Raw genomic sequence first — 144179 nt, 5'->3', positions numbered from 1 at the left:
ATATCACATGGATATTATTTGGAAGATGTAATTAGCATTTACAACATGAAGACTAAGGTTGATGTCTCATACACTCTGAAAGGAATTGTATGGTGTAAGCCCAAAATAGTATTTATTATCTATTCCTTGTAAAGTGATTTCCCATAGGAAAGAAAAATAAAAATTGTGGCATAAGAAAGGCATAGACTCATTGTGTCTTACAGAAGACAGAAGCTTTTCCTTACATCACTAGACATTGTTATTATGGGTCATATATACCTGTCAAGTGTGGAAAAGTTTAGGTAATTATCTATGGTTCTTTACAAGTACCCTTTATTTTTCTTCATTTTGTCTGAGTGGAGGTCATTTCACTGACTTTGCTAACTCCATTGGCAGATTTTTCACTGTATATTTTTGGAGTAAACTAAATTCTAAAGAAGAATGTTTGAATAAATCTGCACTTTTCTCAGTTGATGGAACTACAGTTTTCTAGACATTTTTTTACCTGTATATTTCCTTATTGTGCTCATACTTGGTTAGCCGAAGAAGGTTTTTGATCATTTATTTTCTGCAACTAAACACCTCATACATACATGACTTGAGGAAGAATTTGTAATAACTGTAAAACCATATGGGTGAAGTGCTCCTTCTAGCTTGAAATGGTCAGTTACAAGAAGAATCCTAGATACCTTTCCAGATCAGGCAGTTGTCCAAGGATACACTTAATGGTCTATATTTCCTGGGCTTTAAAGAGCACCTAAATGATTTGCTTAACCTAAGGAGAAAACTCAACCCTATTTTCAAATCATACACACACACACAGTGCACAAAAAATTTTTCAATAGCTTAAAACACACAGTTGAATCTTACAGTTTCTGGGATTTCAGGCCCAGATTCTCTATCAGACCCCAGCTTTCCCTTCTCATGTTAGTTCTCCATTGTTCTCCTAACAGCAACTGTGTCCTAACCTGACAAATTTGATTGCTCATTGTTCCTTCAGTTGTGAGCGATAAATGAGGTAATGCCTAAGTAAAGTGCTTTCAAACCAATAACACATTATATAGCTTATGAGTTATTATTATTATTATTATTTATTGCTCATTTTTTTACAATCTAGGTCAAGTCTGATTTCTTCCACAAAGCCTTTCCTCACTAGCTGAGGTCACTGCGATCAGTCTTTTTTCTGACATTCCATAGGAGAGGTGGTACTTCTTTTTTGCATCTTAGTATGACTCATGGCCCAAAGCAGAGTGCAGGTTCAGCAAGAGAAGAGGCCAATGTCATTTATCTTTGAGTCTCTCACAAAGTCTGGCATAAAGTCTCACATAGAGAAAGATGAATGTATATTTGTTGATAACTATGTGCAATGCCCAGATGCCAATTAAGGCCTTTCAATAAACAAGTTACTCATTACACACTTTATATGTTCCACTTCAATACAGTCCTTAAAAAACAAACAACAACAACAAAAAACAACTTTCGGGAAGTTTCTCATGGAAAACCAGTATAAAAACACCAAGAATAATATGCACCTGCTATTTGTGTGATGGGCCAGACATGAACGTAATTTTAAAGTTCTCTTGTACCATTGCTTCAACATCTGTTCTTGTTCTAGTTACAAATTCTACCTAATACTACAGTTTGTAACCTCTTGTTTTTCTGCTCATCCCATGCTTTCCAATGCCTGTGTGTGGATTAAATTGATCAGGTAGCAAACTAGCTAAAATGGAAAGAGTTTCTTCATATCATTTTATTTCAAAAAACTTTCTATCTTTTGTGAGTGAGCACTATTTCCCCCCCCAAAAATCAATCCAGGCTATTTCATTCTTGCTGTTATGTTTTTCTTTTAATGAGGAACTTATGAAACCAGAAATTGTATTTCATGTTCAAGCATCTCAGAAGCCTTCTACTGTGTTTTATATCCCCTCTCCTATCAGCTTTCCAATCCATTTCATGCTGTCACCCCCTCCCATTGCCAAACCAATAAATACTCCTTTTAAAATGCAAATATTGGTATTTAAAATAATGGAATATCTTTTGTAAATAGAATTGTGAGATTTACAGGCAAGTGAAAATCTAGTCTGTGGAAGCTGCTTCAATAACTGATTTTTGTTTTTAATTTTTTTTTTTCAACATTTATTTTTGGGACAGAGAGAGACAGAGCATGAACGGGGGAGGGGCAGAGAGAGAGGCAGACACAGAATCGGAAACAGGCTCCAGGCTCCGAGCCATCAGCCCAGAGCCTGACGCGGGGCTCGAACTCACGGACCGCGAGATCGTGACCTGGCTGAAGTCGGACGCTTAACCGACTGCGCCACCCAGGCGCCCCTGATTTTTGTTTTTAAAGCAAATTCACAGGAGTAGGAGGAGATAGTCCTATAATGTGAACAGTAGGTGGCTTCTTCACTTCTTTCTCTCTGGATAATATTCAGTCTTAGTGTGCACAAGTGCGGAGTGTACTTTTCTAAGCAGAAAGTTACAGAAATATCACCAGATTAAAAACACATCCTTCAAACAATCTTACATTTGCCAAATAATTTGAGATTATTATGAATAAATTAAAAATGCCATAATTTTATCATAACATTTTAAATAAAATAAAAAATGCCAAGATTTTTTTAATGTTTGGTTTTGAGATAGAGAGAGAGAGAGAGAGGCAGAGAGTGACTGGGGGAGGGGCAGAGAGATCGGGAGACACAAAAGCAGAAGCAGGCTCCAGACTCTGAACTGTCAGTACAGAGCCCAACATGGAGCTTGAACTCACAAACCACAAGATCATGACCTGAGCCGAAAGTTGTACACTTAACCAACTTGCCACCCAGGCGCCCCCCAAAATGCCAAGCTTTAATTCAAGCTCTCATTAAAGCTTCAGCAGTTACATTAAATTAGCTGTATGTGACTATCTTTCGTGTTCTTCATCTAGCCTTTAAAACAAACAAACCTATTGGAAAAATAGAGATCGAGAAGTCACTATATTCTCTGATATTTGTATAGCTTTAAGATAAGAAATTTCTATAAGATGTCAACCGAGAAAAGATTTCAGCACAATTAAATTTTGCTGGACTAGTTTCTGAACAGAAAACAGTCTTACCTCTTTTCCACCAGAGGACTTCTTAGGTTAATCTTGTTTTCATGGTTTGTCACCAGAAGTAGCATCAGGACTGAAAATTTTACTTTATACTTTTGTGATGGATGGCTTACAAAGACATTGTAAAGGATGTAAATATCTCAGTACCATTAAGAAGTCAAACTCAAATGTTTATTGCAGAAGATGTTATGTCTAGACATAACAAAGCAATAAAAAGCTGCTGAGAATAAAAATTAACCCTACTCAAATTCTAATTGCAAAAATCATGCATTAAATTGGCACAAATAACTGTATTTAAAACTGAATTAAAGTGACAGTAGCTAAACCTTGAAGGTTTTGGTTTTCATCCATTTGAAATTGTTAAAATAGATGTAAAGAGTAAGTCGGAGGATAAAAAGATTAGGTATTCAAATAACCCCCAAAGTATTACAATATTACTCATACTACCAAAAATTTATCTGGTTTATCATTTGGTCTACAATTTCCATTGAATAAGAGTGATAATTTTACTTTTGTTTCTGATTTTGGTGAAGCAGAGTTGTTCTGAATCAGTCTCTGTGGGGCTTATTTTTAATCTTAGAATCATAGAAAATGATCCTTTTGCTTCAAATATTAGATTCCTTTGTACAGATACACTTAGTGGTTTGTTCCCAACCAAAGCATAGGGGTTAGCTATGCCATCATACCAACCTCAGTATAGAGTAATATCGCTCATCAATTATACTATCTAAAGCAATAAATTAAATTTCCTGTTATTTAAACTCAATTGAAATTTAAATAAGTGTAACAATAAACTACCATTATAGTAAAAACCTTTTCCCATATACTAATACTGGGAAGATAAATTCTTTGTAAAAGATATAAGTAATTCAAAACCCCAACCAAATGCTGACTTACTTTAAGTCATATTTAATAAAGGATGAGTCCAATCAAATAACAGGCAGCTGCTTGGAAAATATTGAAATGGTTCTGTGTTCTCAGGATACCCGAGAAGAGATAGCAGCCTTATCTTATTTTGCAAATATAATCAACACAGATAGAACCGTTAGCTTAAAGTTAAACAGGAATTTTTGGGAAATATAGTCTTGATCAAATGCAACCTCAGGCAATTATATAAGGCAAATCAATATTTGGGATTTTAGGTATGTGCAGGTATCAGTAGTTCAGTGATTAAAAGCCAAGCTTCCTAGGTTTAAATCCTGGCTCTGCCATTCAGTAGTTCTATTTCCTTCAATAAGTAGTTTCTCTTCTTTGCACCTCAGTTTCCTCAGGTGCCTTTACTCTTACAAGTATGACTTTTGCCATAACATCTGTGACACTTTTTCTCTATACTTGGATGTTGTGGTAGGCTGAAAAATTCTCCACCCCCAAAACATGTCTACATCCTTGTTGTGGGCTGAATTGTGGCCCATCCCCTATACGTATGTTGAGTACCTCAGAATGTGACTTATTTGGAGATAAGATCTTGAAAAAGATAATTAAGTTAAGGTGAGGTCATTAAGGTGAGTCACATCCAATATGACTGGTGCCTTTTCAAGAGATTAGGACATAGACATGTACACAAGGAAGACCATGCAAAGTCACAGGGAGAAGACAGCATGACAGGCCAAGGAGAGAGACCTCAGAAGAAATCAGCCTTGCTAACATCTCAGCCTTGGACTTCTGTCTTCCATATTGTGAGAAAATAAATTTATCATGTCTAAGCTATCTGGTCTATGGGATTTTGTTACAGCAATCCTAGAAAACAACTGTACAAATTTAATGAATACATTACAATTTATTATTTTACTTTTTAAAAATTTTTAATGTTTATTTTATTTTTGAAAGAGAAAGACAGAGCAAGAGTGGGGGAGGGGTATAGGGAGAGGGAGACACAGAATCTGAAGCAGGCTCCAGGCTATGAGCTGTCAGCACAGAGTCTGACACAGGGCTTGAACTCACAAACAGTGAGATCATGACCTGAGCTGAAGGCCAACGCTTAACCGACTGAGCCACCCAGGCACCCCAACTCTTTATTTTTAAATGTTTGTGTATTTATTTTGAGAAAGAAAAAGAGCAAGCAGGGGATAGGCAGAGAATCCCAAGCAGGCTCTGCACTGCAGCACAGAGCCCAGTGCAGGGCTCAAACCCATGAACCCTGAGATCATGACCTGAGCCGAAATCAAGAGTCGGATGCTTAACTGACTGAGCCACCCACATGCCCCTTACTATTTTACTCTTGATGGGTATTTGAGCACATTCAAATGTTGCTACTATCAGGCATTTTATAAATAACCTTACATGAACATGCATAAAGGTTTTTGTGGAGTATCTACCTAGAGATAAAAGTTTGGGGGTTTGGGTATGTGTGTATTTAGGTTGAGCAAATACTATAAGACATTTCTCAACTACCAATTTACTCTTCTGCCAGTAGTTTGAGTGCTATTTTTCATAAATCTAAACTTTCTGATAGCTTGGTAGTAATAACAACCTATTTTGAATTAAAGTATTATTAAGATAAAATAAATTGTACCCATTGTAATCACAAGGTTTGATTAGTTTATATAAATACATTTATTAATATAACTATAACCATAATCAAGACATAGAACACTTCCATAATCCCCCAAATTCCCAAATGCCCTTTGCAATTACCTCTCTCCCCTTAGCACAGGTCATAACATCATTTTCTATGACTACAGATAAGCTTTGTCTTTACTAAAGTTTTATATAAAATAAAATTATGAAACATACAAGTTTTTATTCCTTTCCTTCATCAGATTTCTCATATCCATCCCTCTTGTGTATATCAGTAGTTCATTACTGTGTATTACTGAGTAGTAGTCAATTATAAGAATATACTACATTATGCTTATCTCTTCAATCATCAATGAATATTTGGGCTGTATGGTAAAAATTTACACAGCCTTGTCACACAATGCCAAAAATTTCACATTCTTTTCCAAATTAGTTGTATTATGTTACATTACCAACAACAATGCATCAGAATTATAGTTGGTTACCATACTTGCCAAAACTTGGTATGGAATTTGAAATTTAACTACCAATAGATTTGATATGATTGTAATTTAATTGGTTTAATGTTTAAATGTTCTCATTCTATCCCCTAATGATGGAAAATACTGAACATCTTATCACGCACCTGTTGACATTTGTATATTTTCTTTTATGAATTGACTTTTCAGATGTTTGTCTATTTTCTCTTGGAAAGTTGTACGACATTTTTATTTGTTCTGGACATATATCAGTCAGATAAATGAATGGAGACTATTTTCCTTAGGTTTGGGCTTTTGCTTTTCATTACTTTAACAGTATTTTTCAAAGAGAAAAACTTTTTAATTTTGATGAATTTTATTTTTTTTCACTGATGAAATGTGTATTTTGTGTCTGTTTAAGAAATCTTCATCTACCTCCAAATTGTGAGGATGTTTCTTCTATTTTTCTCCTAGAAATTGTATAGTTTTAGCTATTTTAAATCTGTGAGGCATTTCAATGTTTTGTTTTTTGTTTCATTTTTAAAATATCGAATGGTTTTAGCACCATTTTGTGTGTCTGTCATTCCTCCCTAATCAGTTGCTTGGGCACCTTGATCAAAAAATAAATGAACATAGTTAAAAAAAGAATAAAAGTTTAAAATCAGAAAAATACCCAGACAGTACAATCTGAAATTTCCAAAATAAAGCACATTTCTAGTTTTAAAAAAATTAAAGACTGTGTAGATTGTATGACTCTATTTCTGGGATCTCTTTTCTTTTTGTTGATATACATATCTTTACACCCTGCACTGGTTACTGCATTGGTCAGTATTATGAGTCCTTTCATTTTTTAAAAAATTTTGTCCATTATAAATGCTTTGCAATTCCATATAAAATTAAAATTCACCTTACAACTAAAAAAAAAAGCAAACCAAAACAAAAACTATTATTATTTGAAATGTGATTATGCAGCATAACATTAAAAGATTGGGGGGGGGGAAATGGCATTTAAAAAATTGGGTTTTTCGGCCTTATGAGTTAATTATATTATTCCATTTACTTAGTTCCTTTAAAATTTATTTTTGGACACCTGGGTGGCTCAGTATGTTAAGTGTCTGACTCTTGATTTCAGCTCAGGTCAAGTCATGATGTCAAGGTTCATGAGATAGAGCCCCACACTGGGCTCTACACAGACAGTACAGAGCTTGCTTGGAATTCTCTCTGACCTCCCCATTTTGGGCTCTCTCTCTTTCTCTGAATAAATAACAAACAAACAAACATTTAGAAAAGTAAAATTTCCTTTTATATTTATGCTTTTGCGGTATAAGTCTTATGGAAATGTTACTAAATTTTGTCTTATTTCATATTTTTGAATCTTCACACTTTTTTTCATTCTACTTTGTTGATATAATAAAGAAATATATTTAATTTTGGATATTGACCTTATGTTCCAAGACCATGCTATATTAAATAATTAATTCAGGTAGATTTTATCTAAATATAATAGGAAGTCCACCTACTTGACCAGGCTGTTTACAAATACAGAGGGTTGTATTTCTTCCTTTCCACTCCATTTTTCTTCTTTACTCTTCCTTACCTTATTGCACTACTGAAGGGTTTCAGAATAATATTAGATGTAGTGAGAGTGGACAATTTTGCCATGTTCCCAGTCCTATGGGGTAAACACTCATTTTTTTTAACCTATTTAGTTAGCTGTAGGATTTTGTAGATTATTTTCATTCATTCATACTCTTTATTATAAATGGGTATTGAATTTTATAAAATAATTTCTTTGCATTTATTAGGATATTCATATGAATTTTTTCTCCTCTATTTGTTTATATGGGTAAATTACATTGATTGCCTTACTGTGATAAATTCCACTTGGCTATTGTGTATTAACTCTTTTGAGATTAAAGTATTTGCTTTGCTCTCTCTTTTTTTTTTTAAAGGATTGTTGCTTATATGTACATAAGGAAGATTGGCCAGGAGTGTTTTTTTTTTTCCCCTTATAATTTCCTTATCCAATTTACCATCACATGTTCTCTCTCTCCTCTTGTATGACAGCACCTATGGGTATATCATTTTTTTCCTTAAGTGTTCAATAAAATGTTCCAAAAATAGACATTCTAGGCCTGATACTTTGTGAGAAAGTTTTATTTAATAGATAGGTTATCATTAATTTTTCCATTTCCTTCTTGATTCAGTTTTAGTATTTTGTGTCTGTTGAGGATTTTTCCGTTTGTTTTTTGTCAAATATTTTTAGAAAAATTCATATTTTCCTTCTATCCTTTTCATGTGCATTGTATGTGTAATGATATCTCTTTTATTCCTAAGACTGTTAATTAATATCTCTCTTTTCTCCCTTTCTTCCTCTCTTTCTGTCTTTCATCAGTCTTGATAAAGGTCCATCAATTTCATTATCTTTTTCAAAAAGTCATCTTTGGTGTCACTGACTTATTCCATTTTTGGTTCATTTTCTATTTCATTTGTTTCAAGTTTACGTTTCCTAAATATTTTAGGAGGAAAATTAGATTTGATGTGAGGTTTTTTTCTCTTTTCTAATATTATCATTGAGAGTTATCAATTTATCTCTAAACACTGCTTTACCTGAGCCCCATAAATAATGATATTGTAATTTAATTTAATTGTCAAAAATATAATCTCATATACTTTGTAATGTGACATGTAGAAATGTATTGTTTAATTTTCGTGTATTTGCAAATGTATTTATGTTACTAATAATATAAGTCCACTGCAGTTCAGCATAACTACATTAAATGGCAGAATGTATACCCTTTGTATAATCTATATTCTGTATTGAGAAGTATTTCCTTTGGGCTAGCATATGGACTTTATGATGAATGTTCCATATGTCTTGGGAAAAAAAAGTGTTGAAAAGTAATTTCTGCAGAATTTGGAATGAAGTTTTTTTTACAAAAAAAAGTCAGTTAAGTTTGACAGTTTTGTATAGGTTTTGTGTATCCCAGTGGTTTTTTGACTTTTGCTTTGTCAGTTACTTAGATATGGTTCAAAATTTCCACCTATAACTAGATTTATCCATGTCTTCTTTCAGTTCTGTCAGTTTCTGATATATGTAATTGGAAGCTTTTTTAATAAACCAGACAGAAAATTACAAATATTGTGGATTTCACTTATAGGAACTACCTAGCTAGAGTAGTCTGATTCACAGGCAGAAAGGATGATGGCGGTTGTCAGGGGCTGGAGGATGAGATGGGGAGTTAGTGTTTATGCGCACAGAGTTTCAGTTTAGGAGGATAGAAAAGTTCTGGAGATGGATGGTGGTGCTGGTTGTACAACAATGTGCATGTACTTCATTCTGCTAAACTAAACACCTAAAAATCATTAGAGTGATAATTTTTATGTTACATAGAGTTTACCACAGTTTTTAAAAGGCATAACAGTGGATTTCTGTTTTAAAAAATATTTTTAATGTTTATTTTTTTTAAGAGAGAGACAGAGTGTGAGCAAGGGAGGGGCCAAGAGAGGGAGAGGGAGACACAGAATCCGAAACAGGCTCCAGGCTCTGAGCGGTCAGCACAGAGCCCAACATGGGGCTCAAACCCAGGAACCGCAAGATCATGACCTGAGCCAAAGTTGGACATTTAACCAACTGAGCCACCCAAGTGCCCCTAAAAGGCATAACAGTTGATTTCTTAAAAATAGCTGTGATTTCTTGCTTTGTTTCTATTGACTCCTTTTTCCTGTAGTAATTGGTCAAAACTTCTTTCTTCTTCAGGTTTTTAGTAATTTTTGACAGAATGCTAGACCCTGTGAATGTTACATTGTTGCTTGATGTATGTTATTATCTTCTTTTAATTTTGCTTTAGTGCTAAGTGGTTTCTTGCAGACATGCTTAGTCCTTTATTTAAATGTTTATTTTAGAGAGAGAGGGCACGAACACACAAATGGGGGAGGGACAGAGACAGAGGGAGACAGAGGACCCGAAGCAGGCTGTATGTTGACAACAGAGAGCCGGATGTGGGGCTTGAACTCCTGAACCACAAGATCATGACCTGAGCGGAAGTGGGACACTTAACCAACTGAGCCACCCAGGTGTCCCTCCTTTTTTATTTTTTAATGTTTATTTATTTATTTTTGACAGAGAATATGTGAGTGAGTGGGGGAGGGATGGAGAGAGAGGAAGATAGAATCACAAGCGGGATCCACGCTGTCAACACAGAGCCCCACTCGGAGCTAGATCTCTAGAAGTGCCGAGATCTTGACCTGAGCTGAAAATTAAGAGTCAGACACTTAACCGGACTGAGCCACCCAGGTGCCCTGAGCTTGATCTTTTTGAGGCATGGTTTAAAGTTTTATTTTTTAGGTCTAAGCTAACCTTTTTAAAAATTTTTTATTTTTCATTTTCAGAGAGGGAGAGAGAGTGTGCACATGTGTGTGCACAAGTAGGAGAGGGGCAGAGAGGAAAGACAGAATCCCAAATAGACTCCATGCCATCAGGATAGATGTGGGCTTGAATTCACAGACTATAAGATCATGACCCAAGATCAAGAGTCAGATGCTTAACCGTCTGTGTCACCTAGGTGCTCCAGGTCTAAGCTAACCTTTACGGCAATGGTTCTCAACAAGGGGTGACTCTCCTTTACAAGGTACATTTCAAAATGTCTGGAGGCATTGATGGTTGTCACAATTGAGGACTGTCACTGGTGTTCAGTGGTAGAGGATAGTGATAATACTAAACACCATGTAGTACACTAGAAGTCCCCAATAATAAAGAATTCTCTGGGCCAATATGTCAATAGTGACAAGGTTGAGCAACTGCTCCAAGGCTGAGTTTGCCCATTAGTAAACTATGACATTTATAGGCTCTGTACTGAATGCTCGTGTGTTCAATGAGCTGTCTCCAATTTGGCTCGTTAGTATCTTCCCTGAGCTTGCGTGGGGTCTAGGAATAGTTCAGCTTTCTGCTCAGCCTCGTTCAGTTTCACTCTAACCATACAAAATTTAATGTTCAGCTCTACAGACAAGGGAAGTTTATAGAGATTTCTGGAGCTCTTTCTCTGTGGAGTTTCTTTCTTTATGGTATTCTGCCCACAAATTCCAGATCCTTCACCTTCTTTCAGGTGTCTTTATGTTGGGTCTTTTTTGGGTAACCCCTGCCCTGTGCTGTGGCCTGGAAATTGCCTTCCAACAGAAAGCTGGGAAGATCTTAGTGTGCACTTCTACTGTCCTCCTTCCAGGAAGCACATCCTTGTGCTACATGTTGTCCAATAGTTTAAAATAGTCATTTCATATTTTTTTTTCAGATTTCTTAGTCTGTTAAAATGGGAAGGCAAAGCTATTTCACTGATTTCATCCTAGCTGGAATTTAAAGTACCTAATTTTGATTTGAATTTCCTTTTGATGATTATTCTGCGAACCTCCTTTTTAACATATCCATTGGCTGTTTGTATATCCTATTTTATGAATTACCTCTCTAATTGTTCCCAAGTTATCTATTGATTAGTCTGCATTTTAAATACCAATTCTCAGCATTTCTTTTTATATTCTAAATGCAAGTACTCTGTCAACTATGTGATGTACAAATGTATTCCCCCAATCTGTGATTACCTTCCAAGTTTTTTTTTTTTAATGCTGTCTTTTGATGTTCTTAGTTTTAATAAGCTTCCATTGATCTTTTACTTTTTTTCCATTAGCATTTCATGTTCTTTGCAAGACTTTGATAACCTGAGGTCATAAAAATATTTTCTTATGTTTTAGTCTAAAAGCTTTATTGTTTCACCTTGCACATTATGTTTATAATCCATCGGAAATAGACTTTTATGTAAGATGTGCGATTTATGTAGAAATTCAATTTTCCCAGACCATTTTATAAAAAAGCCATTCATTCTTTCCTGCACTTCAGTTTATTATATATGTATGGAATAGTGTCTATAGTCTATTCTACTAAATTGTTCGCTTTGCTCTATTTCTGCTGCTCTAATTGACAGCATTTAAAATAAAGATTATATTCTGTGTGTAATTCTTTTAAGTTTATTCTTCTTCAAGATTTTTTGGATATCTGGGCCTTGCAGATTTCCATTCAATTTTCATATGCAAAAAAATAAATAAATAAACGAGAAAGCTGTGATTTTTTCTTTTTAGTGGGAGTACATTACATCTGTAGCTCAGTGAGTAGAGATTTGACTTCTTAGCAAAATTGAGTATTCCATTACCTGAACATACTATATTTCTCCAATTATATAGGTATTTAAAATCTGTGATAGCAATTTGGATTCTTTAGTGTCCAGTTTCACAATCTTTTATTAGATTCACTGGCAAATATTTGAGAATCTTTGATAATGTAAAATATTAATTCTTTGTACTTACACTGTAAGCTTAAATCTTTATAAATTTCTTATTAAATGTCATAGTTTCTTTAAATTTTCTATGTATACATCATATTAAGAGCAAATTGTAGCATATTTTTTCTATTTTTCTGGTAGTTTTACTTTTTATTTCTTTCTCATTGATTATAATAGCTCACCATTAAGTCAGATGTTTGTTAAAGGTCAATGTAGATGTTCTTTATGGATTAAGGATCTTCATTTCTAATTACAGTATGTTAACAGGTTTATTATTTTCTATCCTTTCATAGATGTTGAACTGTATCAAATGTTTTAATTGCATTTGTTAATATTGTCATTTTTCTATAAAAAATGGTAAAATATAGTGGTTCATTTGTTTTATTTCACAAATTAAGACATAATTTACATACAATAGATTCCATCTTTTTTCATGCACATTTCTTCCATGCACACTCATTACCCATCTCTCCTAATTATGATAAAGTATCCATAAACATTCACATACTTGTTTTGGTATGAACATACATTTTTAATTCACTTGAGTAAATACCAAATAGTGAGATTGCTGAGTCATGTGATAAGAATAGGTTTAACTTTATTTAGGTGGCTGGGTGGCTCAGACAGTTGAATGGCCAACTTTAATTCAGGTCGTGATCTCGTGGTTTGTGACTTCAAACCCCTCATTGCGGTTACTGCTGTCAGTGAAGAGCCTGCTTCGGATCCTCTGTCCTCCTCTCTCTCTACGTCTCCCTTTCTCAGACACTCTCTCTCAAAAATAAAACAAAATAGTAGAATAGAATTGAAATGAAAAATAAAGTAGAATAGAATAGAATAAAAGAAAAGAAAAGAAAACTAAATGCTTACCCAAAGTAGTTTTACCCATTTTGCATTCATCCCAGAAATCTATGAGAGTCCCATTTGTTTTGCAACTTTGTCAGCAATTGGTACGGTCAGCATATGTTGCTTTTGTTGTTGGTTTCGGCCATTCTATAATAGATATGTATTGGTAGTACACTGGGTTTAATTTGCATTTCCCTAATGGCTGATGACATTGAGAAAAAATTTTTGTGCTTGTTAGCTGTTTATATATATCTCTTGGGTGTGACACATCTTTTCAAATTGTATCCTCATTATTTTAGTGGGATGTTTATTTTCTTATTATTGAGTTTTAGAGTTTCTTCTGCAATTTATCATTTATCAGGTATGTGATTTGCAAATATTTTCTTACAGTCCTTGAATTGTTTTAGTTATTTTTAAAAAAAAATTTTAGTGTTTATCTTAGAGAAAGAGAGAGAGCACAAGCAGGGGAGGGGCAGAGAGAGAGAGGGAGACAGAATCTGAAGCAGGCTCCAGGCTCTGACCTATCAGCACAGAGCTCTACATGGGGCTCAAACTCACGGTGCCATGATATCATGACCTGAGCTGAAGTCAGACACTTAACCTACTGAGCCACCCAGGCACCCTGAATTGTTTTAATTTTGTTAATGGTGTCTTTAAAACAACAGAAGTTTGGGGTGCCTGGGTGGCTCAGTCAGTTGAGCGTCCGATTTCAGCTCAAGTCGTGATCTCACAGTCCGTGAGTTGGAGCCCCACGTTGGGCTCTGTGCTGTCAGTTCAGAACCTGCAGCCTGCTTTGGATTCTGTGTCTCCCTCTCTCTCTCTGCCCCTTCCCCACTTGCACTCTGTCTCTATCAAAAAAAAAAAAAAAGAATAAATGTTAAAAAAATAAAAAAAAAAACAGAACTTCTTAATTTTGATGAAATTTAATCTATCATTTTTTGTGGTACATACCACAAGATTTTGGTATTATATCCAAGAATTATACATACTAATATTGTAAGGGTTTCTAGTGATTAAACTTTTTATGTCTTTCTCTACTGATTACAATAGCTCACCATTCTCCTAAGTTATCTTTACAATTTTATGAATTTTTGGTCTTATATGTTAATTAATATTACATATTAATGTAGTACAATACAATTATCACTGCCACTTTATACTAAGTCTTAAAATTAAGAATAGTTAGTCCTTCAAATTTCACCTTCTTTTTCAAGATTGTTCTTGCTATCTTGGCTCATCACCTTTCCATATAAAAATCAGAATTAACTACTTTTTTAATATAAAAATTTGTGGTGGGATTTGATTTGGATCGCATTAAAATCTATAGGTTAGTTTGGAAGGAATTATATCCTAATTATCTTGAGCCTCTCAATTCAGGAACAAAGTATATCTCTGCATTTACATAGATATTTAATTAATTTTATCGAAGATGTTTATCACAAGTGTTTTATAGTTTTATCATACAAATCCTGCATGCATTTTGTTAGATTTCATGTATTTCATGGTCTTTTTCGGACTATTATTTTTTTTTAACGTTTATTTATTTTTGAGACAGAGAGAGACAGAGCATGAATGGGGGAGGGTCAGAGAAAGAGGGAGACACAGAATCTGAAACAGGCTCCAGGCTCTGAGCTGTCAGCACAGATGTGGGATCATGACCTGAGCTGAAGTTGGACGCTTAACCAACTCAGCCACCCAGGCGCCCCTTTTGGAGGTATTATTAATGCTACTTTTAATAATTCAATTTCTATTTGTTTACGGCTAATATATAGATTTATAATTGATTTTTGAATAATTAATTTATATCCTGTGACCATACACAATCATTTATTAGTTCTAGTATGCTTTTGTGTAGATTCTTTAGAATTTTTATATAGGTATGGCATTATGATAATGGAGAAACTTTTGTTGTTTTCCTAATCTGTCTGCGCATTGTGTATTTTTCATGGCTTATTGCATTGCATAAGACTTCCAGTATAATGCTTTATAGGAGTGTTGAGAAGAGTCATCATTACCTCATTACACTCATACATAATGTTAGCTGTAAGTTTTTGAAGATTCCCTTGATCAGGTTTATTCTTAGGTTGCTGAGAATTTTTATCAGTAGATACTCTAAGGCCAAATGCTTTTTCTGCATCTTTTGAGGTGATCTTTATTTCTTCTTTTTAGTCTGTTGATATGCTGAATTACACTAATTTTAGAATATTGGAACATATTTCCATTCTGGAATCCCCATTTGATTATTTTGAAGATTACAAATATCTAGTTAAATTCTCCACATTTCATCTTTGTCTTCAAGGTTTTTTTTTTCTATATTCTTTTTTTTTTTTTAATTTTTTTTAATGTTTATTTATTTTTGGGACAGAGAGAGACAGAGCATGAATGGGGGAGGGGCAGAGAGAGAGGGAGACACAGAATCGGAAACAGGCTCCAGGCTCTGAGCAGTCAGCACAGAGCCCGACGCGGGGCTCGAACTCACGGACCGCGAGATCGTGACCTGGCTGAAGTCGGACGCTTAACCGACTGCGCCACCCAGGCGCCCCTTTTTTTTCTATATTCTTAAACATGTTAATCATAATTATACTATCCTTTATGATTAAGTCCAATATCTGGAAAATTTGTACATTGGCTTCTATAGTTTCATATTTATCTTAGAGTTTAGATATATTGTTTGCATTATGATGTAATTCCTTATTAAATCTGAAATCATTTATGAAAAAATGGATGGTAAGGCGATCTTCTAGAGAGGAGTTGGCCTTCTATTTGCTACACTTAGAGATTGGCAACTGCTTACATTAATACAGCCAGAGATTATGTTGAATAGTGGCTAGCTTGTTCTCTTGGTAACGCTTAGTACCCTTCTTGTTATCACTTGGCCCTCCAGGTTTCCAACAGTCTGTTTTCTTTAGGGCCTCTAATGCTTAATAGTATGAAACTCTAATCTTTGTCTTGGGAAACCTTGGAAATCTCCATCCATCTTTTTAGAGACTTTATGTTAAGGATTTTAGCCTTCCAACCTATGCTCCTCCTGAATATGGTCAGTGTGCCAATAGGCAACCAGCTATGTTCTTGAGCTCGCCCTTCCAAGTCTGTGTCCAAAGTTATGCTATTTTATTCTGAATACCAGCAGCAACTCTCAGTGGATGAATTTTCAGCTTTATGCACATACCCATAATCAGAAAATTCCCTAAGAGCAAAAGATCGCCACTTTTGAGGTTCTCCCCTTTCTGGAATCTTAGCCCATCCTGTTCCCAGTTCTTGTTGTATCTGTAGTCTGCTGTCCTTAATCAGATATTTTTGTATTCTATGTACTATTTTATTTGGTTTTATTTTTTATTTTTTTATTGGGGTTGCTCTCAACAGGACCATTGATCTGTCACTAGGTACTACATATCATTCACAAGAAGGTTTTCTTCAATATATTTTTTTCACGTGAGATCAAAGATTTAAACTGTTGTCTTTAACATTTTCTCTGATTCTCAGCTCATAAACAGTGTTTCACACATAGTGGACCCTCTCTGAATATCTACTAAGTGAATGAATAGCCAATATATTTCCAGCAAAACAGGTCCATCAAAATATGTCATCTTTATTTTGAATGTGTCAACTTAACTCTAGATAACTATATGTCACTACTTCGTCCAAATATTTATTGGTAATCATGGGTTTCGTTTCTTTACAATTTTGACTTTGTCATAGTAATAAGGAGATACTCTATCACTCTCCTATTTTACCTTATTATTGATATTAAAAGAGACAAAACAATATAAACTTAGATGCATTACCAGAGATTTTTCTGAAATTATAAGTTTTCGTGTGTGTGTGTGTGTGTGTGTGTGTGTGTGTGTGTGTGTATGTATCTAGAATGATTGGTGATATTCCTAGCAAAATTTGAGTTTGAGTAAGTTACAAATGAGAAGATAAAATTAGAATATGAATAAATATGTTCTCTCAGATAAGATGTTATATATTACAAGTAGCTTAGTTGTTTCTGATTTCTATTAAAATATCTGGATAGATTTTCCCTTACAGAAATTACTGCGGCAGAAAACAGTAGAGAAAATTACCTCCTGAAATGCTTTTATTTGAAAAGTATCAGTTAAATTGATTCCCCTGGAGGTGACTGAAATCAAGGGTAGAGATCGAGTAGGAACATTATTCACTAAAAGAATAAAAAGGTCTTCTGCAATGTCTATTACCAGGCCCTGACACAAATCCAAAGAACTTGAACTTCATTTTGAGTCTCTGGGGTAAAAACAGGGACCTTAGAGTTGCTTATATTACTGTTTATTTGAGAATATAGGTAAAGAATTCATAATTATCATAAGACAGTGAATTTCCACTATCAGAGAATACTTTAGTGGGCACAGGAATCATATTACAATGAACCCTAAACTTTTACTGTAGTAAAAGGGTTTTACTGTAGGATTTAGAATTTCATCATTTCACATATTCTGAATTCCTGGGAGGGATATGCATATGTGCAAGTAAGGTCAATTTTTAAATAAAATTGTTTTACTGTGTATTTATTTTTGAGAGAGAGAGAGAGAGAGAGAGAGAGAGAGAGAGAGAGAGAGAGAGAGAGTGTGAGTGGGGGAGGGGCAGAGACAGAAGGAGACACAGAATCTGAAGCTGGCCCCAGGCTCCAAACTGTTAGCACAGAGCCCGATGCAGGGCTCGAACTCACAAATGGTGAGATTGTGACCTGAGCTGAAGTCGGACACTTAAATTTTTTTTTTTTTCAACGTTTATTTATTTTTGGGACAGAGAGAGACAGCGCATGAATGGGGGAGGGGCAGAGAGAGAGGGAGACACAGAATCGGAAACAGGCTCCAGGCTCTGAGCCATCAGCCCAGAGCCCGACGCGGGGCTCGAACTCACGGACTGGGAGATCGTGACCTGGCTGAAGTCGGACGCTTAACCGACTGCGCCACCCAGGCGCCCCTAAGTCGGACACTTAAAATGAGCCACTCAGCTGCCCCTCTATTTCTCTCTTTCTCTCTCTCTTTTTTTTTTTTTAACATAAATCTTTACATAATGCCTGGGAGAGATTCCCTGGCCATTGCTTTTATTTTCCTTTAATGTGTTTATTTTCACCTTACTCTTACCATCGACATCATTGGCTTATTAAATTTAAGAGGAAAAAAAAATAAGGGACCTTGTCCTAGGTTTAGCAAGTCATAAAAATTCATCTGAAACTAGACTGCAGTTTTGCATTACAGTTCACAGCATGAGAGAAGAGATTTAATGTCTCCATCTGCAATATCCAAATGGCTCTGCTTTGCTCAGTTTAGATGAAAATACTAGTGGTACCATTGCCTGTGGCCCCCCCAGCTTCGTTCTTTACTTTGGTGAAGCACCAGCACCAGGGTTATATTTTAAGGACATTTCAAAAGGAAATCTGACACTGCGAAATAAACACCTTTAATGAAGTGAGATTACTAGTCACTAAGGTGCTAATGAACTATAAGATAGCTGCAGCAAACAAAATTTCTCTCGTGTCCCCTCCTGCCAATATCCAGGACTCTAGCTGGAGAGATAAGATGTAGAATTCATCCAGTGTTCAATACTCAGACAGCAGAGACAGAGTAACCTTCTCTGTAGCCCTCTGTTGTCAAAATGGCAGCTGAGACCTGGATCAACATGAATGCGAAGAAACAGTTGCGCAAACGATTTTTTTTTTTTTTGGTGTTGCTTTTACAAAGGAGAGTTCTTCCTTACAGTCTTTGAAATATATAATTCATGGTTCTATATTACTAAAACATTTCTTTTGCCACATGTCTTCACCAGCAGGATTCTGCTTAAAGATGTACTACCACTGATCTGCATAAAAGAAACATTGGAAAATTGTGTAGGCCTACATTGGGCAGAGTAGCATGATGAAATTAAACGAGCAAAAATCGTCCAGGAGTGACTTGGATATTGCCAGAGAAAACCCGCAGACTACATCCTTCCTTAACACTATCCTCACAATCATGCACACACACACTGGCCACCCCAAGACTGCCTTCCTTCTTCCCCATGCACTTGAAGCAAATGATTTGTCTGTTTTGTTGGTGCAATTTTTATTTGCTAGCATCCCATGTCAGAGCTTGGTATTAAAGCAGCAGATGTAACACTCTGATGCACTACATGTGTGTATGTGTACATGCACGCGGGAATGTAAGGGATGAGAAAAGACTAGGAAACTGAGCAAGGGGATGGGGAAGCAAAGAGGACTGGGAGGAGGAAGGAAAATAGTTTACTAATCAAAGATGTAGGCCTGGTCCACTGATCAATTTAACACATTAAGTGGCAGTTATGCATATATTTGAAAAAATACACCTTGTAGTCTGTTAATTTTGGTTGTCTAAAGAATTGTTGCGTAATCAATTTGGCTCCAGCAGACAGTATTGATCAGAAAACAGACAGATTGTCTCTACAGGGACCCAGTTCATTTGTCCACCTACTGTGGATAAGCAGGACCTGTTTAAAACGAAAAGAAGTAGTAGTTTCAAAGGAGAAGTGTTGAGTCCATTAAAACAAAAGCAAAAAAAGTTGCTAATGCAATTGTATGATCTAGTCTGTACCACATTTCTAGTATCATAACGTGCCAATGATAAGTACACTGTTGAGTGATGCAAGGTGCTCAGCAATATTACACATGTGATGTATGTCCTCTCGGTGCTTCCTCTTAACCTGCCCCCCCTTTACCTAACCTCCCTGCCTTACGACAGCTGTGCTAGCAGAGCATCACCGCAAGTCTGCTTAAAATTGTAACATCGATACATTCTGGTTAAGGAGGTGCCCGGGGAACAAACTCAACTTGCTCTCCCTGTGGGATCAGATAGGCTTTGCAAGGATATTTCTAGCCTCCTGAAGGATATTGAAAGTGAAAAGCACATTTTGGGTGGTATAGTTTGCTTGCTTCCCACTCTTCGGTCTGCAAACCTCCTGTTGTAATACTTTCTGCACCTGCTTTTATTTCATCTCTAGCTGGTCAGGAATTCCAGTTTTGTGTCCAAAGAAAAAAGCTTCCCTCTGTGAATCATTCCTACACCATATATCCAGAAGGGAATACCAAATAAAGCTCTTACAGAGTTGGAACTAAAGAACAGGCAAAGTATAGAGCAAAGGAGAGCTGCAATTTGTACCTGGTACCAAGGACTGCTTGTGTTTTTTTTTTTTTTCTTAATGGCATAGGCAAGGGTAACAAGTGCTTGCCTTTTTTCACCTCCTTTGTTTCACATAATATATGCATTTTACTCTCTCCACTCTAATGTCCTTTTTTTTTTTTTTTCCTTCCCCTCCCCCATGGGTTCCTGTTAAGTTTCTCAGGATCCACATAAGAGTGAAACCATATGGTATCTGTCTTTCTCTGTATGGCTTATTTCACTTAGCATCACACTCTCCAGTTCCATCCACGTTGCTACAAAAGCATAAGAGACTGTTAAAAACTGAGAACAAACTGAGGGTTGATGGGGGGTGGGAGGGAGGGGCGGGTGGGTGATGGGTATTGAAGAGGGCACCTTTTGGGATGAGCACTGGGTGTTGTATGGAAACCAATTTGTCAATAAATTTCATATTAAAAAAATATATATATGCATTTTATAAATAATCTCATACCCCAGATCCTTTCTTGAGAAAGGCAGAGTCTAAATCTATAACGGAAGCTTTGACGGTTGGTAATTTAACAAAGACCTTTATGTTTAGTCCTGCCAGCTGCCCCCGCTTAGAAACAAAGTTAGTGAAATCAGAGACTACATAACTCGCCTACTATCCTCTCTGGAAGTATAGAAACTCAAATACAATCTTCTTGGAAGTAAAGTATTTTTTACAAACTTCCCTAATTTCAAGAGTTCAGCTATTATCAGTCTTTGTGGACAAGCCCAACAGGTTTGAAATGATGGGAAAGGCTTTTCCATCATCAATCCCTATCTTTTCTGTTGGCTCTGCTTCATATCTCTTCTGCCATGTTCTTCAGGCACAACAAATTATCATTTAGTTCTTTTTTTTTTTTTTTTACTTTTTTTTTTTCAACGTTTATTTATTTTTGGGACAGAGAGAGACAGAGCATGAACGGGGGAGGGGCAGAGAGAGAGGGAGACACAGAATCGGAAACAGGCTCCAGGCTCCGAGCCATCAGCCCAGAGCCCGACGCGGGGCTCGAACTCACGGACCGCGAGATCGTGACCTGGCTGAAGTCGGACGCTTAACCGACTGCGCCACCCAGGCGCCCTATCATTTAGTTCTTAAAGATGCCTGATCTCTGACAGGCCAATACTTGTGACTTTCTGTCCCTTCTCTGATCTGATATGACTCCCCTCTTTGCCTAGACAACTGTTGTTCTTTACGTGATTGTTAACACAGGACCTGGGGCAGCTGGTCCTGGTAACAATCTCATTTTATTACTTTCAGTTGTGTACTTTGGGGTAAATTTCTTAAATCTCTGTGTTTCAGTGCCCTTATTCATAACATAAAGATGGTAATAGAACTTTCTTCATAGAGTTGCTTGTGGGCAAACAGATTTAATCTACGGAAAACACTAAGACATCTGCTAGTTATTCTGAGTCCAGAATAACCAAATTTTCTACTCCATGTATCTCCTACTATGTACCACTGGATCCAGCTATGTTTTCTCCACTCGACCTCCTAACTATTTTTTCTCCTAAATTTCTTCTGCCAGTCTAGGCCCCAATAACTTATTGGTTAAAACTCTGTAATTTTCTCTTACGTAACCTTCCTAACACATGGTTTCTTGTCATCAAGGTGTTCCCCACAGTTTTTCCTGTGTAGTCATTCCAACCTGCAAATCTGATCAATTCAAACATTTGCTGAGAACTCTTCATGAGCATCCTATAGATTTCACCTTATATAAAGCTCTGTGTGCTTAGATCTCTGCTTTACCTTCTAATGATGTCTGATCAAGTGTATCTTTATCTCCTATCTTGCAGAAAGTGCTGAACAGTAGTGAACGAATAAACAAGTATTTGTGCATCAAGTTGTGCTATAAGTATATCCACTGGGCACTATGTCCTTTCTAGTTCTAGTGTATGGAACAAAGACCAAACTATGTCCTAGCAGGATTAAAGGAGGGAGCTGTTTCACTGAAATGTATTGGCTGCAGAATAGTTAAGTGCTTTTATCAGCCACTGAAAATCATGATCTTCTTCACAGTTTCCTTTCGTTTGCTTGTAGACATGCTGCCTTGGGGGAGGTATAGACTTCTATGACATTTCTTCTTCTTTTTTTTTTTTTTTGAAGCTCATTTATTTTGAGAGAGAGAGAGAGAGAGAGAGAGAGAGAGAGATTGAGCGCACACATAAGCTGAGGAGGGGCAGAGAGCAAGGGAGAGAGAGAATCCCAAGCAGGCTTTGGGCTGCCAGCTTGGAGCCTGATGTGGGGCTTGATCCAACTAACTGTGAGATCGTGACCTGAGCGCAAATCGAGTCACATGCTTAACCAGCTGAGCCACCAGGCACCTCCAGGCTTCTGCAACATTTCTTCTTAATATAGGCATTCTGATATTTTTCCTACTTTTAAAAATTGAAGTATAAATACACAAGGTGCAAAAAGCTGAGCAGAAATATACAGTTGGTGGGTTTTTCACCCTTGTCTACACCCATGTGATCACCATCAGGATTAAGGACATTTTTAACACTCAAAAATACTCCCTTGTGCTCCTAAACTCCCAGTCAATATCCAGTCACATTCCAGAGGTAACCTTGCTATTCTTGACTTCCTCCAACAGTAGTCAGTTTTGACTCTTTTTCAATATGTATTCTTTGTGTCTGGCTTTTATGCCACAAAGTACCTACGAGATGTATCCAAGATATTTTGTGCATCTGTAGTTTGTTCCTTTTTATGACTGCATCCTATCCCATTGTATAAATATATCACAATTTATTTTCTCTAGTTTCCTATTGATGGAAGTTTGGGATGTCTCTAGCCTGAGGCTATAATGTATAAAATTCTTGCAGGTGTCTTTTGGTGGACATATGTATTTATTTCTCTTGTATATGTATATAGCTAGGAATTGTATATTAGACAATGGGATCCTATAGGTTTTGACATTTTGATTTTTGCATATTTTCTATTTACTCTCTTCCTGCTTCTTTTACCTTTTGAACAGTCCTTCTTGACCCCCCCCTTTTTTTTTCTAATTTGAGAGAGAGACAAAGCATGCAACCAGGTAAGAGGGGCAGAGGGAAAGAGACATAATTTTAAGCAGGCTCCAAGCTCAGCGTGGAGCATGATGCGGGGCTTGATCTCACAACCCTGGGATCATGGCATGAGCCAAAATCAAGAGTCAGGGCTCAACCGACTAAGCCACCCAGGCACCCCAAGCCCTTCTTGACTCTTTATTAAAATTTAAAAAAATGTTTTATTTATTTTTGAGAGAGAGAGAGTGAAAGAGCACAAGCAGGGGAGGGGCAGAGAGAGAGGGAAACAGAATCTGAAGCAGGCTTTAGGCTCTGAGCTGTCAGCACAGAGTCTGATGCAGGGCTCAAACTCATAAACCGTGAGATCACGAACTGAGCCCAAGTCAGATGCTTAATCGACTGAGCCACCCAGGCGCCCCAGCCCTTCTTGAGTCTTATATCCATATTACCACATTATATATTTTTCATGATTCTTCTTCTTTTACAGTTTCCATTTTATTTAATTAGACACCCAATCTTGAACAACTGGAAATATTTCCTTAGTTCAACCATTGGATTTTTTTCTTTCTACTTTATAAGAATGATTTGAAGTATTATAAATCACTGACCTATGCCAGCAAAAATTCTGTATTTATTTGGAAATATCACCTACGTACCCTTTTACCATTTATTTTTGACGGCTTTACTAAAGTATCTATGGGTGTCACTTATCTGAGTGGCTTAGGTTGATTAGCTTGACTCTTTGATAGGTAAATGCTCCTTATACACATTGTATGCATGACTATCTTTCCAAGTATTTATTTTCAGTGTTCTTGGGGAGGGGGAGAGGAAAGCACCCAAATTAACACTTGAACTTGTATCCTAAGACACATCTCTTAGGTTTTAGCCTCAATCCTTTGAGTCTACTTCTAAGCAGCTACACAAAATATTCAGACTTCTCAGTGACCTTCACTTCCTTCATGGTTTCAGAATAATAGGATCTATGTCTTTGTGATGCTCTGATTTGCTATAGAAACTGCTTTAGTGACTTCTGCAATGAAGTCTCATGTTTCACTTTAGCTATAACATTTTTGGAAAGAAAACAGAACTGAAGATGCTTCAGCAGAATTTGAAATGAAAGAAAAAAAAGCAGAGCTTTTAGTACTAAGAAGCCTGATAATAGCATTTCTTTGTTCTTTCTGGGAAATGCAAGTGATAAATATCAGAGACAGAATGAAGTATATGATAAACAAGGACAAAATCTGAAGCTGGGAAGTAATCTTTGATGCTGCTGATAGTGGCAATAAAATCCCACCCACACTTACATGTAAAATGAGAACTCCTTACTGAAATATATGGAATATTAGAAATCACTCAATTTAAGCTTTATCCAGATATAATGAAACTTTTCACACAGAACCAGAGATTATCTCATAAAAACAATTCATTCCCTCTGATTTGCCCAGGACAAAATAAGATCAGTCTTTTCTAGTTATCACTGTAGCAAGATCTTTGTCCAATCTCTGATTTCTGTAAGGGCCAAACTAGTACTTGATGCAAATATTTACCTTACTAAGATGCTTAAAAGAGCTTCTAAGTGCCCTTGTCTGTCTCCAACCCCTAACTTCATTGCTAAGAGGTAACAAAGTGTTTATGCCCTTTGCGGGGATTCTGAACCGACCCAGAGAGCGCGGAATGCCTTTCACTTCAAAGAAGCTTAGAGTTTAACACAGATCTGACAACTTCCTACTTTAGCAAGGTACTTACTTTTTCTCTGTTACAGCAATTTGTTTCAGACAGTGCAAATACTATTAGAGGTTTAAATAATAGGTTAAATGGCATCATTCCTGTATGTTTCACACATCCGTTGCTCCTCGTGAAGACAGCATTAGCTTGGAAGTCAGACAGATCAACAATCCTCTTCTGCGTTCACTCTGCTGGTTATGTGACTTTGGTTAGATTTATGCAGTGTACAATCTTCAGTTTCCCCTATCTATGATACAGAAAAACTTATTTCCTCATCACACAGGATTGTAGTGAGAATTAAAATAATAATGAATATGGAAACCCTGGCATCATAACTCCCTTACAAAAGTAATTTTCCATTTTAACTTGATTTCATATGTCTAAAAATTCTAGTAAATCCAGGGAACATAATGTAACTTTGGAGGGCAGTGTGCAATAGATAAAGGAAAAACAAAAACAAATTAGAGTCACACAAATTCAGGTTGCGACAGAAGTTCCACACTGACTTTTGAAAGTTGACCACCCTCTTTGAATCTTAGTTTCTTCAATTATAACATAGAGATAATAAGTACTTGGTAGGGTAGTTTCGAGGATCAAAGAAGATGATACAGAAGAATGTTTCTGGTAAGATGCATATTATAATGGCTTAGAAACAATATAAATCTATTCTATAATAGGATTTAAAAAATCTTTGGATATATACATACACACTCTGAATATGTCAAGAGGTTCTTCCTATCACAGTTAGAATGACATTAAACCCCTCTCCTTGGACTGGCTCTGCCTACCTCCGAGTGTTCTTCTCCCAGTGTCTTCTGTGTCTTACCCTGCTTCAGCCATCATGGCCTTCCTGTTAGTCTTGAAATAAGCCAAACTCATTTCCAAGTTAGGATTTCTGCAGTTCCTCTTTCTTTGCTATAATGTTCTCCTCCTAGCAATTTCAAGCAATTTCATTCCCCATTGGTGCTTCCCCCTATATATCTACTCCAGCCTGTTTAAAATAGTACCTCACTTTGCAAAATACTCTCTAGTACTTTACTATGTCTTATGTGTTTTGATACACATCTTGAAATTTGAAATTATAACATTTATCAATTTCTTTATTTCTTATCTATCTCTCTTAGAGCAAGTTCCTTATTGTTTAATGCCTTTATATCCTTAGCTATAAAACATGTTTGATTTAATAATCAGTCAATACACATGTACAGAATGAAGGAATCCATCCATTGGTGAAGCCATACTTAGTACTTAAGTGTATGAGGTGTTCTTTTCTGTCCATTCTATCTCTGAACACATGTGCAAAGAAACACATATTCAACAAATAACAGTAGCCACTTATCTTACAAGGCAGATGTCTGTAATGTTTACATAAGAATTATGAGAGTCCCAGTTGTATTTCTTCTATATTTACACTGGCGATAATGGTGAACTAAAAATAAATAACTGTCCTGGTAAATAAATTTTGACAACGTAAATGCATTTTAGTTAAATACTACCATGTGTTTTCCTAATACGAGTGATGTTGCTGATGGTTCCGTGAATTTCTGTAGTATTTTTTTGTTTTCGACAAGCTGGGAAAATAATTCCTTTTTTTTTTAAACAAGGTGCCTGCTTTTCTCTTTAGTTTCTTCTACTACAATCAGAAAAATATGTGTGGCATTGGAATTTAGTCGATGTAAATGACTCCCGTCCTAATCTAATGCCTCAGCTTTTAAACTTTCACCATTTAGTAATCCACAAAAGTAGTTTATTGCCTTCTCTGCCTCTGCCATAAATGCTAAAACTTAATTAGTTTGGAAAATCCTTACATTTGAAGCCAGGATTTCTGTACAAATATTCTTCTATGTATATTCCAGTGGGTAAGTGAGCACTATCCCAATTAATTTGGGAAATTGGCGGGAGAAAAAAACCAAAAAACTGTGTGGAATAAGGACAGCAAAAATGTAGTCAAGTATGAATCGAAGTCTTATGAAAAAAAATAGCATTTTGGCAGATTATAACATATGTTAAAGAGTAGTAGATGTGTGGCTGCTTTCAGGGAAAACTACAGAAGTATATTACATTCTTACATTCATGTAAGAACACACTGACAAACGGCCGTGTGAAGGCTTGTTTGTGCAAGTTACTACACATGCACTCAACATGTGCCACATGTGCTATTCTAGGTGCTTTGCTTATGCTTGTGTTTAGTTCCCCCCAAAACATTTAACACACTATTATCTCTATTTTATGCAAAAAAGAAACGAGGCCCAAATAAGAACAGAGGTATTAAGTTGTAGATACTAGATCTGAACCCACAGCTCCTCAAAATATGATATGGAAACCTGGTCTAGAGGAACTTAAAATCTAGAAGGTGGGGTGCTTGGGTGGCTCAGTAGGTTAAATGTCTGACTCTTGGTTTTAGCTCAGGTCAGGATCTCAAGGTTCATGAGATGGAGGCCCCTGTTGGGCTCCACCCTGATAGCTCAGAGTGTGCTTGGGATTTTCTCTCTCCCTCTCTCTCTTTGCCCCTCCCCTGTTCACTGGCTCTGTCTCAAAATAAATAAATAAACATAAAATAAAATAAAAATAAAATCTAGAAAGAGATACATAATAAAAAGCACCATATTTGTCTAAGAGCACAATGGGCCCATGTGGGATGATTTCATGGAGAAAGTGAGACCCTTGCTGAGCCTTGAAAGATGGGGTAAATTTGTTTAATAATGCCAGGTGATACCTACTGAATGCTTACTCTGTACCAGGCACTTTACATTCACCTTCATCTACTTACTAATTTAGTCCTTATAACAACAATCCCATAGAATGGATACTATTATTTTCCCCATTTTACATTTGAGAAAATTAGGCACAAGCACAGTTTACTCCATTCCTGATAAATTATCTAATAGCAATAAACACAGAGTTTAAGGATAGTCTTCAGTCTGTATTCCTTATTTCTAATTGGCCATCACTGCCTTAATATTGCTTTTCAGAATATTTTAAATTGTAAACAAACCAGATAGAAATGTCTATTACATTTAATCTGTAGGACTGAGAACTTCCAAGACATTATCAGGAAAATTTCTTTTTCAGATATTTGGTTAGAACATTAATTCATTCCACAAATAGGCAGCAAGTGGATTGTATGTGCCAGGCTTTGTGCTTAGGAGAAACGTTGTGCATGGATTTCTTTTTATTTGATGAATTTGCCTTAAAAAGCATTATTTTTGCTTAGTGCTTACGGATAGATTGAAGCTTTTTCTTTCGTTTTAAAAAACTTCCTCTCTTTCTTTGACACTCTCTAGAAAAACAAATAATTACCTTATGGCTGAAATGCATTAACCTTGGGAAAAGCTGTGATAACTCTTTTAAAAGATTATTTTAATACTGTGACTTCCATTAGCAAGAAAAAAAATTCTATTGGCCTTAACATTTTTAAAAAGCATTGACACAATAAAATGGAATCTTGTTCTACTCTCCAATTGTGGAATAATTCTTGTTTACAGGATCCCGACGGGGGTTTTCAACTGGTTTTATAGAACACAGGGATTAGACAAAACATGAATCAGCCATTGTCTGGGCATGGGATAGACAAAATATTTGCATAACTTAGCTGATTATGGTAGAATCATACAACTAGGACCAAAAGTTCTTAGAGAAAATATTTTAACAAATTCACCACTTGGTGACTCTTGATTGAACTTGATGCTACATTAATGATATGCAAATATTAAGTGCCTTATCGATTTTCCAAAAAGTTTCAACTCATCAGGAAAGCAGGAAAACATACTGTACAGACCTCACAATAGTTTATGAATGAACAAAAACAAACAAAAATAAACAACCTCCCAGAACAGTGCTGTCCAATAGAAATACAACACAAACTATTTTTATAATTAAAACATTTCTAATAAGATACATTAAAAAGTAAAAAAAAGAGTATATTTAATTTTTATATATTGTTTTAAATGTAGTAAACATAAAATCATAGAGGGATTTTATATTTTTTCATACTAAGTCTTTGAAATTTGATGTGTAATTCATAATCATAGCACATCTCAATTCAGAGGCTAAATTTTTATTGGAAATACGTTATCTGTATTTAGATTTTTTTAAAACCTTTTAACATTTATTTGAGAGAGAGAGAGAGAGAGACAGAAAGAGGGGGAGAGAGAGAGAATCTCAAGCAGGCTCCCTGCTGACAGCACAGGGCCTGCTTGGGATTTTCTCCCTCTCCTTTTCTCTCTTCCCCTCCCCTGCTTGTGCTCTATCTCTTTCAAAGTAATTAAATAAACTAAAAAAATAATAAAAATAAATGTGACAAATTAAATATAAATGTATTCATTCTGATTCCTTCCGAATAATTGTTTTTGAAATGTTTAACTTGGGAAGCTTTGGATAAATAAATAGGAGATGGCAAATGGGGTTAAAAAAAAAAAAAGTAAGTTGCTCTTTTGGAACGTTTTTACTGGAAGAGACAAATTCTGGAGCCTGCATGATTAATAGATATAATTAGTTTTCAAAAGCTGAAAATCAAGGTTATCTAATGGCCAATTCACTCTATAGTGCAGTCCTGGCCAGAATCAATATGATAACGATCATGCTTTCCTCAGTCAAGAGAGGTGTGAAGTGTAGTGTGTGTGTGCGTGTGTGTGTGAGAGCAGTGGTGAGCTGGAGTGGGGCCCCAGCAGGACAAAGCGACACATAACTTCTGCGCTGCCGTCTGTTACATTTCCAAGCCTTAGAAGATAGCGGGTTTATCTACTTTGAGTCTAATTGCTGCAGAGCATAGTATAAGATCAACAAATAAGAGATAATGAAAGCACAGGTCCATTGGGAAACAGGAGAAAAAAAAAAGGAACATTTACTTTTTCATTGTTACGTAGACAGGTGTAACCTCTGTGAGTTTAAGAAGAGGGATCTATCAAGTAAAATAATCCGTCTTTACTATCTCTAGCAAAACTTCAAACTAAAACGGAACATATAGTATAATGGCTACAAAAAAGATGGAAATTATATAAAATATGCTTTCATAAAATGTTGTTATTTTAGAACTAAGAAATAAATGCTACATCCTTTCTTACTCTCCTGTTGACCCTGAGCAAATGACTTAACCTCTCTGGTCCTTGGTATCCTATGTGTTTAATAGTACTTCATGAGATTTATTTGCCATGTTATATAAATCATATAGTAAAGAAACTGGCAGACAATAAAGAACTAAGTATTTATTTCTGTAGTCTATATTATTTTTAAGACACTAACTCAAATTTAGAATGATAGTAATTCAGTATAGGATACTAATATATAAATACGTAGAAATAGTGTATACTGTAGTATATTTGCTAGAGAGCTCTCTCATGCTATTAAAATATAGTTAAGAAAAAAGATGATATCTCTAAAAAGTAGAATATGGTGGCAGGATCATTACCCATTTATGCGAAGTCTTGATTTCCATTTTAGCTCTGCTGTTTGTTGATTTTTTTTGCATGTGAGTAAGTGATTTGCCTTCGGCAAGCCTGAGTTTCTTCTTTAGGGGGAAAAAAAAAACCAATAACACCCTTTCTGGTCTTCCAAAAAAGAATAGTTTAAAATTCAAATAAAAATATAGGTGGGAAAGTACTTTATGTAAAACTTTCCAATTTTTGAATACTGCTATTAATAGAAACATCCTATTAAGTCTGAAAGAAAAGATAAAATAGACCACTAACACAAAAGAATTAACACAGAAATTAAAGAAGTTTAAAAGAAAGTATCTAGTTTGCAAAAATGGAGGCATTATTATTTGCCAGATAGTTTTAAGAGTTAAAAAAAATTGTCTTTAAGGCACTTAATATAGTCGCTGGCACATGGCTCTCAATAATTGTAACTAGTAAAAATTAATCATGGAGTAATCCCCCAAACACATTTAAAAAAAATCTAGGAATTTACCATGCTTTGGTCAATAAAAAGGCAGAGTTTCAGAGATATGCGGATCATATGGCAATATCTGTCCCAATGATTCAGTATGGCAATACAGTCAATGTTACTATAATAAATTAAAACCAGATTCATCGTACCTATAAAAGCAAATACAACAACCAGCAATAATGACAAATATGAATCACACTTTTAGAGTCTGCCTCTGAATCGAAATTGCTTGGCCAGGTATCACCTCATTAATTCTCTTACCCTCAAGATAAATGAACCAATTTTATAGTCTTAAGAACACTGAATTATATGTTTCAGAGAATAATCAGAATTACTGATAGAAAAGAATATATTTGAAATCTCCCTGATTCCATAGGCTTTACATTTCAAGGCAAAGCCAAGGCTTTTGAAAGGTTGAGTTTTTATTTATGGATGGACTTTTTAAAAAATTTCTTGATTAAACGGGAAGGATTGAAATGCTTCATAAAAGGGCACTTGGACATCAAATGGCTCTCCTTGACTGTATTTTGATGACTTTAGTATGAATTAGACATAGAGGTAAAAATTTCCCTTGAAATACATACTCGGTTTTTAAATTAATAGGATAATATACTTGGGACAAATTGCCTTTGGAGAAGGCAACTATATTGTTCAAAGTATTTTCAAATAGTTCTTACACCAAATCTAACAAAAAACAGGATACATTCTCTAGCCACAAACCCCCATACCATTGAGATTTGTCTCTTACTAATGTTCTTTTGGATTGGTTCCTGGAATTTAATGATTAAAGTTGGCCTGTGGAAGGAGAGAGTTCAGGGTTATAGGAAACCTGGATTACATTTGAAGATGCACAAATTTTAGATACCGTTCCAGGAAGACTCTGGTTCTCTCAGGAGGTAGGTAGTGGGAGACTGGGACAGTTGGGAAAAACTAAGAGAATCCTATACCCATGCAACATGGTGGCATCATACATTCCCTCTAATAAGTATTGGCTGTTCATGGAAGATTTCATCCATAAAATCCATGCTTAGGTTAAAAAACAAACAAAATGAACGAGTTTCCTAGAAATAATGATGCGTAGGAGGAAAAGGAGGCAGTGGAAGGGGGAGGAGGTGTCCGTGGAGGCTGTTGCTGTGGTGATGATGATGAAGATGATGATGATGATGATAAAAAAAAAGCGTCCTGTTCTTACATGAATAGCCCATAATAAGTCTTTTCACCTCAATACTTTAAAAAAAAAAGAAAAGCTTTTCTTCCACAGTGAAATTGTCTTTGTTGCCTAATTACATATTATGTTCTTTTTAGAATGCTCCAGCTGCAGACTCATAACTGAAAGCTCACTGTGTCTTATCTCAAATATATTTTTATATAGGTTAACCACTGTTCAATATCTCATTCACTAGGAAGAGTATGTCAACCCTTTCCCCACCCATATTATAATTTTGTTTCCAGAACAGCAACCAATTTGTATTTGTTGGTCAACATTAGGTTCAGTGTAACAGTTATCTCTGATTTTGAGAAACAATATTACCAGTTAGTCATGCCAAGAATTTGCTCTGGATCGTGGAACACATAGTGAATAAGGCATTAAGAAGATACAAGACACACTGTGTTTCTCATCTGTTGGAATATTAACTGAAAGCAAGCATAGTATGGGATTTTCCTAGACTAATTACCAATACATACTCTTTTTCCATACCCTCCTATGGAAATCTATTGTTTACTTCTCCCTCTCCTTTGTTTTTTTTTGTTGTTGTTGTTCTCCTTAAGAAAGAGGTGCTAATGATTCAAAAGATTATCATTTCCAGCAAAAGTTGTGTTTCAGCATTTCAGGGAATGAAGCCTATATTAAAATGAGGCCTTTGGTGGGGAAGGGCAGAAGCTGAGATGTCCTCAGGGTCAAAATTTACACAGATCTGGATTGGACTCCTGCCTCATAATGTGATATTCATGTAAATTTAGGAAGTTATTTAACTCATTACCTCAGTGGGCCTTGTAATGAATATTCAGTGCATGTGAAAATGCCTGGAAGTCCTGGAAGATGGTAGGTGTTCAGTAAACAGGAATGTTCATTTTCAATATTGTAATCTAATTCATTTCTCCATCATAGGCAGATTACTCTTTCTGTTTGGAACTCTTTCTCTGTCTCCTTAGAGTTAAAAAAATTGCCAGGACTCTGGAACTCTAGGCCTTTCTTATATTTGGAGAAGGTGTTTTTGTATTATTGCTTATTGTCCTTTCCTTATGCTTCTTTTCTCCTTCTGGAATGCCTGTTAGAGATACTATGTATATCCAAGATATATTACTTCATAATTTTTATCTCTTTGTGTTTAGCTTGACCTTATTCTCTTTCTACCTATCCAATTAATTTCCCTAATGGTGAATCAAGTTTTAAACTCTAGAAAGATGTATTTTGGGGGCTATATTTGAATCTAGAGTATAAAATATATAATCATTTTATTAGTTTTCCTTCTTAACTTACCATTGGAGTATAGCACATACAAAACACATAACCTTAAGTGAACAACTAAATTAATATTTACATATATATTTATATCCAAAGTGTAATTAATATACAGATTAATACATAGAATCATCATCCTGGAAACCTCCATTATACTATCACACAGTCAATGCCCTTCCTTCAAAATTACCATTCTGACTTCAGCCAAAACATTGAATAATAAATTTGCCTATTTTATTTTTTTAAACGTTTATTTATTATTGAAAGACAGAGAGAGTCAGAGCATGAGCAGGGGAAGGGCAGAGGGAGAGGGAGACACAGAATCCGAAGCAGGCTCTAGGCTCTGAGCTGTCAGCACAGAGCCCAACACGGGGCTTGAACTCACAAACCATGAGATCATGACCTGAGCCGAAGTCGGACGCTTAACCGACTGAGCCACCCAGGCGCCCCTTGCCTGTTTTATTTATTTATTTATTTATTTTTAGTTTTCTATAAATGGAATAGTACAGTACCTACTTTTTCTGTGCCTGCTTTTTAGTATTATGTTTGCAGGATGTGTCCACTCTGTTCTGTATAGCAGTAACTTATCACTGCTTTATATTATTCCATTTTGTTAATAAACCATACATCAGTAAAACATCTGATTGTTCATGGGCATCCACATTGCTTCAAGTCTTGGGCCATTATGAATAAAGCTGCTATGAAAGTTTTGTACATGCTTTGTGGAATACATATGTAATCATCACTATTGGGATTCTAGAGTGAAATGGCTTCCAACAGATACTACAAGTATTTTGAAATAGTTTGCCAATTTTCATTGTTACCAGCAGTATATAAAAATGATACTGCTAAAAATTCTTATTAGTTTTAATGCAATTTGAATTTCTGTTCCTTCTTAAAGTTCTTCTTTGTATTACTTTTTTAATCTGTATTTATTTTCGAGAGAGAGAGAAAGAGAGAGAGAGAGAATGAGCAGGAGAGGAACAGAGAGAGAAGGAGACACAGAATCCAAGGCAGACTCCAGGCTATGAACTGTCAGCATAAAGCCCCACGTGGGGCTCTAACTCACGAACCACGAGATCATGACCTGAGCCAAAGTCGGATGCTTAACCAACTGAGCCACCCAGGTGCCCCAGTTCCTTTTTAAATTTCTTATTGATCAGATTTAGTTTTTGTCATTTCTGATTAATTTTTTCTCTTGCTGTTGATCCCCTTTAATGGGTTGTTGTCATTTATTGTTCACATGGTAGGACTCAGGCTTTTAATTTGAAGTTTTCTGAGTGGCAACCATCCAAGACGAAGTGGAAAAGAAAGTGTTCTCTTGAACAGGTCACATGATTCAGCCATGGTATCTGGAAGATTCCACTTTACTCCCATGCCTTCTTGTTTACTTTAGTCTCGATGACACAGAAAACAGTCTATATTAAGTTCATGTTTGGCTCAGGCTGACTAAGCACACTCACACAGACACAATGTCAACCTGCGCAGTGGGTCAACAGATAACGGTAGGCTAAAGACTTCCCATCATGAGGCTATAACTCTATAATCCAAGCACCATCCAATTCCACAAGTGACAGAGTCTCAACTGCTCATCGCACTTAACTCTTGTAAAACATTTATTTCTCTTAGGGTAATATGCAATTCAGTTTTTCAGGAAGCTATTTAGCCTGACAAACCTGTTCTCCCTCTCAAACGGATTTTTTGTTCTGCATTTCTTTCAAATGGCCTGGAAATTTTGTTCCACTTTCATTCGTTGCTAAGGGGAAAAGTAACATTTCTTATATTTTTTAATCCACTCAAATTACCATTTAAATGAGTTGCTCTTTTCAGAGATAATGAATTGGTATGTTATTGAAAGAGAAGATAGTCAAAGTTGTACCTTGTACCTGTTTAATTTCCTATACAATGGCAAGCAAAAATATTTATAAGATCAAGTGTATTTGAATAGCCAGAGAAAGATGTCAGTTAAGTACAAATGGTAATATTTGCTTCATATCAGCCTAGACTGTCTTACTAGTGGCTGACTTTTTTACTACTGTTTTGTAAACAAAATATAGTCAAATGTTGATCTCTGGAGTCACTTGAGGTTTTTATAGCTTTCTGAAACCTATCATAAAATGTAGACTTGCATATTTCCCTTGATGTATTTTTTGTAGCTCAGTTTATGGATGGTTTACAAATCATCAGATATATGAGTAGAAATATGGATGAATTATAAGCACATATATTCCTTTTTCCACTATATAATTCTAAAAATAATTTACCCTAAACTCTTTACATGAGTTTGGGATTATTTTTATTTGGAATCATTTTTGGTCTAGAATATTAATTCAAGATGTTCTCTATTCTAGCCTTCTGCCAAGAGTAAGAAGTTCTAAATCATAAGCACATAAACCTGAAGCTATCCCAAACAATAATTTATTGATCCATGCTTGAAAAAAATCTCTCTATTTCAGAGCTTTGGAAGTAGGAAATAAATATGTAGAACAATAGATTCTCAAGATAGACTGAAACTCCAGAGGTCACCTAAAATAAACCACCATTTCATTGCTTAAACGTCCTCTATAATTTCAGTTGGGGATTGAATACTTCCAGAGTGCTCTGCAAAAGTATAACTATGTTGAAGTAAAAGCCTTTGCTAAATGGGTGTCCTGATGCTAGTTGTGCCTTTAGGACCAAAACGTACAGGTTTAAATTTCCTAACAATGACGACTCCATAAGCACTTAAGTGCCACTCTCCAGTTTCCCTGTAACTTGCCTTTTGGTTTAAACCTCTGGTTTCTTCACGTATTCCTCATACATTCGGTTTGATTCCCTTCTCAATTGCCATCACTCTCTTCTGTGTGCATTCTAGTTTGTGGCAAAGAGAAATAGGTTTCAAACTGTTCACGAGATGGAATGCCTACATTCTTGGCATTAGACATTCTTTGAAGCAGTCCGTTTTCATTAACAGTCTTAGCATATATGTGTAAATATATATATATGAATGTGTCTTACAGTATTTTATATAATTATAAATGTATATATAAATATAAAAATATATAAAATATTTAAAATATATAAAAATATATATAATTTTCACTCATGTGAAGCCCATTATTACAACTTCTAAGTCTTTTTCACTAGGTCTTAAGCCATATTTCTACCATATTGAATTGAAATTTTGTGGAAGCACAAGGGCAGCACTGGTAGATCGCAGTGAATGGTGGATTAGGGATGGACTAAACATGAATATTGTGTTTAATGCTATTTATCTTTGAAGTTTAATCCATAATTTTACTTTATCAAGGTCTTGTTGGATTCTGATAAGTCCTGCCAGCTTTATACCATTCAAAAAGTTGGTCAATATTTTAATAGTACTCTTACCTAAATCTTTACAAAATTTTTTAAGAAAGCATAGTTTTCAATAATATCATATTCAATTTGATCCACAATGCACATTCCTTGGATAAAACCCTTTATTCAGTTATAAATCCATCCAGATAGCACTAGTTATTCATCTTATCACTATTGATAACAGAATTTCTTAAAATGTTACACAGCTTGGGGCGCCTGGGTGGCTCAGTCGGTCGAGCGTCCCACTTCCGCCCAGGTCATGATCTCCCGGTTTGTGGATTCGAGCCCCACATCAGGCTCTGTGCTGACAGCTCAGGGCCTGGAACCTGCTTCGGATTCTGTGTCTCCCTTCTGCTCCTCCCCCATTCATGCTCGCTCTCTCTCTCTCTCAAAAATAAAGCTTCAAAAAATTTTAAAAATGTTACACAGCTCTGAAGAGCTCTCGCGGCAATCTGGTGCATCCCTGATCACTGGTATGTATGTATTTGATGCAACTGGCTACTTAGAAAAGGCTTCTTCTCTCATCATAGGTACATCTATTCCTTCTAGTGCTTTAAGTTTTGCTGGATAAAACCTTCCATTAACTACCAGTGCTGTTTGTCATAGACAGCATTCAAATAATTACAAAACCTAATTCGCTAAAGTATATTTAAACCAAGTTACCAGAAAAGTAAGTGATATTAATGCGATATGACCTAATCTTATTTCTAAGTGTTCTCCCACTCATTTAGTATATAACATTTTTAAAATTTGTATATGATTTTTATTTATTTATTTTTTTATTTTAGAGAGCATGTGAGCAGGGAAGAGGGGCAGAGGAAGAGAAAGAGAGAATCTTAAGGAGGTTCTATGCTCTGCAGAGCCTGATGCAGGGCTCAATCCCACAACCCTGACATCATGACCTGAGCCCATACCAAGAGTGGGATGTTCAAGTGACTGAACCACCCCTGCGCCCTGATAACTTTCTTATTTATTTTTTATTTAAAAAAATATATTTTTAACATTTATTTTTGAGAGACAGAGCAAGACAGACCATGAGTCAGGGAGGGGCAGAGAGTGAGGGGGGACACAGAATCAGAAGCAGGCTCCAGGCTCTGAACTGTCAGCACAGAACCCCACATAGGACTCGAACTCACAGACCCTGAGATCATGACCTGAGCCGAAGTCGGACGCCCAATTGACTGAGCCACCCAAGCACCCTCCCTCCCCTGATAACTTTCTTATTACCTAGTCTATGATATAGTTAGAAATTTGTGACTTTAAAACACAGAATACTATCCCTGTCCTCAAGAAATTTGCCATCTTCAGTAAGAAATTAGAAGTTGGAAGTGACTGTTTAACCATGCTTTTTTGAAGTTACTATGAAAGTTAGTGGCTCTGATCAAAGAATTTGGGAGAATGAGTTCTTTTTTTTTTTTTAATGAGTATTATTAGGTCAAGTTCCTTGAGGTGCAGAATTTGAGGAAGAGAAAAAATATATCCAAAGAGGAATTTTAAACTCTCCCTTAAAAAAAAAGATTTAATTTAACTGCTGTAGCTTCTTTAGTATTCACGAAAGAATTATATTGCCTTTCAATGATGCTTTGGGTTTCGGTATGGCTGTTTTGATACCTCAGTGTGCAGAAGATACTCTCCAACAGCTCGGTCTGCCTAACTGGAATCTTATCTTGACCATATTTCAGAATAAATTGTCTTTTATTCCAAGCTATCTGTGCATATATATATCTATATTTCTTCCCAAATACCAATAATCCAATAATGGAAGTACTTCACTTCAGTTTTCCAGTTTAGACTTCATGGTTTATAAGACAACGTCTGGGCTCTGGGAAGTGTCAACACAAAGCTTAATATTGGTGATTTGGTAGTGAAGTTAAGTTTAGGCAGGTTTTTTTTGTGACATTGTGGATATAGTATCTAAAGGCATCCTTTTTTTTTAAACTTGATTGATTGATTGATTGTTACCTCTACACCCAATGCGGGGTTTGAATCCATAACCCCGAGATGAAGAGTCACATCCTCTTCCTACTGAGCCAGTCAGGTGCCCCAAGGCATTCTCTTTTGAGTTAGCCATGTCCAATCTGTATAATGGGCTAACCACTAGTGTGGGCTAACCACTTCTTCTTTTCACATAAGTGCCTTCTAATGATTAGATACTCTTAGTTATTCCACTGAACACTGAGAAGACTGCAGGAAAGAAAGGACAGTGATATTTCAGAACTTCATGCTTCCACAAAATGATATGCACAACTTAGTTGTACTAAAATATGTCAGCACTTATAATGTCCCAGCCATTATTTTAGACATTCTGTATCTATGTACTTTAACCTTCACAATAACCCTCTAAAGTAGCTATTATTTTCTCTATCTTTCAGAAGCATTGAAATTCATGGGGTTTATTAAACACGGTACGCTGATTCAAGTCTGGCAGCGATTAACAATTGCAGCCAGACTTTTTGAGATGGTTTATTCTTAATTTCTAAATCTCTGCTCTTTGTGTGAGATATATGGACTTCTCTGGAAGGTTTGGATTGTCCATGAATAAATCATCTTTTATATTTCATGACCTCATTACTTCAGGCTCTGTTCCTGTCACATGTATGGGTCATTTTATTAAAAATGCCTACCAACCCCCTAACATCAGTTTTGATTTTTAGGGTTGGATATGAAATATTTAAAGGACAAAGTAGCTGAGACTATCAAAGGACATAACCTAGTTGAATCTCTTCACTGATTCTTTTATTCTATTACTGTTAACTGGGTGAATATTGCAAAAACACAGATGCTATGAGAGTTGATTTATGGTTCAGTTCAGGGTCAGACGTTTTTGTAAATCAAAACCTCTTTTAAACAACCCTTGAAGTTGGTGAGAAGTTTTACTTGTTTCCATTTGAGCACTGTAGAAACCTCTGCTCTAATAAAGTAGAATACTAGAACAAAGAAAATTTAACCTAAGTTGAGACAACAGACATTTTTAGTATTGGCAGTATTTTTGATACAAGAGCAATGATACAAGATACGGTTTAAAAGGCCTACCAGTCCTATATGACATATTAAGAAAGACCAGTGACTACTTCAATACTTCCCCCATTCTTGTATCTTTATTGTCCTATATCTAAATAAATTGTGTATGGTGATACTTGTTAATTTTTTTTTTCAACTTTAGAAATAATTACTACATCAGATGAAGACACAGCTTTTGTTTTTCAATTCCATCATAACGCAAATATTCCTATACTCAATATTTCATATATATATGTGAATATAAAATTTGGTTTTATATTAATATTCAGCGTTTATATTACTATGCCTAAATAAATGTCATGCACGACTAAGTCGTATGTAGCACTTAATTACTTGTGTTTCTCTCAAATTTTTATTTCGCTTAGATTTTTTTTTTTTTACTACTAAGTTATTACCTATTTCCCAATTGTATTAGAATCCTCTCAGTAGAGGCAAACACCTCAAACAATCTTCAATTTTATCCTTTTGTAGACCTCTCTAATCTGCTGTCAGATAGACTAGTTGCTGTGTTTGACCAACTCACATTTTGGACTCTTCCTATAATATCATCTCAAGGAGTTCCTTCTCCACTCTTGATTTGGGTTCTGTATAGATTTCTCCCACATACACACATACACATTTATATTTATAATAAAATATTATATATTGGGGGGGTCAAGGAAATTTCTCATCTTTTCTGTGCTACTCAAAGTACATTTTAATGGGGCATTGCCTACAGAAATGAGAGAAAGAGGCATGTCCTATTGATTGCATGGCTACTATTCCTAAATGCTTATAGCCTTCTCATTGTCCCATTCTTCTGGCCTTTGGTTAATGCTGTTCTCAGTGCTTGATAGATTGGTGTAGTTAGTCTCTCCTTTTCTGTCTCTCTCTCTCTCCCCCAAAGAAAACAGATGTTCCTCCCCTTAAATTGCTCAAGTGTAGGTTTGGAGTGGGTTGAACCTGAAAAACCAAAGTTTGGGGGTAAAACCTAAGGATCTAATAGAGCTGTAAGATGTATTCATTTTTCTCCATGTTTTTCTAAGAGAGCAAGTAGACAGCAGGGAAAATGTGGGTGGCTGGTACGTTACTCAGAGATTGCTTCTCTTATGTAAAGGGCTGGTGCTACCCACACTGTTTATTTTACATAATACTGTTATTATTTTTTAATTTCATTACTTAGACGCATTCTAAAGTAAGTTATTACACGTTAGTCAGATCCTGACATAAAGCAAAAATCTTCCTAGGTTTTTCTTTTTTCTCTCTCTCTCCTTTACAGAAATTTGGAACCATATGTAAGAAGATTTAGGAAATGTGCTGACTGTTCATCTCTGCTAGTTCTGTTCACTTTCTCTATTTTAGATATCAGTGTGAGTAGAGAAATTATTTATATACATATAATATTTCATCAATATTGCCATTTATCTCTAGTGATAGACATGCATAAATATTAGGTTTTGATAAGAGATTTCTCTTTTCCCTTGGTACTGTAACACAGGCTTTACCCTTACCAGCCATCTTAATCTAGTTTTAATCTAGTTTCTTCAGAAAGCAGAGTCTGTTTTCCCTCTCTCTCTCTCTCTCTTATTTTTTTCCCTTTGCTTATTTTCTTTGTTTTTTGAATTCCACATATGAGTGAAATCATACGGTATTTGTCTTTCTCTGATGGACTTATTTCATTTAGAATAATACTCTCTGGCTCTATCCATGTCATTGTAAATGGCAAGATTTCATTCTTTTTTATGACTGAATAATATTCCATTGTGTATATATGCCACATCTTTATCCATTTACCAAATGATGGCCACTTGGACTGCTTTCATAGTTTAGTTATTGTGAATAATGCTGATATAAACACAGGAGGGCATGTTTCCCTTTGAATTACTGTTCTTGCGTTTCGGGGATAAGTACTCAGTAGTGTGATTGCTGGAATATAAGGTAGTTCCATTTTTAACTTTTTGAGGAAGCTCCATAGTGTTTTCCACAGTGGCTGCCCCAAGTTTGCATTCCCACTAATAGTGCAGGAGGGTTCTTTTTTCTCCACATCCTCACCAACACCTGTTGTTTCTTGTGTTGTTGATTTTAGCCCTTCTGACAGGTGTGAGGTGATAATCTCACTGTAGTTTTGATTTTCATTTTCCTGGTGGGATAATGAACATCTTTTCATGTGTCTGTTGGCCATCTGTATGTTCTTTGGAGAAATGTCTGTTCATGTCTTCTTCCCATTTTTTAATTAGATTATTTGTTTTTGGGGTGTTGCATTGTATCAGTTCTTTATATATTTTGGATACTAACCCTTTATTGGATATGTTATTTGCAAATATCTTCTCCCATTCCATAGGTTGCCTTTTAGTTTTGTTGATTGTTTCCTTAGCTGTGCAGAAGGGGAGAGATTATTTTTAAACACATTTCTATTTGGGGAGAAAATTCAACAGTATGGTGACATCTTTTAAGACTGATTATCTGATGATTTCTATTTGGCTTAAGCCAAAATAGATAAGTCAAATACACCCTAGTGTACAAGTGCCTGGCAAAGCATAAGATATCATTAATATTTAATAAGCCACCCTGGCTTCTAAGAATTTTTTAGTGTGATAATCAGTACCGTTGTGATATTTACATGGTATTCAAAGTCTGCCTTAAAAGAATATAAAAAACTAGACAGACACATTTTTATGAGATCCTGGACATGGTAAATGTTGTATGTTCTTATGTAAAAAAATCTGCAATACCTACCCTCCTATATAGCATTGTGTTGCTTACTAAGAAGACATTGTTTTAATACATCCAGTTTACTATTAAACAGCTTTTATCTTCTGATGACTATTTAAAGAATATTTGTAAAATAACCCATTGAAAACATCGAAAGCTGTCTCTGAGCTATTAACTTGATGTATGAAGATATAGCTATTGAAATTAGCAGTTAAAAAATCATATACATACAAGTAGTTTTAATTAAAGATAAAAAGATGTAAAGCGGCACCTGGGTGGCTCAGTGAGTTAAGCTTCTAACTCTTGATTTCGGTCCAGGTCATGATCTCACAGTTCGTGAGATCAGGCCCTGCACTGGGACTCTGTGCTGACAGCTGGGATCCTGTTTGGGATTCTGTCTCTCCCTCTCTCTCCCCCTGCCCCCCTCTCACTCTCTCTCTTTGTCTCTCTCTCTCTCTCTCTCTCTCTGTCTCTCTCTCTGTCTTTCTGTCTCTCAAATAAACATTTTTTTAAAAAGATAGAAAAATACCTGGTGAAGAATGGAAGGAATGTACAACTCGGAAGAGAGGGAGCATAGATGAAAAAATGTTTTCTAAACAAACTCAGAAAGGCCAAGTTTTCGAAGATTTTTGTACCTTTTCATTAGAAATTTAGATTCTTAAAAAATGAAATGTGGAGACAAAGAACTTTTTGAATATACCAAATAAATAATTAGAGGCATTTTCATAAACCTTAAAATAAGACTAGTTGTTTTGAAGGGATTTTCATTAGGGTAGAGAAGATTTATGGCAATTATTTAGAGTGGGTGTTATCTTAAAAAGACTTGGTTGTCACAATACTTATTCTAGAGATGAACACTTTGGAACATCTTTGAAAATCTCTTTTATGACCTGTCCATCATTTTTCATGGAAGATGCTCATACATTTTGAATAGGACCATCTATTAAAAACTGAGAATCTAAAAAACAAATTCCATTTCCTTTTATTTAATTTTACCCCATTCACTTTTTTTAAACCATATATGCCATTAGATTACCTTCATTATTAAAGGTAAAGTTTCGTTGGTACAGGTACACTTTGAAGTCCCTCAACCTATCTCTTGAAATTTGGTTATTTTTGCAACTTTATCCTATTTTATGCTTCTTTTAGGTACCACAGATAAATAAATTGATGAATATTTGTATAAAGTATAGCCCCATTTCTATGGCCATCCTTATAACCCAAATTTATAAAACCACCTTACTGATGATTCTTGACAGAATAAACTTAGAGGTGGACTAGTAATTAATTTCTCTAGAGAGAGATTCACATTGACTATTGACTTAATTATATTCACTTGTATTATCCTATGTAACCAGAATATATGCTATTAATATTTTACAACTCTTCATGAAATAAAATATCCTTCATAACATTGCTCAATATTTTATTTATTTTTTTAATGTTTGTTTATTTTGAGAGAGAGAGAGAGTACAAGCAGAGGAGAGTAGAGAGAGAGGGGGAGAGAAAAATTCCAAGCATGCTCTACACGGACAGCGCAGGGCTTGATCTCATGAACCAAGAGATCATGATCTCAGCCAAAATCAAGAGTCAGATGCTTAACTGACTGAGCCACACAGACACCCCATATTGCTCAGTAATTTCAGTATTTCCTTATTTTTTTTGAAAACTATATTCTCCTCTAATCATCTGAAATTATGCAAAGTAGTAAAGTAGACAACATTCACTGTATGTTATATTTGGGATTTTATGTTCATTATCTCATTTTCTTCTCATTTAATAGCTGTTTACAGCCCCATTTTATAGATGCAGAAACTAGGCTAAGTAGCATGTCACTATGCCTTACAATATACTGTTTAAAAAAAGATCCTCTGTAACCGTGTTTAATTGTTAAATTAAAATTTAAACATGGATACATGTTTAATGTAACAATTAAACATGGATTTATGTCTCCTATCATCTGAAATGTATTCATCAATAGATATTTTTTGTTAATCTTGCTTTAAACAACTAAGGAAGATGTCTGTCCGTAACCTACCTCAAGAAGTGCATTGTAAAACTGTTCAATATCAGTTGTCCCAAAGTCTATGACTAAATTAGCCAAAACAATATTTTTCATTTAATTACTAATATTTCTTAGATTTCTATGTTTAGATCTAATTTAAGGATATACCCCAGGACGTAAAAAAAATGACAAAAGAGAATGGGTAGGTTTTAAGCAATGTGCTCTATACTCAGCAGTAAACAACAAAAAGACATTTTCAATTCCATGACAAAAAAAAAAAAAAAAACACAACAACAAAAAACACCCTAAAGCCCTAAAATAATGGCTTCTCTTTTTTTTCACCCCAAAATGCTTATTCACTAATTGGCACAATAGACTTCCCCAAGGAGACTTGGCCAGGAAGTATGTGAATATAAACTCAGCAGGGTGAAGTTGAGGATTAAAAGAAACATAATTTGGGTTTCTTCAAAACACTATAAATCTTTGAGAATTCTCAGTGCTTATTTGTCAGTCCCACCTGACTAGATAATTGGGAATTCCTTAATTGCTCTCTGTAGTAACCTTCAGATCAAAAATCAAGTGATTCCAAAACTAGGGGCTTCAGCTTCATCTTTCCACTGTACATGGTTTTGGGTAACTGGATCAGTTCAGGTAATGAAATTAGGTTTTAGCTTGCATTATGAACTATTTGCAGTAGGGAGCAAGGAAAAGAGAGGAAAGGAGTGAGTGACTTTATCATTAAATGCAAAGAAATGGATTCATAGTGTACAGAATTTGAAATCAAATACTGTAGAGGCTCCAAGTTGGGGATTTATTAAATTTTACATGTTTCAGATCACAGAAAGTGGAGATTGGATTTCTCTTAAATGGAATTAACACCTCTATCCATTACACATTCTCCTCATTAAGCCTTCTTGAATGCTTGCTTCTGTCATCACAGTGGCTATAAAACCTTGAGAACAACTCAAGATGCATTCCTAATTCCAAAATCCCTCATCCAATTGTAGATTTTTGAAGGCAAAGATTGCATTTTATTCATTTAAGAACTACTGTGCCTTTAGTGGATGGAAACTTTTACAATCAGAGCAAATGCTTGTAAAGTTCAGCTCTGCCTTGCATAATTCAGAGATGCAGTACATAAAGCAGATGGTGAACTTTTTTATTAAAACAATCTTTTGAGAGTTTTGGGTTCACAGAAAAATTGAGAGGGAAAGTGCAGAGATTTTCCATCTCCCCCTGCTCCCACATATGCATAGTTTCCCCCATTATCAACATTCCCCACCAGGGTGGTGTTACATTTGTGTAACATTTGTTACAACTGATGAACCTATATTGACATATCACAATCACCTGAAGTCCATAGTTTACCTTAGGGCTCATCTTGGTGTTGTATATTCTATGGATTTGGATAAATGTGAAATGACCTATAATGATTATTATAATATCATACAGGGTATTTTTCTGCAAATCCTTTGTGCTCTACCTGCTTACTCCTCCTCTTCCCACAAACTCCTAGAAACCACTGATTTTTTTCTTTTTACTGTTTCCATAGTATTGCCTTTTCCAAAATCTCATATAGTTGGAATCACACAGTATGTACCCTTTTAAGATTGGCCTCTTTCCCTTAGTAATATGGATTTATGTTTTCTCCATGTCTTTTCATGGCTTGACATCTCACTTCTTTTTAGTGCTGAATAATATTTCATCATCTGGCCATACCACAGTTATTGATCCATTCAACTACCAAAGGGCATCTTGGTTGCTTCCAAGTTTTGGCAATTATGAAACAAGCTGCTATAAATATTGTATGCCGGTTTTGTATGGACCAAAGTTTCAGACACTTTGGGTAAATACCAAAGAGTGTGGTTGCTGAATCATATGGTAAGAACATTTTTAGTTTTGTGAAAATCACAAACTTCTTCCAAAGTGACTGTACCATGTTGCACCAGCAGTGAAGGAGAGTTCCTGCTGCTCCACATCCTTGTCAACATTTGGTGTCGTCAGTGTTCTGGATTTGGGGCATGGTAATCTGTGTGTATTAGTATCTTGTTTTAATTTACATTTCTCTAATGGCATATGATGTGGAACATCTTTCCATATGCTTTTTTGTCATCTGCTTTCCTTGTTTTTGTTTTTTGATGTCTATTAAAGTCTTTTGTTCATTTTTTAATCAGGTTGTCAAACAATGTAGTTTTTACAATACCTCTGTTAAGCAGGTACTGTCCCCGTTTGAGATGCAAACACAAAGGCTTAGGAAGATTAAGTATCCTGCTTGGGTCACATCACCAACTTAAAGGAAGTTAACACAAATTCAAATTCCAAAGCCCATGCTACAATTTCCATGCTTAAATGACTTCTATAAGAGTGTAAACCAGAAATTATACAGGTGTCTAAGTCTGACTAAACCTAATATATGTAGGCATATTCTCTAAAATTGAAATATAAGCATTCCTGTGAATTAAGAAACAGTAAAATCAGAGTCAGTTATTAGTATGTTTTTGTTTCATAGGGTTACATAGCCAGGAAGCATGAACCCATACTGAAGGCTAATTAGTGGTTGTCTGAGGATGGGAGTGGAGTGGAGTGGGGAGGATAATATCTGAGCAGGAGGAAACTTTTGGGAATGATAAATAGTCCGTTATCTTAATAGTAGTTATGGTTTCACAGATGTATGCATATGCCAAAACTTATCAAATTGTCTAAATATGTGTGGCTTATTGTATAACAGTTACACCTCAGTATATCTATTTACTAAAAAAAAAGATACTAGTATGAGAATACGAAAAGATAGTCCATGGACTATAAGAAAATGTTGGCAAAGAACCTATCTGATAGAGTTGGCATTCAAATAAATTTTTTAAAATTCTGAAAACATTAAAAAATGGTGTAAATATTGGAAAAATATTTGAATAGACACTTCTCTGTAAAAGAAATGTGATGGCAAATAAACACAATAAGATGCACAACAGTAGTCATTAGATAAATGCAAATTAATACCAATATTCAGACTCATCACCTGTCATCTGAAAAGGAAAAGAAAGGGAGAAAAAACCTGACTCACATATATTGCAGGTAGGAATGTAAAACAGTACAGAAGAATGTGACCAACAGTTTGGTACTTTCTTCAAAAATCTAGCAGATCTTTAACATGTGGCCCAATAATCTCTGTTCTGGGTATTTGCTCAAGGAAGCTAGATCTATTCTCACACAAGCCTGTATACAAAACACTTACAGTTGCTTTATTTATGACTTTCCCAAACTAGAAACAAATCAAACGTTCATCACCCTATGAATAGACAAACTGTTCTGCATCCACCTGGTGGAATATTATGCAGTAATAAAAAGGAGTGCATTGTCAATATACACAACAAAATGGAGAAGTTTCAAAGGCAATGTACTGAGCAAAAGCCAGAGTCATACATTCTGTATGCTTCCCTTCATACGACATCAGGACAGAAAATAAATTAGTGATTGCCAGTGTTTAGTGATGGTTGGAGAGATGACTCCAGAGGAGAATAAGAGAACAAGTTTGGATGATGGGACAGTCCTGTATCTTGATTTCAGGGTGAATAGTGAATATCGGACTGTGGGATGTAACAGTACTGTACAATAAGAAGAGTAATTGTTTCTGAATATAAATTATACCTCAATAAAACATACACATATTCTTTAAAAATCTGAGATACAAAGCTAACAGAAAGGAAGGTTGAACATATTTATTAGTTACTGCCCCTTCCTTGTGTTAGATTGCCAGGGCTGCCATAACAAATTACCACAAGCTTGGTGATTTAAAACACTAGAAATTTATTCTCTCATAGTTCTGGAGGCTAGAAGTCTGAAGTTGAGGTAGGTATCAGCTGAGTCATACTGCCTCTAAATGCTCTAGGAAACCAGTTTTAGAATATTGGACCCACCCTAATTCACTGTAACCTCATCTTAACCAATTACACCTACAAGGACCTTATTCCAAATAAGGTCACGTTTTGTGGTTCCAGATGAACTGGTGAGGGGGCACTATTCAACCTACTATACCCCTCATGGAGAGGATATAGTTTTAATTATAGTTTGGCATATCAATTTTACGTAGATACTTCCAGGTATTTTTCTATACCGTTATCTAGAGAAAAATTTGCCTGGCTGAGATTCTTGTTTCCTAATTGTGTATAACAAATTTTAAATTGATCAGGGATGTGAACAAGAAAGCTAGGCTCAGCATCCAAATGAAGCAGCTGGGGCACATTTGGCAAAAGATAAAATCTTCTATGTAGAGATTGCAAGAATATTTCAAATAATGCTAGTCCTTTTATGAAAATGTCAGAGGACCATTTTATATTTGGTCAGAATTTCTGTGTAGCTTTTGTCTAGAAGCAATAATTCCAGCAGTGCTGGTTCAAATGGTTTCATCTGCCTGTTTCCCAAATCCCATCTGGTTCTATTACTCTGGCCAAATCCATACAGGAAAAATAATTATGGTTACATAACCCATCCTTGAGTAAGAGCAGATAAGCTTACTTTGTGACAATAATATCAGCATTGCCTTATACTCACCAGTCACAAATTCATTTTGCCTATATAAAAATTCTGTCCTAATTATTCACCGTTGGCCAATACATGAAGCAGAAATCATACCTTGTCAATTCCAAGCTTGGGTCTCAAATGGTTACATGCTTCCCTTCTTTGTCTCCTGGAACCAAGCCTAAACAAATTGGGTGAGCCTGCTGTACAATGAGAAACATACTGCCTACTTACCCCATCATTTTCATTGACCATAACTTCCCAGATATGTTAGTAAGGCGACCCTTGTCCAGCAAGCCCCTGCCAAGCTGACCCTCAGAATACGAACAAGCCCAGTCGAGAACAGCCAAGCCTAGCCCAGATCAGCAGAAATACCTTACTTACCCAAATACGTATAAGCAAAAACAAATGTTTTAAGGCCCAATATTTACAGTGATTTGTTGATAGTGATACATATTGATAATGGGGTTAAGAAATATCTATAAGAATATAAAGTAATATTTGTTGAGTAACTGTTAGGTCAATGTCAATATGCACCCATATTTTACTCTAGTAGAAGAGATACACTGGGGGTCATTAGCACTTAAATCAAACTTTGCATAATTAATTCTTTCCTAAACCAATATACCCACTGGTCAGCCATTTGCTTTTTATTGTATCTTTGTCATTTGATTTTAGTAAACTGAGATTGTGGAAAGTATTTAAGTTAAAAACATAGTATTATGTTGTTTTCTGCTTTATTGTGTATTTTCTTTTAATGTTCAAAATATGGCCACAAAAAAATGGGCTCAGTGTTCACTCTGACAGTATCCACCTGAAACATGCAATGAAGGCCGTTGAAATATCTCATTGTGATTATGGAATGAAAATGTCATCATGAGAGATAGAGCCTGCCATCTTTCATTAAATCAGATGTGTCTCTGTGATTTTCTTTTCTCTCTAACCATCTAAAATGGTTGGCTAATTCTCTTTGCCTTTAGCTCCTCACCCATAATCTCTCCAGTCAAAGAATCTTATTACAATTGTGTTTATTTTCAAGCAATTTATTTGTACCTTTTAGTTCAGGTGAAAATTGTAACATCTAAATTGTTTTATATCTACCTTAATTCTAAAGGATTTTTTTTGCCACAAATTATGCCTTCCATCTACCTTCCTGAACAAAGCAGAAGACAAAGTTCACCAGGTATTTTGAAGAAAAATCATTTACTTCCTTGCAGCTGTTAAGTCATTTCATGATAATGATTCTGGGAATGAAGCATAACCACCCCTAGACCAGCACGTGAAATTATTTCCACTGGGGAGCTGACCTTCTTTACAGGATGGCATTTCATGATTATTATTTATTAATAGGGTCTTTTCAGATATAAAATGAGGATGCACAATAATGGCAGGTTGCTGCTGGAGATACTATGAAGTTATACTAGGAGGTTTTTTTTTTCTTTAATGAAGGAAATATGGAGGCTTCCTAGAAAATAAGATTGACATTGATATTCAAAGCCTTCACCCTGTGTTAGTAGTTCAAATCAAAGCTACACAATGTTTAAAGGTCAATTACCATTTGGTAATTATGGCTTGACAAATAGACTAACCTGTTCTGATTCTGAAAGTATCTCTCTCATATTTGACATTAATTGGCCCTTCTGTGGCTTTACAGAGACCAATAGTTGAATAAACTTTGGAGAATGGGCTTCTTCCTTACCACAGATACTGTTCTTTGCTTTATTAGTAGACACAACTTGGACATGTTCTGCCTTATTATTATCTGCAAAGCATGAAAAGAATGAAACTCACCTTATGAGGGGAGTAATGAAAATGGAGGACAACAATAATAAGAAAGCCTCATTTTCAATCATGACCATTCTAATGTTATATCTATCACCTGCCTCTGTTCTCCACAAAGTTTATGGGAATACTTTCAAATGCTATTCATCCTTCTCAAGATTAAGAGCTTTTATAATAGGGCCTGGGCCTGTGTAAGTTTTGACACCTTACTTCCAATCTTTTTTTTTTTTTTAATCAAAGTATATCGTCTTTTTTTTTTTTTTGTCTTTCTGTGACAACTACCTATCATCTCTAGCAATTTTAATTCTGCCATTGTAGTCTAGACTATGGCTCCAAAATGCAAATTAATTTGAGAGACTAGAAATGGAAATGTGGGGCAAAAGTCATTGTTAATTGATAGCAGTTCTATGAAGGGAACTGATCTATGGTTGGTCTAAATCCAGTTTTCCTACCCACAAGGCTGTCTTGTCTTTGCTTGATCCAAGATGCTCTGTGTCAGAGTAACAAGTTGTGCTAAGGCCCACTTAGGAAGCTACATCACCCTAATTACACAGGTCTCAGGCTGTTGCCTTTTAGGGGAAAAAAATGATGCTTGAAACTAGGGATATCTTTGATCTTTTCCCTTCCTTTCTCTAAAAGCTATGCAATTATTTCTTGCCATGCACTTAACTTTTCTCCCCCCTTTTGGCTACTATTTTTTCTAATTATATTTAGCATCATGCTCTCATAAAAAGAGTGTTTTTTAAAGTTTTGTATCTTAAATAATTTTTCTTTAAATTATCCTCATTTAATTTTGAGTGTTTTTCTACCTTAGCATTCTATGAGCATTCAAGAAAGAAACAGCAAACAGAAATGAAATAATAATTTAAAGTGTTACTCTGAGGTGGGGCAGTTATTCTAAATGAATAAGAGTGTGAAATTAGGTTGTTTTAGAAAGTAGCAGGATAAATTTAATGATGAACATCAAAGGTTATGACCTGGTGAGGATCTAGTAATAAAAGTAAGTCCAGATGAAGCAGAATATGTGTAGAGTTAACATAGAGAGGATATATAAAGTTCAGAATATAGGTTCTGAGAGTTACTCAAAATACAAGGAGGCACATGGGGAATTCAGCAAGATGGCTTAAGATGAGAAATAAAAGTATATAAAAGCTAATGCTTTCATTACATCTGATCCATGTCAGTCTTTATTGAGAAGAAGATATCAAACAGATAGGGTAGAATTGACTAATATTCAGCAGGAAACCAGGAGTAAAGATACACTTGTTAAAATCCCAGATAAATCACTTATTCTTTGACCTTGAAAAACTTTCATATGAAGAGAGCTAAAAAGATGGTGCCTCTGGGTCTCTGTTGAATATCACTGTAGCGTTTGAATGAAAGTCTTATAGAATACAAAAATAACAACCAAAGAATGTCAAAGACAATATATAAATTCACACACACACACATCTATTTAGAGGGGGGAGGGAAGAGCAGGTGTGAAAGAGGATAATAAATTCCTATTGTCTTTTCTTTTCAGTAGATAAATAGGTACAGTGTTGTGAACATTTGTGAAATGTTTTCTACCCATTAGAGATTTACCACTTGAGGGAGGATAAATTATTTATCACATGCTTTGGCATGTATTTGGGGAATATTTATACAAAATGTTTTATCTAAACTGCACATTTATTACAAAAAATAGTAATTCATTTTAAAGTAGTATCTTGGCCATCTTTTTTTTAAATTAATTTATTTATTTTGAGAGAGAAAGAACATGAGTGGCAGAGGGGAAGAGAGAGGGAGAGAGAGAAACAGAATCCCAAGCAGGCTCCACACTGTCAGGATGGAGCCTGATGAAGGGCTTGAACTCAGGATCCATGAGATCATGACCTGAGCCAAAGTCAAGAGGTGGACACTTAACAGACTGAGCCATCCAGGCACTCCTAGCCTTCTTGAGTCTAGCGGCTACTCTTGAAAAGGCAGCCGTGTGAGCCTAAAGAGCATCTAAAAGTGGAGTTCTATGTCTTAGCTGAAAGGTTGTATTCTTCTTTGTGTAACTCAATAAACAACTTAGAGCCAAATCTAAGAAAGATTATAGTAAAACTGTTCAAAATCACTTTATGGAGCTGGGTCAGAATTCCCAAATTAAATGTAGTTCCTGTTTGTACTGCAGTTTGTGGTAAGGTGTCTCATAAATTAGATCAGTCTTCAGTTCAAGTGAGTTACCATTCTTAATTCTGCGTATTTCACTTGTAATCTTCAAGCACTTTGCAGAAAGGCACTGAACACTTTTAGGCCACTCAACTCAATCAGAGGAAATCATCATTTGATACACAAATTAAAATACATCCAATTTCACATAAGCCAGTGATATTCAGCTTTTCACTTTCAAATGTAATATGTCAGGTAATTTCTTTATATTTTTAATTATTTTAGCACGGAAAAATTTTGGGAATGAATAGTTTCTTTCAGTTAGTGTTACTGCTGTGTGTATAAACTTACCCAAACGATGCTAGCTTGATGCTCAAGAATCCACAGTGTTTTTCACATATTTATGTTGGTGGACATAAAAAAAAAACCGTCTTACTTAGTTGCTACTTTAAACAGAATTTTCAATACACCGATAGAATGCAGAGCCTTACTTAACTTATTAAGCCAGTCATTCATATTGAGTAAGTGTTTAAATATATCTACTTGATCAAAAACACAGAACTGGATCCTGAGGGCATTTAGAGAGGATGAAGACACCATTTTCTTTTAGCTTTGCTTACATAGAGTAACACAAGTTAACACAATTAAACAATAACACAATGAAAACACAATTTAACAATATTTATTTGTCATGGGGGAAAAAAACACTTCTGTTGGGGCACCTGGGTAGCTTAGTCGGTTGAGTGTCCAATTTTTGATTTTGGCTCAGGTCATGATCTCATGGTTGTGAGATAGAGTCCCTCCTCCAGCTCCATGCTGACAAAATTGAGCCTGCTTGGGATTTCCTCTGTCTATGCCCCTCCCCCAATCATGTGTGTGCACATGCGTGCACACATGCACATATGCTCTCTCTCTCTCTCAAGTAAAAAAATAATTCCGTAAGACACTTATTCTAATATCAACACTTCTGCTAGTTAGCTGTAAATCTGGAATAAGAAACTTACCTTGTTTCCTCAATTACAATTCATCTGTCTTATAAATATTTCTTCAATGTATAAAGCTTAGAGCGTAATCAGAGGGTTTTTAAATTCCATTAAATTGACACACTTTAAGAGATTCTATGGACCTTAACAAAAAATAAAACATGTATATTTGTATCAGTTCCTATAAGGGGTATAATTAGAGTCCAATGGTATTACCCTTGGGTCAACACTTCTCTATTGTTTGAGATGCCTTCCTGTCCGGTCCCACCCACATGTGACTTAGAGTATGTCTACTTTGCTATGAAAGCATTATGCTAATTTTCATATGAACACCTTCAACAAAACAGAGGTTATATTTCTTGAACAGAGAATTGCTAACTATACACTACAGTGATGGCAATAATTAACATAAAATTTATAATTGAGTAAATTATGTTTTCCTTTCTAAGTAAAACTAACTTCATTGCCCAATTTACAGATCATGAAATGAATTCAATCATGATGAAAATACGAAAGAAATTAGAATTGAGAAAATAAATGAATGTTAGTAGACTCTTCGAAATCAAACACAAATTAAGAGTATCAAAAAGCTGGGAGGCCGGGGTGGCCCAGTGGGTTAAGCAGTGGACTCTTGATTTTGCCTCAGGTCATGATCAGTTTAATGAGTTCAGCACCATGTCAGGCTCTGCGCTGACAGCTTGGAGCCTGCTTGAGATTCTCTCTCTCCCTCTCTCTCTCTCTGCCCTTCCCCACTTATGTGCACTCTCTCTCTCTCAAAAATATATGAACATTAAAAAAAAAAAAGAGTGCCAAGAAGCAATAAGTCTACTATCAAAAATCATTGCAAACATCATCAGTTAAGACTCAGGGACAAATCAATATTTCTCAGAGAACAGCACAAATAGCTTATGTCATTACACTGTCAGATATAACCACAAACATCAAGCTAATAAAATATGTTGGGAGAGAATTTAACTATTCAAGTTACTTTCCCAAGTACAACTGTACTTCAGGGGATGAGCAATCACACCCTGTTGTGATAGTCTTCATTCTGACAAAAGTCTGAGGGAGAAGCATGATGGGCAAATTAGCCTTTTGTTCTGTGGAAGAACAGACCAGATGTGGAGTAGTTGACAAGCACATGGGCTGTTTGTGTGTGCACATGTGTGTGCATGTGCACATGTCTGTGTGTGTGATGTTTGAGTTTTTCCTACAAACCTCTTTAAAATTAACAAGCCACCCTTCTGCCGACGTATTAAATGTATGTGTTTCTTCTTAGCATCATAGTGCTATCATAAATCCGTTGAGCTGTAAGTCCAGTTTCAACAGAGTGCCCACCTAAAAAAGACAACATTAACATCACATATCTTAAAGCCAAAACTTTTCATGGGGGTGAGAGGTGAGGAGACAGAATAAACCTGGTAATTCTCACCCAGAGATAGCACTGCTCAGTGACCTTAATACTAAAAGAGGTCTCCGGGTGGAAGAAAGAATTAGAACTCATCTTTGCAATTTCACTTGACTGACACATCTGTCAGTGTCTTTTATGATCCAGCTGACCCACCTTGACAGAAAGCCCAGCTGTACTTCCAGGATCTAATGAACGGCTGTTATATTGTACTTCTAAAGTTAGCAGCACTCCTCCCTTTAATATTGTGGGGTAAACGGGACGGAAGCAAGTGTTGGATGAGGCTGTGGTTTGGTTTTGTCACCAAGGGTGATCTTATTACTTGCCTTTCATCTGTTGAAAGAGAAACTTAAAAATGATTTTAAACTTTTCATAGTTTGCCTGTAACTTTGACCCTACAGGATGAGAAACGGCTGCAATATTGTTCATGATTATTGTCATTTGACCATTTCTGCCAAAACAGCAAAGATTCCACATGTCTCTGTCTGCCCTTAAAGCAGATACATCTGCAGGCTTTTATTGCCACAGGAAACAATTCCAAAGAAATTTTCTCATATTTAATATTTTAAGACTAATTAATTAGAGTAGGATTTAGGTTACAGCTAGTAGTTACAGTGATTGATACTGAAGTTCATTTTCTACTGAGGGCTCCATAAGTTTTTGCTGTGCAAATGGAAGATGGAGGAAAATAATTCTACTCCATATATTTTTTTATTTCTCTTGAGGTAGCTATTGTAACAGATGAAGCTCAAATCATGATCAACCCTTCGGCTAAAGATAAAACTCTTTTCAGTAGACATGCTATGTGGGTATTATTTAGCTCTTTTCTTTTTCTCTCCTATCATTTTCCATTTCAAAGATTGTCCTTATCTCCCAGAAAACTGTGTATCAATGTCTCCTCTACCACAGTGGTTCTCCAACTGAGCTGTGGGGAAGTCATTTGATTCTTTTCTCTTGAAATGAATTTGAAAAATCAGCTCAAATGGACTGAGATAAACTAGTCACTTGGAGTAGGAGAGGAGATAGAAGGTGTTGAGGAGATTTTTACCCTAGGGTCAACACACTAGGAAAATTCAGAAGAGGATAGTTACATCGAGCTTTCCTAGATTTCCCCTGCAGAATCTCTATCCAATATTTGTTCTCCATGAGCTATTGCCTATAAATTGGTTACTACACTCCCAAGTTATTTTTGAAGGGTATTTACCCTTCAGTGTAAATAGGCTCCAGTGTACTTGGGTAAAGTTCTCTGGTGATGGAGACTAACTAATTAGACTTCTTAGTACTTCAGGTCTGATTTTCCCTGTGGAAAAAAGTATTCCTTATAAGGAATACAGTACTCTAAGAAACACACCTTTACTCAACTCACCAAAATGTCTGGGAAAAAAATTTTTCCTTAAGTTATAGATTTATTTAAAAAATCATTTCTTCTCAGAATGAATATAGAACCAATTTCACATTCTTCTGAAGTCATGAGAAACAGAGGGTAAAAGATATCCGTTTATAGTTTACATTTTATTTATTAGGTTATTTAATAAATTTCAAAGTTGGTCTGTTTGCAAAATATCATAGGTGACTTATATTTTTTAAGGTGACTTATATTTATAAAAATATAACTACTGTCTTGAATGAGTAGAGACCATAGCAAAATAATTTGTTAAATTCATGCCATTTTGAGAGTGGTTTACTTTTCAGGTAATCATGAAATTAAATAAATACATTATTTTTATATTTATTTAGCAATTATGTAGGAAGTACTATAGTAATAGCAGTAATGCCAAGCATTTATTAAGCATTTCTTAATTTTTAGGCAGAATATTAAGAATTTTCTAAGCATCGAATTGTGGTATTTCCCAATTTCATTATGAAGTAAATAATCCTTATAAGACAATAAATTTGAGGCTTACACATATTAAACAGTATATTCCACATTAAGAGAGCAAGAACATGGCAGAGCTGAAATTCGACCTGAGTAGTTGGGACTTCAGGTGCTGTGATGTCTCTCTGTGAGTCATGTGCATACATCCACAACTTAATGTAGGCAGATAGCTACTTTTGTGAGGCTAACTGTGCTTAAGAGGAGGAAAAAATTAATAGAAAATTATTTGAGTCTTCCAAATGATAGCAGTTGTTTGTATAAAATTATGCTTGGTCACTTGCTCAATTGTTGGTCCCAATTTTTTTTCTTTTCTTCTTAGTTGTATTTGTACCAGGATTTATTTTTAGTTTTTTTTTTTCCTGTTAAAATGACTTGTTTCAATCAGCAATGCATGAAACAGTTTATAAAACTAGCTATCTAAATCAGATTGTACTTTACTTGAACATTCAGATGAGATCTTTAGGTTATCTGTAAAAAAGAATTTATTCCTGCTTTTTATGAAATGTTCTATTCCTACACATTTAAGTTCCTAGCAGGGAGGAGTATTCATGACCAAACTACAGTTTCAAAAAACACTGTTTTCCATGATAACTTTAGACCAAATTTGTTATGTGTCTGAATCTATCAATCAGTAGCTGGTGTTTGAACTTTTTAAATACAAACTGACAAATAAGTGTTTGCATCTGTCCATCTAACCACAAGTATTTGAGACTTGTCAGACAAGATCTATGCCTTATTCTTCCTTGAATCACAATTTCTTAGAACAAAATTTCCCAGAATTTCTCATGGAATGGCCTTGACAATGAGTAAAATGTTTCAACTAGATCTGATGTCATCATTGATTTGGCATATTATTTTTCTCACACATGCTCTAAACAGTAAGGTATTGGAAAAATGGACATCTCACAGTCTTCAATATATTATGAGACAGCCAATTTCATAATTTATTAGTGTTTTTTCTCTTTTTTATACATAAAGAATACAATAAAACATAAAGCAAAAAGTTATCAACAATCCCTCTCCCTAGAATAGAGTAACCCTCTATCTAGATTCACCTTTAAAATCATGACTTTTAATTATATCATCCCATAATTTTTTAAATGTTAGCCACTGGATACAAATATTTAAGTCAAAATATATGTCTAGTTTACATTGCTTAAAGCCACAGATATTTAATTAGCACCCACTCTGTAAGGTGCTATGAGATGTGCATTATGCATGCAATTGATTTTTAAATATTGACCTTGTATCTTATAACCTTGCTAAACACACATGTTCTAGAATAGTTTTTGTATATTTCTTCAGGTTGTTCTATGTAAACAATAACATTGTCTGCAAATACAGTTGTATTTCTTCTGTTCAAATCAGCGTGCTCTTACTTCTTTATCATACCTTATTGAGCCAGCTGGATTTTCCAGCGTGATGTTGATTAAGAGTGTTGAGTATGGAGTATGTTGCCTTATTACCAGTCTTAAAGAAAAGAACATTAAGTCTTTTGCCATTATGTCTGATGTTATCTAAAGTTTTCTGTAGATAATCTTTACAAGGTTAATGATACTTCTTTCTGTTCCTAGTCTTCATCATGAATGTGTTTTGAATTTGGCAAATGATTTTGCTCTATTGAGCAGACTGTATGCTTTTTCCTCTTTAGCTTGTGAATTACACTGATTGATTTTATTTTATTTTTAACTTTAAAAAATGCTTATTTATTTTTTGAGAAAGAGAGAAAAAGCACAAGCAGGGGAGGGGCAGAGAGGGAGGGAGAGGGAGAGTCCCAAGCAGGCTCCATGATCGGCGCAGAACCTGACCTGGGGCTGGATTCCACGACCCTGAGATCATGACCTGAGCTGAAATCAAGAGTCAGCCATTTAACTAACTTAGCCACCCTACATTGATTGATTTTAAATGGTGAGTTAGCCTTGTATTCCTAGTAGAAACTCAGTTTGGTCATGGTGTATTAATTTTAAATAGATTGCTAGATTTATCAAGGATATTTGGTTCTGTCTTCCTGAATGAGGTTAGTCTGTGCTTTCTCTATGTCATCATATCTTTGGTCAATTTTGATATCAAGTAATACTGGCCTCATAAAAATGAGTAGGGAAGAGTCCCATGTTCTGTTTTTTGAAAGAGATTGTGTAGATTTGGTATTATATCTTTTTTAAACAATTCATAGAATTGGTCAATGAAATTATATTTACTTGAGGTTTTCTTTAAACTATGTATTGAACTTATTTCATAAATAAAGGATTATTCAAATTATCCTTCTTCTGAAGTGATTTTTAATAGTGTATTTCTTTTACTGACTTGATCCATTTCATCTCTGGTATATAATTTATGAGCACAGAGTTGCTTTTAGTATTTTTATTATCTTTTTATTAGTTGTACATTCTCTAGCGATTTCCCACTTTCAATCCTGATCATGGTAGGTTGTATCTGGCTAAAGGTAATCGACTTATTGATCTTTCAAGAAAAACTATTGCTTTCAAAGGTTTTCTCTAGACCTTTCATGTTTTCCTTTCATTTATTTCTGTTTTTATCATTATTCATTTTTGGTTGACTTAGATTTAATTTGCTCTTGTTTTTCAAGTTTCTTACAGTAGAAACATAGGTCGTTGACTTGAGACCTTTATTCTTTTTTTTTAATTTAATTTTTTTTTAATTTACATCCAAATTAATTAGCATATAGTGCAACAATGATTTCAGGAGTAGATTCCTTAATGCCCCATACCCATTTAGCCCTTCCCCTCTCCCACAATCCCTCCAGTAACCTTCTGTTTGTTTTCCATATTTAAGAGTCTCATGTTTTGTCCCTCTCCCTGCTTTTAGATTATTTTTGCTTCCCTTCCCTTGTGTTCATCTGTTCTCTTAACATCCTCATATGAGTGAAGTCATATGATATTTGTCTTTCTCTGACTGACTAGCTTAGCATCTCTGACTGATTTGCTTAGCATATCTCTGACTGATTTGCTTAGCATAATACCTTCCAGTTCAATCCACATAGTTGCAAATGGCAAGATTTCATTCTTTTTGATTGCTGAGTAGTACTCCATCATATATATATATGTATATACCACATCTTCTTTATCCATTCATCCATCAACGGACATTTGGGCTCTTTCCATACTTTGGCTATTGTTGGTAGTGCTGCTATAAACATTGGGGTGCATGTGTCCCTTTGGAACAGCACACCTGTGTCCCTTGGATAAATACCTAGTAGTGCAATTGCTGGGTCATAGGGTAGTTCTATTTTTAATTTTTTGAGGAACCCCCATACTGTTTTCCAGAGTAGCTGCACTATCATGCATTCCTACCCGCAATACAAAAGAGATCCTCTTTCTCTGCATCCTTGCCAACATCTGTTGTTGCCTGGGTTGTTAATGTTAGCCATTCTGACAGGGGTGAGGTGGTATCTCATTGTGGTTTTGATTTGTATTTCCCTGATGATGAGTGATGTTGAGCATTTTTTTCATGTATTGGTTGGCCATCTGGATGTCTTCTTTGGAGAAGTGTCTATTCATGTCTTTTGCCCATTTCTTCATTGGATTATTTGTTTTTTGGATGTGGAATTTGATAAGTTCTTTGTAGATCTTGGATACTAACCCTTTATTTGCAAATATCTTCTCCCATTCTGTTGGTTGCCTTTTAGTTTTGCTGATTGTTTCCTTTGCTGTGCAGAAGGTTTTTACTTTGATGAGGTCCCAGTAGTTCATTTTTGCATTTGTTTCCCTCGCCCCCTGGGACATGTTGAGTAAAAAGTTGTTGCAGCCAAGATCAAATCATCAAGACAGTATGGTACTGTCACAAGAACAGACACTCACATCAATAGAACAGAATAGAGAACCCAGAAATGGACCCACAAACTAATCTTTGGCCAACTAATCTTTGACAAGGCAGGAAAGAATATCTAGTGGAATAAAGATAGTCTCTTCAGCAACTGGTGCTGGGAAAACTGGACAGCGACATGCGGAAGAATGAACCTGGACCACTTTCTTACACCATACACAAAAATAAAGTCAAATGGATGAAAGACCTAAATGTAAGACAGGAAGCCATCAAAATACTTGAGGAGAAAATGGGCAAAAACCTCTTTGATCGAGACCTTCTTTCCTAATGTAAACTTTTAATGCCATGAATTTCATTTTTTTTAAATTGATTTCTTTTGAGAGATGGGGGAGGGGCAGATAGAGAAAGAGACTCCCAAAGATGTGGGGCTCGAACTCATGAATGGACACTTAACCAACTGAGCCACCAAGGTGCCCCTGCCATGAATTTCATTTAAGCATTTTTTTTCACTACATCACACACATTTTGATGTAGTTTTACTTTTATTCTGTTTCCCAATTTTCCTGAGAGGTTTTTGTATTGAGATGTTTATAAGTGTTTTATTTAGTTTACTTTTTAGGCAGTTGGAGATTCTTCTGTTGTCTTACTGACATTAATTCTTGTTTAATGATGTTATGGTTAAAGAACATACTTTGCATGATTTATTTCTGTCAGATTTGTCAGAGCTTATTTTATGAACCACATTATGGTCTCCTGTGGTCATGACTCATGCACAATTGAAATGTGTGTGTATCTGCCGTTGTTGGTTCGAGTGTCCAGTAAATAGTTAGGTTGAGTTGGTAGATAGTGTTGTTTAGATGTTCTATACTCTTGCTAATTTTGTTTTTCTGTTCTATCAATTACTGAGAAAGGAGTGTTCAGGGATCTTTAAATGTAGATTTGCCTTTTTCAAATTCCATAAGTTTTTGCTTCAATTATTTTGAAACCATACAGTTACATTCATACACATTTCATATTTTAATGATCATACACATTTCATATTATTTCTTGGTGAATTTATCTTTTTATCCTAAGGTAACCCCCCAATTTTACACTAGGTAATGTTTTTCTTTTAAAGTCTATTTTCTCTAATGTAAATAGAGCCATACCAGCTATTAAAAAAGTGTGTTTATTTATTTTTATTCTTTTTCATGAAATTATGTAATTATATATATAATGTTTATTATAGACAACACATAGTTCTCTCCTTTTATCCAGTCTGGCAACTGTGTGTTTAATTTGTATATTTATCACATTTACATTTCATGTAATTTTGATCTTTCTGGATATATGCCTGCCATATCATTTTAATCATCATTTTTTAAAATTTAATGTTTATTTACTTTTTTTTAATATGAAATTTATTGTCAAATTGGTTTCCATACAACACCCAGTGCTCATCCCAACAGGTGCCCTCCTCATGCCCATCACCCACTTTCCCCTCCATCTCACCCCCCATCAACCCTCAGTTTATTCTCAGTATTAAGAGTCTCTTAAGGTTTGGCTCCCTCCCTCTCTAACTTTTTTTTTCCCCTTCCCCTCCCCAATGGTCTTCTGTTAAGTTTCTCAGGATCCACATAAGAGTGAAAACATATGGTATATGTCTTTCTCTGTATGACTTATTTCACTTAGCATAACACTCTCCAGTTCTATCCACGTTGCTACAAAAGGCCATATTTCATTCTTTTTCATTGCCAAGTAGTATTCCATTGTGTATGTAAGCCACAATTTCTTTATACATTCACCAGTTGATGGACATTTAGGCTCTTTCCATAGTTTGGCTATTGTTGAAAGTGCTGCTATAAACATAGGGGTATAAGTGCCCCTATGCATCAGCACTCCTGTATCGCTTGGGTAAATTCCTAGCAGTGCTATTGCTAGTTCATAGGGTAGATCAATTTTCAATTTTTTGAAGGAACCTCCACACTGTTTTCCAGAGCGGCTACACCAGTTTGCATTGCCACCAACAGTGCAAGAGGGTTCCCGTTTCTCCACATTCTCTCCAGTGTCTATAGTCTCCTGATTTGTTCATTTTAGCCACTCTGACTGGCGTGAGGTGCTATCTCAGTGTGGTTTTGATTTGCATTTCCCTGATGAGGAGTGACATTGAGCATCTTTTCATGTTCCTGTTGGCCATCTGGATGTCTTCTTTAGAGAAGTGTCTATTCATGTTTTCTGCCCATTTCTTCACTGGATTATTTGTTTTTCAGGTGTGGAGTTTGGTGAGTTCTTTATAGATTTTGGATACTAGCCCTTTGTCTGATATGTCATTTGCAAATATCTTTTCCCATTCTGTTGGTTGCCTTTTAGTTTTGTTGGTTGTTTCCTTTGCTGTGCAGAAGTTTTTATCTTCATAAGGTCTCAGTAGTTCATTTTTGCTTTTAAATCCCTTGCCTTTGGGGATGTGTCAAGTAAGAAGTTGCTACAGCTGAGGTCAGAGAGGTCTTTTCCTGCTTTCTCCTCTAGGGTTTTGATGGTTTCCTGTCTCACATTCAGGTCCTTTATCCATTTTGAGTTAATTTTTGTTAATGGTGTAAGAAAGTGGTCTAGTTTCATTCTTCTGCATGTTGCTATCCAGTTCTCCCAGCACCATTTGTTAAAGAGACTCTTTTTTCCATTGGATATTCTTTCCTGCTTTGTCAAAGATTAGTTGGCCATACTTTTGTGGGTCTAGTTCTGGGGCTTCTATTCTATTCCATTGGTCTATGAGTCTGTTTTTATGCCAATACCATGCTGTCTTGATGATTACAGCTTTGTAGTAGAGGGTAAGGTCTGGGATTGTGATGCCTCCTGCTTTGGTCTTCTTCTTCAACATTACTTTGGCTATTCGGGGTCTTTTGTGGTTCCATATGAATTTTAGGATTGCTTGTTCTAGTTTCGAGAAGAATGCTGGTGCAGTTTTGATTGGGATTGCATTGAATGTGTAGATATCTTTGGGTAGTATTGACATTTTAACAATATTTATTCTTCTAACCCATGAGCACGGAATGTCTTTCCATTTCTTTATATCTTCTTCAATTTCCTTCATAAGCTTTCTATACTTTTCAGCATACGAATCTTTTACATCTTTGGTTAGATTTATTCCTAGGTATTTTATGCTTCTTGGTTCAATGGTGAATGGGATCAGTTTCTTTATTTGTCTTTCTGTTGCTTCATTGTTAGTGTATAAGAATGCAACTGATTTCTGTACATTGATTTTGTATCCTGCGACTTTGCTGAATTCATGTATCAGTTCTAGCAGACTTTTGGTGGAGTCTATCGGGTTCTCCATGTATATTATCATGTCGTCTGCAAAGAGTGAAAACTTGACTTCATCTTTGCCAATTTTGATGCCTTTGATTTCCTTTTGTTGTCTGATTGCTGATGCTAGAACTTCCAGCACTATGTTAAACAACAACGGTGAGAGTGGGCATCCCTGTCGTGTTCCTGATCTCAGGGAAAAAGCTCTCAGTTTTTCCCCATTGAGGATGATGTTAGCTGTGGGCTTTTCATAAATGGCTTTTATGATCTTTAAGTATGTTCCTTCTATCCCGACTTTCTCAAGGGTTTTTATTAAGAAAGGGTGCTGGATTTTGTCAAAGGCCTTTTCTGCATCGATTGACAGGATCCTATGGTTCTTCTCTTTTTTTTTGTTAATGTGATGTATCACGTTGATTGATTTGCGAATGTTGAACCAGCCCTGCATCCCAGGAATGAATCCCACTTGATCATGGTGAATAATTCTTTTTATATGCTGTTGAATTCGATTTGCTAGTATCTTATTGAGAATTTTTGCATCCATATTCATCAGGGATATTGGCCTGTAGTTCTCTTTTTTTGCTGGGTCTTTGTCTGGTTTGGGAATCAAAGTAATGCTATCTTCATAGAATGATTCTGGAAGTTTCCCTTCCCTTTCTATTTTTTGGAACAGCTTGAGAAGGATAGATATTTTCTCTGCTTTAAATGTTTGGTAGAATTCTCCTGGGAAGCCGTCTGTTCAACTTTTCTATTCATTCCTGTTTGAGTTTTGGAAGTGTGTGGTTGCTTAGGAATTTTTCAGTTTCTTCCAGGTTGTCCAGTTTGTTGGCATATAGTTTTCATGGTATTCCCTGATAATTGCTTGTATTTCTGAGGGATTGGTTGTAATAATTCCATTTTCATTCATGATTTTATCTATTTGGGTTATCTCCCTTTTCTTTTTGAGAAGCCTGGCTAGAGGTTTATCAGTTTTGTTTATTTTTTCAAAAAAAACCTCTTGGTTTCATAGATTTTCTCTACAGTTTTTTTTAGATTATATATTGTTTATTTCTGCTCTTATCTTTATTATTTCTCTTCTTCTGCTGGGTTTGAGGTGTCTTTGCTGTTGTGCTTCTAGTTCCTTTAGGTGTGCTGTTAGATTTTGTATTTGGGGTTTTTCTTGTTTCTTGAGATGGGCCTGGATTGCAATGTATTTTCCTCTCAGGACTGCCTTTGCTGCATTCCAAAGTGTTTGGATTTTGTATTTTCATTTTCATTTGTTTCCATATATCTTTTGATTTCTTCTCTAATTGCCTGGCTGACCCATCCATATTTTAGTAGGGTGTTCTTTACCCTCCATGCTTTTGGAGGTTTTCCAGACTTTTTCCTGTGGTTGATTTCAAGCTTCATAGCATTGTGTTCTGAAAGTGTGCATGGTATGATCTCAATTTTTTTATACTTATTAAGGGCTGTTTGTGACCCAGTATGTGATCTATCTTAGAGAATGTCCTATGTGCACTTGAGAAGAAAGTATATTCTATTGCTTTGGGATGCAGAGTTCTAAATATATCTGTCAAGTCCGTCTGATCCAACGTATCATTCAGGGCCCTTGTTTCTTTATTTATTCTCTGTCTAGGTGAACTATCCATTACTGTAAGTGGGGTATTAAAGTCCCCTACAGTTACCACATCTTATTAATAAGGTTGCTGATGTTCATGATTAATTGTTTTATATATTTGGGGGCTCCCATATTTGGCACATAGACATTTATAATTGTTAGCTCTTCCTGATGGATAGACCCTGTAATTATTATATTATGCCCTTCTTCATCTCTTGTTACAGCCTTTAATTTAAAGTCTAGTTTGTCTGATGTAAGTATGGCTACTCCAGCTTTCTTTTGACATCCAGTAGCATGATAGATCTCCATCCCCTTGCTTTCAATCTGAAAGTGTCCTCAGGTCTAAAATGAGTCTCTTGTAGACAGCAAATAGATGGGTCTTTTTTTTTTTTTTAATCCATTCTGATACCCTGTGTCTTTTGGTTGGAGCATTTAGTCCATTTACATTCTGTGTTATTATAGAAAGATATGGGTTTAGAGTCATTGTGATGTCTGTAGGTTTCATGCTTGTAGTGATGTCTCTGGTACTTTGTGGTCCTTGCCACATTTCACTCACAGAGTCCCCCTTAGGGTCTCTTGTAGGGCTGGTTTAGTGGTGATGAATTCCTTCAGTTTTTGTTTGTTTGGGGAGACCTTTTATCTCTCCTTCTATTCTGAATGACAGACTTGCTGGATAAAGGATTCTTGGCTGCATATTTTTTCTGTTCATCACATTGAAGATTCCCTGCCATTCCTCTCTGGCCTGCCAAGTTTCAGTAGATAAGTGCTACTACCCTTATGTATCTACCTTTGTAAGTCATGGCCTGTTTATCCCTAGCTGCTTTCAGAATTCTCTCTTTATCCTTGTATTTTGCCAGTTTTACTGTGATATGTCATGCAGAAGATCGATTCAAGTTACGTTTGAAGGGAGTTCTTTGTGCCTCTTGGGTTTCAATGCCTGTTTCCTTCCCCATATCAGGGAAGTTCTCAGCTATGATTTGTTCAAGTACATTTCAGCCCCTTTCTCTCCCTCTTCTTCTGGAATTCCTATGATACGGACATTGTTCCATTTGATTGCATCACTTAGTTTTCTAATTCTCTCCTCATACTCCTAGATTTTTTTATCTCTCTCTTTCTCAGCTTCCTCCTTTTCTATAATTTTATCTTCTAATTCACCTATTTTCTCCTCTGTCTCTTAAATCCATGCTATGGCCGCATTCATTTTATTTTGACCCTCATTTGTAGCATTTTTTTAGTTCCTCATGACTATTTTTTAGTCCCTTGATGTCTGTAGCAATAGATTCTCTGCTGTCCTTATGCTTTTTTCAAGCCCAGCGATTAATTTTATGACTATTATTCTAAATTCTTATTCTTATATTGCTTAAGTCGGTTTTAATCAATTCGTTGATTAAAGGAGGGGCTCTGCAGTACCTGGAGGGAGGCAGGCCCATTGGAGGGATGGATCCACAGAAGCGCAGCATTGGGCGTTTGCGCGGTGCAAGCAAGTTCAGTGACAGGAACTGGTTCCCTTTGGACTTTCTGCTGGGGGATGGGCAAGGGAGATGGTGCCAGCCAGCACCTTTGTTCCCCGCTGAGCTGAGCTCTGTCTTCCGGGGCTCAATAACTCTCCCTCCTGGTGACCTCTCGCCCTCCTGCTCTCCGAGCAGAGCTGCTGACTTTTAATATTCCAGATGTTAAGTCTCGCTGGCTGTCAGAACTCACGTCCAGCCCCTCCGCTTTTGCAAGCCAGACTCGGGGGCTCTGCCTTGCCCGGTGGGCTGCCCCTCCACCGCCCCATCTCCCTCCCGCCAGTCCATATAGCACACACCACCTCTCCACCCTTCCTACCCTCTTCCCTGGGCCTCTTGTCTACGCTTGCCTCCAGAGAGTCCATTCTGCTAGTCTTCTGGCAGTTTTCTGGGTTATTTAGGCCAATGTGGGTGGAATCTAAGTGATTAGTTGGATGAGGTGAGCCCAGCATCCTCCTATGCCACCATCTTCCAAGCCTAGCCTCTATGTTTATTTACTTTTGAGAGAGAGAGAAACGGTGCAAGCAGGGGAGGGAGGGGGGGTGCGGACACAGAATCTGAAGCAAGCTCCAGGCTCTGAGCTGCCAGCACAGAGCCTCATGCGGGGCTCGAACTCAAGAACTGCTAGATCATGACCTGAGCTGAAGTTGGACGTTCAACTGACTGAGTCATCCATGCACTCCTAATCTTCATTGTCTTCTTTTCTCTCCTCTATTCTTTACCTTTTTTTTCCCTTTTATCCTGCATTATTTTTGGTTATTTGAATATATTTTCAGTAATGCATTTTATTTATATTAACTTTTTGGGTTGATCTGTTTGCATTATCTTTAGGAAGTTACTCCAGAGATTGCTGTGTACATATTTGAATTTTCATGTTTGAATTTAACCTTATTTAGAGTTAAGATTTGATCACTTCAAATCAAAATGTTTATGATACAGTTGAATATTATATCTGCAATACATTGAAAAGCCATCAAAATGTATTTTTTCAACAGTTATGCATATTCCAAAGATCTTAAGAGGTAAAACATAATCTTTCATGTTTAGCTAGGTATTTACCATTGTATTCCTATTCCTTTATTCCTGAAGTTCCATATTTTCCTCTGATATCATTTCTTTTTAGCCTAAAGAACCACCTTTAGTATTTCTTTTGAAGTATATTTGCCAGTGCTGATTTCCTTTAGTTTTCCTTCACCTGAGAATGGCTTTACTTTGTCATCACCCCTGGCAAGTATTTTCATTGGATATGCAATTTTGAGTTGACTGTTTTGTTTTGCTTTTTAAAACACTTCAAAGAGGTCCACTGTCTACTAGCCTGTGTGGTTTTTGATAAAAAATCTGCAGTCACTAAAATTTTTGTTCCCCTGTATATAAAGTACTTTCTCTGCCTATACAAGGATTTTTCTTTATCTATGATTTTGAGTATATTGATTATGGTATGAATGGATGAGAGCTTTATCAGCTTTTTCACCCTGTTCATTTATGTTTTGACCATGTTTGCAAGGTCATTATTTCCTCTAATTTTTTCCTGCATTATTTTTTTTCTTTCTCTTTCTGAGACTCCATTGACAGGAATAGTACACCATCTGATGTAGTTTCACAAATCTTGAAGGCTCTGTGTTCATTTTATTTTAAATCATATTTTTTCTTTCCTCTGTCTTCTCTATTCTGTTGGGACCATTCTTGTGGGGTTTTGTTGTTGTTGTAACTGTTTTACTCCAAATATGGTAATTCCTCTTTCTAATATTTCCAATGGTTATTTTTTAATAGTTTCTATTTCTCTGCCAAGAAATTCTCTCTTTTATTTCAAGAACATCTATTTCTTCTTCATGTAGCATGGTTATTTTACCTATGATAGAGTCTTTGACTAGTAACTGCTATATCTGCATCATCTCAGGATTGGCTTCACATCTATTCATTATCTTTTTGCTTGAGAATTTGTCACAGTTTTCTTTTTCTTTGTATGTGTAACAATTTTGGATTGTGCCCTAGATATGTTTAGTTTTGTATTTGAATCTCTAAATATTTTCATAATCCTTTGCTGAGTGTTGATTTCATTTTTATTTCAGAAGCTTATCAACCCAGTTGGGTTTAGAGTGTTTTATCTTTTGTAGGTGGTCATTTCAAGGTCAGTTATATGTTCAGAGCCTTTGTTCTGTTACCTTTGGCCTTTCCCCTACATCTGCAGCTCAGGCATAATAAGCCCAGGGCTTAGGTTGCTTCACACACAAGATCAGGGAACCCTTTTCCAGGTCTGTTTGTCTCCAGTATTCTTTCCTCCATCTCTAGCTCCAGGGTTAACTTTTTCCAATCCTCTGCCTCTGAAGGCAGAAGTGTTTTTTTTTATTTATTTGGATGGTTTTGTTTGTTTGTTTGTTTGTTTGTTTTCCTCAGAGTTTTATCCCACCACTGCCTCATAGTTTTTTGTGATTGTCATTTGGACAATGCAGTGTAACAAGACAAGGAACAAAATAATGGAGATCCCTACACTTTTTGGATCACATGTTTTTTTGTTTTTGCAGTTTCTCTGTACAGAAAGATATGCATTGTGTTGTGGTTTCTGGGTTTTACCACAGCTTTCTGCCTCCGCCCCACGACTAAGAAGTCCAGAGTGGGCCAAAAAGAAAAAGCAGAAATAATCAATTGAATTAAATTAAAAGTAAAATAAAATGGAATGGAATTTAAAGGAAACAAAAAAAGGAAAAGGAAAGTCCCCTAATCCTCCTTGCTTACAGAGATTCCTTTTCCTGGTTCTCTAGCCAGAAATAAATGGGTACCATTGCTGTCCCAGCTGGCTGTGAAATACTACAGAAGAGAGGCTTTTAGGTAAAGTCCTGGCTTGTTTAGTACCATCAAGTTTGGCATCTATCTCCATTCTGCCTACTATTATTAATTCTTCAGAATCCAAGACAGTTGCTTTTTATATTTTGCTCAGAGATTTTAGACTAGGGAGAGAGAGAGAGAGGCTGTAGTGGGTCTATACCAGCGTGGCTGGCACCAAAAGTCTTATCTGGACAATTTTGATATAAATCCTTTATTGATGTGTGGCATCAATAAACACATTGATCTTTGTGTGGTTCGTATATTTCCTATCATTGGACATTCAGATTGTACAATTTTTGTCATCATAAAAAATGCTGCTCTTAGTATTGTTATGTACAAAATGCGATAGGCAGTCTCCATATTTGTTCACCTTTTTGAATACTTAAGAGAAATCTTGAAAGTGAAGCTACTAAAGCAGGGTTACAATCATTTTTTTTTCCAATTTTGATGCTTGCTGCTGTATTTTCCTCTATAGTAACATTTCTAGCACTAGTGTGAAGAGTTCCTCTTTCACCTACTCTCAAAAAACATTGGACATGGTCACTTTTAAAAATAATTTCTAGTCTGATAAGTAGAAAAGAATATTGTTTTAAATGTGTGCCTCCTGGAACTCCCAGGCTATATTTTAAAACTAAAGTTAATAGATTTTGACCTTTTTTAGGATTTTCTTATCATATCGATGTCATTCTATTTGATTTATAAAAATTCATTATGTGGTATCATCTTAACATTTTATCATTTTTTATTTATCTGTGATTGCTTTTAATTTTATTTACAAACATTTTTGTCAAATAAAAATTATGAAATATAGTTGATGATATTTTACTGTTACTACCTGTGATGTCTCACTTAGAATATTTTTTACATCCTCATGTTTATATAAAATTCACATATAGATTCTTCTGGTATTTATAGTGCCTAAATTGAGTTTGGTGTGAGGTAAAGATATAATTTTTATTTCTCTTTTACTTAAATGTTTTGGAAAACTTTATTCCCTAATGAGCAATAGCTATTTGTTAGGATAGTCACTGAATAGTCAAAGCATATATACAAATACTTACCAGGTAGCAGCTGTTTTGACTTGACAGTATACTAGCTTAAAGTTAAGAATTTATTGTAAACAGTCTTATGCTGAGTTCTATGCCTCATGTGTTGTAACACTTTGGAATATTGAAAATACCATTCAAGCTCTTATTAGTACCTTACAGGGTTCTTAACGGTCCTGTAATATATGTTATTTCTTTGGTTACAGGACTTTGGGAAACACTGAACTAGAATAGTGTCCTTTAATTTTGGAACCAGTAATTCTCTAAGAAGATAAATTAAAAGGCAGAGGATATTTTGTTTTAGAAGAGGAATAGATATAAATGACTAATGACCAGGGTATTATAATACTTGAAGACCACGCCCCTTTGAGAACATTATTTTCAAGCTTCACTTTTTTTTTTTTAATTGCAAACCATAAATGAAAAAGACCAGCAACAATTTTAGGAGCTTTAATGGAAGACAAAGTTCAAACAACTGAACCATGGTCACAGTTTTCTAACTTAGAAAACTCTGTGAAAAATACTGAACTTGCTTTCTCCTTAAGTATTAACCAATTGTGCTAAAGCATTCTTTCACCTGACTCCTGACTTGTTAGAACAACAGGCATATGACACAGTGTGTCCAAATTTCACTTAGAGACAGCGTCAGACAATAGGCAAGGAATCTCTTCTGAACTTGGAGGGGCAAAACAGCCCTCGTATCCAACAGGATAAGCTTCACGATTGCCTTTTGTTTTCTATTGCAATTTTGGTTTCCCGTTCTCGTCCGTGGCAGCAGCCTCGGGTGCTTCGTTAGGCTTTGGCAGGTGAGGGTAATAAGGCAAAAGGGAGGAGGATGAAGTGAATTGAGCCACAGGTGGAAAATAACATTGAGTCCTGGCAGACATAGTGCAATGGGGGATGTAGCTGCTGACCGCTGAAAAGTTACTGTTTGGATGATCTCATTCCATTATTGTAATGGGACAAATTATTAGATGGATGATTTTCTTTTTATTGCTGGTCTGGTTTCACATCATGCTGGGGTTTTAATATTGTATTCGCAATGCAGTAGATTCAGAGCAGGAAGAAAATGAGGAAATAACTAGCTCTGAGGATAACTGACCTAATCTTGGTTTGAATTCATATATATCTTTACCTGGAATTCCAGTGAGCAGCTTGCCAAAGAATGACTTATATATGGGAAGGAGAACAATTGAAGAAATGCTGCAGTGTAGCCTGCGGTTTAAATTAAATCTGGACAGAGTCAAGATTGACGGAGGCAATTGAAGTTGCACAAAGTGCCTATGTGCAGTGGGTCAGGGGAGCTGGGAATTAGAGAATTCTCAAGTGGTCTGTGAAAGATAAGTACAGGAAGCCCAAATCAGAAAAAATAAAGTTTTTGCCCTTGCCTGGCAGGGAAATACTAGAAATCTGGCTTTAGGGTAGCCAGGTTTAGCAAATAAAATTACAAAACACCTTGTATTTGAATGCAGATAAACAGTGATGTTTCAGTGTAAGTAAGTCCTAAATATTTAATGGGATATACTTACATCAAGAAGTTACTTGTTGTGGGTGATGGTGAGTAAGGATGGTGCTCTTTGTGATGTGCACTGGGTGGTATATGTAAGTGATGAATCACTAAATTCTACTCCTGAAACTAATATTACACTAGATGCTAACTAACTACAATTTAAATAAAAATTTGAAACAAAAAAATGAAACTGCTTGTTGTTTGTCTGAAATTCAAAGTTAACCATGAGTCGTTTGTTATATTTGGCAACTCCGCTCCCAACCAAACCCTGCCTTTCTATTAATTCATGATTACAGGGATTAGTAATCTGAGATGGCCTGGAAGGAATTGAATCTATGGAGATTTTCACACTTCCCTAGTGAAGGGTAAGCCTGGTGATGCTGGCTAGAGTCAGCTAAATCAAATATTCAGTATAGTTATAGAAGTTAACACAGACTTCCCTTAGGAAACAGATTTGTCTGAATCCTCTGACTATGGAGTAAGTTTCTTACCAATATATCAAAGAAACCTGAAATAACTATCTCTGTTTTGTAAATAATTTCTTAAAAATGATGGTGGAAAATGCCACATTGACATGTGTTCTCTTTTCAATATATTCAGTAACATAAGACAACAGAGAGGCCATATCTACAAAAACATACATACATTGTTGGAAGAATTACATAGTTGAAATTATTTTAAATGGTCTCATTTTGTCCTATAGTTTAGAACCATTTGAGGTCTCAGAGAAATAATATGTCTAGATAGAATAATCTTGACTTCACACAGCCGTTATGAACTTTTCTTCAATTATTGCTTATCTTTTATCATTTAGTGTGCAGAAAGACGTGCATAGTCATGTGTGAAATAATTTTGTGCATCTTGACAATGAAGCATCATCATCATCATTCATCATTGTCATATTCATTGATAGGTTAATGATTTCTGACAAGTACATGTAAGTTAGAATAGAATGCAGATTGATTGCATTTTAACCCAGTTTGGGCTCTTGGGTGAAAATTTCTTGAACAATAATTGATCTTGAAAAAATAAAATTATCATTGCTTTGGTGATAAGCTAGAGAGAGTGACACGATATGACACTACAGCTGTAGACAACGCTCCTTCCCCCTAAACCATCACTGCATCATGGAGTCGAGATGTCATTGGTCCAGATGTGTGTGTTCTATTCTCCTGTCTCTGAATGACCATTGTCCCTAGAGAGTGGAGAAAGAGTTTATACCATTCCCAGGATGAGACACAGGGCTACATCTGCCACCCACTCTGACTTTCCTGATTGAAGGGACATGAATTCTCCCAGGTGGCTCAGTCTCTACTTATTGACAATGATATCACTTATCAGCTTTGGCTGTAATAAGCTGCCTTATTGACTTCTGCCTTGTCACTTCTCCAGCTAGCTCCTTGTCACAAGCACCACTGCTTTGCATCAGTCTGCCTTTGCTTTATTGGTTTATTGATAGTTCCATCCGTCTTCTTCAAGGAGGTTGACAGGCTGGCATTTGACTCTTCTGTCTTCCTGTGATTTTACAGCCAGCAGGATGGCCGCCTGAAGTGCCTGGAGTTTTGCTCCAATGGCCAGTGTGCCAACCACTCCTCCCCACTACACAAAAGGCTGCTACAAATTCTTTATTGCAAAATATGGAATTATTGATAAATCTTTGCAAGTGTTGAGGTGCAAGAGTGAACTAATATTTGACCTAGTGACAATGACGAAACAGCTTCAGACTGTTTTTCCAGGTGCTGTCTATGAGAGCTCTCTAATTGTTGCACTAACGGAGCCATGGTTTGCCCCAGGTATCCAAGCAGAGCCAAATAGCTGCAGGGGTGTGAACTGATTCCCTTCTGCTTGTACAACATCAAAACCATGTTAGAGGAGCTCTGACAAGATTCTTTGGTACTGATGGAAAGGAAAAACTAATTCCTAATACTAAACTCATTGATTTTCAAAGACAGAATAATAAAACTCGATTTTTGTTTTAATTTAAGGTCAGTGTTTATGCCTCTGGCATGTGGGAAAATTATTTGACTTGTAAACTGAGTATGTTTGATCTGGAACTATTCACAGAATGAGACAGCATGGTGTAATGAGAGCTTTCATGGGAAAACAAAACAGGGATTATACAATGGAAACACTTTTGGGGGTCTACACTGCTAGATATCATTATATATGCATTTTTATCCCATCCTTACTAGATTTTATGTACAAAAATCATGTAGGCTATATCTACAGAAAATAAATTAAGGAGTTATATCAAGTACAACCAAAAGTCTAGCATAAAAGTGTTTCTTTTACTTTAATGGGTCTCTAGGAATTTGCAGTACCCTATGGATGAACTTCACACTGAAGTTTTGAAACATGCTTTTTTTTTTCTTTTGAAGAACTATAGATGTCTCTTAGGAGGAAAAGGAAGAAAATGGAGAAAAATGAAAACAAGAGCTTTCACTTATTATGTGATGATGGTTATGACATTATTTAATTCACATCAAAACCCTTATTAAAATTGATATAAGGTAAATATTAATTTCCCATGACCAGATGAAAGAAATTGAAGCATCAAAGTTAATGGAATTGCCAGAGATGAATGACATAGCTAGAAAATAAGCTTATCTAGTATTTAACCCCACCCTCCCTCTCTCCAAAGCCCAGCCTTATAACTGCTGTGGGGCTTTATCTGCCAAACTATAAGTTTTGAAACTGTAAAATCTGGATATCTTAGGCAGACTGTGTTATGCTTGGGAAGAACAATGAACATGGACTTTAAGTTGATGTTTGAGAATGATAAGGAAACAAGGACAATAAAAAATAATTATGGGGAACTGGTAAGATATCAATAGATAAATCTTCGGTGCTTAATCTAAAAGTAGGCAACATTAATTACTTTCAAGACATTGCTTCCCATTTTCACACAACCAACGAGGGGATCATCACACCCACCCTGACATCTTTAGGAGTCCCTCCATTATAGGTTTATTCCACACTGCAAATCTTTAGGGATGATGAAATTTAATATTCCGCAATCAATCTTATCTGCTTATGAAACAAACATAATTACTTGACATTCTGTTTTGCATTTTCTTCTAAAATAGCAGAATAGGATATTCTTTTTTTTAATTTCATTTTTTAAATTTACATCCAAATTAGCATATAGTCAACAATGATTTCAGGAGTAGATTCCTTAATGCCCCTTAATAATTTAGCCCATCTCCCCTCCCACAACCCCTCCAGTAACCCTCTGTTTGTTCTCCATATTTAAGAGTCTCTTATGTTTTGTTCCCCTCCCTGTTTTTAGATTATTTTTGCCTCCTTTCCCTTGTGTTCATCTGTTCTCTCTCTTAAGGTCCTCATGAGTGAAGTCATATGATATTTGTCTTTCTCTGACTAATTTTGCTTAACATAATATCCTCCAGTTTGATCCACATAGTTGCAAATGGCAAGATTTCATTCTTTTTAATTGCCGAGTAATACTCCATTGTATATATATACCACATCTTCTTTATTCATTCATCCATCGATGGGCATTTGGGTTCTTTCCATACTTTGGCTATTGTTGGTAGTGCTGCTATAAACATTGGGGTGCATATATCCCTTTGAAACAGCATACCTGTATCCCTTGGATAAATACCCAGTAGTGCAATTGCTGGGTTGTAGTGTGGTTCTATTTTTAACTTTTTGAGGAACCTCCACACTGTTTTCCAGAGTGGCTTCACCAGTTTGCATTCCCACCAGCAGTGCAAAAGAGATCCTCTTTCTCCACATCTTTGCCAACATCTGTTGTTGCCTGAGTTGTTAATATTAGCCATTCTGACAGATGTGAGGTGGTATCTCATTGTGGTTTTGATTTGTATTTCCCTGATGATGAGTGATGTTGAGCATTTTTTTCATGTGTCAGTTGGTAATCTGGATGTCTTCTTTGGAAAAGTGTCTATTCATGTCTTTGGCCCATTTTTTCACTGGATTATTGTTTCTTGGGTGTTGAGTTTGATAAGTTCTTTATAGATTTTGGATATCCTTTATCTGATACGTCGTTTGCAAATATCTTCTCCCATTCCATCGGTTGCCTTTTAGTTTTGCTGATTGTTTCCTTCGCTGTGCAGAAGCTTTTTATTTTGATGAGGTCCCGGTAGTTCATGTTTGCTTTTGTTTCCCTCGCCCCCTTGGACGTGTTGAGTAAGAAGTTGCTGTGGCCAAGATTAAAGAGATTTTTGCCTCCTTTCTCATGGAGGATTTTGATGGCTTCCTGTGTTACATTGAGGTCTTTCATCCATTTTGTTTCTTTTTGTGTATGGTGCAAGAAAGTGGGCCAGGTTAATTTTCTGCAAGTCGCTGTCCAGTTTTCCCAGCACCACTTGCTGAAAAGACTCTTTATTCCATTGGATATTCTTTCCTGCTTTGTCAAAGATTAGTTGGCCATATATTTGTGGGTCCATTTATGCGTTCTCTATTCTGTTCCATTGATCTGAGAGTCTGTTTTTGTGCCAGTACCATACTGTCTTGATGATTACAGCTTTGCAGTATAGCTTGAAGTCCGGGATTGTGATGCCTCCTGCTTTGGTTTTCTTTTTCAAGATTGCTTTGGCTATTTGGGTTTTTTTCTGGTTCCATACAAATTTTAGGATTATTTGTTCTAGCTCTGTGAAGAATGCTGGTGTTACTTTGATAGGGATTGCATTGACTATGTAGATTGCTTTGGGTAGTATCACATTTTCCAATATTTGTTCTTCCTATCCAGGAGCATGGGATCTTTTTCCATTTTTTGGTGTCTTCTTCAATTTCTTTCATAAGCTTTCTATAGTTTTCAGTGTATAGATTTTTCACCTCTTTGGTTAGATTTATCCCTAGGTATTTTTGTGGTTTTTGCGGAATAGAAAATTCTTAATGACAGAACATAATGGCTGAGTGTCCACAGCAACATAAACTCCACGTTCTATATCCAGCCAGCCTCTTAAAGTCAAGAATAGCATACTGATATCAGAAAGCAAACACAATTACATGATAGTACACTAGTGTTTCCACAAAACATTGGTAAACTGTAACAAACCTTTGCTCCACAAAGCTAGTAATAGTTCACTGAAAAACAACTGGGAAGCCATGTGCTGGGGGAAGTGATGCATGCAGCTACTTACAAAATAGTTACTTCAGCCTTGACAACCTTGTGGACCTCCAGTATCTACAAGTAACCTCATTTCTCTCATCTACTCTCATAGTATGAAGGGAGCATTAAATTAGAATGTGGCATTCTGCCCTAGTTTCCTTGGGCTGCCATGACAAATTTCCATGAACTGCGTGACTTGAAACAACAGAAATGTTTTCCCTCAAAGTTCTGGAGGTAGAAATCCAAAATCAAGAGGTCAGCCGGTCCCTAATCCCTCTGTAACTCAGAGTAGAATCAATCCTTCTTGCCTCTTGCTCCCATCTGATGATGACTATACATCCCTGGCATTTCTTGGCTTGCAGCTGCCTCACTACAATCCCTGCCTCTGTCATCATATGCCTGTCAACATTGCCTCCCCTCTCTGTGCCTGTCCTCATGTCCAAATTGACCCTTTCCATGAGGACATCAGTCTTTTTTTTTTCTTTAAATTTTTTTTCAACGTTTATTTATTTTTGAGACAGAGAGAGACAGAGCATGAACGGGGGAGGGGCAGAGAGAGAGGGAGACACAGAATCGGAAACAGGCTCCAGGCTGTGAGTCATCAGCCCAGAGCCCGACGCGGGGCTCGAACTCACGGACCGCGAGATCGTGACCTGGCTGAAGTCGGACGCTTAACCGACTGCGCCACCCAGGCGCCCCAAGGACATCAGTCTTATTGGATTAGTATCCATTAGTAGTGACCTTGCTTTAACTTGATTGCCTCTGTAAAGACCCCATTTCCACATTCTGTGGCACAGGGGTTTAAGTATTCAACGTATCTTTTGGGGGGACAAAATTCAACGCATAATACATACCATAAAGGACAGAACAAATCCACTGCATGCCACCATAAGAGACCACTAATGTTCCCCTTTGGTTGGAGGAAGCAGTGGAGGAGGATGGGGGACCAGGTGGCCTACTTTTTCCATTTCTGCTAGTGCTAGAAACTCCTTGTCAAAAACGGTCATGATGCTGCCTTTCTGTATACTCTCTGCTCTTTCAGTTGGTCAGAGATGACCCTTAGTATATGGTTGGAAAAAAGTTCATGCCTTCATATATCAAGTACCCGCTTCATCAGTCCTTTCCTCTGGTAAGAAATTCAACAAAGTCTTCATTTTGGCCTGGGACACAAAAGTTTAAGGATGGACAGTGGAGTGACACTTTGGAAAACCACTGGCTGCTAATACCCGATTGCTTTTTAGCCAAGTGAGGGTAACACAATTCTCATTTATATTGCTGGGAAATAATCAGTCCTTGAAGTTAGATAGTGTCTGGATCATTTAACATGAAGAAATAATGGAAAAAGAAGTTACTCTACTTAATCTGAACCATGCTAAAAGGGACTTAGTTTGACCTCCAAAAAAATGGAGTAGTGATGCCCCACCGCTTTTCAAATTGTGGACACGATAAGCATTTTTACAGCAAGAAGCAATAGAGAGCCCAGGAGCCTGCACAGTCTCCATTTGTCTTTCACATCAGGATAGAACAGACAAGGATCAAATTAAGAATAACTTGGAGACATTCTGTTGCCAGGAGAGCATTCTCCTTCACTAAAATTGAATAAAGTGGAAAATTGTTCATTATCAATATTGGATTATTTTATTTTGGGGAAAATGGCATCATTTAAAAGAGTTAAATAATCCACTTCTTTCTTAGGTTTATACTTTTTTATTTTTAGAAACCATGTGTATATTCAGTATCTTGAAGCAATATTTGCTATAATGTAGACTAACATGTAGTAAGTGCCTACTATGTTAAAATTAATGTGCTTGGCTCTGTAATACCAAAGTTGAAAGGCCTTGGCTCAAGGTTGTTTTATATGATGCTTTTCGTTTTGGTACTGTGCAATATTTATATTAAGCAGTTCATCACAACCAATATAGACAACTGCTTTAAAGGCAAGGGGAAACAAATTTGGCCAAATGCTGCATTTATTAAATTAGAGACCGTGTAGACAGACAATTCTTCCTGTTAACTGGAGCTCTAGAAATTAAACCAGTCTACAGAAATTTTTAGATATTGCAAGAAGAGTGACAATTTTCTTCACATGCCATTCTTTCTCCCCAAATTGCTTATATCTTTGCAAGTACTTTCAAACCCTGAGAGGTGAGTATGTAAACTGAATTTAAAAACAATTTTTCTGACTGTTGGCAAGAATTTATCAATTAATAAGACAGTGCCTTCACTGTGTAATTTTTTCATTACCTCTGCTGTTGGGTGATAAAAAAAAAACTAAATCAAGAGCTTCCTCTTAAGGTTGATGGAGGATATAAAACATAAACAAATGGCCATAATATTATATGCTATCTGTATTAATAAGAACAACATGGGCTCCAGGAAGTCAGAACAAGAAGGATATCATGTCAATAAGCTACGCAGACTGAAGATGGCCTCTCTGTGGTTAGGAGAAATGGATGTGTTCTGGCTCCCTATCGTTTTTCCTCATTGCCCTCCCACCCACACCCCCAGGCTCACTGAGTCATTGGGAAGAAAACAAAGATATTTATAAGCACAGTTCTCCATATACCATTCTTCTCAGAGGATCTGAACATTCAACTTTGAAAAATACTTGTGCATTGTAACCAGAATGATTCATTTATAATGACTTGTGTTGAATCTTATTTTCATGTTTCTCTTAAAATATACCTAAAAATCTCACAGTTTCACTGAACTTTGGTTTTGATTTGACTAAACCAAAACCAAAAACTCCTCAGTAATGGGTTATCTCCATTTCTCTCTGGTATATTCCAGACCATTAATAGAAAAGCAAAAAAAAAAAAAAAATCACTTAGCAATGGAATGTCCTTGATCAAGCAGTTTTTTCACCCAATTTTCCATTGTGTAGTTGACATAAGAGACTTTTGGGAAATAAATACCATATTTGGTACACTATTTAATCTTTTCAGTAAAGCTAAACAATGTAAATGCTAATACAATATCCATCTGAGAATTTTGCTGCTGTGCTTCTTCTAGTTCTGCTAGTGACATGATCCTGGTTTTCTTTGAGATATTTGAAGATGAGAAAACTTCTTATCAGTGAGACTTTGCCTTCTTTGCTATGGCAGCCTTTCTGGGACCCTTGCTGTGATTTTCCTCATTCTAAAAATTTGAAGACCACATAACGAGCCACAGTTATCTACTAGCAGAATTATTTGCTCTCCAAATACCTCATGGATTAATATAAAAACTCTTGTTGGATTTGTGCAAATCAATAGCCTTCAGTTCTTCTTCCTGCTTTAACTATCTTTTCTTTTCTCCTCTCTCAATTTTTCTCATTAGTCAAAATGCCACTAACTCTCTCTTTTAGGGATTCTCATTATAGCCAGTCTTCCAAGGATTCTCTTGTCAAGGACACTAAACTAGTCAGGGTTCTTGGCTTCAAACAGCAAAAGCCAGTTCTATGAAGTTAAGTAGAAAAAGAATTTAGAGAGAATAATGGTGGTCTCACAGGGACTAAGGGAAGCCTGGAGAATCAGAATGTGGAAGGAATCAGTGGTGGGTGAGGTAGTGAGCACCACACCCCTACCAACTATAGAGAGAATCGGGCTGGACATCCAATCCACAACAGTCATCATCACATTGCTGACTCTAGACCCTCCCTGCTATAGTCACCATTGTTGCCTGTGCTGAGGTGAATTCTCTATTGCTGCTTAGGTCATTGACCATAAGATTAAAATCATGAGTGTAAATATCCACCTGGCCAAACCATGTTTATTCCTTTGTTGCCAAGAGTTAGGGAGACCGATTGATGGGCATATGTAGTTTTTAAAATGAAAAATGAGGTTCCTGCTTCTACCAAAATTCATACAGTGGTTGATCAATGGTTGATTCCCCAAAAGCAGATGATCATATCCAAAACAGCCAAAACAAACAACAGCAGCAACAAAATGTCAATTACTAAAAATGGTCTATAATATGGACACATTATGCAGAAATCACTAAGATGTGCTCCTGTTTTAAAACTTAGCAGTTCATTTGGATAGACACATCAACAAATCAAAATGATGTATTCTTGTATAGATTATGGGACATTTCACAGATTATGTTGGAATCACAGAGGTTGGAGGAAACAAATCTGCATATAATAATCTGGAAAGACACCTAGAGATGCTGTTTGTTCCAAGAATAATAATTGTGCCTATTTAAAAATTGCTTTTTTTCTTAAGTTACTAATCTAAGTAAACCCCTGACATATATTAACATTTGCAAACTTCCTACCAGGAATCAGACACAGATGGCCATTACTGCGGCCATTCTACAAACAATGATCAAAGAAATTAGTACACATTAGTTAGTAAATGGCTGAGTCAGAATGTAAACTCAGGATTTCAGATACTCTTCATCTTCTAACTACCATATAAGGAGAAAAAGATAAGACCCAGTCAAATGTAGTGTTCACAATGGGTGAAAGCAAGAGCTGTGAATGCCGGCAAAATTTGTGGAACTAGGAAAAGCCAGTAAAGTAATAATAACAGTTATTTTATTGAGGATTACTACATGCTAGAAATAGATCCAAGAGCTCTCCATGTCTTGTTCATTCAGTGCTCACACGAACCCAATGAATCAAGTATTATTATTAGAAATCCAATTTTACTAATGAGAAAATTGATAAGGTCAAGTGATTACCAAGGTTTCACAGTTAGTATGTCTTTCAGTAGTCTATTGCTTCCAAACAGACCTGAAACTCTGGCCTAAAATTAAACAAAACAAAACAAAACAAGACAAAACAAAACAAAACAAAACACAGGCATTTTCTTTCATGATTCTGTGGCACAACTCGGGACAGCTGGAGAGATTTTTTTTTTATATGAGTGGGCTTGAATGTTCAAGGTGGCTCACTGACATATTTGGTGTCTTTTGGGGATGGCTGGGTGTCCCCCTCTTGGCCTCTTCACCTCCAAGTGACCTCTCCCGATAGTTGACGTCTCCACATGGTCTCTCAGGCAGGGTAACCAGATCTTTTACATGGTAGCTCAGGGCTCTCAAAAGCACAACAGCAGAAGCTGTCAGGCTTTCTTAAGGCTTAGGCCTGGAACTTTAATAGCTTCATCTTTATTGTTTTCTATTGGCTAAAGTGAACTATAGGCTCAGACAAGATTCAGTGTGCAAGAAGACTATACAAGAGTATGAGTTAGGGAAAGAGATGTGTATGGGGGCCACCTTTGGAAAACTAGTTACCACAAGATCTTGTGTAGCTAGGATTGACAACCAGGTGTCCTGACCTAGAGCCTATGCATTTTAACATAAAGTCTGTGGAAGTCAGGAATGTATAGGAGAGGGTGGGAAGCAAGAATGACCAGAGAAAGGTTATAGAATCACACTCTGAGGACAGAAGGCAAAGGGTGTATACAAAGCTAAATGACATTTTTTTTCTTTCTGTTTACTTGACCACCAGCAACTCATGCTTAAATTTGTTCTTCATTACTATTTTATATATTGGAAATTAGGGGAAATCCCCAGGTTCTCAAAAATGGTCATCTCTCTTAAATTAGGAATTCTGCTTCTCTATCCAATTCACATTAATGGAGAAACAGGCTGGATGAGAGGAGAGAAAAAGGAAATCATTCACTAATCAATTTGTTTAGGAAGCAGATTCTTTTTTTTTTTAATGTTTATTTTTGAGAGAGAGAGCAGGGGAGGAGCAGAAAGAGAGGGAGACACGGAATCTGAAGCAAGCTCCAGGATCTGAGCTGTCAGCACAGAGCCTGACACCATGCTCAAACTCACGAACTGCAAGATCATGACCTGAGCTGACATCAGAGGCTTAACCAACCAAGCCACCCAGGCACCCCTAGGAAGCAGATACTAAAGTTAACACACCCTTCATCTTTCTGTTCTTTCACTTTCTTCCCTTCATGATCTTTGATTCTGAAAGTGACAAAAATATGTTTCCTCGTGTGTTTTCACAATCCCCCCACTGTTTATTGAAATGCCTATAGGTGCCACATTGAGTGGCACCTAATTGAAGGATTTCACTGGGGATAAAGATGCAGTGTGATCAATAAGCAATAGAAGGGGGAGTGTTGAGTGTGTCATTGGTGTAACCCCCATTAGGAAGAACAATGATACAGAGAAGGAACAGGTACACAATTAAGTTCAGCTTCCACAAAGTTTAGAAAAAATATCTGATGGTGGTAGAGCTGGTGGCAAGGCTCCATGAAACATTTTCAGGAGTCTAAACTTTTTTTAATCTGCAAATGCATTGAATTAAATTAATGTCACTGTCAACTCTAGGATAACTGCATTCTTCAAGATCGAATTCTAAATTCTCACCAATTAAAAAGAAACAGTATCGGGGCGCCTGGGTGGCTCAGTCGGTTAAGCGTCCGACTTCAGTTCAGGTCACGATCTCGTGGTCTGTGATGAGTTCGAGCCCTGCGTCGGGCTCTGGGCTGATGGCTCAGAGCCTGGAGCCTGCTTCCGATTCTGTGTCTCCCTCTCTCTCTGACCCTCCCCCGTTCATGCTCTGTCTCTCTCTGTATCAAAAATAAATAAACGTTAAAAAAAAAATTAAAAAAAAAATAAAAAGAAACAGTATCTACACTAATTCTCATGAATGTCATGCTGTTGTCTTAGTTCATATTGTAAACTTTTCATTCCTTAACAAGATGTGTGATTATTTACCAATTCCTCCACCTTAGAGCAAAGTAGCTCAGAAGTCCTTCTGAACATTACATTTACAAGGGAGCAGATCCACTTATGTTCAGGAAAAAAAGGAAGTTCCAAACAAGAAAGAAGTAGTCTTAGGAGGTCAAATCAATGATCTATATAGGAAATAAATGGAATTGATTTGAAAGAACAAGCTAGCCACACCACCTTTGTGAGTTTCTTGTTAATGAACAGAATATTTGGAAAAGTTACAGTAGTTCCCTCTCTCAAAGAGCTCACTCTGCTTTTGCTAATTCTATCAGTCTTTAACAATAAATTTTATAATAATTTATCTTACACTATCAACTAAAAGATTTATGAATATCAGTGGAAGATTTCTAAATGGTCCATTTTTTTTCCATTAGAAAAGGTATGCAAATTGGACTAATTGTTATTTGGACTAAATGTTTATCTCCACCCACCCCCAAATGCATATACTGAAATCTTGACACTCATGGTGATGATATTAGGAAGTGGAGCCTCTAGGAGATATTTAGGTCAAGAGAATGGAGCCATTATGAATGTGATTAGTGACCTTCTGAAAGAGACCCCTTAGAGTTCCCTCACCCCATCCATCATGTGAAGACAGAGGGAGAGAATGGCTGTCTATGAACCAGAAGGCAGACTCTCACAGGTACCCAACGTGCTGGCATCTTCATCTTGGAACTTCACAACTTTCAGAACTGAAATAAATGTTTGCTGTTTAGTACAATCCATCTGTGATATTTTTGTTTTAGGAGCCTAAACTAATACACAAATCAAATCCAACATGTTTTTAAACCAGTGAATATCCTAGTCACTGAGTGCTGTTAGAATGTCAGACAGAAAGCCAAGAAGCTACCAAAATATCAAGTGTGTGCCAGGGATGATGGAGCATTTTCTCACCCTACAATCAACATAATATTTCTCCATTGAATGAATGAATGTTTGATTATCTGTCTTTAGGCTAAGCCTCTTCATCCAGGAGCATCTCCCCATCAACTGATTTGGGACCTTAATTATATCTGTGAAATCTCTTTTGTCATACAATGCAACAAACATGGGAATATCTCCTCATATTCACAGATTCTATCTACATTAAAGGTTAGGCATCACAAAAGGTCAAGTGTCATTGAATGTCATCCTAGATTTCTGTTTATCACAGCATATATTCAGAGAGCATTATAGAAACACCCACTACTATAAAAAGAAATCTGTACACTTTTACTATTGCTTCTGTCTTAATCCTATGTCACGAAACTACTTAAGAAATACAAAGAAATTTATAGGACAGAAATGTAATGAGCTTTGTACTGGCTGTTGTATAATGACAGTGTCAGTTAAAGAATTAATCATGGAATACGTCAACCTGGAAGAATTTTCAGTTGCCAGAGTCGGTCCTCCTACTACAACATATATCAACGAAATCCTCAATAACATCAAAGGAATTAACTACAGAGTAACAGCAGACCACCAACACAATCATAAGAAGCTGAGAGCAATAGTTTTTATGAAAGGAAAAAAAAAAACCTCCCACAGTAATTTTCAAAATCAACAATACTTTAATGAAATTGGAAGTTCCTTTCTGGAACTTCCTCTTACCCCTATGCTTCTCCTCCCAGAGGAGCATGACAGGGATTGGCTGAGCTGAGCATCAGAGAATTGACCTTTTCAGAAGAGTTGCTCTAAGTCTAGAGACTGTGTAGCTGCAGGAAAAAAAAATCTAAGTGAATGGTAATAATGATAATAACAATTTGATCAACCATGCTAGCAGAAAGACTAAATTATCTTTGTATGTTTTAATAGAAAATACTATGAAATCATTGTGAGATGAAGAGGCAAAAAATATTAAGTAGGCAAAAATATGGGGAAAAAGTGTATTATGGGGACATGCGCCAGGCAATTAACTGATGATAACAATTATAATAAGTTTCTAATGTCATATTTCTGTATTTTTGATGCTTATGGTATTATTTAAATTTTAAGTGTGAAATTTATTGTTAATTTTTATTTCATTTAAAATACTTACTTTTGTACCTGATATTGTATTTTCAATTATATACTATTTTTTTAAAAAGAGTCTTTCACCCAAAACGTATGTTCCTTTTTCTATAGAACCTAGAACTACACACAAGTATTAGATATCTGTTGCTTCTCCTTTTTTTAAATTGAAGTATAATGGATTTGCAGTGTTGTATTAGTTTCAGGTGTGCAATTTGATTCAATAATTCTATACATTTTTCAGTGTTCATTATGATAAGTGTACACTTAATCCCTTTTACCTATTTCACTCATCCCCCTTCACTACTCTTATGGGAACCTGTATTTAAAAGTCTGTGTTTTTGGTTTTTTTTCCTTTGTTATTTTGTTTTGCTTCTTACATTCCAAATATGAGTGATATCATATGGCAATTTAATTTCCTGACTTATTTCGCTTAGCATTGTAACCTCTAGGTTCGTCCATGTCTCAAATGGCAAGATCTCATTCTTTTTTATGGCTGAGTAATATTCCAGTGTGTGTGTGTGTACACACATCTTCTTTATCCACTCATCCATCAGTGGATACTTGGGTTGTTTCCATATATATCTTGGCTATTGTAAATGATACTGCAATAACATAGGATTACATATGTCTTTTTAAATTCATGTTTTTGTTTTCTGTGGTAGATACCCAGTAGTGGAATTACTGGATCATATGGTAATCCTATTTTTAATTTTTTAAGTAACCATACTGTTTTTCATTGCATTCCTACCAGTGGTGCACCAGGAGTTTCTTTTCCTCTACAAACTCATCAACGCTTGTTGTTTTGTGTCTTTTTTATTTTAGCTATTCTGACAAGTGCAAAGTAAGTACTTCATTGTGGTTTTGATATGCATTTCCCCAGTGATTAGTGATGGTGAGCATCTTTTCATGAGTCTGTCATTTGTATGTCTTCTTTGAAAAAATGTCTGTTCAGGTCCTTTCCCCATGGTAATAAGATTGTGTGTGTGTGTGTGTGTGTGTGTGTGTGTGTGTGTGTGTGTGTGTGTTGTATACATTCTTTATGTATTTTGGATATTGACCCTTTATCAGATGTATCATTTGCAGATATCTTCTCCCATTCAGTTTTGTTGCCTTCTGTTTGGTTGGCAGTTTCCTTCACAGTGCAAAAGCTCTTTATTTGGTGTAGTTCCAACAGCTTAATTTTGCTTTTGGTTCCCTTGTCTAAGAAGGCATATCTAGAAAACTATTTTTATAACCGATGTCAAAGAAATTACTGCCTGTGTTCTTATTCTAGTTTTATGGCTTCAGGACTCACATTTAGGTCTTTAAATTCATTTTAAGTTTATTTTTGTGTGTGGTGTAAAAAAAGTAGTCCAGATTTACTCTTTTTCAGGCAACTGTCCATTTTCCCCAGAACCATTTGTTAAACATACTGTCTTTTCCCCATTGTATATTCTTGCCTCCTTTGTCATAGATTGACTATATAAGCATGGGTTTATTTCCGGCCTGTCTATTGTTTTCTATTGATCTGTGTGTGTTTTTTGTTTTGCTTTGCTTTTATTTGTGTTTTTTTTTAATTTGTTTTGGGGTTTTTTTGTGTTTTTTGTTTGTTTGTTTGTTTTTTGCCAGTACTGTACTGCTTTGTTTACTACAGCTTTGTAGTACGTCTTGAAATCTGGGATTGTGATACCTCCCGCTTTGTTCTTCTTTCTCAAGACTGCTTTGGCTCTTCAGGATCTTGTGTAGGGCCATACAGATTTTAGTGTTATTTGTTCTAGTTCTTTGAAAACTGTTGGTGTTTTGATAGAGATGGCATTAAATCTGGAGATTGCTTTGGGCAGTATGACTATTTTAACAATATTGGTTCTCCAGTCCACGAGCATGGAGTAACTTTCCATTTGTTTGTGTCCTCTTTAATTTCTTTCATCAATGGTTTATAGTTTTTGAAATACATGTCTTTTACCTCCTTTGTTAAAGTTTATTCCTGGGTATTTTATTATTTTTGGTGTAATTGTAAATGGGATTATTTTCTTAATTTCTCTTTCTGCTACTTCATTATTAGTGTATACAAATGCAACAGATTTCCATGTATTGATTTGTATCCTGTGAATTTAATGATTTTATTCATTAATTCTAGTAGTTTTTTGGTAGAGTCTTTAGGGATTTTTAAATAGAGGATACTATCATCTGCAAATAATGAAAGTTTTACCTCTTTCCTTACCAATTTGGATGACTTTTCTTACTTTTTTTTGTTTGTTTTTGTGGTTTGTTTTTCATTTTTGTGACATTTTTGTCTGATTGTTGTGGCTAGGACTTCTAATACTATGTTGAATACAAGTGATGAGAGTGGACATCCTTGTCTTTCTCCTGATCTTAGAGGAAAAGCTCTGTTTTTCACCATTGAGTCTGATGTTAGCTGTGGGTTTTTCATATATGGCCTTTATTATGTTCGGGTATGTTTCCTCTAAACCTACTTTGTTGAGAGTTTCTTATCCTGAATGGATGAGGATCTGTTACTTCTTACCCAGTGATGCTATGAAAAAAATATCCCCAATATGCTTTTTTAAGCCTCAAAGGAATTAACAATTTTCATGTCAGGATTTATGATAATTTACTTGTTTAAGCTAATTATAGTAGATTTGAAATTTGTTTTTATCTAAAATCTTGGATAACAATAGAATGGGCTAACAATATAATTTGAGGGAACATAAAGTTTGTATATTTAAGAATTCACTAAAAATTATAGGAGTAACATCCACAGACTGAACTTACCTAATGCAGATGGGCACAATAGCTCTCTTATCCAGGTTTCTTCAGAGGTACTTTTGTCATTTCCATTTTTAAAATTCTTCTAAAGTTGTAGAGATACTGTCTTATATAATTTTGTGTGCAAATTTTCATTTTATAATTTTTACATGAATGTATTCCTTTTTATATTTTTAATTCAATGTTGGCATGCCTTAAAGAGTATATATAATTTGAATTTTAGTCCATATAAGTACATAAGCAGAATATACTCAATCGCTACATAATATTCCATCTACGGTTTTACCATAGATTTTTAAAACATTTGTCCATTAACTATAACCAAAATATCTAGCAGCTTTTATTATATCTGGTGACCCAGTGGGCATCATTATACATACATAATTTCTCAGCTAAGTTAGTAAACTATAGAATAGGTACTAAAAGTGAAATACTTCAAAGAGTATGTAACTTTTTAAAAAAATACTTGTTTTGGGGAGCGCGTAAGAGGGGGAGGGGCAGAGAGAGGAAGACAGAGGATCCAAACTGCGCTCAGCGCTGACAGGCTGACCTCGCTGAGCCCAATGTGGGGCTTGAACTCACAAACCACGAGATCATGGTCATACACTCCACTGAGCCATCCAGGTGCCACAAGAGTATGTAACTTTTAAATGTTGAAATTATCTAGTTCTCCATAACAATGTGTGAGTGCCTATTCTCTCAGACTCTCTCTAGTACTATGTTATCAGTTCTTCATTGTTTTGCCAATTGATAGATGAAAAGCTGTTATCACATCTTTTATTTTAACATTTTATTATGAAAAATTTTAAAAATACAGAGTAGTTAAAATAATTTTACAATGACTACCCATATAACCACTGTCTAGATCCTAACATTAACATGTTACTAAACCTGTTTCATGTATTTCTTGATGTAGCCAGCTTACTAACATACCATATGGTTTTATTTTGCTTTTATTATGAACAAAATTGTGTGTTATATGAACTATTTTTTTCATACTATTTGGCTGTATTTCCATTGAGTTCTCTTTAGAATTTGTGTAACTCTTTATAAAAGAACTAAGTCCTTTTCCTGTGCTATGATTTACACGTGCATATTAATTTTTACATTTTTGCCATGCAGAATTGCATTTTTTACTTTTATGTAGCCTTATCTATTAATGTATTATTTACTCCTTATGCATTATATGTACTCCACAGAAAAACTCCCATTTTCTGAAACTGTAATCTTCCTATAGTTGATTCCTAAATATCATGGTTTATTTTGTTGTGATTTAAATGTGCAACCTATTAATATTTATTTTGCTGCAAGGTTAGAAGTGTTAATTCAATTTTATATTAAATCATTTGTCCCCATAATTTGTTTTTTAAAAATATATTGACGTCTTCTATTATGAAATTGATTTTTGTACTCTATTTCCATATTGATTTGGGTGTACCTCTAGATTTGCTTTTCTCTTCCATTGAAATAACATTATTTTAGTCATTGAAAATTTACAATTTGCATTGGTATTCTCTATCTCATCCCCATTGCCCTTCTTTGTAAGCATTTTTTGGCTGTTTTTACATGTTTTTTTCCTACATCACCTTTAGTATCCTTTGGACAAGTTTGAAATCCTCTTGGTAATTTTTGGAAGAAATGTGCTAAATTTATGAATTTATAAAAGATAATTGGCATGTTTTTCTGTTTAGTTTTTTTCCATCAAAATATGATCTTTTATTTGATCATGTTTTTTTTTTTTGTCCTTCAATATAATTTTGGTCTTATTCCTAAAGATCTTGCATGGTTTTGAAAATTTCTCCAATTCTTCATTTCTAAGTTGCTATGGAAAATGTGATCTTTTATTTCCATGTATCTTCTGCCTACTAACATTTGACTATATGAAAACAATTTCTTTCTGTATATCAGCGTTTACCCAATTATTTATAATTTTCCTAGATTAGCAGTTGTCTGTTTCCCATCAAAAATTTTTTTCAGAAAAATATATTTTTCACCTTTCTTTACATTTACTCTCTTATTGCTGTCTGTTTCTAAGTTTGTTAGCAAGTGCTTGCAGGATAATATGAAGTAGTATAGTATAAAAGTCCTCTCTGCTTTCTGACTCAATCTGGAATGTTTCTAGTATCTCCCCTATTATACATCATACTTGCTATGTATGAGTTGGTATATCCATATCTTCAATAGGTGGATAGATAGATACATAGATTAGATAGATGATAAATATATTTCCATAGTTTTATAATTAGTATACATGCATGTATCCATAGTATGTATATGTTATCATATACTACATATCCTAAACTACATATGAGTATATATAAGAAAATAATCATATAGTCAAGATTCAAAAATATTTTTAAAAATCAAGACAATACTGAATTTTATCAGGTACTATTTCAGTAGTTATGGAGATAAAGATTTTCATATTTACATATTAATATGTGTATTATTGCAGTACATATCTTTCATTTCTGAAACAAGCTTGACTTAGGGCATGTCATTTATTTAATGTGTGTCAAAACTATGTCTTAATGCTTATTAAAGGTTTCTATGTGTTAATTAGTAAAACTGATCTCCAGTTTTCTTTTTGTTCGTAGTATTTTTGTAAAATTTTGGCATTACTGTTATGCTACATTTTTGTAGAAAGTACATTTTCCCTACATTTTTAGTCTGAAATAATCTAAATATATTTCAAGTTATTTGTTCTTAAGATGTTTGAAAAATAACTCCATAAGACTTATGACCAAAGTTCTTTTCTATTTCTCCTTTGATAATGCTTCATCTCTGGAATTTCTGTTTCACATAGGGTAAATTTTGGTAATTTCTATTTCCTCAGTAATCATATTTTATCCAGATTCTGAAATAGATTTACATATAAAGCTGAGAATATTGCCCTGGTGGTCTTTTAATTTTTTTCTAAAGTTCTTGTAATTTCAATGTTATCATTTCTTATTTTGTACATTTATGCTTTCTTCCCCTGTTTCCTTATTACTTAAGAATTCGAAGGGTGCCTGGGGGGCTCAGTCAGTCAAGCGTCCGACTTTGGCTCAGGTCATGATCTTGCAGTTCGTGGGTTCGAGCCCCATGTTGGGGGCTCTCACAGCTCAGAGCCTGGAGCCTGCTTCAGATTCTGTGTCTCCCTCTCTCTCTCTGACCCTCCCCTGCTCACACTCTGTCTCTCTGTCTCTCTCTTAAAAATAAATAAACATTAAAACAATTTTTGTTTATTTATCCCCATCAGTAAATCAGATCTTAAAGGGGTTTGTTAGTTTTCAAAATTGTTTTTCTGCTTTATTTCTGTTTTTATGTGTATTGATTTCTATATTTCCCCTTTCTATAGTTTTTTGCTGTTCTGTACTGCTTGAAGTCTAATGTTTATTTGCATTCTTTCAAGTTTGCTAATACACGCATTTAAGACACAAATTTTCTTTTGTCCTTGTTTATTCTTCCCATATGTTCTGATTTATAATGTCTTCACTATTATCATTTTATTCATATTGGGCTCTTATGGTTTTCATTTTTATTTGAACCAAGGGATGATGATGCTTGAGATTCCTTTTTATTTTTTAATTACTAGGTGATAACATTTAAAATTTTTTTTCTTTTTGATTTTCATTTTGTTTCCAAGTCTGTTAATAATAATTTCTAATTTTATTAAATTGTAAATAAAGAATACTAGCCATGCTTTTACTCCATTTTGTGGGAATTTATTAAATATTCATTTCTAACTGTAGTATTATTCCTCTTAAAGCTTCTTCTCAAAGAAAAATAATATTAAAATTAAGCATGTCAGTCTAAGATCCGAATGCCTAAGAAGGGAAGATTTTCGACTGCAACACTGTCAAGGAAGGCCTTCTTGAGAAAATTCTCCACCAGCTACTTCTGTCAAACCAGCTGCAGCCAATTGTGCGCAAAGAGAAAGTGAAAATGGCTCTCACTCAACAGTTACAAGGTGTCATTTAAAGAACATCAAATTCACAACCACACAAAGACCTTCCTGGAAGTGAAGGTCATCATCTATCTAGAGATGTGACTTGACTTTGATTTCCAGATATTTTATTTTTACCACTTGAGAAGGAACACTTCACTTTCCAAGCATGACATTGCAGGGCAGAGCTTGATTTCCCAAGATCAGAAAATATTTATTGTCCCCTTGTCATTTTGTCAATGACATCTCATTCCTTGTCTTAGTTTGAAGCGTAAGACAAAAGAAAAATAAGAATCATGTGATGATACCTGAAAGTGTAATATATTTTTCTATCATCTGCCTAGAGCTGTAATGGTCTAAGATAATATTTTCATCACATATTTAATCACTAAAATTCTGGCATCATGCTTTCTTGCTTCTCCATCCTACAACATAGTGTGGTTCCCAAACCAAGGGTGATAACATAAAATGTGGAAAAGTCAAAATATAACATGTTGCTCCTTACATGTGTTGTTTAAAATAATACACACACACTCCATATAAACATTCACTTGGAATCACTCCCAGAGCATGCTAGTGTTATCAGTTACAAGAATCCTAGAATGAACTGGAAAAATAGTGTTGGATCTTACCACCTGAAGGAGACCTGAGCATTAATGTTACTGAGAAATGAGATTAACTTCTTCCAAAATATGATTCAGTGAAATACTCTTTAGTTGGCATCTTTTTCATTTTCATGTTAAATTGGAGCAGTCAACTCCCTATGTCTATGGCTAAAATTCACTGTAATGAAGAGAGAAAAAAGATCAATGATATTGAATCTGGAAAAAATCCAAAGACTGAAGACTGTTTTCCAAATTTGAGTCTAGTTTATATACAAGTCTGTCCTCCCTCTAGTTCACTTCCTGGTAAAATGAATCCCATTTCTGTGACCCCTTGGATGCACCAATGTACCCTTTATTCCCCATGGGAACTGACTATATTTTGTGATCATAGGGCCAAAGAAAATTTAGAATCTGCTATCTTTTTCTAACCAAAACAAAAGGCTCTCATGACTTACGTAAATACAATAAACATTTATTGGGGAAACTTATCCTAGAGTTTTTAAATTTCTCATGTACGATTTTATTGGTCTCATAATTCACATATTGTAATGAAGCAAGATGATTTCTCTCGGAAATTTCCCAGTGAGAATAAAATTATTAAATATCATCATCACTGATAATAATTAAACTTTATTACCTCAACTTCAGTCCTGTCAGATCAGGCTTCCCAGAGGGGAGCCTATGTGTGAGAGGCCTTAGAAGACAGTATAGTGAAAAGTACAGCATTGAAACTAATGGAACACTTGGTTACAGACAGAACCTAACAGCCCAAAGATGATGCCAAAGAACTCTTTGGATAGGTTTGCTGCACAGTTATGTTCCATTCTTGCTATCTTTAACCAATGTTTGGGAAAGAATATGCCTTCCCAACAAGGAATAAGAATGCTAGAAATCAAAATTAAAGAAGACTAGCAGGAAAGGGACAACAGGGAGGGGTCATTAGAGATTGAATGATAGCCACTGTTTTAAAACATCATTTCAGTGCTGGGCACTTTTTCTCTTTTAAAACATTTAGCAGGAGCTATGTAGCAGGTTATAGATATTAGGTGATTTATCAGAAATGCATTTAGCTAATAACTGCTGAAAGCAGCATTCAAAACAAGGGCACCCTGCTTCAAGGTGCATACACATTTTTAGTTTTCAACTACACGGTGCTGTTTTTCATTGGTGGGAGGAAGAAAATATGTGAAGGAGATAAATGAGCAAGAATCTGTTTAGTTGGCATTGGTAAATATTTGGCTGCAGTTAATTTTAACTCAGCTGCTTAAAGTGCACAGTAATTAGCCTGGTCGCCTTGAGGATAGTCTTAAATGAGGATGCCTGGATGGACGAAGATTGTTATGATGAGCGGAAGTAATCAAACTTGCGAAGTTGGCAAAGATGACGCTAGGGGAACAGGGAAAAAGCAAAGTACAGTTTTGCATGCTGATGACTTAAAAGCAAAACTCACCAAGCTTATAGGTCAATGGAATGTTACTCTAGGCTGGTGGAGACTCTTACACAATCTCTAACTTTGGATGCATAGAAACTCACATGATTGGATCAAGGTAAAGGCACAGCAATCATATATTTATAATTCTTGTGGATCCAGAATTTAAAAGGCCCCATGGATACTGTGCTTAGCCCTCATTTGTTTTCCTTATCTGATTTGAACTCTCTAGATTCCTGTTTTAATTTTCACAACATTTGAGAAATGGGTGCTCTCAATGTCACCCTGACACATCTTTTGTATGAATTCAGGAGAATGAACCAGTCAACAAGCTAAGAATGAGAAAGCTTCAACAAATGAAAATATTTTTCAAGATGAGGAGCTTCATCTTTTCTACTACCAGTCTAATTGGTTAAACTGGAAATAAAGACAAGGAGATATAGACAAGATGATACAGGAGAGTTAAAGAAAGAAGAGGCTAAAAGAGGATATAAGGAGAGGATAGAGGAGTTCCTGGGTGCTTCAACTGGTTAAGCATATGACTCTTGGTTTCTGCTCGGGTCATGATCTTACAGTTTGTGAGTTCAACCTCCATGTCAGGCTCTGCACTGACAATGCGCAGCCTGCTTGGGTTTCTCTCTCTCTCTGTCCCTCCCCTGCTCACACACTCTCAAAATAAATAAATAAACTTAAAACAAGTAAGAGGATAGAAGGAAGAGAAGCCAAATACCAAAGAATGAAAAGAAGAAAGAAATGTGTCGAGATTTATGATCTCCAATATGATGATTTAAACATCTTGAGGAACTGAAATAGGACTGACTTCTAATCCACTACCATTTTTTTGTTTTCATTAACCAGTCTGACATTTCATATAAAGATAAAGCATTTTTAACTGATTGATTTATGCTTTTAGTGAGACTTCAGATCATCACCTCAAAGTTAATTTTAAAAGTAAGAATGGATGGGGAGGGGAAAGAAGGGAGACAGAAGGGCAAGAGTTCCTTGGAAGAAAACAGCAATTTTTACTCTGTAACATGAACACTGAATTTCAGATAAGTAGTCGCTTGGGTAGTGGGCTTGATGTACAGGCCCATGGGGATGTTTTCATACCTGAAATGGGGATATACTTATCTCTGCCTTTCCTTTCTCTTGAGCTCACATAGGCTCCCAGGTTTTAAGCAGTTCTTAAAGACACACACTCATGTACACACAACCCTTCGTTGTTCTTCAGGTAATTTGGTAATCTATACTCACACCACGTTAACCATGTAGAATATGGTTACTGGGCAAGTCTTTCAGCTGTGAACTGTGTGGTAGTCAGGGAAGCAAGATTTAATACTAGAGAAATTTAGTACAGCCCAAAGAGGAGGACTTAAATCCAGGAGACCCTGGAGACCCTCCCCACCTCCAGTCACTATGGAAATGACAGGTCCTTTAGACACTAGGCCTGGGGAGCATCTTGTTTATCCCCCAGGGTTTTCCTCCGTCTGAATCCTGCTTCCCATCCTGTACTGCCATTACCTCTCTCTGGAGGATGTGTGGGCTGTTGTCTCCAGAAGACTGAGATTTTGCCTTTGACAGTGATCCTCTGGCAAAGTTAATGTTTGCTTCTGTATCCCTTCACATAGGGCATCTTTTGAAATTCCCTAGTGCAAACTCTCTGTTAGTAGTCCCCAGTATTTGAATACTTGGTATATACCAATGAGATCGCAGTTTGGCTCTGACTTCTAGATGGCATCTATTTTATAAAACGAATTGACTTTTAAGGAGGTCTGTCCTCCTGATGATGTGGCATAGTTTCCATTAATGTACTGGAGTTAAGTGATCATCAAAGAGATAATAGACCTCATGGTGAGAACAGCTGAACTTAATTTACAGTGTGTCAAGACAAAAGCTCCTAAAGAGGAACTCTAAAATTGACATTTTAAGACTCCTTAAAATTTTTGTCAATGGTTCCAGAAAGGAGTAGTGAAGCTGCTGTGATGTGGATTCTACAACCTCCATCTGGAGTGGAGAAGCTACTGGTTTCCTACAGACAAGCAGATATTCCGTGAAGCTAATAAAGCTTAAGTTTAGGGATCCTCATTTGCATGGCCCAATTCCTGGGCTATTAACAAAATTTTAATTTGTAATTTTGCATTCTTTATAAACTGGATCTATGCTCTAGTGTGTATGCCCCCCCCATTCTTATGATGAAATATGAACCCTTAAAGATGATGATATTTGGAGTGAGGGGTCTTGGGAAGGTGCTTAAATCATGGGGGTGGAGCCCTCATAAATGGGATTAATGCCTTTTAAAAGAGGGTCCAGAGAGAACTGTAGCCCCTACCACCAGGTAAGGACACAGAGAGAGGATGCAAGCTATGAACCAGGGAGGCAGCTTTCACCAAAACACAACCATGCTGGCACTTTGGTCTTGGACTTCCCAGCCTCCAGACTATGGGAAATAAATTTTCATTGCTTATAAGCTACTTAGTTTGTGCTATTTTGTTATAAAGGCCTATATGGGATAAGACAGTCTCCAAAGTTGTGTAAGTCACAAGTAGGATTAACAGATTGAACAAAATCCAAATCGACCAATCAAGCAGAAAACAAATATCCGGGATGTTCAATTAAATTTGAATTTCAGGGGCGCCTGGGTGGCGCAGTCGGTTAAGCGTCCGACTTCAGCCAGGTCACGATCTCGCGGTCCGTGAGTTCGAGCCCCGCGTCGGGCTCTGGGCTGATGGCTCAGAGCCTGGAGCCTGTTTCCGATTCTGTGTCTCCCTCTCTCTCTGACCCTCCCCCGTTCATGCTCTGTCTCTCTCTGTCCCAAAAATAAATAAACGTTGAAAAAAAAATTTTTTTTAAATTTGAATTTCAGGGCTTCTGGATGGCTCAGTTGTTAAACATCTGACTTTGGCTCAGGTTATGATCTCACAATTCTTGAGTTTGACTCCCACATTGGGTGACCTCAATCCCTGCTTTGGGTGAGCACAAGCCACGGGTGAGCCCCGCTTCTGTCTCTCCCCCCCCATCCCACCCCTAAAAGGATTCTTTCTCTCCTCTCTGCTCCCCACTCATTTACACCCTCTCTCTAATTCTCTCAAAAGAAAATCTTGAATTTCAGGTAAACAATGATATTTTTTACTCTAATATCCACTAAACATTTGTTGTGGGGTTTTTTTTTTGTGTTTATTTTTGAGAGACAGGGAGAGAGAGAGAGAGAGAGCGAGAGCAAGATGCAGACTCCAGGCTCTGAGCTGTCAGCACAGAGCCCGATGCAGGGCTCTAACCCACAAACCATGAGATCACAACCTGAGCAGAAGTCAGACACTTAACTGACTGAGCCACCCAGTCTCCCCAATATTTGTTGTGTAATATTTGGGAATAATAAAAAAAATATCCATTCTTTATCTGACAATCTTCAAGGCCCTGGGGAATCAGTATGAACAAAATAAGTAAATTCTTTTTTCTGATAGAAGTTACAAACAGTAAGCCAATAAGTAAAGTATATGTGTCTGATGTTGATTTTATTGATCTAAACCCATATATGTTTTCCTATAGGTATAAGATAGAAGGGGGAGGAGGAAAAAGAGAAGGGGAGTCACATGAGGAAAAATATGGAGGCATTATAAAAAGCAGAATTTTTTAAAATTATAGTCTTATTTTTTAGGACAATCTTAGATTCACAGAAAGTTGAGAAGATAGTACAGAGGATTTCCACATATCGCATACCTATTTTCGCTCATTAGATACACATATCCATAAATATTCCTGTGTGTAACCATATGCATCTGTATAAAACTAAACTTGAATTGATACTGGTGTCTCCAACTGTAATTTGTTATTGCATAGGTTACTGCATCCCCCTTTTGCTTATCTATAAATTCCTACTCTTCCTACTCCAACAAGTGAGAAACCTAGCTCCTACCATCCACCATTCATTTACCTAATTTTTCAGTTCAGTATCCATTTATAGTAGTTCTAGCATTGTTAATTGATGCCCCTAGGATATAATTTTATCAACTAGAATGCAGTGCTTTTGGGCAGTTCCTTTTGCCTTTGGTCTTACAAATTTCATTCATTTATAGAGTTACTTAGGTGGGTAACTCCTTCCCCAGCCCCCTTCAATGAGGTTGTTTCAGACGTTGGTAATACAGTCAGATTCTCTTGTCAGGACTGACTGACCTCTTACATGATTTCTTTAAATCTGCCTACATTAATGGTTTACTCTGTGCTGTAAACTGTAAAGTTCTGTGGGTTTGACAAATTCACAATGTCATGTGTCCACCATCACTGTGTCATACAGAATAGTTTTACTGACCTAAAAATCTCCTGTGCTTCATCTATTCATGCCTATCCTTCCCCCCAACCCCTGGCAACCATGAATCATTTTATTGTCTTTATTGTTTTGCTTTTTCTAGAATGTCATATAATTGGAATCAAATACTATGTAGCCTTCTTGTTCACTTAGAAATAAGCATTTGTGTTTCCTCCATGTCTTTTTGTGGCTTGATAGCTCATTTGTTTTTATCACTGAATAATATTCCATTGCATGGATGTATCACAATTTGCTTATTCATCTGTTAAAGATACATTGGTTGCTTCCGGTTTTTGTGATCATGAATATAGCTATTGTAAACCTTTACAAGCAGGTTTTTGTGTGGACGTAAATTTTCAGCTGAACTGAGTAAACACTGAGGAGCACAATTACTGGGTTGTATGGTAAGACTATGTTTAGGTTGTAAGAAGCTGCCAAGCTGTCTTCCAGAAGGGCGTTCGGTTTTGAAAGGCAACTATGCTTGCCGCTGTGCTACCAATGCCCACTAGCATTTTGAATTCCCACCAGCAATGAAAGATAGTTCCTATTGCTCCATACCTCTTCAGTTTTTTTTTATTTCAGTTATTCTTATATACTGTGGTAGCTCACTGTTATTTTAATTTGAATTCCCTGATGACACATGATATTGTGCATCCTTAAATATGCTCAAAGGAGCAAAGGGTTTTTGTCTTGTTTTGTTTTGTTTTTTAGTTTATTTATTTTGAGGGAGACAGAGACAGCATGAGTGGGGGAGGGACATGCACACACACACACACACACACACACACACACACACAAAGAGAGAGAGAGAGAGAGAGAGAGAGAGAGAGAGAGAGAGAGAGAATGAATCCCAAGCAGGCTCTGCGCTGCCAGTACAGAGCCCAGCACAGGGTTCGAACTCACACATTACGATATCATGACCTGAGCCTAAACCAAGAATCAGATGCTTAACCAACTGAGCCACCCACACTCCCCAGAAAAACAGTGTTTTAATAGATATTTTTCAGAAAATATTTGTAAAAACAGAGCGAAACCAAAGCCCAATAAACTCCATGGTCCAGAATTTTTCTCTAGCATAGGTGAAGGTAGAGAGATAAGTGACAGATAAATCAATTCAGTGGTATGTTGTACATTTCAACCTGTGCTGGGGGAAAGTCCTCATAGATGGAGAGAAAGGAAAATTCACTTTTGTTTTTATAACAATGGATGGCTTAGCTTAAGTACTTTGCTAGATTAGGGATGGTTACCCAAGTTTTATTTGGGTGATTAGGAAGGACTTTCTCCTACAAGAGGATTCCACGTCAGTCCTTGTGCTGAGGTTAACCTTAAAATAACATGAGCATATGTGGAACACTTACTATGTGCCACATGCTGTAATCAGCTCTTTACATGTATTGGCAGAACCCTGAGAGATCCTGGAAGGCATGCCCTATGATTATCCCTATTTTTGTTCTAAAGCTAAGTAACCAAACAGCTAAGTATCTCATCTAAAGTCCATAGCAATGTGTGACAAAGCTTGAATATGAAATCAGGCAGTTTGACCACAGCATCTGATTTCTTAATCACTTTAATGTTTCATCTGCCTCACAAACCATGTCCTATTACAAATCAAGAAGGAAAGCTGAGAAGGAAGATAAAAGGTGAGACCTTTCTTGAGAATGGGATTGTATTCATTTCTTTTTTTTTTTTTTATGAAATTTATTGACAAATTGGTTTCCATACAACACCCAGTGCTCATCCCAAAAGGTGCCCTCCTCAATACCCATCACCCACCCTCCCCTCCCTCCCACCCCCCATCAACCCTCAGTTTGTTCTCAGTTTTTTAACAGTCTCTTATGCTTTGGCTCTCTCCCACTCTAACCTCTTTTTTTTTTCCTTCCCCTCCCCCATGGGTTCCTGTTAAGTTTCTCAGGATCCACATAAGAGTGAAACCATATGGTATCTGTCTTTCTCTGTATGGCTTATTTCACTTAGCATCACACTCTCCAGTTCCATCCACGTTGCTACAAAAGGCCATATTTCATTTTTTCTCATTTCTTCAAAGCAGACACCTTCTCCACCGTGAGTTAAAGGATTCAGCAAGAACTTATCTCTTTGTGATTATAAAAATTGAGAACTTTAGATTCAGGCATCATCTTGAACACCTCCATTTTATAAATGAGGACTTTAAAGCCAGAAATATTCATTGTCCCAATATCTGAATGGATAGAGTCATGGGTTGATGGCTGTAATAGGTCTTTAGAGCTAGTGTTCTTTCCACTACATCATTATTTCTCTATTTGAACTTTACAAAAAAAGTTGTACAGAGCCCAGCACAGGGTTCGAACTCACACATTGCGATATCATGACCTGAGCCTAAACCAAGAATCAGAATCAGAATCTCTCTCTCTCTGGATTAATGACTCTTTCTTTCTTTCTTTTTTTCTTTTTCTTTTTTTTTTTTTTAATTCTGGTCAACCTGTCATTTTGTGGCCAAAGCCTCAAAGTGCATCAAGGGGAAGGTAGAATCTAGGACCCTCCACCTGCATGTCTCATTGCTATTGTGTATCAAATAAATGTAAACAAAAGAAGCCTTCTGTGTGCCTGGCTGCCACTATAACCTCCTAGACTAATGCTCACTTTATTTAAAAAGAAATTATTCTCTTCCTTCCAAAGGAAGCCATGTAAATCTAACTAGCAGAGAATATTTCTGTTTTCTTTCCCAAGTGAAACAGGCAGCAGTGCCACAGTAATTTGCTCTTGATTATTACAGTATAAAAAGAAAACTTTTTTTTTCTTAAAGAGATCAGGAGGAAGATGATAGTTCTGTGTTTTTAATTCATTGGGTAGCATACAAGTCTCAATATGAGAACAGAAAATGAAAGAGAGGCAACTGTAAATAATGCATGCAATTATTTCGTTATTAAGATTTTATTGGTGGAGTAGGAAGGTGGAAAGAAGCTAAGAAAACAAAGCTCAAGTTAATTCCAATTCATAGCTTTCATAACATTTGATAAATCTTTCTGGGACGTAAATAGCAGCAAGAGATAGCTGGGGAATCCTTTCAGTTTGTTTTGTAAATGGGAGAAGTATATTGGAGCCTAATTAAAAGTTTTAATAATATAATTAATGAAATTTTGAATGTGTCTATCACTAGATATTAATTATCTTGTAGCTACTAGAACAAATAATGATGGTATCGTTCTTCGTGATTAGCACGGGTACATCTTCCCCGTATGAATGTTGATTAACTAGAATAAATTGGTTATCAAACTAAATATTTTTCCAAAAAACAGACATCTTCATTAATACTAGCTTAAGGTGTTGGAGGATAATGGAATCTGCCAGTGAACTTGTTTTCCTGGCCAAAAATCAAGTTAATGAGGAATCTAAGGAAAAAAATGAATACACTCAATAGAAAACGAATATGATGGAAATGAATTAATGCCACAGAAGAAAAACAGGTCTTTTAAAGGTATAGGAAACGGATATACTCGTTAAATTAATTAACCAAGGAGGCTGTTAGACTGAGGTGGTTCTAATGCCTTGACAACCTATGTAAGCCAATCAAAATCTAAGCCTGTAATACCTCAAGGTTAAAAAACAAATTGAAACCTAAGGACATGCAGTCAAGGCCATTTACCTTTTCCCAAATAAGGGAGCCACTTAAGCCAATCAAATAATTTCCTTGCTTTGTTTCTTCCTTTCTAAAAAAGTCTTTCCTCTACGTCCTGTGGGTAGAGTGCTCCTACTTCCTGTTTGATACTGACCTTATGGTATAGATATTTGCACAGACTCAATACCTTTGATATACCTCAGTTTATTGTTTAACATACTGTAATTAGAACATTTTTTTCAGTTATTCTGTCATTTATTCTAACTATCCCAAATTTTCTTAATTCATATGATTTTCATTTTGACAGGAAACCATTACAATCTTTGAATCTAATGGTAAAAAACATCAAGCAAATTTCTCATGTTTTGAAGTCTTTTAAAGTCCACCTTAGACTTTAAGCAAACTGTAAATTATTAAATCTAGAAGACTAAGTATTTTAACTTAAGATAATTCTAGAAATAGTGTCATACAGAATGCTAAGCTCTTTTTATATCTTTATTTTTTGTTATAAGTTTATTCTGAGAGAGAAAAGATTTGTGAGCATGAGTGGGGGAGGAGCAGAGTAGGAGAGGGAGAGGGAGAATCCCAAGCAGACTCTGCTGTTAGTGTGGAGCCTAAGGCAGGGCTCGAACCCACAAACTGTAAGATCATGACCTGAGCTGAGATCAAGAGTTGGACACTTAACCCACCAAGCCACCCAGGCACCCCTCTTTTTATATCTTTATATATTTTATAGCCTTGTGAGATAGGTGGTATCAGAAAACATTTTACAACTGATAAAACTAATGATTTATTAGGTTAACTAATTGACCCAAGCAGTCAGCACAGAAAATTATAGATCTGGATTTGAATTGCAGCCTGTCTGAGGCCAAATGTCATAATACTTCCTTACCTCAACTAAATGTTAACCAAATATTTTGCCAAATTTGAAAATGCCTCAAATTTAAATTATAATTTACCATGAGATACTTTCATAAACCCTGATTAACAGCATTATAGGGAGCACAGATCATTTTAAAGTGTTAAATTTTCACATAGTAAAGCTCTTGATTAAAAAAAAAAAAAATCCTAAAAAATGCGATTTTTCCCCCACACCGTCAAAGAACAAAATTATCAACGAGTCATGACTTAGGTGGTGAACTATTTAATAATCCAATCACATTTGTTAGCCACATGCCCCCTCACCACTGGTCCCATGGTAGCATTCTCTCAGCTTCTGGGTGGAAGAAATGTAGCTGGTACCGAAAAAGGTGATATTTGTTACTTCTGGACTCCAGTTCTGCTGGATTAGATCACCAGCTCATATCATTTCGGAAAGGAGTAAAATGGTGTTATGGCTCATGATCAGCCACATTGTTGTTGTGATTCAGGAAAGACCAGCTTCTTTCTGGCTGCTTTTCTCCAAAGCTGTTCTATCAGAAGCAGGTGCTTAGCTTTTGTTGGCTTACTTCCCATGACTTTAAGGAGGTCCAAAAGTCTATATGTTCAACTATTTCATGACCTTAAGCATTAATGTTTAAGAATTAAACATTCATGGCCGACTTTGGTGATAGGACCGAATCCCAATAGAACATAAATCCCAGCAAGAGTAATAGAAATAAAAGCAGTAGGTGATAAAGAAGTGTTCTCATGCCTATATTCTGTCACAATTAAGCTCATTCAAAAAATGGCTTGTGTGTTGGCTTGGGCCTCTCAAAACTCAATGTATTCAGTTCCAGTGTAGAACAAGAGTTCTGGGAAGCAGATTTATTTCATTCTTGGCACTGTACAGTTTCCAAGTTTAGCTGTTATTTGAAGATAGACATGACTGACTCACCTCTCTAGGAGTCTGAGCCACAGAGCACCATTAGCTATGAAAGATAACAATGTTCTCTTGGGTATATTGGAATGCTGATACTGCATAACAAAGCACTGGAAATCTCAGCGATATATACCAATAAAAACGGATTTCTCACACATCTGCAGCATTCAGTATGAGGTGGTTTTATCTAGGCCGTGTACAACTGGACAGTTCTGGTTCATATATCCCTTATTCTCTCCCCGAGCCTACTGGGCTAATCCACGCATGTGCATCTCTTAGCCATCACAGAAACACTGGAGTGAGTATAATTGCATAATTATTTTCTGTGAAAGTACTTTTTCTAATAACATCATGCCTACTAACATTATCTTGGCCAAAACAATTCATATGATTGAGCCTAGCCTCAGGGGCAGAGAAATACACTCTATGCTTTACTGGGAGGTGCTGCAAAGTTAGAAGTCAAAGGTCAGCTTTATAGGGAGGGCTGAAGAATTGAGGACTTCAATGTGCCATCTATTATAGCAATAAACCAAACATATAAGAAGCCATAATAAATGCTAAGAGTCAACAGTAACATTAAAATTATTCCCCAAGATTATTTCTTAAATGACTCTGTAATTACAATGATTAGTTATTGTCACATGCAATGATTGTCAATTGGTAACTGTGTTGAGGTTAAAAATTATTCAGGTACACAGAGAAAATGTAAGTACTATGTCCTGACTTTATGTCTGATTTTGTCTTATTTCCTCTACCTTTGCCTTCATCAACCCTTACTTAAAAATGTGATTTTGCTTTTACCTTCATGTGGCACAGCAAATCTTTCAGGAATAAGGTAGAACATAAACATATTATCATACGAAATCTTAGCATTAAAGTGGAAAATAAAGTTAGCATATTCTCTGGTTTCTTCCATATTTTACAGATGATATAACTGAGATACAAAGACACTATATGACTCGCAAAGATTTAGATGAGATAATTTCGAAGAAAAATCTAGTTTGTGATCTAATATCACTTTATATTTCAGTTTTATTGACCAAGTTGAGGAAAAAGAATCCAGTTTGCTTCACCACTTTTTCTCATTTTTTCTTCTGCATCAGACGTAACTATTCACCTTTCTGTAAATGCTATAAAAATTATGAGCTTAAAATGTTGATTACATTTTATTGCTTTTTTACATGCAATTTACTTTTTTTTGGTAAAGAGTTTTCTAGCTTTAAGCTTCTCATACTAGAATCTACTTTTTCTCAATTTAACTATATTTCTCGAGCTGTGGATAAGAGTTTAGTCAAAATCCTTAGCTATATGAGAGAAATGCTTTTGCATATATATACCAAAACTAAAACCAAGATAACCAAAAGTGAATTAATTTTAAGGATAGAAGTATTTCCCTGGGACTGTCATATTTCCCAAGGTCATTGGAATTCCACTATTACAAGAACCCATAAATATGAGCTGAGATACATAGTGGTTTCACCTGGACAGGGGCACAGGGATTCTGAAATAACCAGACATACATAGGTAGCTCCAATTATTTGCCTCTCAGACCAACAAAAGCAGTGGCTGCTGAAATAATGGTAAGAAAAATGGTTCTAGAGTTTTCCCCCATGACTCAAGACAAGCATTTACATTATTTAGACACTCGATGTCTCTTCTGACTTATGATTGCCTTACAATCTATGGAACATATTTAGTGTCCCCATGGAAGCAATTACACATGAAACATCAACATATATTTATTTAGTAGACAGTGTTTTCATAGGTCCCTGCAGTGTATTTTAACAGTAGTGGAAACGAACATTTTGGTGTAATGTGTTTTTATCTATCATTCAGATCAAAGAAAATCCAGTACTTGTAAATCTTAGAAAGCAATTGAAAGTTTCATACAGTAGTTGAAAGTAGTGAAGTAGTAGAAATTAATTAAAAGTAGTAGGATATAGAAGTAGTGAGTAGAACTCTGTGTATTTATGTGGAAAAATACAGCGTTACATATACTGTCTTAGGAATGTTTAAGCCTACAGTTCACTGGCATTCACAGTGTTATGCAACCATCACCACTACCCATCCCCATAAATTTTCATCTTGTAAAACTGAAACTCTGTATCCATTAAACAATTCCCCTTCTCCCCTCCCCTTAGCGTCTGGCAACCACCAATATACTTTGTTTTAATGATTTTGTTTGACTACTGTAACTACCTCAAATAAGTGGAATCATAAAGTGTTCATCTTTTTATGATTGGCTTATAACTCAGCATAGCATTCACAAGATTTATTTATGTTGTAGCATATTGCAGAATTTCCTTTTTTAAGGCTGGATAATTTTCCATTATATATATAGGCCACATTTTGCTTATCTGGTCATCTGTCTATGGACCCTTGGGTTGCTTCCCTGTTTTAGCTATTGTAAATAATCCTGCTATGAACATAAGTGTATAGATGACTCTTGGAGACCCTACTTTCATTTCCTTTTGGTATATACCTAGAAGTAAAATTGCTGAATCATGTGGGAATTCTATTTTTAAATTTTTATAGAACTACCATACTATTTTCCATGATGACTGTACCATTTCACAGTCCCACCCACTAACAGTGCACAAGAATTCCAGTTTCTTTACATCTTTCTAGTACTCATTGTTTTCTGGTTTTTTATTTGTGTGTGTGTGTGTGTGTGTGTGTGTGTGTGTGTGTGTGTGTGTTTTATAGGAGTCATCCTAATGATGTGAGGTGGTATCTAATTTTTTATATACATTTTTTAAATACATTTCTCTAATGATTAATAATGTCAAGCACATTTGCAGTTTGTTTTGTTTTGGTTTTTTGGGCCATTCATATATCTTCTTTGGAGAAATGTCTATTTAAATCCTTCCATTTTTATATTGTTTTTTTGTTAAGTTTCAAAAGGTCTCTATAAGTTCTGGTTATTAATCCTTTATAAATATACTGTTTGCAAATAGTTTTTGCATTCTGTGCGCTGCCTTCGTACTCTGTGGATAGTGTCTTTTCATGCTCCAATTTTTTAAATTTTCATGAAGTCAATTTATTCTTTCTTTTATTACCTGTGCCTTTGTTATCATGTCCAAGAAATCATTGCCAAATCCAAAGTTGATAAGCTTTTGTCCTATGTTTTCTTCTAAGAGTTTTATTGTTTTAAGTCTTACATTTAGATCTTTGATTCATTTTGAGTTCGTTTTTGTATATGATATTAGATACGGACCAAACTTCACTCTTTTGCCTGTGGATATCCTGTTTTCTGAGTATCATTTATTAAAAAGATTGTCCTTTCCCTACAGCACACTTTTGGCACTCTTGTTATTCTTGTCAAAAATCATTTGTCAGGGGCGCCTATGTGGCTCAGTTGGTTGAGCGTCCGACTTCGGCTCAGGTCATGATCTCGTGGTTTGTGAGTTCAAGCCCCACGTCCAGCTCTGTGCTGACAGCTCAGAGCCTGCAGCCTGCTTCGGATTCTGTGTCTCCCTCTCTTTGCCCCTCCCCGACTTGTGCTCTGTCTCTCTCTCAAAAATAAAAAACAAACATTAAAAAAAGTCGTGACAGTGTATGGGAAGTTTATTTTTGTACTCTCTATTTTGTATCTATTCCATTGATATATATCTTTATGGCCGTACCATGTTTTTTTGGTTACTATAGCTTTGTAGTAAGTTTTATAATCAGGAACTGTGAGTACTCCGGTTTTGTTCTTCTTTTCCAAGATCTTTTTGGATATTCCATGTGAATTGTAGGGTACATTTTACTATTTATGCAAAAAATAGTATTGGGAATTTGATAGTGCATTGAGTAGGTCAATTTTTGCAGTACTGACATTTTAACAAGATTAAGTCTTCCATCTACAAATATGAGGAATGTTGGAATTTATTTACATGTTCTTTAATTTCTTTCAGCAGTGCTTTGTAGTTTTCATTGTACAAGTCTTTTACCTCTTTGGCTAACTTAATTATAAAGCATTTTTTTCTTTTTGATGCTATTGTGGATGCAATTGTTTTTGTAATTTCCTTCTTATATTGTTCACTGGTTATTCATGGAAATGCAACTGACTTTTGTGTGTTGACTTTATATCCTGCTACTTTGCTGAGTTCATTTATTAATTTTAACATTTCTTTTGGTAGAATCTTTGAGGTTTTCTACATATAAGATCATATCATCTGCAGACAGAGGTAATTTTATTCCTTCTGCTGGAAGCTGCAAGCTTTCAACAGACTCCAGAGCTCAAAAATAGTCACATCAGACAGATAATTCTAGTATAAATGTCTAGGTGGGAGACAAATTCCTGGTGCGTCTTATTCTTCCATCTTCCCAATAGACTTGGTTTTAATATTTAGTTTCTGAATTTATGAAAAAAAAATAGCATAATCCCAAAATGCAGAAGTAGGCAATTGAGCATATTTATAGGTAATTCATGCTTAAAACAGTATTTATTAACAAAATATCCAGGTCATTAAGTTGAAATGCTTTAATTATTATTCACTTGATAATAGAAGACTCCCTTAGAATTCTATACACCTAGAATAAAATAATACATATAAGGGTGGGATTATCTCAAAATAATTAACATCTTTGTATTGAAAATGTTAATTTTCTCCTATAATTTAGTAATGTTATTAAAACAGTAAGGAAAACAAAAGAAAAATGAAGCATTAGGACTTCATTAAGATAAAAAGCTTCTGCACAGTGAAGAAAACAATCAACAAAACTAAAAGGCAACCTATGGAATGGGAGAAGATATTTGCAATTGACATACCTAATAAAGGATTAGTATCCAAAATCTATAAAGAACTTACCAAAATAAACAGCCCCCCCCAAAAAATACTCCAGTTAAAAAATGGGCAGAAAGCACGAACAGATGCTTTTTCCAAAGAAGACATACAAGTGGCTAACAGACACATGAAAAATGCTCAACATCACTCTTCATCAGGGAAATACAAGTAAAAACCACAATGAGATACTACCTCACGCCTGTCAGAATGGCTACAATCAACAACTAAGGAAACAACGCATGTTGGTGAGGATGCAGAGAATAGGGAACCGTCTTACACTCTTGGTGGGAATGCACAACTGGTGCAGCCAGTCTGGAAAATGGTATGGAGGTTTCTCAAGAAGTCAAAAAGTGGGGTGCCTGGGTGGCTCAGTCAGTTAAGCATCTGACTTTGGCTCAGGTCATGATCTCACTGTTTGTGAGTTCGAGCCCTGTGTCGGGCTCTGTGCTGACAGCTCGGAGCCTGGAGCTTGCTTTGGATTCTGTGCCTCCCTCTCTCTCTGCCCCTCCCCCACTTACACTCTGTCCATCTCTCTGTCAAAAATGAAAAACATTTAAAAAATTAAAAAAAGAAGTCAAAAATTGAACTACCTTAATACCTAGCAAATGCACTACAAGGTATTTATCAAAAGTACACAAAAATATTGATTCAAAGGGGCATGTGTACCCCAATGTTTATGGCAGCACTATCAGCCTAGCCAAATTATTGATTGTTGAAAGAGCCCAAATTATTTATTTATAATTAATTCATATGTTTATATATGTATATATATATATTTGTATTTATACATACATCTATATACATGGAATATGTGGTATACACACACACAGTGGAATATTACTCAGCCATCAAAAAGAATGAAATCTTGACATTTGCAAAAATGTGGATGGAACTACAGTGTATTATGCTAAGCAAAATAAGTCAGAGAAAGACAAATACCATATGATTTAACTCATGTGGAATTTAAGAAAACAGATGGTTATAGGGGAAGGGAAAGAAAAATAAAATAAGATAAAAACAGAGAGGGAAGCAAACCATAAGAGACTCTTAACTATAGAGAATATACTAAGGGTTGCTATAGGGGAAGTGGGGATGGTTGGGCTAAATAGATGATGGACATCAAGGAAGGCACTTACGATGAGCACTGGGCGTGTTATATGTAAGTGATGAATCACTAAATTCTACTCCTGAAACCAATACTACACTATATGTTAACTTGAATTTAAATATTATCTTGGGGGAGGGGGGAAGCAAACAGTAAAGCTTGAAGAAAAACAAACAAGAATGATTAGATATTCACTGGCATTAAAGTCTTCTGTAAATGTGCTCTTCAAGGAGAAAGCAAATGCTGATCTGAGCTTCAGTCTCTATTTTACTTGGAGTGTTTCTCCATTCCCAGATTTTTTCACTACTGCAATGTATTTTATAAAGTTAGCCATTTGGGTTTTTGTCTCCCTATGTGCCAGAGCAGAGTTGTTACTACTGATGTAACCAATTTGTCATAATGTACACAAATTTAGGTTAATAAGTCAGTAAAAAGATCACTGTTTGGAAATACATTAAGTGTTTCAGGTTTCAGATAAATTTTATTGCATGAAATTAAACCATGGTAACACAAAAGCAATATGAAATAATTTGCTAGTTTCTAACAATATTAAAAATGTTTTATTCATAAAGGTTTAAAGACATTAACAGTAATCAAACAATCCAGAAAACATCTTGTATATAAAATTCTTGAGAAATAGTTATTTACAAAATGACTCCCACTGGTGAAAAACCAGGACACTATCATAATTCAGTTGCTGAACTTCCATGAATTAGATATGTCTTAGAGTTCTTTCAGCAATAAATATTCTTTATAAATAAAGAGAACTGAATAAAGAACTCTCTTGTTTATATCCTTTGTTCCAATAATTCAGTTTCTAAGAATAAAATCCTAGGGGGATAACTATTTTTTTAATGGTTTATACACAAATAAAACTATTTACACCCAACATAAATGCTTATTTATAGAGGAAACATTTAAGTAAATTGTAGCATACCCTTATCATGGAATACCATGCAGCTATTAAAATGATGCGTATAAAAAATTACGCTTATAATTTTTAAAGAAGTAGATAAAAATCTTATAAGATTATAACAAGGCTGCACAGTTTTATGTGCAGTATATCAATTATGAAAAGGTGCATAATACTCTGCAATAGAAGGAAATAAATATGTCTCTTTGCTGATGATTGTATTATAAATTATTAAGTTTCTTTTAATACTTTTGTATATTTCATTAAGCCTATATAATACCATTGTTATTTTTTAATTGTTTTAAAAAAATTTTTTAACTTTATTATTGAGTATCTTCTAATGAACTGACTATGTGCTGAAAACTTAACATTTTCTTCACCCACTGCTCTGGATTTCCACCTTGTTCAGAAAGCTTGGTTACAATGCATGATTAGAGAATGCAGAGATTACTTTATTTAATATTTATTCACCCTTTCCATAACTATTGGGAAATAGTTCCAAAATTACTGGAATTTAAAATCTTTTGAAAAAAAATCTAGTTTACTCTGTATCTAAAGAAATCCTTAAGTTGCTTGCTCCTTTGCAGTTAAATAGGACTTATAAAACTGAAGATTCACAGTAATCTTCCATTGGCTGTTCTTTCCAATGAACCACAAATGATTATGTACCAATGTAGTTTTCTTAGGTCACTTGCTTACTGCAATAGTTGCTTTAGGTAATACTTGTTCAGAACTCATAGTGTACTAAGGTTTTATTTTTTTTTTTTAATTTTTTTTATTTTTTTTTTATATGAAGTTTATTGACAAATTGGTTTCCATACAACACCCAGTGCTCATCCCAAAAGGTGCCCTCCTCAATACCCATCACCCACCCGCCCCTCCCTCCCACCCCCCATCAACCCTCAATTTGTTCTCAGTTTTTAACAGTCTCTTACGCTTTGGCTCTCTCCCACTCTAACGTCCTTTTTAAAAATATGGAACGCTTCACGAATTTGCGTGTCATCCTTGCGCAGGGGCCATGCTAATCTTCTCTGTATCGTTCCAATTTTAGTATATGTGCTGCCGAAGCGAGCACTGTACTAAGGTTTTAAAAATGCATTTTAAACAACAGTTCTTGTCTCCTGAGTTGATATTCCCCTAAGACTAGAGAGCTATAAGGTTTCTTTCCTTATTTTTAATTGAATCTGTCTACTTGTTGCAAAGTGGTTGCAATTTAGAGTCCTGCCTTTCTCAGGCATGTTATTAGGGAACAGATTGTGTTGTTTTCATGACAGAGTTGAACTTCTTTCTGAACCAAAACACAATTGAAAACTTTACTGAAATCAGTCCCTGAAATGATCCAGCCCCTCTCCCTCTCCTTCTCCTTCTCCTAAAACTAGGTTCTCACGAATTTCCCAAAGTGAAGCAATAAAAGTAAGTTTTCTGAAAATCATTAGGATGGTGCCAGTTTGCCAGATTCAAACAACTCGAAAACGCTTGTCACTGAGCGTTTTTATTTTTTCATGCCTGAACCTCAGACAACAATCAATGGTCTATAAGGTTTGCAATGTGATATTTGAGGAAAATCAGATGGGATACATTTAATGGAACCAGAACTGGGAAACCCCACTTCTCAAGTGAGTGGATGGAAGGAGAAAGACGAGATGTTCCTATTAAACTACGATTCTACAGGGCACTGTTTCCGTTGTTGTAGAACAGAATTTTCTGTAACATATCCTATGTTTCTAATGTGCTCCTAAGACTACATAATTCTTGAGGTCCTACCAGTCAGCACTCAGGGAGAAAAATGGCTTCTGCTAAACAACCTCCTTAAGACCATCCTGTAGAACCAGAATGCTTGAAGAATAGCCCTACAAGCAAGGGGAATTTTATTAGAAAGAACTTATTCACTTGGAATGAAAATAGTACACCAGAGGCTAACACCACCAATCATAGAAAAAAGAATTGTAGAGTCAGAACTGGGAAGAAATCTAATTTATCTAGATCCTTCTTTAAACTCCAGAGAGGATTGTAATTAATTCAAAGAGTGTGAACTGAATATTTCTACTAAGTATAAAGTTGGCCAGAGTGAGTTTGTTCTCCTGTGATTTGGGGTCTAAGGCCATAGATTTTGTAGACATTCAGTAAATATTAATTATTAGTAATGATTCTATATTTTCAGTGAAATACCATCCTACCCTACAGTTCTTTCAGTGGCTAATGTAAAACTTTTCTGTGACAACAAATTCTAACATAACTAATGGCTTTCTTAGACAGTAGCTTCTGTATACAAGGTCATATCATGACCACTGTTTTTTCTAGATTTTAAACATTTACTATTAGTTTCCAGTTTTAGTCCATTATTCTCTCCATCCTCTATGAAGTCAATGTCAGTGAAACATCAATGAAACCTGTTTGCTACAAAATATTCTCCTGCACTAAAGTGAGGGCATAAAAGGAAAGATGTTATTTATGGTTTTATTAATAAAATTTAAGGAGGCCCTTTGTGACCATTTTAACTGTGTACCCCACATTTAAATTCCATTGTTCAACCATTTTTTATTGCTGTTAATGCATGAAGAAGGACACTTTCAGTTTTAGACTAGACAAAACTATACCTTCTCAAATCATAAACTCACCTATCAACAAATTTGGTCTTCTCAGATGTTTCCTATGTTCTGAATTACCAACTCAGTTCTTTTGCATTTCCTATAGTTCATCATGTGATTGGAAAGCAAGGACATTTGGCTGCAGGTTACAGTAAAATAATTGAGATCTATTTGATTATCTTGTAGATATTTCAGAGAAGAAAAACTCATTCAATTGTATTACTTTAAAGAAAACAATGCTCTGAGAATACCTTCAAGAAATAATCCCATCCTAGTATTATCTTTAGCTCATTAAATATAGGTTAGTAATGTCCTGGGCATGAATAATGGGAAACTATTTTACCTTTCTAGATTGCTATTAACAAGTAGAGATACAAGCCTATCTTTATCTTGATAAGTTATAGTGAAAGTGAAAGTGATAGTTTTGAAAGTGATAGTGAATGGTGATTTCCACTCATGAAAGGTTTTGAGGTCTGTATGCCTCTTTGAAAACCTAGTACTTTTTAAAAATAGATTTATACAATTAGTCTAATTAGGATTGAAAAGTGACCAAGTCTGGCTTAATACTAGATAGAACCATGCAATTTTGGAGACATATACTATAGTCTCTGCCTTAGAGAGCCACACTGCATTTTAGCATATAAAGGTTGTGAGTGGTCCTGCAGTAAATATGTTAATATACAGTGTAATTTCCATGTTTCATGAATTAAGCATAGAGTTATTTTCATATGCTTCTACATATAATTTTGTAGTCACTTATAACTTAAAGATGTTGCATGAAAGACACTTTATACACAGTATAGTTTCAGTGAGTTAGCACAAGTCTACTCCCATAAGCCTCCACACATATGTTTATAAACCCCTGTAACCAATGAAAGATGTTTCTTGAAAGACAGTTTATACACACTGTAGTTTCAGTGAGTTAAGCATAAGGCTATTCCCATATGCTTCTACACATAGGTTTACAAACAATTATCTTTTTTTATTATCTTTAATTCTAGTTAGTTGACATACAGTGTTATATTAGTTTCAGGTGTACAATACAGTGATTCAACAATTTAATACATCACCCAGTGCTCATTGCGACAAGTGCTCTCCTTGATTCCCACCACCTATTTCAACCATTCCCCTCACTCCCTTCTGGGAACCATCACTTTTCTATAATTAAGAGTCTGCTTCCTGATTTCTCTCTTTTTTTTGTCTTTGCTCATTTTTTTTGTTTGTTTCTTAAATTCCACGTGTGAGTGAAATCATATGGTATTTGTCTCTCCCAGACTTATTTAACTTAGTGTTATACTTTCTAGCTCCATCCACGTCATTGCAAATGACAAGATTTCATTCTTTTTTATGGCTGAATAATATTCCATTCATCCACCACTGGATATATAGGCTGTTTCCATAATTTGGCTATTATAAATAATACTGATATATGCATAGGGGTGTATATATCCCTTTGAATTAGTATTTTTTGTATTATCTGGGCAAGTGATGCCAAATAGAGTGCTAGTTCTTACCTAGGTAGGTCTATTTTTAAATTTTTAATGAAGCTTTATACTGCTTTCCACAGTGACTGCACTAGTTTGCATTCTCATCAACAATGTAAGACTGTTCTTTTTACTCCACATTCCCACCAACAACTCTTGTTTCTTGTGTTGTTGATTTTAGCCATTCTGACAGGTGTGAGGTGATATTTCGTTGCAGTTTTTATTTCCTTTCCCTGATGGTAAGTGATGATGAGCATCTTTTCATGTGTCTGTTGGCCATCGGTATTTCTTCTTTGGAGAAATATCTATTCATGTCTTCTGCCCATTTTTAATTGACTTACTTGAATTCAATTGAATTTACTTTAATTTACTTGATATATATATGTGTGTGTATATACATATACACACACACACACACTAACTCTTTATTGGATAGGTCATTTGCAAATATCTTCTCCCATTCTGTAGGTTGCATTTTAGTTTTGTTGATTGCTTCCTTCACTGTGCAGAAACTCTTTATTTTGATGAACTTCTAAAAGTTTATTTTTGCTTTTATTTTACTTGCCTTAGGAGACATATCTAGAAAAAAGTTGCTGTAGACAATGTCAAAGAAGTTACTACCTGTGTTCTCTTCTAGGATTTTACTAGTTTCAGGTCTCATATTTAGGTCTTTAATCCATTTTGAATTTATATTTGTGTATGGTGTAAGAAAGTGGTCCAGTTTCATTCTTTTGCATGTTGCTGTCCCAACACAGTTTATGGAAGAGACAGTCTTTTTCCCATTGGATATTCTTTCCTGCTTTGTAGAAGATAAATTAACCATATAATTGTGGGTTCATTTCTGAGTTTTCTATTCTGTTCTGTCGATGTATGCGTCTATTTTTATGCCAAATCAAAACATACTTTTTGATTACTAAAGCTTTGTTATATAATTTGAAGTCCAGAACTGTGATGCTTCCATCTTTGCTTTTAATTAATTAATTAATTAATTAATTTTTATTGCTTTGACTTTTTGAGATCTTTTGTGGTTCCGTACAAATTTTAGCATTGCTTGTTCTAGTTCTGTGAAAAATGCTGTGGGTATTTTGAGAGAAATTGCATTAAAACTGTACATTGCTCTGGGTAGTATAGATATTTTAACAGTATTTATTCTTCCAATCCATGAGCATGGAATGTCTTTCCATTTGTTTGTGTCATCTTCAATTTCTTTCATCAGTGTTTTACAGTTTTCAGAGTTGCAGGTCTTTCACGTCTTCCAGATGCAGAAGTTGGGTTTATTTCTAGGATCTTATTATTTTGTGTTGGATTTATTTCTAGGTATCTTATTATTTTCGGTCCAATTATAAATGGAATTGTTTTCTTAATTTCTCTTTTTAATTTTTTTTTAATTTTTATTCATTTTTGAAAGACAGAGACAGAGTGTGAGCAGGGGAGGGGTAGGAAAGGGGAAGACACAGAATCTGAAGCAGGCTCCAGGCTCTGAGCTGTCAGCACAGAGCCCAGTATGGGACTCGGAGCTACAAACTATGAGATCATGACCTGAGCTGAAGTCAGATGCTTAACTGATTGAGCCACCCAAGTGCTCCTCTTAATTTCTCTTTCTGCTGCTTCATTATCAATGTATACAAATGCAACAGATTTCTATACTTTTATGTTGTACCCTGTGACTTTACTGAATTCATTTATCAGTTCTAGCAGTTTTTTGCTGGAATCTTTTGAGTTTTCTATATATAATATCATGTCATCTGCAAATAGTGAAAGTTTTACTTCTTCTTTACCAGTTTGGATGCCTTTTGTTTTTGCTGTCTGCTGTGGCTAGGACTTCCAGTACTATGTTGAATAATAGTGGTGAGAGTGGACATCCTTGTTTTATTCCTGATCTTAGGAGAAAAGCTCTCAGTTTTCACTATTGTGTATGGTTGTTATGCTTTGTCAAATGCTTTTTTCTAAGTCTACTGAAATGATCATATGGCTCTTATCCTTTCTTTTATTAATGAGATGTATCACACAGATTGACTTGAGAAGACTGAACCACTGTCGGAACCAGGAATAAATTCCACTTGATCATGGTGAATTATTTTTTTAATGTATTGTTGTATTTGGTTTGCTAGTGTTTTATTGAGGATTTTTGCATCTATATTAATCAGGGGTATTGGCCTATAGTTCTCTCTTTTAGGGGTGTCTTTATCTGGTTTTGGTATGAGGTAATGCTGACCTCATAGAATGAATTTGGAAGGTTTTCTTCATTTTCTATTTTTTGGAATAGTTTGAGAGGAATAGTTATTAACTCTTCTTTAAATGCTTGATAGAATTCACCTGTAAAGCCTCTGGTCCTGGAGTTTTTTGGTTTGTTTGTTTTTTGTTTTTGTTTTTCTGATTCAATTTATTTGCAGGTTATTAGTCTGTTCAAAGTTTTTATTTCTTCTTTTGGTAGTTTATATGTTTCTAGGAATTTATCCATTTCTTCTAGGTTGTCCAATTTGTTGGCATATAGTTTTTCATAACACTCTCTTCAACTGTTTGTATTTCTGTGGTGTTATTTCTTCTGTCTCATTTGTGATTTTACTTTTATGAGTCCTTTTTCTTTTTTTCTTAATCAGTCTGGCTAGAGTTTATCAAATTTTCAAAGTATCAGTTCCTGGTTTCATTTATCTATTGTTTTTTTCATTTTTTAAGTTTCTATATCATTTGTTTCTGTTCTAATCTTTATTCTTTCCTTCCTCCTGCTAGTTTTAGGTTTTTTTGTTGTTGTTTTTGTTTTTCTAACTCCTTTGTGTGTAAGGTTAGGTGGTTTGTTTGAGATTTTTCATGCTTGTTGAGGTAGAACTGTATTGCTATAAGCTTCCCTCTTAGAACTGCTTTTGCTGCATCTCAAAGGTTTCAGACTATTGTGTTTTCATTTTTATTTGTTTCTAGGTACGTTTTTATTTCTTCTTTGATCTCCTAGTTGACCCATTCATTGTTTAGTAGCATGTTATTTAACCTTGTATCTGCGGTCCTTCCAGATTTTTTCCTGGGACTTGACTTCTAGTTTCAAAGCATTGTGGTCAGAAAAGATGCACGGCATGACTTAAATCTTCTTGAATTTGTTGAGGCTTGTTTTGTTGGCTAATATGTGATCTGTTCTGGAGAATGTTACTCCTCTCCTCCCCACATTTTATTTTTATTTATTTATATTTTTCCCCATATTTTAAGTAGATGTTGTTCTATTTTACATCCTCTTATTTTGTGAGATTCTTGACTGATTTTTTGTTTACAGAAGTATTCATGTTTACTGCTTTTGTGCTTCCTAACTTCTTACTGTCACTTTTCATCTCCCTTTCCACTCAAAGAGCCCCCTTTAATATTTCTTGCAGGGCTGGTTAAGTGGTCATGAACTCCTTTAGCTATTGTTTGTCTGGGAAACTGTCTCTCCTTCCATTCTGAATGATAGCCTTGCTGGATAGAGTATTCTTGGCTATAGATTTTTTCCCATTCAGCTCTTTAAATATATCATGCAACTCCCTTCTGGCTTGGAAAGTTTTTGCTGAAAAATCCCCTGCCAGCCTTGTGGGGCTTCCTTTGTATGTTACTGCCTTATTTTGTCTTGCTGCTTTAAAATTTTTTCTTTATTACCATACGTTGCTAGTTTAATTATATCATGTCTTTGTGTGGAACTGTTTTTGTTGAATTTGTTGAGAGTTCTCTGTGCCTCCTGGATCTGGATATGTTTCCTTCCCCAGATTAGGGAAGTTATCAGCTATTATTTCTTCAAGTATAAATTTTCAGCTCCCTTTTCTCTCTTCTTCTTCTAGGACTCCTATAATACAAATGTTATTACATTTAGTGGAAACACTGAGTTCCCTAAGTCTAGTTTCATTTTGCATAATTCTTTTTTCTCTCTTTTGTTCAGCTTGATTACTTTCCATTACTTTGTCTCCTAGGTCATTAATTTGTTCCTCTCTTTCTTCCAGCCTGCTGTTCATTCCATCAAGCATGTTTCTCATTTCATTTATTGAGTGCTTTATCTCTACTATGTTATTCCTTATCTCTGTGTTAAGGGTCTGACTTATGTCTTCCATTCTTTTCTCAAGTCAAGTGAATATCCTTGTTCTCATTGCTTTAAATACTCCATCAGGCATGGTGCTTATATCTATTTCACTTAAATCAGTGACCATGGCCTTGTTCTGTTCTTTCATTTAGGATAAATTTATCTTTTTTCTCATTTTTTTCTAAGTCTCTATGGCTGTTTTTTTGTGTTAGGAAGGTCAGATATATCTCCTTTTCCTGAGGGCAATGACCTTATGAAGAAGAGGTCCTGTACTGCCCTGTTGTAGAGTGTATCTTTTTTTCCAGGGCCTGGTGCTTCCTGGAGTGTCTTTAATGGGTGCTACATGCACTCTGCTGCTTTGTCCTGGCCACTTTAATCTTCAGGCCAGTCATCTGCAGAGGGTCTCTTTGCTTATTGGTAGCAGTGTTTGGTTCCTGGCCTGAATGTGACATGTTTCAACTAGGTGTGCTCTGATATGCTTGTGAAATGAATTCTGTCACCAGAACTGAGACTCCACAAAACTCCTGACATGGGAGACCTGGTGTGAGCATGGTTTTGAGCCAGTCTTCTAAAGGAGGGAGGCAGCTGGAGCACCTGGGTGGCTCAGTTGGTTAAGCGTATGACTTCAGCTCAGGTTATGATCTCACAGTCCGTGAGTTTGAGCCCCACGTCGGGCTCTGTGCTGACAGCTCAGAGCCTGGAGCCTGCTGCAGATTCTATGTCTCCCTCTCTCTCTCTCTCTGCCCCTCCCCTGCTCATGCTCTGTCTCTCTCTGTCTCAAAAATAAATAAAAACATTTAAAAAAAATTTAAAGGAGGGGGACTGCTAAGCTGGGACTGATGCAAGAAAGACTGAGAAGCACTATTCCACCAGAGCATGGGGCCAGGGGAAGGTCAGGGTGGCAGGGCTTGGTGTAAGCAAGTTAGCTAGCAAGTGTGGGCATTGTGCTGGCTTCTGCAGGTGGCCCTGTGCTTATACTGAGGGGTGAGGGAGGAAATGGAGCCAGTCAGTTCCTTTGTTCCCAGACCGGTCTCTCCATGAAGGCTGTCTCTCTGAGATGTGCTCCAAGATGCACAAATAATCTCCCCATTATGCACCCCAGGCACTCTTCAGGTCACTGTTTCCCTACTGTATGTTTGTGGGTTGTTTGCTTGCCTTCTCTCCAAGAGCAGCATGATGTCCTCTGGGCTCCATCTCAGCCAAGCCGGTTGACCTTTAAAACTCCAGCCTTTAAGCCTCACTGGTTGTCAGAAGTCAAGAAATTTTCCTAGCCAATTTCTAGGGGAGGGGGGGTTCATTTTCCCTGTATGCTCCCCTAAGTGCTAGTCTGTCTCTTACCCTTCTTTGTGATTGTGGCTCCCTCCCCACCTTGGCGGCCATAATCCATTTCTCTCATAAACCACATCTCCACACTTCCTACCTTCTTCTATGTGACCTCTACCTTTAGTTGTGGAGTTTGTTCTGCCTATCTTCAGGCCAATTTCTGGGGTATTTAGGATGATTTGATAGTTACCTAGTTGTATTCATGGGGTAAGGCAAGCTTAGGGTCCTCCTACTCCACTGCCATCTTCAATCTGGAAGTGTTTAACTGTCTTAACCAGAGAATTCACATTGTTTTAAATCTTTTAACATTTTGTCATAACTATGTTCTTTAGAAAGCTATTTATAAAAGCTTATCTAAGCCAGCATTTTTTTTTAACAAACAAAGATAACTGAAGAAAAGATTGGCTATACCTTCTATCCAACATTACAGAATGTTAATGGCAGAAACTTATGTCTACTTAGATATCCAGACACAGATGCATATGCTCATTCATTACTTTGGTCAGCCCCTGTTACTTGTCATTATTCTGTAACTATAAATTAAGTCACCTTTCCAAATACGTTAGCAAATATCATAAAATTATTTTGGGGTTCTGTTCATAGCTACAATTACTGAAAGTATTCACCTTTTAATGATGATATTTTTTGGTACATTAATAACTACATCATGTTGAGTGAGACTGATTGTCCTCCACAACGAATAGTGATACAGTGCTTTTCCAGTGAAATTTTCATAACGTGCATAGCTCGAATATTTGTCTCAGTCCTCACATCTTGAATTAAATAAACAACTTCACCCATATCATCAAAAGTCATGTCCAACCTCTGGGTTTATTTTAAATTTCTGTTTTACACGTTCACAAGGGCCCCTGCAAAGAAACAAACAAAAGAATATAATCTTAGAATTCCTTTCTTTACATAATCAATTAGGATAGTGACACCATTTTTTTTGTCCTCTTCCTGCTTATTTTATAACTCAGACAACTGAGCCAATGTTCCTTTTCCTAAATAAGCCAAATGAAATATAATGAAACCACTCTTATTTTTCCATATTGTGTTGGCATAAATTATGCAGTAAAGAAACCACCCTCATTTCTGAATGAGGGCTTATTTTAGTGAAGCCATTTATATACCTGAAAAATATTCATTTTCTGTAATTCTACCAGACTTCTCTAGAATGCCTACTGTGTAGAGTCACCATGCCTATGGAGATAAAACATACAGGCTCAGCTTTCAAAAATCTCAGAGTTTTAGATGGGAAATAGATAAATAAATAAAATGTGGTATAATAACAGAAGTGTGCACAGGGTGCCAAGAAAGAGAAGAAATTCTAGAGGATTTAATGTCAAGTCTGTGACAAGGAATTGTAGTACCATTTTCCATCTCTTTTTCAACTTTCTTGTTCTGTTTAATGGAATCAGAAGAAAAGGTGATTAGCAAATATGTGATGGGCAGGAATGGGGATGAGTGAGTGAGTGAGTGTGTATTAGTAAACTTAACTCCAGTCTGAAAAATATTTGTTAGGAGTAAAAATCAAAAATTTTAATGTCAAAATGATAACTGCATTCCAGGAAAGGTTGGTAGTATCCACAGTCATTTGCTTGCAAATAAAAAAGCAACCCCACCCCTTGAGTGCTAGACCTCACTGGCAACTTTACAACTCCTATCTGGTGAGATTAACATGGAATGCTTTTTCCTTTCTTGCCTAGAGTACACTCTAGGAATTTCATTTAACTTTCCCACAGACAACATGAAATAGAGAAGAAATCTAAGCAAAGGCTCTAACCCTCTCTCTTGCAGAGTCAGTGAATGAACACTCTGAATAGTCATTCATAGCTGATAACTTATCCTCCACTGGATTTCCTTCCTGTTAAAATTCAGACAGGACCCAGCTGAACTCAAGTAAACTGGCAAGTAAAGTTATAACCTAGATCAGTAAGTTCTGTTTCGGCCCCATGAGCAAGAATTGCTGAACAGCTTTTAAACCATAAGATTCCTAATATCACAGAGAGATAGCATTCTGTTCAGTAGCTAATTACCAGGGAAAATGAACAAGCCTCAGCCTAAGCCATGTAAACTTTAAAACAAATCATAACCCTTATGGAAAAAGCCCATGTAATGAAGTAGACCTAAGATAGGATCATTTTTTTTCCATCCTCCATGTAGCTACCTAATAACAATAATTATCATATTAGACAACTGGAAAGTACTGTGGTAAAAATTCTTTAACTGCTACTATTGAAACCACATACGCCATTTATAACATCGCTTATCAGGCATTGGTAGTAAACTTCCATGTCTATTCTGAAATCCTGTACTCTCCTTCATCCCCCAATCTGTCATTCAAGTATCTGGTGTTAAAATAAGCAAATAACCAAAAATAGAGCCATGCCAACCACACACTACTTCCTTAAACCACCAAAATGTGTTATATTTCACAGGAAGATGCAAGATCTTCACTTAACGTGTTTTCTCCTATAGAAGATGAGGCAAGCATGGGGAAGGACAGAAAAACGAATTTCACTATTTCGTTTCCAACACTGTGAGGGGGCAGTGAGTAAAATCTGGAAAAGATCAACTTCATCATGGAATTTCAGCTTTTCATGCTACACTGTATCCTTTCCCACATTTCCAAGTCTCTATCGTAATTTATAAAGCCCATGAATACTTTATATCATCACATTTCCTCCAGGACCTCTTTTATATTCTATACTATGCTACTGATATTTAACTTGGATAAATAGAGTGTGCTATAGGCATGAGAACTTTGCAGTGGACATCTAGAACATATGCATTGAAATTTGCTCTTGATGCTTAAAGTTTGACACTGAAAGTAAGTTTACATAACAAAATGCCGTATGTACGGCATTACATAACAAAAAAATAATATGAAAGTGACTTAAGCAATAAAGAAAAATTACCGCTACAGGTCATTGAGGTTAGGTCCCAGGTTTTCTTCTATCTTCCATTTGTCCTCAGCATATTGACTTTATAGTAGGTTAGCCCTCATGCTTCCAAAAGGGCTGCTAGAGTGGCAGACATCATATCAGAACACAACTATAACCAAAGCCAGAAAAAATATGGGGCATTTTTCTTCATAATTTTTTTTTTACTACACAGAGGAAACAGTGTCATAGAAGCCCCACCCCAGCGGACCTCCCTCTTGTTTAGTGATATTATATCTCATGACTATGCCTAACCAATTACTGGTAAAGAAAATGGAATTCCATATATGACTTAGAATTATCATAATTTGCCCTATCACCTGAGTAGGACCCCCTGTCACAACCTTCCCTAAGTACGTGCCCATGCAAAAGAAATATGTAAGCAAAATCAGGAAGCATAAGCAAGAAACAGGAGGATCTGTTATTAGGAAGACAGACAAAATTTTCTCCCTACTTCCTCATATGATGTTAAGATACCTTTTATCAAAGCACAGCATTCTACACGTCTTGACTCCTGTGTCTGTGCAGGCATCATCATGTGTTTTTATTGGGAGAATATAATAGTGCCTTTCTGGAGAACGATCTGGAATATGTATAAAAATCCTTAAGGGTATATAGATTTTTTTTTCGTGAGCTAGAAATTCTGTATCTAAAAACCTTATCCTAAGAAAATAATTACTTTTATGAACAAGGTTATGTGAATAAGGCAATTAAAATGGCATTATCAGTATTATTTTTGCCAACAGTGTTTATAAGTAGCATTACATTGATGTGCACTAGAATTCTAAAAATGTCCTGAAGTATTTGGTATTCTGTGATCTGAGTTAGTCTGAGAACCTAGTAGTATTTCTAATTACTCACAATAGTACTCCTCTGTGGTCAATGTTAGATGTCTGTTCACATGATTCCCACTATCTTTGTACTACCATAGTGATGACCTTTATGATTTTAGTGGGGACTAGTGTTGGGTGAATGAATCAACAACAGGTGTGTGACAGACTGAATTATTGCCTATACATAAGATTACTCAGGAAAGTAAAGAATTTATTTATTGTGTATACAGCAAAGCTTCATACACTATCATGACATTGACTCTATCTACCAGTGTTACCAGGAAAAAAAAAAAGTAAGAAGTTTTCTTTATCATCAGAGAGAGTTAGAGTCAGCCACCATATATGTCTCTGCACTTCTACAGTATTATTCTTAACCAAGAAAACACCAAAGATTCCAACTCAATGTTATTTAAAGTATGCGGATAATGTTACCATCCCACTTTGAAATATATCACCTTATAGCTGGGGCATGGACCTGAAGCAAATTACAAATAATATGACAATGAGCAAAAACAGACAATTTCAATATCATTGACCATTAAATTTCATACAAAACCTAGATAAATCCATTTGAAGAGATGTATAATTCAGAATAATCACTTTCTGATTATTCACAAACAAAAAAAAATGGCCATTTTACTCATGAAATAGAGACAAGACAATAAAATGTGAAACAAGTTTCTGCCTATGAATTATTTCTATGAATGTCTTGTGAGTTTCATGAAGTCTTTTTCTCAGAGGAAAGATGATATAATTATTTAGATCATGAGATATATATTTTTTCCATTCAATTTTGGCTATTACTAATCCAAGAAATCTGGAAAAGTTTTTATAGATCCAAGTTACTTTCACGTAACTCCTAGCCTAACAATAGGAGATCTCAGATTGCTTAGGGACACATTTTCTTTCAGATAAAACAGCATTTTCACAGAATGCTTCGTCAGATACTTGGCGGTTCCCCTGCCTTCTAAATAAGGGCCTTCCTCAGCATATGTGGGAATTGAGAGATTGCACACATTGGTTAAGCTAGAATTCGAATAGTCAGCCAACATGTGGAAGACATCAGCTCAAGTTATTTCAGTGATCTCACATTGGCAAATATGGTGTTATGACTGTTTCCAGAATAAACAGATCATTCTGCTTGAGTTGTACACCCGTGTGTGAACACATGTAGATACACAGGGATTTGAAGAAAGCAGAGTAATGAAGGCAGAGCAGAAACCCAAGAAAGAATGAAGATATGCATCACTGGGTGACTATAATCATACAAGATGACCCACACCATTGGCTCAAATAGTTGAGTCATAAAGATGAGCATTCAGTCAAAGGAAACGTGTAGGAGAGGAGAGTGAGAAAGTGGAGAAAGAATCCGTTTTCCACTTCATCTAAATTTCATTCATATGCATGGTGAGCCACACCAAAACTTCAAGAATTTTTAAACTTGGAATCTAAATGACCTTATCTTAAGATTAAATTTGGAAAATGTACAATTGGGTTTTCAGGTGTGAGAAGGGCCAGAATAAAATGCATTGACTGTTTAGATAGCAAATACTGGATTGGCTCTTCCTGAAGGAATTTGGCTGCCTCCTTTTACTGACAAGTTCCCTTATAAATAATATTAATGTGAGAAGAAAGGTACTTGTTTATTGAAAGTCTCTGACCAAAGAAAGCAGGAAATACCTTGGGTATAGTCAAGCTTTGGACATTCTTCAAGGACTCCTGAGAGTCAAGACAGACATTTGGCTTCGGGAAAGTTATTTCACTTTTGAAACATTACGTTTGATTTGGAAAATTAGTTACTAATGTTACCAAGACTGAGAAAAAGATATATACCAGCCTTGTTCCCATTCTCCTTTTTAAATATCCAAGTGATATTTAACTGACCTTTCAGGAAGGAATCAAAAATTAAGACTGAAGTTTAAGGATTTACCTGAATCGTGGAAAAAAAAAAATGGTACTAAGAAAAAGAAAACACATGTCACTCCACTCTCCACCACCACCTACAACCCCCACATTAAGGTCATCCTTTAATGATTTTATATTTCAATCAATCAATACTGTGTCAATAGCTACATGACTTCATCAACAAAATGGGCGTGATAAGATTATCTTAAATTTTTATAATAGAAGTTTGGCCAAAGTGCTTGTCTGATCTCAGTTAAGTAATTCTTAAGGCACAGTCTATCCATGAATTACATATTTAAAAAAAATGCAAACTTTAGTCATAGGAAATTGGATGTGGGTGAGAGGAGGGAATATTTACTTTGTTTACTTCTTTTGAGTTTTATTATTTTCATTATTCTTTTTTCCATTAATATTGCATGAAAATATAATGCAGGAAATAGTAAGTACAAATTAACTTGGCTCCTCTGCTAAACTTCTAAAATAAGTAAATTAGTTAATATTCTACTTAGTTGAGTATAAGAGAAACCCAAAATTATAGCCTAAATAAGAGTATATGTATTACCTATATCAATAAGGGCAAGTAATCCATTACTGCATTTAAAAACTGACTGTGAAGTCCACAGGGACCCAGTTTCCTTACAGTTTATTATTTCACAACCCACTAGATATGACCAAATTTGTGTACTAGACAGCTAAATGACAATAGAGAAGAAGGGTGCAGGGGGATGGGAGAAGTAGTAAAGGACAAGCACCGGTAGTATCTTAAAGGTGATGTAAGAGTGCCTGGGTGGCTCAGTCAGTTGAGCTTCTGGCTCTTGATTTCATCTCAGGTCATGATCCCAGAGACATGGGATTGAACCCCACGTTGGACTCCACAATGAGCATGGAGCCTGCTTAAGATTCATTCTCTCTCTCTCTCTCTCTCTCTCTCTCTGACTCTATCTCACTTTCTCTCTCTCCCCCTCTCCCCTACTCATCTTCTCTCTCTCTCTAAAATAAAAAAAATTAAAAGTTATCAAGAAGATAATATAAGAAACCCACAGTTATGTCCTATTGAGAATTAGTCATTATCTGTTTTGCTAAAAGGAAGGCTGATAAGTTTGTTCATTATTTTAGGTGTCTAAAATTCTGTTATTGTAGAGGAAAGGTACATTGAGGAAGAACTAATTGTTATCAGTCTATCCCATAATAATGTAGTTTGGAAGCCTATGACAAAAAAATCCATGTTTTTCTCTCCAACACCGAACAGAAGCAGCAAGCATGGCCGCTACAAACCGCCATCTGACACGTCAATTAATCTTCCATTAGAAAAATAAACAGGTAAATACAATTTTCACTAGCGAATTTTGAATCTCCATAGTTGAAAAATTCTGAAGAAACAATAAAATGTAATGTAATGTTCACTCTCATCTAATTCTTTCCCTTTCCCCTTGGAGTTTGTACAGATGGTACACTGGGATACTTCCTTATGTTCAGTGAGGAAGCATAAAAGACTTTCAATGTTCTTAGGATCTAGAACTATGTTGAAATTCCTATTAGGTCAGGTATGTTTACACATGACAAATATGAGATTCAGAGAGTGGTTAATCAAAATTATATAATTAACACCCATTGATATTCTGAGTATGAAAGGTGAAGGTTTTTCTACTTTTATGTTTTGACATATTTTTACTGTGAACCGAAGTGTCAAGAGTTTCTAAATTTAGGGGCGCCTGAGTGGCAGAGTCGGTTGAGCATCGGAGTTGAGGTCACGTCATGATCTCACGGTCTGTGAGTTCGAGCCCCCTCCTCCCCCCCCCCCCCCCCGTCGAGCTCTGTGCTGACATCTCAGAGCCTGGAGCCTGCTTTGGATTCTGTGTCTCCCTCTCTCTCTGCCCCTCCCCTGCTCTCTCTCTCTCTCTCTCTCAAAGATAAATAAACATTAAAAAAAAGAGTTTCTAGAGTACAAAGCAATAAGGTAACATAAGAGTAAATAAACCAAGAAATCAAAATACAGCTATATTCAGTGCCAAAACTATGTCAAGCTTTTTATCATTAATGTTTGCCCAATGACTATGAAATAGTGGCCAAAGAAATTACAAAAAAAAGAAAAAAGAAAAAAACAGGGAATGCCAACATTCATTTATTCTGATGCAAAAAAATGTTAACTGATCTTTTATATAAAAGCTTTCTCATGTACATAAACACAGTGTTCATAATTTCAAGTTCATCTCAGCTTAGAAGAGTATTGCAACATTCAGGAAAAATAAAATGAAAAACCATACGCTGACCCATATGTGTTGAGTCAAAAAGTCATGGGAAGGTTGGGACCTTTGGGAAGGGTGGTTATTACACTTTTTTAATCTTCTTTCTCACTATGGAGTATTTTCATGATGCTGATTATTATTACTTTAAATGTTCTGTCTTCATTTTTCTTTTGAGTTCTAGTTTCATTTTTGAAATCAGAAAATAGTGATCCATAAAAACAAATAAACAACAAAACCAAATAAGACATAGTGCCTTTTGTGTCAGGCCAGAAACAAATGCGTATCTTGGAAATACAGGCCCTGGCACGCATGTTTCATTTCAAATGTGCAGGTTGGGAAAGGTCACTTCATTTACACAGAGAACAGCATCTGCCTGATGGACTTATATCTTCAAGGGCAAAAACAATAGTAGCAAAAACATATGAGGAGCTCCTTCCTCCTCCTGGTTAATTCTATTTACTGTTTTTAGAGACTGGGCCCTCTCAACTGAGAGGAAGAAATTAAGTGTGTCTAAGACTTAAACACCTATCAAACTGTCCCAAAAGACTTTTCTAAGGCTTTGGGATGCCTTAAATTTAGGGTCCTCAAAAGAAATCAAACTAAGCTCGAATAAGAGCTTTTTAAATTTCATATTCCTCTCTATCAAGAAGTAAATTAAATATCTTGAGATCATTACTATTTGGTAATGATTCACCTGAGATTCAGACAAGATAAAAATCCCAGAGAGGGTTGGTAGCTAAGGGCTTAAGACAACAACAATTTCCCAGGAGAATAATTTCTTAAATCTGAAAGCAGACCTGGATGCCACAACACATTACCCACTACAGTCAACCCCTGTGTCACTTAGATCTATTTTTATAAATTCTGAGAGTAGCTTCTCTAGGATGCTTAAGCCTTTTTGGGGAAAAAAAAAACTTATGAGAAGATTTGTGCAAAAAACTATAACCTTCACGGATGGAGCTGGCCATAAGACCACAACTGATTCTCAGTGTTTCCTCCTCTGCCGTAATTTCTAGATCTCCTCCAGCTTTTCTTCACTCCTTTATTGATCTGGGTGACTTACATCGTTAGGGTGATGTAGATATGAGCCCTACTCACCATGTTTTTCTTAGGCCATACCTGCTACATTTGTAAATTTACCATCAAAATAGGCAGAAAAGAATAACAAAAAACCCTCAGATGCATCAGCTGAGAGCCACAAACTTCCCTGCTTGAACTCCTTATGTAACAGAAGTCTTATCTTACCCTAATTCTAGTTTCTGTGTAGAGAATAAACTACAGGAGGGCAAGGATGAAAGTGGAGAACCCAGGCAGCTATTATTGAATTACAGAGTAGGAAAGAGAATGTGTGTGTGTGTGTGTGTGTGTGTGTGTGTGTGTGTGTGTGTGTATGCGTGCGCGCGCTCTCGCTCGAGTGGGGGGGGTGGGTGGGTGGATGGGCCAAGGTGGCAGCAATGTAAATCGTGAAAGGTGGTCAAATTATGGATATATTTTGAAGGTAGAGCTAGCAAGATTTTTTGGTAGAGTGTATGTGAGATATGAGATGAAGACCACAATCAAGAATGATTATTTTATAAAACGAGAAAGTCTTGAGGACTCTTTTTTTTTTTTTTGACAGTGAGCTGCTTTCATGTACCAAAAAATTCATTTTAGAAACAAGGTTATACTCTGTTCTTATAAAATGGGATTCCCACTGTAGCAATGTTTCTAACAATAATACTAGCCATATGTTTTAGAAAAACAGGAGTAAAATCTAGTTAACTAATGTCAGTTCACCTCATATACGGAGTTGATTTGCTAAATTATTTTTAAAGAAAATTTATAAAATAATATTAAAAAAATTCACAAGTGACTCCAGTAGACTTCTTCAGCTTTATCTCTTACCTCTTCTTTAATCTCATGTTTCCAGTTATCCCTTCTTTTCCAGTAATAAAGAACAAATTGCAGTATCTGAAAACAGCATGGTCTCTCTCACCACTATGCAAAACTCTCCATCTCTTAGAACCTTTCTTTAAGACTACAATGTGATGTTAATTCCTTTATATAATCTTTCCTAATATCCCTATGGCCACTCATCCCTGAAGTTTTTATGTGTCCTGACATGTCTCATGGCATTTTTCTAATTGTAATTGAATTATTTCCGTAGATCCAGAGTTCCTTGAAAACAGAGAATTTATGTGATTAGTTACTGTATTCCCAACACCTTGAGCAATTTCTAGCATAAGGAAAGTACCCAATAAGCAGTTATAAACACAGAGATGACTATTACCTCTTACCAAATCAAGGGTGTATCAAACAAATTACTAGAGGTCAAATTTAGAGCAGGTGTCTGAATTTTATAGTTCAAAATAGTCACCTAAATAATTTATTAAAAATAAAGATCAAAAGACCACATTTTTGGAGATGCTGATTTTGTATGTTTGAAGTAGGAGCAGTGATGATTTTCATCACCCAAACTTATTAGACACCCTGGCCTAGAGGTCTCAGGAAAAAGAATAAAGAACCAAACAAATAAAACTTCTCCCATTCAACCATGTAAAGTAGTATGATTGACAGTTGGAATTATGAGGGAAAAAGGGAGATCTAAACCCTAAATCATTATTTTTATTAAAAAAGGTCACAATCTACTTACAACAAAAAAGCTAACAACAAACTAGAGCTAGAATTGAATTGCATTGTAACACATAAAATGTAAACCAACTTCACATTCTTATACCTATAAATTTAAGAATCTTTATTTTTGAAAAGTTGATTTAGTGGAAGTTTATTGAAAATTGTTGTTTGTTATTTTTTAGCCATTGAAGAGTTCAAAATTGTATAAAAGATTTTAATTGCTAGACTGCTGCTCGGTGTATTACAGTTGAGATTTTATTTTCTGTAATTGCACATTGAGACAAATTTTTTAAATGACATACAGTTTCAAACTCCAAAAGATAACCTTTTTACATAGGAATCAGATATATTTCCATCAATTCCTCTTTTTTTATGGTAAAGTATATAAAAGGCAGCATTCTCCAGAAAAACTTCTAACTTGATTTCTGTTAAGCTTGAATTCTTTCTCTTTTGCCCTTCTAAGAAAGAAAATATTTTTTTCTAGAGGAAAACATTCCTAAAACTGGGGTGTTTTTCAAATCTATCTTTGAACAGGAGAAGTACTGACAAGCATAACCATCCAAAGTGAAAATACCTTGAAATATACGAGCCTCTTCATTTTTCAGCAACGGAGTAGACACAGAGCTGAGGTGTCTCCAGGGAAAACTGAAATGCTGTGTTAATATTTTTATTTCTTTAGTATCAGTCAGTTCTAAGCAAATGGCCATCAGGCTTTAAGTTAACTTTAGTACACAAAGTGCCAGCTCTAAATGTAATGTCTTCAGGCATTAAAAAAAAAATACCCCAAGGAAATTTTTCTTCAAAAGAACAGATCTCACATTTTACCTTCAATTATGCAAACTACCTTGAATTGCCAATAAATTAAAATTAACCTGTAAATATGTGGACAATTGGCTGGAGCCTCTCAGATATCAATGTCATCCTAATTCCTTTTCAGGTGCATTTTATTCTCCTGCCATACATTGGCAGGCCCATGCATCTGTCTTTAGGCAAGCAATCATTTAGTACATGCCACACTCATACATTGCTGTAAACCCCAAGTAAGTAAATGAGAAATAGGAATAGAATTTATGATGAATCTTCAAGTTCCTAATTTCATTTCTTTTGGTTTATCATGGCAGGCTTCAGATGGCTTTCCTGCATCTAGTTTCTCCCCAATTTATTTCCTCTTTTAACCATAGGCAGATTAATCTTCCTGAAACTTCACTTTGATCATGCCGCCTCATATTCCAGAATCCACATTACTACCCATTGCTTATAAACCAAAGAATATGCGAGATTATTTCTTGGCTATGCCTTTAATCACACCATCTATTCATTCATATAATGCATTCTTATTGAACCTCAATTGCGGTTGATTAAAAAACATGGCTACAATATTTTGCAGCCCCTTTCATCAAGAAATAGAGATGGTTTCCCCATCGCTTGAATCTGGGCTAGTGACACAACCTGCTTTGATCAATTCATGAAGCAGAGTGATACTGCACACTTCTAAGGCTGGGCTTTAGAAGCGTCACAGATTCTGTCATCACCCTCTTGGAATGTGGCCCAGAGAGCACAACATAAGGAAACCAGTCTAACCCACTGGAGGTTGAAAGACCACGGAGGAAGTATGAGGCATCTTAGCTGACAGACAGTACCGATTGCCCATGCATGAGTGAGGTCATTTTGGACTTCCAACTCAGGTAAACTTCCTCCTAAGTGCAGCCACAGGGGTAAGCCTAGGGGAGGCCAGAAGAAGGACTGCCCCCTCCACCCCCCAAACTGTGATGACACTAATAATGTAATACTGTGTTAAACCACTAAGTACTTGTTGGTAAGTATTGGTAGTTTGTTATGTAGCAAAATAGTTGATATGGTAAGCATGTGGTAGATATATTTTTAGGTGCCGGGTAGTCATTAATAAAAAAAAAAAAAAGAACCTTGATTACAGTTAAAGCCTAGCAAGCAGAGAATGGCAAAAATAAATAAATACATGCACAAGAAAATACCATATCAAAGCATATCAAACAGTGATAGATTTTACATAGAGACTTAAAACAGGATGTAAAAGGTACAGATCAGAGATAATGAGAGCTCATTCTAGGATGATGTAACAAATCAGAAACCCAGCATTACACCAACCTGTAAGAATTTTGGGTAATTGGCATTTGGTTCTCTTGTTTGTTCAGTTTGGTTTGGTTTGCTGTGCTTTTAATAAATCTGAATACATTTAAGTGGAACATGCCCTCTCTACTTAGATAACAAGCTGCCTCAGTCCTGGTATCTTCTGTCTAGACTCTTCATGCATTTCTTATCCATCCCATCCTGAGTATGCCTTGCATCTTAAATTCTTTGGTTGATACGATTCTCCATACTCGGGCCAGGGTGTTTCTTTCCCTCTGTCTCCAACAGCTCTGCTCATCCATTAAAACTCAGTTCAAATCACATTTATTTCCATAAAGCCACCTTCTGTTTCCCTAAGCCTACTCTCAAAAGTGTATTCCCTCTTCAAAATTATAAAAATGGAGATCTCTCTCAGTAAAGGGCATAATACCTATTCTGGTAGTTCTGGTGAAGATTAGAGATAATGTATATAAAATGTTTAATGTAGCTCCTGGCACAGGACACAGTTAAATGATGGAAACTATCCTCATAATCCTCATCAGGATCAGCATCAGTGCTTTCAGCATTGTATTTAACTCTTCACTCAAATATAATTTATTTAGGGCCTTTAAGGTACAAGTTATGGTACTAGATGCTAGGAACACAGACATGAGTTGTGCTCTATCATGTTATCCGTCATGGGTTAATGATCATAATCCATGCAGCACTTAGACCTGGATGTCTGGAGCTTATCCTGAGCCCAGTGCTTTGGAGGATCCCTACCCAGCCCTCTCCCAGTCATGGTACTTCCCATGAGGCCAGGAATCCACAGGACCAGGAAATATGCCCACCCAATACACCTCTTCCAGGCCAGTGCTTCTCAAACTATCTGTGGTGAAGAACCCATTTTTATTGTGCCCTCTAATTTCCAATTGGCTGTGGAGAAATGCTTTTATAAAATATATTAGAAATTAATTACTGGGGAAATTAAATCCAAAAAGCTAACATATAAAATGCAACCCCCATTTTTTTTTATTCAACAGAAATTAGTTCTCCAAATTGCTACAAAAGTGTCTAAAACCCTTACATCAATTTATGCCCTTATGTTGTTACAAACCAATAACATTTTTCTTTTAAAAAAATGTTTATTTATTTTGAGAGTCAGAGAGTAAGGGAGGGGCAGAGAGAGAGTGTAAGAGAGAATCCCAAGCGGGTTCTGTACTGTCACCATAGAACGTGATGCAGGGCTCAGTCTCACAAATTGTGAGATCATGACCTGAGCCAAAATCAAGAGCCACCGAGGCACCCAGGCACTCCCAATAACAAATGTGTTTCAAACTAACAGTAGTCTGCAGGATGCATTTTAAGTAGTCTTGTAATAAAAACTATGTTCCTAGGACTCCAGAATTCCATCCCCACATAAGCAAAACGTAGTAAGTGTCAGAGTTAAGCAACCATGGTGGAAAGGCAAAAATGAAATGAATTTAGGAATTATTACTGAGGTGGAAATGGCAGGATATCAATTATAACCCATAATATTTGACTCTTATTATTTATGTTTTTAATATAAATATTTTTGTGCCTCTCAGATGTGGCAGAATTGACACGAATATGTGCTTAGAGCAGCACTAGTATAATTAAGAGCCTCAATGCAAATATAGGACTGTCTTACTTCCAAGCTTCTGCTCTTACCTTGTACCATTCTACTATTTTCTCATTTTTATTGTGTGTTTATGCCTCAGACACATTCTTAGATTCCTGTCTAATCTGATTCATGGGATATATATAGTAAAAATCTTGGACTTCTTGTGCTACTTAAAACTGTGTGTACCATTTCTTCTGGCCAAAGACACCATGAAAAATTAGTTGAACACTAAGTGCTCCAGGAACAAAGAAAGTTTGAGAGCCTCTGATAGAAGATATTTAAACCCCACCTTTGTATGGGTTTTATATATATATGAATATATATATATGAATTGAATATTAGCCACCAAAAGAATGAAATCTTTCCATTTGCAACAATGTTGATAGAGCAAGAGTGTAATATACTAAGTGAAATAAGTCAGAGAAAGACAAATACCATATGATTTCACTCCTATATGGAATTTAAGGAATAAAACAGATGGACATAGGGGAAGGGGGAAAAAGAGGGGAGCAAACCATAAGAGATTATTAACTATAGAGAATAAACTGAGAGTTGATGAAAGAAGGTCAGTGAGGATGGGCTAAATGGGTGATGGGCATTAAGGAGGTCACTTGTGATGAGCACTGGGTATTATCTGTAAGTATCAAATCACTAAATTTGACACATGAAACCTTTTACATATATGTTAACTAGAATTTAAAAACTTGAAAATAAATAAATAAATAAATAAATAAATAAATAAATCCCACCTTCATTATTAAGTGATTTATAGTTTGGGGCAAATTTCTTTACCCCATGCTCCACTTTTATTTTTTACTAAATGTGGTAACTATAGTACCTACTTCCAAGGTTTTCTATAAATATTAACTGAGGTTATACTTAGAAAATTGCCTAGAAAGTAGTAAGTGCTCTGTAATGTTAGCTATTATTTTTTCTGAGTTTGCAACCCCAGTTCACATCCTTTCAAAGCACTGATATACTTTGTAAATCCAGTATTACTATTCGTGGTGTGTGTCTTAAACAGTTATTCCAAGATAATTTTTTTAAGGTTATTTATTTGAGAGAAAGAGATACAGTACATGTGAGAAGGAGAGGAGCAGAGAGACAGGGAGAGAGAGACTCCCAAGCAGGCTCTGTGCTGTCAGCAAGAAACCTGATGTGGGCCTCGACCTCGTGAACTGTGAGATCATAACCTGAGCTGAAATCAAGAGTTGGATGTTTAACCAACTGAGCCACCCAGTGGTCCCTCCAAGATAATTTTTTATTAAAAAAAAATAATAATGTGGTATACTTCAAAAGAAACTACAGATACCCACTATATCTGTTATAGAATGAGATAATTAGATGAATAGATGTACTGGAATGCATTTTTATTTTGCCACTTTCCAATTTATTTGAAAAAGGTACCTTTAGAGACATTGGCATGGGTACTACTAAGAACAGAGCCAAATAGAGCCCTATCATGAACAAAGCTATAAAAAGTTAATTTCTCTATTTGTCTGAATCTCTCAGCAACACAGATAGTGATGTTTAACAAGGAAGACTACAGAATGCAAGTATAGGCAGCTTTATGGAATCAAACCAGGTGTTGGCAAATTGTTTCTGTAAATGGTGAGAGATGAAGTATTTTGGGCTTTGCGGGTCACACCATCTCTGTTGCAACTGCACAACTCTGTAATAATGCAAAATCAACTATAACCAATACATAAACCAGTAAATGTGGCTATACTTTGATAAAACTTTATTTGCAAAAGCAGGTGGCTCATCATATTTTGCACATGGGCAACAACAGTTTGTCATCTCTGTTCCAAGTTATGAGAGAATATGAATCTAAATAAATTGGGATGATTGTACAACTGGACTTAGGGTGTTGGGAGTGAGTTGCTCCAGGCAGTTTTGATTCTTTTCGTTGTTTTGTTTTGTTTTGTTTTGTTGGGTTTTTTGGTGTGTGTGTGTGTGTGTGTGTGTGTGTGTGTGTTGGGAGGGAGTGGGAGAGATCCACCATGATCTCTCGTGGGTGAGTCTGCCTTGTTTTGGGGGTAGGTTTTAGTGGGCTCATATTTCTATAGATATAAGCTATGTCTTTCAACTCAACCTTTATCAATGATAAGGTTGATATTTTGGCCTCCATAAGCCTTATTCCTTTGTCTCATCTCTCAGTTTATAACTCAAGTAACAACAAGAGATGCTATTTATCAGGCCAACTGGAGACTTCAGAGTTGAACACAACACACATGAACAGTATTCCCATAGAAACCACAGGAAGAGATAAACATTGGGAAAAGTAAAGAATTATTAACTGGTAAGGACTAAGGGTAAAAAACAAAATAGCCAACTTCTACTCCTGGAAGTGAGAAAGTAGTAGTGCTCAGAAATGAACTCCCTGAGAAAGTAACATTTGGATTGAGCTGGAAATGATGAGTACTTTCATGAGGCAAGACTGAGACTGAGAAATCTAAACTTGAGCAATAGCATGTGCAAAGGCCTTGATAAGAAGTAGCACATGATATTCCAGGATCAGTCTGTCTTAAAACATAAGCAGGAATAAGAAGTGAGAGAGATGGTGATGCACAGGGAAAAGAAGCCAGTTCGTGAGGGGGCTGATAGGCAAATACTGTAGGTGTTAAAGAGCAAAGGGGAGGTTTTCTTGGTGTTTAAGTTACCTAGTACCATTATTGGAGTGATTTATTTTTAAATGGAAGAAAAGGAGCTAAAGTGGACACTGAGGATTTAGGAACTCAGTAAATAATTCTTTATTTTTTTAATTTATTTTGAGAGAGAGAGTGTGTGTGTCTGTGAGTTGGGGGAGAGAGAGAGAGAGAATGAATCCAAAGCAGGCTCCACGCTGGCAACACAGAGCCAGCAGGAGGCTAGAACTCAGGAACCTTAAGATTCTGACCTGAGCCGAAATCAAGAGTTGGATGCTTAACCAACTGAGACACCCAGGTGCCACCCCCCCCATAAGTAATTCTTAGATATTCATCACCTCCTTGTTCCTTTTCATATACCCTGATGACTGTGATTTATATTTCACTGAGAAGATTTTAAAAAACTAGAAGAAACTTGCCCATTTCCATCATCACCTCTTAAATTGTATGAGTCCATTTCCATATCCTTTGTCTCCTCTTTAGATACCATGCAGGGAAGTTCCCTCTCTTCTACCCAAGGCTAATTCCTTAATCTGTTCGTTAGATCTCATTTCCACTTTAGCCATCAGCCTTCCCATTTATCTGCTCCCTTCATTATTAGCAAAGCGTTAGAATAAGTCTACTTACTATGCATTTTCAGGTTTCTTTTCAGCTGCTTTAATCCCCACCAATATATTCTAGCTATTAAAGTCATTGATAATCTTTACAGTAAAAAAATTCATTCTTATTTGACCTATCACTATTTGGAAAAGTTGAATAAAATTTCCTGCGAAATACTTTGTTTTTCTTGGTTTCTGTTATTCTACTTCCTCTTGTTTTCTCTGTTACTGGCTAATCTTTCTGGCTCATTTTCCAAGCCTTTAAATATTTGATTGCCTCAAAGATCAGTCCTTAGATCTTTTTCTTTTCTCTACTTCCCTTCTATTCTGCTCCCTTCTCTATTTCTTTCTTTCTCTAAATACACTTCCTGTGGTACTCAGTCACTCTCAAGACTTCACATACTACCCATTTTGTTGTTGTTTTCTTCCAGAAAATCACTTCCCTGAATACTAAATCCATATGCCCAACTGCTGGTGCAAAACCTGCTCTCAACTGATCTCTTATCTCACCTAGAGACTATAAAACTGCGCTCTCATAGAGTTTCTCAGTAAAGGGAAACTTCATTCTCTTAACTGTTGGCCAAACTTTCTTGGTGTCCTTCACTTCTCTGAGTGTCTTTCACCGACATCCAACCCATTAGCAAAACCTTTTGGCTATACCTTCAAAATGTGACCATAATCAAATGACTTCTCAATTTTTGCATAATTACCATTGTCAACAAGTTCATAAATAACCAGATTAGAACCAATGAATCATTGAAATATTAATTAGTAAAAGTTTATTGTGCCCACACCAAAAAGATTGGGAACACTCTAACCAAATCATGGAGAGAGGCTCAGGGTTATACTGTTATAAAGCAGACTCTATCATGAGAAAGCAGTGACTATTCTTCACAGTGATTAGTTATAATAGTAGTATTTTATTAAATGATTTAAAAAAATGGTCAATAGTTACCTCATGTCAACTGTGGGAAACAGTTCAAGTTTGCTTATGATTTTCAAAGACATAGGCAAGAGATGACCCAAGTCAAGTTAGCCTTGCAGAATAAGCTAAATTAAGCTTTGCTTGTATGACTAAACTAAATTGAATTTTCATCTCTTCAGGGAATTTCCAAGGTTGGTCTCTGTTTTTATTTTAATACCATCTTGTCTCAAGCCAGTTCTCATGTCTTTCTGAACCATTGCTATCATCTCCTACTGTTCTCCCTGCTTCTATCTTTGCCTTTCTACATCTATTTTCCATACATAAGCCAAAATAATACATGACAAGTGAATAAGGCTGTGACATGATGTTCAAAACCTCAAATGACTTTCCGACTTACTCGGAGTAAAATCTGATGATCTTCCCCTGGTCTCAAAGGACCTCCAGGTATAGCTCCTGGTTGTCTCTCCAGTCATATATTCTCCAATTCTGTCTCACTACACTGTAGCTATGCCAGGATCCTGGATGCCCCATGAACACACCTCTTGCCTCAGTGTCTTTACACAAGTGGTTCTATTTTCCTGAATTTCTCCCACCTATTTGCATTTTTTACTCACAACTGTTCCATATAATGTTTTTATTTTTTTCAAATTTTGTTTTTTGTTTTACTGATACTTCATGGAAATAATTCCATTTAAAAATGATTCAGAACACAATTACAAATGAAACACAAAACACATGCATATACATATATACTAATATACTGCCCTTGACCCACTAAATTGATTTCATATCCTCCTTATTTATAGTTCGAAGACTACAGCTCTATGAAATGGTACATATGTAATGGTAATTCTTTATCATATTATTTCTACTTTAGTCTTTTGGTAGTACTTTTCTTCAGCTTATATATGTTTATATTTGCTTACATCCTTACTTGCACTCAGGATTGCAGAAAACTCTGTTTTGTTTAGAACTGTATATTCTGCATCTATTACAATGGCAGACACTTAGTAATCACTCAAAAGGCATGTGTTGATAGATACTTCAGGCATGAATATATTTATGAGATATGTACTAGGCTATCATCACAAAGTTTGAGATGGACTAGATTTCAGTCATGAAGAAGAAAGTTTTAAGGGTCTGCTTTATGATTCTGGCTTATTCAGCTAGCTAAATTGTGATGCTATCCCCTAAGGAATAACACTCTGCTTGAGACAAAGTATTTATAGGAAAAACACAAGTTCAGTTTGGGATTAGTTGAGGTTGAGCTGCTTTAGAGCATCTAAATGCAGACATCAAACCCCAAATCACGTGAATAAAATCTTTGCAGGTCCCATTCAAGACATTCAAATTAAAAAATTCAAGTTCAATAGGTTGTTTTTATACTACCTTTTTCTTTCCCATATCTTTTTTTCTGTACAACTTTTTTTCTTAATCACAAATCTAAGAATATAGATTATCCTCTCTTCCACACATCCTGAAATATGAAATTATACTTTCTCATTGTAGAAGCCACATAAGATAATATTTTGAAAATTTTAAAGCTTACATAGTTATGTGGATAAATAAGAAAAAGATGAAATTTCCCACAATTTCCCTGACAAAACATATTGGAATCTACAATATTAATGTCAGAGAGATATTACACTTTTTAACTCGGAAATTGGATGGGGCAGATATGGAATAATTCAGAGCCCAAAACTTCTCAAGCTATTGATATGAATATCACTGAGTGAAGTCGTTGCTGTCACAGAGGTTGAAGTCCTCAGCTTCCTGGCCAGAGGAGTCCTGGAGGGGGAATGTGACGAGTCAAGCACTGGCAGACTTGAGCATAATAAGCTAAGAGAACAGGTTGTCCTTTAAGTCCAACCACTGTCTCTTGGGCTATGCCTCCCTCTTGCTCTCAGTTTGCTTTTAATTAAACACTAAAAAGTAGCAAAACAATACAAATAAAAGGTTTTGTTGAGAAGGACTTGAGGCAACAATCCCTGAATGTTCAGTAACAGTAGTTCTGCATTATAGAAACAATACAATTTTGGTTAAAAATTTTTGAGAAATGCAGAGTTAAATAGAAGTTGACTTCTCCAGAATTCTTCAATAATATGATAATGGGCATTTTATGTCTCCAAGAAAATTATCTAACATTCAGATGATCCAGAACTTTTCTGACAATAAATTGTTTTTTTACCAGACAACATCTTTAAAAAATGATTCATGGGACATATTGAGACATGCTGGTATGGATTGTTTTCTAATGGCTGTTATATTAAAAATTACATTTTTAAAAATAGATATATCACCAAGAAAGACCCAGATTATGGTAGGAAGAGAAAAAGGACATACTTCTGATTCTCATACATGAACATTATCATTTTTTTTGTTGTTTTTTTTTCAACGTTTATTTATTTTTGGGACAGAGAGAGACAGAGCATGAACGGGGGAGGGGCAGAGAGAGAGGGAGACACAGAATCGGAAACAGGCTCCAGGCTCCGAGCCATCAGCCCAGAGCCTGACGCGGGGCTCGAACTCACAGACCGCGAGATCGTGACCTGGCTGAAGTCGGACGCTTAACCGACTGCGCCACCCAGGCGCCCCTCATTTTTTTTTATTTGTAAAAAGATAACAGTCACCATAAGCTAGAGAATTAAAAAGAAGAAAATCTTATATTCTGCAGCCTCACAGAGTGTTTATGGGTCTGAGGATATCTAAATTTTGAGGATCTTCCTTTTCACTTAAATTTCTTCTCATGTCCTTTTATTCACCTCTTTTTCTAAATTTCAAACACTGCAGAGTCACTGCTCCTTCCTGCTTAGTGAAGGAATTATTGCCAATGGACTCCTTCAGTTCTCACTTGACGCAGAAATTAAAGACTTGCTGTATTGTTTTTAAGTTTCAAGCCTGGCTTCTAAAATCAAGGTTCAAACATTTTGTTACTACCTGTAGCTAGAAGCTTAATGGCTCTTCTGAGGGCGAATTATCTATGTTTCAATGAAGGCAGACTCTTACCACCAAAGCCCCCACATTCATAGGATAGATAAAAAGAACAGAAATATCACTTGCATGTTTACATATTTTGGATGGCCTGATTCAAAGGCATTCTTTGGAGACAGAAAGAATCTGGTTGCAGAAGCAAAGTGAGATCACAGGATCCTGAAGGATTTTGTTGTTATAGAAAAAACTTAATAGTGCAAGGATAACAGATTAAATATATCCATAATAAGAGTGTTTGGTTCATTTAGGACTGGGGAGATTGGGGGTGGAGAAGTGCATTTTACACCACTGTCACTTGTCACAGGAAGGCATGTTTGCATTTATAATTGAAGAAAAAATGAAGTAGGAGTGTTAAGACATCTTTCCTTTTTTTAACCCAATTGATAAAATCTCTGAAATAGAGTAGGTGTCTGATGGTAGCTTTTTAATTTTTAAGTGTTAGATTTGAAGCAACTGACAGCTTTTCAGAGTAGATATTTATTTTTAAGTAAATCTGAACAAAGAGGTTAAAGGGGAAATTTAATGTCTTTTTGTTTCTCTTTTAATGTGAGAGTTGGGGATGATGGTGGCAGGTGAGATGTGCAGTTTATGGAGCAAGCAAGTACATATTATTATTGTAAAGTTTTAAGAGATATGGTGATGGTTTATATGGTATAAATACTATATATAGCATATTAAAGATATTTTTTTCTAATCATACAAAGCCCTAAGTTAGTTGCTCTGTAGGAATCATCCTAATAAGAAAAAAGAACTTTTGACAATTGATATATGCATATCCAACCATACCATAAAAAGCTAAAGAGAAGTCTGGAAATGTGCAGTGTTCCACTTGAGTATTCAGCACTTGCATGTGAGGAAATTATACCAGGCTGACAAAAGAGCTGCCCAAAAGGCTTAGCAGGAAGAATGCCTAGCTTTTGCATAATGCCTAGAAAACTATTGATTTCACCATCCAAACTGGAAGAACTCATGATTCATGGCACATTGGGCAGGACCCACATATTTATTTTGTCTCAGTACTGGGGAAAATAGTCTTAGAATGACCATAACTCTAGTCCCTCGTAACAGATATTAAAAGCAAGACCATCTCTTCCACCCAGATAAAACTATTTCCATGTAACATAATTACATGCCAGAAAAAAGCTCAAGGTTATTAATAAGAATTTTTAAAAATCTAGCTCCCAATAAGGTAAAATACAAAATGTCTAACATCCATTGAGAGATTAAGCCCCACATCTGTCTCTATACTGAGCCATACAGCCTGCTTGGGATTCTCTCTTCTCTCTCTCTCTCTCTCTCTCTCTCTCTCTCTCAAAAGTTAAAAAAAAAAAGTAATAGCGTGGTCCAAGGTGATGGTGTAGGAAATCCTAAACTTACCTCTTCTCATGAATACATCAAATCTATAGCTACATATGAAAAATTAATTCCCTCTGAAAAATGACTTGAAAATTAGCCAAACAGCTCCTTCAGAATAAACAGTAAAAGGGTCACACAGAGATGGTAAAACAGTCAGAGATGCACTCTCACCACAAACCCCACTCCTGGCATGACGACCCACAATCAGTAGGGATCTCACTAATTCACAGCTTTTCCCTGAGGAACAAGAAGTCTATGCCCTATATCATATGTCTCAACCC

At 35.9% G+C, this 144179-nt stretch overlaps 1 non-coding gene across 1 annotated transcript; it reads right to left on the bottom strand.

Annotated features, from left to right (window-relative positions):
* Window positions 1-112650: 112650 nt before the first annotated feature.
* LOC124512726 (U6 spliceosomal RNA) lies at window positions 112651-112757 on the bottom strand. Its single transcript, XR_006962236.1, has one exon. It is a non-coding gene; the product is annotated as a U6 spliceosomal RNA (small nuclear RNA).
* Between the last annotated feature and the right edge of the window lie 31422 nt (window positions 112758-144179).

This window comes from Lynx rufus, unplaced genomic scaffold (assembly GCF_022079265.1).
Source record: "Lynx rufus isolate CCGP_SWC_20201006 ecotype Redwood Valley unplaced genomic scaffold, mLynRuf1.p SCAF_17, whole genome shotgun sequence".
NCBI classification, from domain to species: Eukaryota; Metazoa; Chordata; class Mammalia; order Carnivora; family Felidae; genus Lynx; species Lynx rufus.
This window is presented reverse-complemented; position numbering and strand designations above follow the sequence as displayed.